This window comes from Salmo salar, chromosome 27 (assembly GCF_965601325.2).
Source record: "Salmo salar chromosome 27, fSalSal1, whole genome shotgun sequence".
Classification (NCBI taxonomy): Eukaryota; Metazoa; Chordata; class Actinopteri; order Salmoniformes; family Salmonidae; genus Salmo; species Salmo salar.
Window position 1 is genome coordinate 42,984,876 of NC_138317.1, and position 137,625 is coordinate 43,122,500.

General features: G+C 45.4%; 2 protein-coding genes across 3 annotated transcripts; both read right to left on the reverse strand.

Annotated features, from left to right (window-relative positions):
- Positions 1–27,282: 27,282 nt before the first annotated feature.
- trit1 (tRNA isopentenyltransferase 1) lies at positions 27,283–93,521 on the reverse strand. 2 transcript variants are annotated; one of them, XM_082970252.1, is made up of 11 exons: positions 93,318–93,521; positions 55,425–55,567; positions 50,825–50,921; positions 50,031–50,185; positions 46,863–47,005; positions 45,819–45,930; positions 43,754–43,866; positions 40,664–40,741; positions 28,524–28,633; positions 28,253–28,370; positions 27,283–28,010 (listed from the first exon to the last, which is right to left on the reverse strand). In XM_082970252.1, exons 1-11 carry the CDS (start codon positions 93,474–93,476, stop codon positions 27,778–27,780), a joined length of 1,461 nt encoding a protein of 486 aa, XP_082826378.1. In that variant the 5' UTR covers positions 93,477–93,521; the 3' UTR covers positions 27,283–27,777. The 2 variants fall into 2 exon arrangements, with proteins under 2 accessions (XP_082826378.1, XP_045565470.2); XM_045709514.2 differs by lacking the exons at positions 55,425–55,567; positions 93,318–93,521 and having other exon boundaries at positions 50,031–50,182; positions 50,825–51,219.
- A 746-nt stretch (positions 93,522–94,267) lies between these two features.
- myclb (MYCL proto-oncogene, bHLH transcription factor b) lies at positions 94,268–108,631 on the reverse strand. The gene is made up of 3 exons (XM_045709580.2): positions 108,192–108,631; positions 106,818–107,521; positions 94,268–98,419 (listed from the first exon to the last, which is right to left on the reverse strand). The coding sequence occupies exons 2-3, from the start codon at positions 107,467–107,469 to the stop codon at positions 97,617–97,619; spliced, it is 1,455 nt and encodes a 484-aa protein (XP_045565536.1). The 5' UTR covers positions 107,470–107,521; positions 108,192–108,631; the 3' UTR covers positions 94,268–97,616.
- Positions 108,632–137,625: the final 28,994 nt, after the last annotated feature.

The window sequence follows — 137,625 nt, forward strand, 5'->3', positions numbered from 1 at the left end:
TAATTGGAAGGTTGGTTATCCTCCCACAATGTCAAGTTATGTATCACTAGATCTGATTTATTACAAGATGATTTATTACACGGGAACCAAACCGGCTGTGCGTGTGCGCCATCGTGCATAAATGTATTTTGTCCCCCGTACACAAAACGCTATCACGACACGCAGGTTAAAATATCAAAACACACTCTGAAACAATTACATTAATTTGGGGACAGGTCGAAAAGCATTAAACCTTTATGGCAATTGAGCAAGCTAGCTTGCACTTGCTAGCTAATTTGTCCTATTTAGCTAGCTTGCTGTTGCTAGCTAATTTGTCCTGGGATATAAACATTGAGTTGTTATTTTAACTGAAATGCACAAGGTCCTCTACTCCGGCAATTAATCCACACATAAAACGGTCAACCGACTCGTTTCTAGGCATCTCGCCTCCTTCCAGGCTTTTTCTTCTCTGGACTTTATATTGCGATTAGCAACTTTAATAAATTAGGTGCATTACCGCCACCGACCTCATTCGTCTTTCAGTCACCCACGTGGGTATAACCAATGAGGAGATGGCACGTGGGTACCTGCTTCTAAAAACCAATGAGGAGATGGGAGAGGCAGGACTTGCAGCGCAATCTGCGTCACAAATAGAACTGACTTCTATTTTAGCCCTTGGAAACGCAGGCGCTTGGTGGCGCGTGTGTGGGTACAATAATTGAATAAAAAAAGATTTCAACGTTTATTTTACAACGCTCACGCACGCGACGCGAGCGGTGTAGTCAGCCTGTTAGGGTTAACTTCTTTGCGGAATGTATCATAATCATGAATGAATAAGAATATTTATTTTACATGAATGCACCAATCACATCAAACACCTGAACTCCAACAATGACATTGTTTTAAAACAATCTAAATAGTAAACACTGCATAGACATGACTTTCATACATTAACATCTGACTTGAAGTAAAGATGAAAAGATTTATTCACCAATGCCACAAACCTGGGACGCTGAAGATCACCACGGTAACTATGATTACTGACCTGGGACATAGATCACCATAGTAACTATTATTACCATTAGAAAGCCCACAGATTCTTCTACTTTTCCATTATAGGAATTAGACCAGCACAAATAACAACATGTAAAACAGCATATTGGGATTTTGGTGGGTGACTTACAAATGGATGTGTAAGGTAGGTTTAATACAAAATACTAGGTAAACTCCAGCAGAATGAGACACAATTAACAGACTGAAAACAAGGAAGCCATGTCTAAACACAGCTATAATCAACAGCGGTCCATGTAAACTCAGCAAAAAAAAAGAAATGTCCTCACTGTCAACTGCGTCTATTTTCAGCAAAACTTAACATGTGTAAATATTTGTATGAACATAACAAGATTCAACAACTGAGACATAAACTGAACAAGTTCCACAGACATGTGACTAACAGAAATGGAATAATGTGTCCCTGAACAAAGGGTCAAAATCAAAAGTAACAGTCAGTATCTGGTGTGGCCACCAGCTGCATTAAGTACTGCAGTGCATCTCCTCCTCATGGACTGCACCAGATTTGCCAGTTCTTGCTGTGAGATGTTACCCCACTTTTCCACCAAGGCACCTGCAAGTTCCCAGACATTTCTGGGGGGAATGGCCATAGCCCTCACCCTCCGATCCAACTGGTCCCAGACGTGCTCAATGGGATTGAGATCCGGGCTCTTCGCTGGCCATGGCAGAACACTGACATTCCTGTCTTGCAAGAAATCACACACAGAACGAGCAGTATGGCTGGTGGCATTGTCATGCTGGAGGGTCATGTCAGGATGAGCCTGCAGGAAGGGTACCACATGAGTGAGGAGGACGTCTTCCCTGTAACGCACAGCGTTGAGATTGCCTGCAATGACAACAAGCTCAGTACGATGATGCTGTGACACACCGCCCCAGACCATGACGGACCCTCCACCTCCAAATCGATCCCGCTCCAGATTACAGGCCTCGTTGTAACGCTCATTCCTTCGACGATAAACGTGAACCTGACCATCACCACTGGGGAGACAAAACTGCGACTCATCAGTGAAGAGCACTTTTGGCCAGTCCTGTCTGGTCCAGCGACGGTGGGTTTGTGGCCATAGGCGACGTTGTTGCCTGTGATGTCTGGTGAGGACCTGACTTACAACAGGCCTATAAGCCCTCAGTCCAGCCTCTCTTAGCCTATTGCGGACAGTCTGAGCACTGATGGAGGGATTGTGCGTTCCTGGTGTAACTCGGGCAGTTGTTGCCATCCTGTACCTGTCCCGCAGGTGTGATGTTCAGATGTACCGATCCTGTGCAGGTGTTGTTACACGTGGTCTGCCACTGCGAGGACGATCAGCTGTCCGTCCTGTCTCCCTGTAGCGCTGTCTTATGCCTCTCACAGTACGGACATTGCAATTTATTGCCCTGGTCACATCTGCAGTCCTCATGCCTCCTTGCAGCACGCCTAAGGCATGTTCACGCAGATGAGCAGGGACCCTGGGCATCTTTCTTTTGCTGTTTTTCAGAGTCAGTAGAAATGCCCATTTAGTGTCCTAAGTTTTCATAACTGTGATCTTAATTGCCTACCGTCTGTAAGCTGTTAGTGTCTTAACGACCGTTCCATAGGTGCATGTTCATTAATTGTTTATGGTTCATTGAACAAGCATGGGAAACCGTGTTTAAACCCTTTACAATGAAGATATGTGAAGTTACTTGGATTTTTACAAATTATCTTTGAAGGACAGGGTCCTGAAAAAGGTACATTTATTTTTTGCTGAGTTTAGTCATGTCTAAACACAGCTACAGCAACACCCTTCTAGTCAAGTTAACAGGTCCACGTAGCTGCTGTCAGTAGCACATTTACCACTGCATTGAGTCTGAACCTCAAATGCAGGAGGACCGCGTTACACAGGTGGAAAAATAGGTGGCAAAAACAGTACACCACAACACTTTTAAACGTATTACTGAGTCTAGATGTTATCACATCAGGAGAAGAACAGTTACTGAGTCTAGATGTTATTACATCAGGAGAAGAACCGTTACTGGGTCTAGATGTTATTACATCAGGAGAAGAACAGTTACTGAGTCTAGATGTTATTACATCAGGAGAAGAACAGTTACTGAGTCTAGATGTTATCACATCAGGAGAAGAACAGTTACTGAGTCTAGATGTTATCACATCAGGAAAAGAACAGTTACTGAGTCTAGATGTTATCACATCAGGAGAAGAACAGTTACTGAGTCTAGATGTTATCCAGTCAGGAGAAGAACAGTTACTGAGTCTAGATGTTATTACATCAGAAGAAGAACAGTTACTGAGTCTAGATGTTATTACATCAGGAGAATAACAGTTACCGAGTCTAGATGTTATCCAGTCAGGAGAAGAACAGTTACTGAGTCTAGATGTTATCCAGTCAGGAGAAGAACAGTTACCGAGTCTAGATGTTATTACATCAGGAGAAGAACAGTTACCGAGTCTAGATGTTATTACATCAGGAGAAGAACAGTTACTGAGTCTAGATGTTATCACATCAGGAGAAGAACAGTTACTGAGTCTAGATGTTATCCAGGCAGGAGAAGAACAGTTACTGAGTCTAGATGTTATTACATCAGGAGAAGAACAGTTACTGGAGTCTAGATGTTATCCAGTCAGGAGAAGAACAGTTACTGAGTCTAGATGTTATCCAGTCAGGAGAAGAACAGTTACTGAGTCTAGATGTTATCCAGTCAGGAGAAGAACAGTTACTGAGTCTAGATGTTATCACATCAGGAGAAGAACAGTTACTGAGTCTAGATGTTATACATCAGGAGAAGAACAGTTACTGAGTCTAGATGTTATCCAGTCAGGAGAAGAACAGTTACTGAGTCTAGATGTTACCCAGTCAGGAGAAGAACAGTTACTGAGTCTAGATGTTATTACATCAGGAGAAGAACAGTTACTGAGTCTAGATGTTATTACATCAGGAGAAGAACAGTTACTGAGTCTAGATGTTATTACATCAGGAGAAGAACAGTTACTGAGTCTAGATGTTATCCAGTCAGGAGAAGAACAGTTACTGAGTCTAGATGTTATTACATCAGAAGAAGAACAGTTACTGAGTCTAGATGTTATTACATCAGGAGAAGAACAGTTACTGAGTCTAGATGTTATTACATCAGAAGAAGAACAGTTACTGAGTCTAGATGTTATTACATCAGGAGAAGAACAGTTACTGAGTCTAGATGTTATCCAGTCAGGAGAAGAACAGTTACTGAGTCTAGATGTTATCCAGTCAGGAGAAGAACAGTTACTGAGTCTAGATGTTATCACATCAGGAGAAGAACAGTTACTGAGTCTAGATGTTATTACATCAGGAGAAGAACAGTTACTGAGTCTAGATGTTATTACATCAGGAGAAGAACAGTTACTGAGTCTAGATGTTATTACATCAGGAGAAGAACAGTTACTGAGTCTAGATGTTATCCAGTCAGGAGAAGAACAGTTACTGAGTCTAGATGTTATCCAGTCAGGAGAAGAACAGTTACTGAGTCTAGATGTTATTACATCAGAAGAAGAACAGTTACTGAGTCTAGATGTTATCCAGTCAGGAGAAGAACAGTTACTGAGTCTAGATGTTATCACATCAGGAGAAGAACAGTTACTGAGTCTAGATGTTATCCAGTCAGGAGAAGAACAGTTACTGAGTCTAGATGTTATCCAGTCAGGAGAAGAACAGTTACTGAGTCTAGATGTTATTACATCAGGAGAAGAACAGTTACTGAGTCTAGATGTTATTACATCAGGAGAAGAACAGTTACTGAGTCTAGATGTTATTACATCAGGAGAAGAACAGTTACTGAGTCTAGATGTTATCCAGTCAGGAGAAGAACAGTTACTGAGTCTAGATGTTATCCAGTCAGGAGAAGAACAGTTACTGAGTCTAGATGTTATCCAGTCAGGAGAAGAACAGTTACTGAGTCTAGATGTTATTACATCAGGAGAAGAACAGTTACTGAGTCTAGATGTTATCCAGTCAGGAGAAGAACAGTTACTGAGTCTAGATGTTATTACATCAGGAGAAGAACAGTTACTGAGTCTAGATGTTATCCAGTCAGGAGAAGAACAGTTACTGAGTCTAGATGTTATCACATCAGGAGAAGAACAGTTACTGAGTCTAGATGTTATCACATCAGGAGAAGAACAGTTACTGAGTCTAGATGTTATCCAGTCAGGAGAAGAACAGTTACTGAGTCTAGATGTTATCACAGTCAGGAGAAGAACAGTTACTGAGTCTAGATGTTATCCAGTCAGGAGAAGAACAGTTACTGAGTCTAGATGTTATTACATCAGGAGAAGAACAGTTACTGAGTCTAGATGTTATCCAGTCAGGAGAAGAACAGTTACTGAGTCTAGATGTTATCACATCAGGAGAAGAACAGTTACTGAGTCTAGATGTTATCCAGTCAGGAGAAGAACAGTTACTGAGTCTAGATGTTATTACATCAGGAGAAGAACAGTTACTGAGTCTAGATGTTATCCAGTCAGGAGAAGAACAGTTACTGAGTCTAGATGTTATCACATCAGGAGAAGAACAGTTACTGAGTCTAGATGTTATCACATCAGGAGAAGAACAGTTACTGAGTCTAGATGTTATCCAGTCAGGAGAAGAACAGTTACTGAGTCTAGATGTTATCACATCAGGAGAAGAACAGTTACTGAGTCTAGATGTTCTCACATCAGGAGAAGAACAGTTACTGAGTCTAGATGTTATCCAGTCAGGAGAAGAACAGTTACTGAGTCTAGATGTTATCACATCGGGAGAAGAACAGTTACTGAGTCTAGATGTTATTACATCAGGAGAACAAGTGAAGGAATCAGCATAGGGGAAATGGCTGAAGGTTGGGTGTGTTTATAGAGATAAGACGGAGAGTTCCAAAGAGTCCGAAGTTGAGGGATCATGGGGCATAAAAGGCATAGTGTGGAATAAGGGTTAGCTAGAGGGATGGTTGGCCATGGAATAGACATAACATGGGAATGCTGGTGTTCTTCTGCACACCTTTTAGGTCATTGTAATAAATATCAAGCCCATGTCCAGTCAAACTTGGGGTCTCAGCGCATGTCCCTACCTTCTTGCCCTTTGTGCTGTTGTCTGTGCCCAATAATGTTTGTACCGTGTTTTGTGTTGCTACCATGTTGCTACAGCACCATGCTATGTTGTCATGTGTTGCTGCCTTGCTATCTTGTCGTCTTAACTGTCCCGTGTGGCTCAGTTGGTAGAGCATGGTGTTTGCAACGCAAGGGTTGTGGGTTCAATTCCCACGGGGGGACCAGTACGGGGGAAAAAATGTATGAAATGTATGCATTCACTACTGTAAGTCGCTCTGGATAAGAGCGTCTGCTAAATGACTAAAATGTAAAAAACGTCTTAGGTCTCTCTTTATGTAGTGTTGTCTCTCTCGTCGTGATGTGTGTTTTGTCCTATATTTTTATTTTATTTTCTATTTTTAATCCCAGGCCCCTGTCCCCGCAGGAGGCCTTTTGCCTTCTGGTAGGCTGTCATTGTAAATAAGAATGTGTTCTTAACTGACTTGCCTAGTTAAATAAAGGTTAAATAAAAATAAAAAAATAAACATTCTCTCTCACTTGCAGCATTCAAATCGTGGTCTTTGTGAGTCTATGAATCACAACATCAAGACAACGAGCGATGACAGCGTTTTCACAGATTGAGCCATACAAAAATATAACTTAAGCATTGAGGACAGCATTTTGTGTGTGAATGATGGAAGGATCTTACCCAAGCTGTACATTGGAGTGTGTGTAGTGGGCTTGGGCAGTATACCGTATATACACCGTATACCGGGGTATTTGGAAAAAAAAACAGGATTTGTTTGTTTTCTTTTCCTCAAAACCATTGAAGTTCATTCTTCTGAAGTGTTTCCAATACATTTTGATATTTGTTGCTAGTTAAGTAAATACTTGCAGTCAACTTGTGCAATACGGTCGGAGATAAAGCAAGATTGTGTTCTTCAATTCACCCGTCACATTATGAAGCTAAGCGTAGTTCCCCAGAACAGCTGAGCCAGTCACGTGTTTGTGAGCTGAATTGCCTGTCTTTGCAATTTGTTTATTTTTGTTTGCACTCGTTAGCATATTTAGCTAGCAGCCTCCATTGAGATTCGCTATTACTTGTGCTAATTTTGTTAGCATTATGGTAGACGCCCACCAATGGGATTTTTTGTAAAACCATCATAAGGTACATCGCCGGGGCCAAGCTTCCTGCCATCCAGGACCTCTATACCAGGCGGTGTCAGAGGAAGGCCCAAAAAATTGTCAAAGACTCCAGCCACCCTAGTCATAGACTGTTCTCTCTGCTGCCGCACGGCACGCGGTACCGGAGTGCCAAGTCTAGGTCCAAAAGGCTCCTTAACAGCTTCTACCTCCAAGCCATAAGACTGCTGAACAATTAATCAAATGGCCACCGGACTATTATATTGACCCCCCCCCTTTGTTTGTACACTGCTGCTACTGGCTGTTTATTATCTATGCGGTCACTTACCTACATGTACAAATTACCTTGACTAACCTGTATCGTTAGCCTCGTTATTGTCATTTTACTGTTACTTTTTATTACATTTTTTACTGTAGTTTATTTAGTAAATATTTTCGTAACTATTTCTTGAACTGCATTGTTGGTTAAGGGCTTGTATTCAGCATTTCACTGTAAGGTCTACACCTGTTGTATTCGGCACATGTGACAAATCATATTTGATTTGATGCTGTGGTTTTTTAAGGCCCCCTTGTTGTACTAAGTCGGTAATACCGAATATCACAGTATGAGAGAAGGACGGTATGAAGACCTGGATACACGCCCAACACTCCCTTAGGTCTGCACATCCACCAGTACTGGGCCCACTGGAGACGTGGGATGCTCGCTCTCAAAGAGCTGCTGCAATGTCTTCGGGTCTGCGACTATAAAAAAAGGTCAAGTACAAAAACAGAGGAAGTTAATCTGTGGTTTAGATTTAATTAAAAAGTTGACACAAATGATAAACTACTACACATATGAAAGACTGTACCACACAGGCCATGTACAATAGCCTACACATGGAGTGGAGTGTAAAAAGGCATATACAGCACCAAACAATACTACTCCCCCGACAGACAGGGCAGGTGTGGCCCAGTGCTGCAGTCTTCTGGTCAGCAGCTGCTCTGTTAACTGCCCGCCGCTGCCTTGGCATCAGTCAACAACTTCAACTTCAATTTGAGAGTGGAGCATGTGTTATGTATCAATACCATTGTACCCATAGTGGAGAAATTTGACTTGACGAGAGTGGACAGATCCAGACCTGAATGACAGGAGTGTGTGTGTGTAGGTTTTTGTTCCAGCCCAGCTCACACCTGATAACAAATCATAACCTATCACCGTCATTTGTTAATTTGATTATTTAAGTCAGGTGTTAAAGCTGGGCTGGGACAAAAAAAACAACCTTGTTCTTCAGGACTTCCTACTTTGACTGGACCAGACCAAAGCAGGAGAATAGAGTTGAATCACCCTCAACCAAAGACGCACACAATCATCAAGAACACCTAGCTTCACCATCTCAGTTAGCTAGCTAGTTAACTAGCTAGTTAACTAGTAAGCAAGTCTGTTGGTTTATAACATTTCTCAAGCTGCAGTTAGGGTCAACATCAGACCAGCTGTCTCCAAGCCAGCAGACTGTTCCAACAGCTGACTACTGCACCCAACTAAACACTTACCATGTTTTCAGATTCTCTACACACTCAAATCACTTATCTACTGGACCAATGCAATAGTTATGTCAACCTACTGCACTGCTAGTGTGTGATTATATATATATATATATATATATACACACACAGTGAGGGAAAAAAGTATTTGATCCCCTGCTGATTTTGTACGTTTGCCCACTGACGAAGAAATGATCAGTCGATAATTTTAATGGTAGGTTTATTTGAACAGTGAGACAGAATAACAACAAACAAATCCAGAAAAACACATGACAAAAATGTTATAAATTGATTTGCATTTTAATGAGGGAAATAAGTATTTGACCCCTCTGCAAAACATCAATCAATCAAATCAAATTTATTTATAAAGCCCTTCTTACATCAGCTGATATCTCAAAGTGCTGTACAGAAACCCAGCCTAAAACCACAAACAGCAAGCAATGCAGGTGTAGAAGCACGGTGGCTAGGAAAAACTCCCTAGAAAGGCCAAAACCTAGGAAGAAACCTAGAGAGGAACCAGGCTGAGGGGTGGCCAGTCCTCTTCTGGCTGTGCCGGGTGGAGATTATAACAGGACATAGCCTAGATGTTCAAATGTTCATAAATGACCAGCATCAAAACATGACTTAGTACTTGGTGGCAAAACCCTTGTTGGCAATCACAGAGGTCAGACGTTTCCTTCCCAGAAGAGTGGAAGCTGTTATAGCAGCAAAAAGGTGGGACCAACTCCATATTAATGCCCATGATTTTGTAATGAGATGTTGGACGAGCACGTGTCCACATACTTTTGGCCATGTGGTGTACATAACAACAAATAGGATGTGGTAGACCAACACACATCACTTAGAACAGGGCTGAACTTGAGATGTAGCATGTCAATTATTGATGCATTGATGACACACTGAATTTGATGACATGACAAATAATTTACATTGATACTAGTGTAATAAAAATAAATGTTATGCAAATGGTAAATTATAAAATTCACCTTTGTATATGCATATTGGTATACTCTTGACCTTTGTGCTGTTGTCTGTGCCCAATAATGTTTGTACCATGTTTTTGTGCTGCTACCATGTTGTGTTGCTACCATGTTGTTGTCATGTTGTTTTCTACCATGTTGTTGTTATGTTGTGTTGCTGCCTTGCTGTGTTGTCGTCTTAGGTCTCTCTTTATGTTGCGTTGTCTTTCTTGTTGTGATGTGTGTTTTGTCCTATATTTTTATTGCATTCATTTTATTTATTTTTAATCCCAGGTCCCCGTCCCCGCAGGAGGCCTTTTGCCTTTTGGTAGGTCGTCATTGTAAATAAGAATTTGTTCTTAACGGACTTGCCTAGTTAAATAAAGGTTAAATAAAGGTTAGGAATAAAGTAAATGAAATACTCAGCTGTGTGAATAGGTATCATATTGAAAAGCCTTCTATATTATCATGTTGCAGAACACATTACTAGGTTAGGATAGAGGTGAAGGTGTGTTTGTACTGCCCTTTATTATAAACGGAGATGTCTGGCACTGAAACAGTTAACCACTGCAGAAGGGGAGGTGCTCAGCTCCTCCCACTGTTGGTCATTTGCATATCTGACTGGGAAGCTTCCATTCCCTTCTCTTTGTTACCGCGGCACCCAGCCATGGCCCCTCCCCCACTGGACTCGGCACTGGCGGGAAAAAAAGAGCGAGGCGGAGTGCTCAATAGCTCATTACAGTAACTCACACACACACACACACACACACACACACACACACACACACACCTTATGGGGAGGACAGTTCCGTACGCTCTCTTTTTGGCAGACAGACAGATTAGACAGATGAGCAACAACACAGCAAGCAAGCAGTAGGAAACAAAGAAAGGAAAGGAGGGACCAAAGGGAGGGGGAGTAGGGACCAAGGGGGGGGGGGGGGGGGGGGGGATAAAGGGAGGGGGGTAGCGACAAGTACAGATTTGTTAATAACTCAAAAGAACACAGTTAAAACACTAGACCACACACACGGAATGCTGTCCGAGGTAAGAGAGTTCCCCCTGTCTCCACTACTGTTTTACCGTAGTCTGTTTCCATCATCGGTTTAGCAGTGAGAGGAGCTTGTGTGGAGGAAGACAGGGTGTGCACGGAGGACGGAGGGAAAGGAGGAGAGACAAAGGAGGAAGAGATACAGACACACAGGTGGTCTGGTAGGTATAAATACATAGACAGACCAAGTGAAGATTGAACGAAAGACACCGTTCTGTTCTTTCATTGTGCCTCTCTCTCTCTCTCTCTCTCGCTCTCTCTGCGTGTGTGCGCGCCCATCCTTGGAAACGGTTCAGTGGAAAAAAACAGGAAGTCAAATAGCAGGAGAAGAGAGAGGAGGAGGGGCAGAAAATGTCTTTATTCTATTGGATGTTTAGTTTTTATTGTTATTATCCACTTTGTTTATGAATCTACTTCACTTGCTTGGCAATGCTAACATATCCCATGTCAATAAAGCCCTTAAAGTGGAAATTGAATTGAGAGAGAGAGAGAGAGAGAGAGAGAGAGAGAGGAGAGAGAGAGAGAGAGAGAGAGAGAGAGAGAGAGAGAGAGAGAGAGGCAGAGAGGGAGAAATACCACAGTGTTCCATCACAGCAGCAAGATGTGTGACCTGTTGCCACAAGAAAAGGGCAACCAGTGAAGAACACCATTGTAAATACAACCCATATTTATTTGTGTTTATTTTCCCTTTTGTACTTTAACCATTTGCACATCGTTACGATACTGTATATATACATAATATGACATTTGTAATGTCTTTATTATTTTGGAACTTCTGTGAGTGTAATGTTTACTGTTCATTTTTATTGTTTATTTCACTTTTGTATATTATCTACTTCACTTGCTTTGGCAATGTTAACATATGTTTCCCATGCCAATAAAGCCCCTTGAAAATGAATTGAGAGAGTGGTTTGATAAACTTCCATATCTACTGGGTCAAATACCACAGTGTGCCATCACCCACCCCCATGCCAATAAAGCCCTTAACATGGAAATTGAATTGAGAGAGAGAGGGGGCAGAGAGAGAAAGGGGGCAGAGAGAGAAAGGGGGCAGAGAGAGAAAGAGTACTAGACTACAACCTACATGCCAGAACTGGACAAGAACCTGACACCCTCGGCACACAGGGGGACAAACACCTACCTGGAGGTGACAGCATTCCCTCCCCCATATGCCCCCCTAGGCACAACTACGACAACATAACCGACAAAAACGGGTCACAACTCCTGCAGCTCTGTCGGACGCTGGGTATGTACATAGTCAATGGTAGGCTTCGATGGGGACTCCTATGGTAGGTACACGTATAGCTCATCTCTTGGCAGTAGTACTGTAGACTACTTTATCACTGACTTCAACCCAGAGTCTCTCAGAGCGTTCACAGTCAGTCCACTGACACCCCTATCAGACCACAGCAAAATCACAGTCTACCTGAACAGAGCAGTATTCAGTCATGAGGCATCAAAGCCAAAGGAACTGAGTAATATTAAGAAATGTTATAGATGGAAGGAAAGTAGTGTGGAATCCTACCAAAAAACAATTAGGCAACAACAAATTCAATCCCTTCTAGAACAACTTCCTGGACTAAACGTTCCACTGTAATAGTGAAGGTGTAAACTTGGCAGTAGAAAATCTAAACAGTTTATTTGACCTCTCAGCTTCCCTATCAAATCTAAAAATGTCATAATGAAAACCGAAGAAAATGAACAACAATGACAAATAGTTTGATGAAGAATCAAAAACCTAGAGACCCAGAAAACCTGAGTCTACGCCTTCACTATGGTGAATCACTAAAACAATACAGAAATACACTACGGAAATAGAAGGAACAGCACGTCAGAAATCAGCTCAATGTGATTGAAGAATCCATAGACTCTAATCACTTCTGGGAAAATTGGAAAACACTAAACAAACACAAAGAGTTATCTATCCAAAATGGAGATGTATGGATAAACCACTTCTCCAAACTTTTTGGCTCTATAACAAAGAACAAAGAGCAAAAACATGTACATGATAAAATACAAATCTTAGAATCAACTATTAAAGACTACCTGAACCCACTGGATTATTCAATTACCTTGAACGAACTACAGGACAAAATAAAAACCCTCCAACCCAAAAAGGCCTGTGGTGTTGATGGTATCCTCAATGAAATGATCAAATATACACACAACAAATTCTGATTGGCTATACTTAAACTCTCTAACATCATCCTCAGCTCTGGCATCTTCCCCAATATTTGGAACCAAGGACCGATCACCCTAATCCACAAAAGTGGAGACAAATTTGACCCCATTAACTACCGTGGGATATGCGTCAACAGCAACCTTGGAAAAATCCTCTGCATTATCATTAACAGCAGACTCGTACATTTCCTCAGTGAAAACAATGTACTGAGCAAATGTCAAATTGGCGTTTTACCAAATTACCGTACGACAGACCACGATTCACCCTGCACACCCTAATTGACAAACAAACAAACAAACCAAAACAAAGGCAAAGTCTTCTCATTCTTTGTTGATTTCAAAAAAGCCTTCAACTCAATTTGGCATGAGGGTCTGCTATACAAATTGATGGAAAGTGGTGTTGGGGGTAAAACATACGAAATTATAAAATCCATGTTCACAAACAACAAGTGTGCAGTTAAAATAGGCAAAGAGAAACAGATTTCTTCCCACAGGGCCGTGGGGTAAGACAGGGATGCAGCTTAAGCCCCACCCTCTTCAACATACATATATATACACACACACACACACACACACACACACACACACACACACACACACACACACACACACACACACACACACACACACACACACACACACACACACACACACACACACACCACACACACACACACATACGTATATATACATACATACATACATACATACATACATACATACATACATACATACATACATACATATCAATGAATTGGCGAGGGCACTAGAACAGTCTGCAGCACCCGGCCTCACCCTACTAGAATCTATCAAATGTCTACTGTTTGATGATGATCTGGTGCTTCTGTCACCAACCAAGGAGGACCTACAGCAGCACCTAGATCTTCTGGACAGAATCTGCCAGACCTGGGCCCTGAAAGTCAATCTCAGTAAGACCAAAATAATGGTGTTCCAAAAACGGTCCAGACCTGGCTCTCAAGAGAAGACAAGCTATGTGCGCACTGCCCACAAAATGAGGTGGAAACTGAGCTGCACTTCCTAACCTCCTGCCAAATGTATGACCATATTAGAGACACATATTTCCCTCAGATTACACAGATCCACAAAGAATTAGAAAACAAATCAATTTTGATAAACTCCCATATCTACTGGGTGAAATACCACAGTGTTCCATCACAGCAGCAAGATGTGTGACCTGTTGCCACAAGAAAAGGTCAACCAGTGAAGAACAAACACCATTGTAAATACAACCCATATTTATGTTTATTTATTTTCCCTTTTGTACTTTAACTATTTGCACATCGTTACATCACAGTATATAGACATAATGTGACATCTGAAATGTCTTTATTCTTTTGGAACTTCTGTGAGTGTAATGTTTACTGTTCATTTTTATTGTTTATTTCACTTTTGTATATTATCTACTTCACTTGCTTTGGCAATGTTAACATATGTTTCCTATGACAATAAAGCCCCTTGAAAATGAATTGAATTGAGAGGGGGGCAGAGAGAGAGGGGGGGCAGAGAGAGAGGGGGAAGGGGGCAGTGAGAGAGGGGGAAGGGGGCAGTGAGAGAGGGGGAAGGGGGCAGTGAGAGGGGGGCAGTGAGAGGGGGGCAGTGAGAGGGGGGCAGTGAGAGGGGGGCAGTGAGAGAGGGGGAAGGGGGCAGTGAGAGAGGGGGAAGGGGGCAGTGAGAGAGGGGGAAGGGGGCAGTGAGAGAGGGGGGCAGTGAGAGAGGGGGGCAGTGAGAGAGAGGCGGGCAGAGAGAGAGGGGGGCAGAGAGAGAGGGGGAAGGGCGGGCTGCATCTTAAACAACATCTCCCTAAAGGCTTTTCACATATCAGCTCTCTTTCTATCTCGTCCCTCCCCCTCTCTCTCCCTCCCTCACTTTCCTTCAAGTCTGTGACTGCAGGACCCAGACACCGAGAGAGTTAGAGAGAGTGAGACACAGAACACTAGCTAACAGCTATGTGAACTCCTTCAGCCCTGATCCCCTTGTACCAGTCGCATAGCATCAATAAACCAGCATGTTTAAAATAGCTATAACACCCATAAAGGCAAACAACCTATTTTGCCAAACACACAAAGCAAAGAACAAAGGTTTCTCCTCAAACAGACACTGATGTGAACTCAACCTGTGTGTGTATGTGTGTGTTTTCCTGGCTACCTGAGAAAAGTCTAGTGCTTACTATGTTATTTCCAAAACAATGAACAGGTGTAGATTACACACACACACACACACACACACCACACACACACACACACACACACACACACAGGTGTGATGAATACTGAGAAGTGTCTGGCTAGTGCTGTGTTAATGTAATCAGGAACATGTAAAATAAGAGACGTGTTCAATGATTAATCACACAAACACCATGCTTTCAGTATAAGTATAAAATTGACCTTGTGGTGTGAATGAGTGTGTCGCCTAAGCAGCAACAGCCTGGCCTGGACTCCTTCAGCTGATTCAACCTACACTAATACTGGCCTGGACTCCATCAGCTGATTCAACCTACACTAATACTGGCCTGGGCTCCTTCAGCTGATTCAACCTACACTAATACTGGCCTGGACTCCATCAGCTGATTCAACCTACTCTAATACTGGCCTGGACTCCTCCAGCTGATTCAACCTACTCTAATACTGGCCTGGACTCCATCAGCTGATTCAACCTACACTAATACTGGCCTGGACTCCTCCATCTGATTCAACCTACTCTAATACTGGCCTGGACTCCTCCAGCTGATTCAACCTACTCTAATACTGGCCTGGACTCCTCCAGCTGATTCAACCTACTCTAATACTGGCCTGGACTCCATCAGCTGATTCAACCTACACTAATACTGGCCTGGACTCCTCCAACTGATTCAACCTACACTAATACTGGCCTGGACTCCATCAGCTGATTCAACCTACACTAATACTGGCCTGGACTCCTCCAACTGATTCAACCTACACTAATACTGGCCTGGACTCCATCAGCTGATTCAACCTACTCTAATACTGGCCTGGACTCCTTCAGCTGATTCAACCTACACTAATACTGGCCTGGACTCCTCCAACTGATTCAACCTACTCTAATACTGGCCTAGACTGCATCAGCTGATTCAACCTACTCTAATACTGGCCTGGACTCCTTCAGCTGATTCAACCTACACTAATACTGGCCTGGACTCCATCAGCTGATTCAACCTAAACTAATACTGGCCTGGACTCCTCCAACTGATTCAACCTACACTAATACTGGCCTGGACTCCTTCAGCTGATTCAACCTACTCTAATACTGGCCTGGACTCCTTCAGCTGATTCAACCTACACTAATACTGGCCTGGACTCCTCCATCTGATTCAACCTACTCTAATACTGGCCTGGACACCTCCAGCTGATTCAACCTACACTAATACTGGCCTGGACTCCATCAGCTGATTCAACCTACTCTAATACTGGCCTGGACTCCTCCAACTGATTCAACCTACACTAATACTGGCCTGGACTCCTCCAACTGATTCAACCTACACTAATACTGGCCTGGACTCCATCAGCTGATTCAACCTACTCTAATACTGGCCTGGACTCCTCCAGCTGATTCAACCTACACTAATACTGGCCTGGACTCCTCCATCTGATTCAACCTACTCTAATACTGGCCTGGACTCCATCAGCTGATTCAAACTACTCTAATACTGGCCTGGACTCCTCCAGCTGATTCAACCTACACTAATACTGGCCTGGACTCCTTCAGCTGATTCAACCTACACTAATACTGGCATGGACTCCTCCAGCTGATTCAACCTACACTAATACTGGCCTGGACTCCATCAGCTGATTCAACCTACTCTAATACTGGCCTGGACTCCTCCAGCTGATTCAACCTACACTAATACTGGCCTGGACTCCTCCATCTGATTCAACCTACTCTAATACTGGCCTGGACTCCATCAGCTGATTCAAACTACTCTAATACTGGCCTGGACTCCTCCAGCTGATTCAACCTACACTAATACTGGCCTGGACTCCTTCAGCTGATTCAACCTACACTAATACTGGCATGGACTCCTCCAGCTGATTCAACCTACACTAATACTGGCCTGGACTCCTCCAGCTGATTCTGATACAACCTACTCTAATACTGGCCTGGTCTCCATCAGCTGATTCAACCTACTCTAATACTGGCCTGGACTCCTCCAGCTGATTCAACCTACGCTAATACTGGCCTGGACTCCTCCATCTGATTCAACCTACTCTAATACTGGCCTGGACTCCTCCAGCTGATTCTGATACAACCTACTCTAATACTGGCCTGGTCTCCATCAGCTGATTCAACCTACTCTAATACTGGCCTGGACTCCTCCAGCTGATTCAACCTACGCTAATACTGGCCTGGACTCCTCCATCTGATTCAACCTACTCTAATACTGGCCTGGACTCCTTCAGCTGATTCAACCTACTCTAATACTGGCCTGGACTCCTCCAGCTGATTCAACCTACTCTAATACTGGCCTGGACTCCTTCAGCTGATTCAACCTACTCTAATACTGGCCTGGACTCCTCCAGCTGATTCAACCTACACTAATACTGGTCTGGACTCCTCCAGCTGATTCAACCTACTCTAATATATCAAGACTGTTTCAAGGACAGCTTTTTTCGATCTACGTAACATTGCAAAAATCAGACATTTTCTGACCAAAAATGACGCAGAAAAATTAATCCATGCTTTTGTTACTTCTAGGCTGGACTACTGCAATGCTCTACTTTCCGGCTACCCGGACGAAGCACTAAATAAACTTCAGTTAGTGCTAAATACGGCTGCTAAAATCCTGACTAGAATCAACAAATTTTATCATATTACTCCAGTGCTAGCCTCCCTACACTGGCTTCCTGTTAAGGCAAGGGCTGATTTCAAGGTTTTACTGCTAACCTACAAAGCATTACATGGGCTTGCTCCTACTTATCTTTCCGATTTGGTCCTGCCCTACATACCTACACGTACGCTACGGTCACAAGACGCAGGCCTCCTAATTGTCCCTAGAATTTCTAAGCAAACGGCTGGAGGTAGGGCTTTCTCCTATAGAGCTCCATTTTTATGGAATGGTCTGCCTACCAATGTGAGAGACGCAGACTCAGTCTCAACCTTTAAGTCTTTACTGAAGACTTATCTCTTCAGTAGGTCCTATGATTAAGTATAGTCTGGCCCAGGAGTGTGAAGGTGAACGGAAAGGCTGGAGCAACGAACCGCCCTTGCTGTCTCTGCCTTGCCGGTTCCCCTCTTTCCACTGGGATTCTCTGCCTCTAACCCTTTTACAGGGGCTGAGTCACTGGCCTACTGGTGTTCTTCCATGCCGTCCATGGGAGGGGTGCGTCACTTGAGTGGGTTGAGTCACTGACGTGGTCTTCCTGTCTGGGTTGGCGCCCCCCCCTTGGGTTGTGCCATGGCGGAGATCGTTGTGGGCTATACTCGGCCTTGTCTTAGGACGGTAAGTTGGTGGTTGGAGACATCCCTCTAGTGGTGTGGGGGCTGTGCTTTGGCAAAGTGGGTGGGGTTATATCCTGCCTGTTTGGCCCTGTCCGGGGGTATCATCGGATGGGGCCACAGTGTCTTCTGATCCCTCCTGTCTCAGCCTCCAGTATTTATGCTGCAGTAGTTTATGTGTCGGGGGGCTAGGGTCAGTCTGTTACATCTGGAGTATTTCTCTTGTCTTATCCGGTGTCCTGTGTGTATTTAAATATGCTCTCTCTAATTCTCTCTTTCTATCTTTCTGTCTTTCTCTCGGAGGACCTGAGCCCTAGGACCATGCCTCAGGACTACCTGGTATGATGACTCCTTGCTGTCCCCAGTCCACCTGGCCGTGCTGCTGCTCCAGTTTCAACTATTCTGCCTGCGGCTATGCAACCCTGACCTGTTCACCGGACGTGCTTGTTGCACCCTCGACAACTACTATGATTATTATTATTTGACCATGCTGGTCATTTATGAACATTTTAACATCTTGACTATGTTCTGTTATAATATCCACCCTGCACAGCCAGAAGAGGACTGGCCACCCCCCATAGCCTGGTTCCTCTCTAGGTTTCTTCCTAGGTTTTTGGCCTTTCTAGGGAGTTTTTCCTAGGGAGTTTTTCCTAGCCACCGTGCTTCTTTCACATGCTTTGCTTGCTGTTTGGGGTTTTAGGCTGGGTTTCTGTACAGCACTTTGAGAATATCAGCTGATGTACGAAGGGCTATATAAAAATAAATTTGATTTGATTTGAAATTTGATTAATACTGGCCTGGACTCCTCCAGCTGATTCAACCTACACTAATACTGGCCTGGACTCCTCCATCTGATTCAACCTACACTAATACTGGCCTGGACTCCTCCATCTGATTCAACCTACACTAAAACTGGCCTGGACTGGTTGAATGGCCAGACGGAAGCCACTCCTCAGTAAAAGGCACATGGCAGCCCGCTTGGAGTTTGCCAAAAGGCACCTAAAGACTCACAGACCATCAAAAACAAGATTCTCTGGTCTGATGAAACCAAGATTGAACTCTTTGGCCTGAATGTCAAGCGTCACATCTTGAGGAAACCTGGCACCATCCCTACGGTGAAGCATGGTGGTGGTGGCAGCATCATGCTGTGGGGATGTTTTTCAGCGGCAGGGACTGGGAGACTAGTCGGGATCGAGGCAAAGATGAACGGAGCAAAGTATAGATCGATCCTTGACAAAAACCTGCTCTAGAGTGCTCAGGACCTCAGACTGGGGCAAAGGTTCACCTTCCAAGGGGTCTGAATACTTTCCGAATGCACTGTATGTATTTTAATTTGTTTACAATGTTTGGGTTTAAGAGACCGGGGGGGGGGGAAATATGCTTTAGGCAGCCCGCCCAAGGATTACAATGGCATAAAAATCCCTGGGCTTAATCCTGGTCTCTTTACCCGTCTACTAACTAGCTGTATAACATAGACTGGTCTGGGATCTGCAGTTAATCCTAATCTCTAGTAATCCTGTTGCACTAAACACAGCTCCTTCTGGTCCCCTGGCTAGACGAAACACACACACAGCTAATCACACAGAATAGGGCCATGTTCAAGCACACACACACACACACACACACACACACACACACACACACACAATCTTAAAAATACAGCATTGCTAAATTATACCAACACCTCTAGAAATAGCCATCGCTGAAGAGCTAAATAACGGATATCTGTCTATTTTTATAATACGCAATCCTTTCAGGACTCAGTGAGCACTAGCCCAAACACACACAAGAAGAGATCAAGTTCTGAACCCAGCTAGGTCCCTGTAGAACAGTCTGGATCATTGAAACAGACAGCTGACCCCAGATAGGATCCTGTAGAACAGTCTGGATCAGTGAAACCGTTAAACAGAGCGCTAACAGCAGCTAACAGCTAACCATCTATCTAGAGCTAACAGCTAACCATCTATCCAGAGCTAACCATATGTCACAGTACTGTATTATTAGCATACGTCCAGTAAACAGAGCGCTAACAGCAGTTAACAACTGACCATCTATCCAGAGCTAACCATCTATCCAGAGCTAATCATGTGTCAGAGTACTGTACTATTAGCATACATCCAGTCAATAGAGTGCTAACCACTAACCATCTATACAGAGCTAACCATCTATACAGAGCTAACCATATGTCACAGTACTGTACTATTAGCATACATCCAGTAAACAGAGCACTAACAGCAGCTAAAAGCTAACCATCTATCTAGAGCTAACCATCTGTCACAGTACTGTATTATTAGCATACGTCATGTAAACAGAGCGCTAACAGCAGCTAACAACTAACCATCTATTCAGAGCTAAACATCTGTCACAGTACTGTATTATTAGCATACATCCAGTAAACAGAGTGCTAACAGCTAACCATCTTTCCAGAGCTAACAGCTAACCATCTATCTAGATCTAACAGCTAACCATCTATCTAGAGCTAACCATCTGTCACAGTACTGTATTATTAGCATACGTCATGTAAACAGAGCGCTAACAGCAGCTAACAACTAACCATCTATTCAGAGCTAAACATCTGTCACAGTACTGTATTAGCACACATCCAGTAACCAACAGCAGCTAACAGAAGCTAACAAGCTAACCATCTATCCAGAGCTAAACATCTGTTACAGTACTGTATTATTAGCATACATAACAGCTACCCATCTGCCAAAGCAATATATTCTTCTTAAATTGTACCTTTATTTTACCAGGCAGGTCAATAAAGATCAAATTCTTACTTACAATGACGGCAAGAGGCCTCCTTCGGGGTTTAAAAGGGGTTAAAAGAACAGTAAGACAAGACGGACAAGACGGACAAGACGGACAGAGGACACTTGGCCACAGATACACCAGCACATCAAGAGAAACATTGTTACACTACATAGAGAAAACTATGGCAACAAGAAACAACGTGGCACAAACAAGGATAAGGGCAGACAACAGCTTTGGGGGTCCTTTAACAGAATGTGACTGGAAGATCAGGTGTTTTACGTAGATGATGAGGTTTGGCATCTCTATTATGGACAGACCTCTCTCCCCATCTTTATAACCATTGAATCTATATGTTTTGACTCGAGGTCGACCGATTAATTGGCATGGCTGATTAATTAGGTCCGATTTCAAGTTTTCATAACAGATCAGTAATCGGCATTTTTGGACGCCGATTATGGCCAAATACATTGCATTCCACGTGGAGACTGCGTGGCAGCCCTACCACCTGTTACGTGAGTGCAGCAAGGAGCCAAGGTAAGTTGATAGCTAGCATTAAACTTATATCTTGTAAAAAACGATCAATCTTAACATAATCACTAGTTAACTACACATGGTTGATGATATTACTAGTTTATCTAACGTGTCCTGCGTTGCATATAATCGATGCGGTGCCTGTTAATTTCTCATCGAATCACAGCCTACTTCAACTTTGCCAAACGGGGGATGATTTAACAAAAGCACATTCGCGAAAAAAGCACTACCGTTGCACCAATGTACCTAACCATAAACATCAATGCCTTTCTTAAAATCAATACACAATTATATAATTTTTTAAACCTGCATATTTAGTTAAAAGAAATTCATGTTAGCAGGCAATATTAACTAGGGAAATTGTGTCACTTCTCTTGCGCTCAGTGCAAGCAGAGTCAGGGTATATGCAGCAGTTTGGGCTGCCTGGCTCGTTGCGAACTGCATGAAGACCATTTCTTCCTAACAAAGACCGTAATTAATTTGCCTGAATTTTACTTAATTATGACATAACATTGAAGGTTGTGCAATGTAACAGCAATATTTAGACTTAGGGATGCCACCCGTTAGATAAAATACAGAACGGTTCCGTATTTCACTGAAAGAATAAACATTTAGTTCTCGAAATGATAGTTCCCGGATTTGACCATATTAATGACCTAACGCTCATATTTATGTGTGTTTATTATATTATAATTAAGTCTATGATTTGATATTTGATAGAGCAGTCTGAGCGGTGGTAGGTAGCAGCAGGCTCGTAAGCATTCATTCAAACAGCACTTTCCTGCGTTTGCCAGCAGCTCTTAGCAATGCTTGAATCACAGCGCTGTTTATGACTTCAAGCCTATCAACTCCCGAGATTAGGCTGGCAATACTATAGTGCCTATAAGAACATCTAATAGTCAAAGGTCTATGAAATACAAGTGGTAGAGAGAGAAACAGTCCTATAATTCCTATAATAACTACAACCTAAATCTTCTTACCTGGGAATATTGAAGACTCATGTTAAAAGGAACCACCAGCTTTCATAAGTTCTCATGTTCTGAGCAAGGAACTTAAACATTAGCTTTTTTTACATGGCACATATTGCACTTTTACTTTCTTCTCCAACACTTTGTTTTTGGAATTATTTAAACCAAATTGAACATGTTTCATTATTTATTTGAGGCTAAATTGATTTTATTTATGTATTATATTAAGTTAAAATAAAAGCATTCATTCTGTATTGTTGTAATTGTAATTATTACAAATAAATAAATAAATAAATAAATATATATATTTATATATATAAAAACCAGCCATTAATCGGTATCGGTGTTGAAAAATCATCATCGGTCGAACTCTAGTTTTGACCATGACAGATCACAATCTAAGGTAACGCCAAATAATTTAGTCTCCTCGACTTCTTCAACAGCCGCACCATTCATTACTTTTTGTTTGTTTAAAAAGATCTTTTACGTGTGATAGAGACGCACCACTGTCCTCAACGGTTCTCCCGCCGGCTTTGGTACTTGTCATCTTAGCTAGCAACATAGGTTACACTGTTACTCTCCACAGTTCCAGACAAGGCAGGTCACAGGGAAGATTGAAAACCTACAAACAGCAGGGATTTAGACAGCCATTAACCCGAGGACAATCCGCGATCCCAGACACAATGGCTAACCGCATCATGGGCTGCGTTCAAAGCCCTCAAGAAAACCCAGCAATCTTGATAGGCAAGCTAGCTAGCAGCTACGCTAGCTGCGAGGCCAAATAGCTCCTCAGACCCGCCCTTGGTCGGCAGGATCACTGGACAGAGACTAGAAGTCCCAGCAACTTACGTCAACTGCGTTGCAGGATCCAAACTAAGTAGTTAGCTAGCTACTAAGAACTTTCCAATACACTTTCAAAACAACAAACAACATTTTTCAAAATGACAAAACCAAGCTCTTCCTCATTCAACCGGAAGTGCATTAGACTTCCGGTCGGCACCTCAGGTAGAGAGGAGGGTCGGCACCTCAGGTAGAGAGGAGGGCCGGTATTGTGACGACCCTCCCAGTCTGTCTGCCGTATTCTTTCTCTCTGCTCGTTTTCCTTATTAGGATGTCGGCGGGAGGAGCTGGGAGGGTCGTCAGCGACGTGGGACACATACAACTCTTCCCCATTCATTGAGGAGACTCTCTCCATGCAGACACACTGATAGATTTTGGCTGCAGGATTTTTGTGGCCGTTTTGTTTGCTTGGACACCTTTCAACACCCCTCATTATCACATTTATGCACACAAACACCTCACACTACTGATTACTGACTACAAACCATTTTTAATTGGAGGGTTGGTACCTCGGGTAGAGGCTGAGGGTTGGTACCTCGGGTAGAGGCTGAGGGTTGGTACCTCGGGTAGAGGCTGAGGGTTGGTACCTCGGGTAGAGAGGAGGGTTTTTGTAAATGAGTATCAACCAACGGATTTTGCGTCTAGTATAAAGAGCTATGGTCCAGACCCGCCAACCCTGTCAATCTGGCACTCCAGGCAGGCTAAAGCAAACACTTAAAGAATTTGAAAGATTTGAAATAGTATTTAAACCCAGGTCTGTCAAACAGCTAACCGTATATCGTTCACATTACTGTATTAGGGGGAGAGATGGATGTAAAGAGGGAGGTGAATTAGGTGGAAGCAACATAGTGTTTTTCAGAATACAAACATGTAGGTTACAGCACACTGATATGGGACTTAGTTTTTATTGCTGTGTTTGTATAGAAAACAAGCCCAGTCATACCCACTGTGTGCGTGTGTGTACACACACATATGGGACAGTTGTGGTTACGGTCTCCTTTTCAAACATCTGTGTTATTCTTTAAGCACATCTTTAGCCTTCCCCGTAGCTCAGTTGGTAGAGCATGGTGTTTGCAACGCCAGGGTTGTGGGTTCGATTCCCACGGGGGGCCAAGTACGAAGAAGAAAAAAAATGTATGAAATGAAAATGAAATGTATGCATTCACTACTGTAAGTCGCTCTGGATAAGAGCGTCTGCTAAATGACTAAAATGTAAAAAAAAAAAAAATGTAATGTAAATGTACAGCTAAACGAGAACAGTCAGAGTCACCTGTATATGTGACAGAGAGACAGAGAGAGAGACAGAGTGTGTGTGTGTGTAGATCACAGAATGCACTGCACCGCTAAAGTGCTAATTAGCCTTTTGACCGACCAGGGTGACCTAGTGCTAACTTTCCTGCTTCATCTCTCCCCCGGGGTGTGTGTGTGTGTGGTTTATGTCACTGAACTGTAAAAGCATTGTTGTGTTGATGTGTGGCATAATTCAGGATGGTGCTAAGAGTTCCAATAAGAACAAACCAAACAAAACAAGGGAGTGGTCTCACTCACAATTCTGCCTAAGAACACAGCCATGAATAAAGAATGGTACCAACACATCCTCCAAGAGCAACTTCTCCATCCAGGAACAGTTTGGTGACGAACAATGCCTTTTCCAGCATGATGGAGCACCTTGCCATGAGGCAAAAGTGATAACTAAGTGGCTCGGGGAACAAAACGTTGATATTTTGGGTCCATGGTCAGGAAACTCCCCAGTCCTTAATCCGGTCAATCCTCAAGAGGCGGGTGGACAAACAAAAACCCACAAATTCTGACAGACTCCATGCATTGATTATGCAAGAACGGGCTGCCACTTATGAAATGCTTGTAATTATACTTCAGTATTCCATAGTAACATCTGACAAAAATATCTAAAGACACTGAAGCAGCAAACTTTGTGGAAATTAACATTTGTGTCATTCTCAAAACTTTTGGCCACGACTGTAGTTAGGCTACTGGGTAGTTAGCTAACAGAGAGACAGACAACACACAGCTGATGGAGAGACAGACAGAGAGAGAGAGACAGAGAGAGACAGAGAGAGACAGAGAGAGAGAGAGAGAGAGACAGAGAGAGAGAGAGAGAGAGACAGAGAGAGAGACAGACAGAGAGAGAGACAGAGAGAGAGAGAGCCAGAGAGAGACAGAGAGAGAGACAGAGACAGAGAGAGAGAGAGGAGAGAGAGATGTAGAGAAGGGACCAGTGACCTTTGCTATCAGTGTAGTTCTGACCCAGATACAAACACAATCCCTTACAGTTATTATGTCTAGATGTATATTTAGCATTGGGATGAGGTCAGTGACTGAGGTTATGGATAAACTACTGAATACTGGACAGTATGGAGAAAAACTACAGAGAACGATCAGATTAATGTATGAGACAGACAGGAGCTAAATCAGGGTTATTGTACTGTATGAAGCACAGAGAGATCAGACACTATCAGACTGAGGAAAATATGAAACAGGAGACCAACTAGTTTTAAGGGATGGTTAGAAAGAGAGAGGGAGGGACGGGGGAGAGAGTAAGAAGAGGGGATGATGGAATATTTTTTTTAAACATGAGGAGAGAAAGGGTGAGGAGTGAAAATAGGTGAGAGGAGATATAAATAAACAAAGAGAAAAATGGAAATGTTGAGAGAATGACAGGAAACGTCTGGGGAGAGGGAAAGAGATAAAGAGAGAGACCGAGAGAGGGGAAAGAGACCGAGAGAGAGAGGGAGAGGCAGGCAAGGGAGAGAGAGAACTACACAGATTTTTTTTAAAAATGCAAATGCACAAATTTGTTTACATCCCTGCTAATGGGCATTTCTCCTTAGCCAAGATAAACCATTCAGCTGACAGGAAGTAGCATATCAAGAAGCTGATTAACTGTAAGTCATTACACAGGTGCACCTTGCGCTGGGGACAATAATAGGCCACTCTAAAATGTGCAGTTTTGTCACACAACACAATGCCACAGATGGGAGCGTGCAATTGGCATGGTGATTGCAGGAATGTCCACAAGAGCTGTTACCAGATAATTGAATGTTCAGTTCTCTTCCATAAGCCGACCTCTGACATTTTAGAGAATTTGACAGTACATCCAACCGGCCTCACCAACACAGACCACGTGTATGGAGTCATATGGGCGAGCAGCTTGCTGATGTCAACGTTGTGAACAGAGTGCCCCATGGTGGTGGTGGGGTTATGCTATGGGCAACGGACACAATTGCATTTTATCGATGCCAAATTGAATACACAGTTGAAAATGTCCCAGTTCTTCCATGGCCTGCATACTCACCAGACATGTCACCCATTGATCATGTTTGGGATGCTCTGGATCAACAGCATGTTCCAGTTTCCGCCAATAACCAGCTACTTCACACAGCCATTGAGAGGAGTGGGACAGCATTCCACAGGCCACAATCAACAGCCTGATCAACTCTATGTGAAGAACATGTGTCACTTGAGGCAAAGGATGGTCACACCAGATACTGACTGGTTTTCTGATTCACGTCCTTACTTTTGCATGTCTGTATTCCCAGTGATATGAAATCCATAGATTAGGGCCTAATGAATTCATTTCAAGTAACTGATTTCCTTTTTTGAACTGTAACTCAGTAAAATAATATATTTTGTTCAGTATAGTAAAACAGTGGCTAGAATCAGTGCAGTGAAAACACAGTACTTTAAACTCCTAAGATGTCCCACTCAAGGTACAAATCCCACTTCACTCATCACAAAACTATTAAATGATGTCACGTTAGTTTGGTCATTCAAACACAACTGAAGTCATAAAAAAAATGCATCTTTAATTACAATAATTACAATGCAGACACACGTACATCTCGTTCCAAACACAGCAGTGCCATACAGTGTGTTACAAGACGGTTACCTGACAAGGACAGAGACGGTCGGTCTTATTGAACCCTGCTGTAAAACATCAACTGTGATTCCATTTGAGAGTTCTGTCACATTAGGATCAAACTTCACTTCAGAAAATAAGGAACCAAACCGACCAATCCATGAACTTGGGTCAAACAATGATGAAGTCATAGACATGAGCGATGATGTCATAGTGGTGACGTCGTCAAGAGACTGACTTATCCCTGGTCTCAGTGTTGTCCTCAGATAAGCCATCATCAATCAAGTTTCCTTGATTGTTCCTTTTTATCTTTCTGATTTAATAGGAGTCAATCCGACAAGCAGGGCACAAGATGAGGCCAAAAAGACTGTTCCACCTGCAATACTGATCATAGGGGCTTTTAGTGAATCATATCTCCTCTCCTATAGAACTGGGGCTTCTTTCTCAGTAGAACTGGTACCTGGGGACACTGGTTCTCCACAGGCCTCAGCTGAGCCAGGGGCTAGAGTAGTGGAGTTACCCAGGGTAGGGCCATCTGTAGTAGGGGTGGGAGGTGGAGTAGTCCCCTGGGGCTGGTCGCTGGCTGGTTCAGGTTCTGGCTCGGACTTCCTCCTCTTCCTCACATGATAGTGGTGTTTCTTAGACTTGAGATGGGCTGGAGACAACAGAGAAAGACAGAGAGGTTTCAAGTCGGCGAGATCAACGTTTGATGACCATCAACATAAACATCTGGTGCACGTCACTCCAAAGACATTAAGCGCCGACTCACAAGGAATGCCTGTATGTAACAATCTCAGAAACACAGAACTGCCCAGTTATAATTGTTGCTATTGTAAACAGAGGGTCAGTCATGCCAACCCACAACGTTGGAAGAACATTGCCGTAACGCTTGCCCACCTGTCCACTCCAGGTCTCCAATGATCACCTTGTCACACAGCTCACAGGTGTGACGGCTTCGCTTGTTCCTCTTCCCCGCCCCCTCCACTCTCATTGGCTCAACGGTAGGTCGCTCCCCCTGGGGGCGGAGTTAAAGAAGAGGAAGTGAGCAAAATCGAATCAAAAACAACCTTTATTTTAAGCTCATTCAGCCATCTCAACAAACATTACAGAACATTTGACCGAAGACGTAAAACAAAATCCGGACTTAAGACTGAAAAACGGTTTCCACCTTAGTAAGTCTATCCAGTATCAGAAGGGCTGGGCTTAGGACAGTCTCCTCCCACTGTGACAAGTCAGTCACATCCAGACCATACACCGCTGGGACGTTGTCCCCTGGTCCTGAAGACAGAGACAGAGAGATTAAGAGACAGACGGACACTACAATGATTCAAAAGCATCACCTGGCCCCGATGACAGAGAGGGAGAGACATGGCTTGCCTGCTACTACGGATGGATTTAAAAGCGTTGGATTGTCGTGGCCTAAAGGGAGTTTCTGCCTTATTTCTCCTTCTAAATCATTGATGAGAGTGAACAAGAGCATGCTACAGAAAGAAGGGGAGGCACTGTGGTTTCATTGAGTGTCAATCATATGAGCTCAGTTTCCATCTCTAAATGTATTAGCACAATACAGTCTGCATGCCACTGCAGCTCTGACCGGATGCCATTGTGGCTCTACGTTATTGCAGTCCAGTTGGTGGTGAGTGAGTGCAGCAGCCGCACCCTAGAGCTGTGTCAATCTGCTGACTCACACTGGCTCCATAATATAACTCTCTCTCTCCCTACATCTCTATCTGTCTAGCAGTGAGAGCCAAAACCCCATTACTAAATACTCTCTGGCTCTTTAGAAAATGGAATGGATAGAAGATACACACAGAAATATCTAGCATGTAGTAGAGATATCTAGCGCGTAGCAGAGACGGACGCCGAGCGCGTAGCAGAGACGGACGCCTAGCGCGTAGCAGAGACGGACGCCGAGCGCGTAGCAGAGACGGACGCCGAGCGCGTAGCAGAGACGACGCCGAGCGCGTAGCAGAGACGGACGCCGAGCGCGTAGCAGAGACGGACGCCGAGCGCGTAGCAGAGACGGACGCCGAGCGCGTAGCAGAGACGGACGCCTAGCGCGTAGCAGAGACGGACGCCTAGCGCGTAGCAGAGACGGACGCCTAGCGCGTAGCAGAGACGGACGCCTAGCGCGTAGCAGAGACGGACGCCTAGCGCGTAGCAGAGACGGACGCCTAGCGCGTAGCAGAGAAGGACGCCTAGCGCGTAGCAGAGATGGACGCCTAGCGCGTAGCAGAGACAGACGCGTAGCAGAGACGGACGCCTAGCGCGTAGTAGAGACGGACGCCTAGCGCGTAGCAGAGACGGACGCCTAGCGCGTAGCAGAGACGGACGCCTAGCGCGTAGCAGAGACGGACGCCTAGCGCGTAGCAGAGACGGACGCCTAGCGCGTAGCAGAGAAGGACGCCTAGCGCGTAGCAGAGATGGACGCCTAGCGCGTAGCAGAGACGGACGCCTAGCGCGTAGCAGAGACGGACGCCTAGCGCGTAGTAGAGACGGACGCCTAGCGCGTAGCAGAGACGGACGCCTAGCGCGTAGCAGAGACGGACGCCTAGCGCGTAGCAGAGACGGACGCCTAGCGCGTAGCAGAGACGGACGCCTAGCGCGTAGCAGAGACGGACGCCTAGCGCGTAGCAGAGACAGATACCGAGCTGTATTCCTTTACAACGAAGCTATTGTATATTCAACAGCAGTGTTCTGGGAAGAAACCTTTTCCTCTCTTTTATTTATTGACCTACTATTGACCTACCTATTGTCCCCCGTGTCCTTACCGGTCACTGTTCAAATTCAAAACATTAACTGCCACTGTGCAACTATTGAACACCTCACATGATGTGAAACCATAACAACATGTGTTATGGGACAAACAAACGGTTACCTTATCATGACCAAAACATCTATTTTTTCCTCTATTGAACAGCTCTACGGGCGTCTCCTACGCGCACACCTGTCTCTAGAACAATGTGTTCACTGACAGGGTACCACTGTAACTCAATTCACGCTTGCCAACTGTTAACTCAGACTCTCAGGTTTGCCTTTAAGAGACAGTTTGTGTTGTGTTTAAAGTTGCTGTTATGTTGCTCTCACAACGGAACAGACAGCAGGTGGGAAGTGCAGAGCACCTGGCATATCTACAGTACACCCTATGTAGAGTGGAGTATTCTCTCTCTCTCTCGGGTTGCCAGATGACTGTTTACAATCTGCCTGAAATCTTACTCTGCCAATCTTGACTGCTGTGAAAGGGGGATGAGGGAGGGAGGGACAAAGAGAGGGGTACCTTACCCTGCGGGGCACACACACTATCACCCTCCTCTCTGCCTCAGAGGGGTATCAGTTCCACTCCAACACAAGGGACGGATCAAAGACTGAACACATTGGACAGCTGCTGTGTGTGTGTGTGTCCTTGTTTGGTGACTTAAGTGGTTTGTTTGCATGTGTGTGTGTGGAGAAACAGTAGCACACCTGTTACAACAAATGGCCCAGAGTCATCTGTCTCTCACGTGAGTGAGTGAGACAGAGAGAGAGAGAGAGACAGAGAGAGAGACAGAGAAAGAGAGAGAAAGAGAAAAAGAGAGAGAGAGACAGAAAGAGAGACAGAAAGAGAGACAGAGAAAGAGAGACAGAGAGACAGAAAGAGACAGAAAGAGAGAGAGAGAGAGAGTGAGTGAGTGAGAGAGAGACAGAGACAGAAAGAGACAGAAAGAGAGACAGAAAGAGAGACAGAAAGAGAGACAGAGAAAGAGACAGAGAAAGAGAGAGAGAGAGTGAGTGAGAGAGAGTGAGAGAGAGAGGAGGTAGAAAAGGGCAGTCCAAAAACTCCAACAGAGGGAGAAACAAGAGAGGGAGAGGAAGGAAGAGAGGAAGAGGGAACTCATCTGGTTATAGGTAGGCTACACGCTGATCAGAGCTTATATTAGATTGTATTTCGATTGTTCAGCTTCATCATCATCACTAGATTTTAATATCAGCAACAACAACAAAAAATGGGTGATGGTGATTTCAAACACCCCCCCCCCTAACTGACAGTGGGGTGGTAGGTGCCCAGTTTCCCTTATGACTCAGCTCAGGGGCCTACATACACCACAGACACACGCCAGCTCAGAGAGGGCCCAGCTCAGAGGGGGCCCAGCTCAGAGGGGGCCCAGCTCAGGGGGGGCCCAGCTCAGGGGGGGCCCAGCTCAGAGAGGGGCCCAGCTCAGGTTGAAAGAGTAGGCATAACAAAACATTTTTTATTGAAAACTTGGGTGTTTTAAGAGCTGTTTGTTTCCATTCATCAAATTCAAACATAGGAGGTTCCGTAGCAGGGAGACATCTACTTTCACCCCTGCATCTAATCTAATGATTCTAATGATTCTGGATAAAGTTGTCACCAGTGACAATAAAAAAAAGAACTTGGTAAAGGGGATTGGACATTGAGAAAAGGTAGCTAACTCTATATAAGCCTATCACAAACCAGCCTAGCACTCTGGTAAACATACTACTGATCCCAAAGGAAGTCATTAAACTTCATGTTCATCCACCATCGTCATCATCATCATCATTAAAATGACTGACGTCTTGTTGACCTGATGAATCCGGAGAGTCATGGAGTTTAAGGAGATTAAGAGAGGTAGCTAACTGGATCAAAACAGCCTAACTAACACACTGGCAGACGAGCACATCCACAGTATCTACTGACCTCAATGGATGTGTCGTAGCATTGACAATCATTAAACGTGACCGTATATATTATCAAATCAATTCTCTATAATACACTGCTCAAAATATTAAAGGGAACACTTAAACAACACATCCTAGATCTGAATGAAATAAATAATCTTATTAAATACTTTTTTCTTTACATAGTTGAATGTGCTGACAACAAAATCACACAAAAATGTTCTATGGAAATCCAATTTATCAACCCATGGAGGTCTGGATTTGGAGTCACACTCAAAATTAAAGTGGAAAACCACACTACAGGCTGATCCAACTTTGATGTAATGTCCTTAAAACAAGTCAAAATGAGGCTCAATAGTGTGTGTGGCCTCCACGTGCCTGTATGACCTCCCTACAACGCCTGTGCACGCTCCTGATGAGGTGGCGGATGGTCTCCTGAGGGATCTCCTCCCAGACCTGGACTAAAGCATCTGCCAACTCCTGGACAGTCTGTGGTGCAACGTGGCGTTGGTGGATGGAGCGAGACATGATGTCCCAGATGTGCTCAATTGGATTCAGGTCTGGGGAACTGGCGGGCCAGTCTATAGCATCAATGCCTTCCTCTTGCAGGAACTGCTGACACACTCCAGCCACATGAGGTCTAGCATTGTCTTGCATTAGGAGGAACCCAGGGCCAACCGCACCAGCATATGGTCTCACAAGGGGTCTGAGGATCTCATCTCGGTACCTAATGGCAGTCAGGCTACCTCTGGCGAGCACATGGAGGGCTGTGCAGCCCCCCAAAGAAATGCCACCCCACACCATGACTGACCCACCGCCAAACCGGTCATGCTGGAGGATGTTGCAGGCAGCAGAACGTTCTCCACGGCGTCTCCAGACTCTGTCACGTCTGTCGCATGCTCAGTGTGAACCTGCTTTCATTTGTGAAGAGCACAGGGCGCCAGTGGCGAATTTGCCAATCTTGGTGTTCTCTGGCAAATGCCAAACGTCCTGCACGGTGTTGGGCTGTAAGCGCAACCCCCACCTGTGGACGTCGGGCCCTCATACCACCCTCATGGAGTCTGTTTCTGACCGTTTGAGCAGACACATGCACATTTGTGGCCTGCTGGAGGTCATTTTGCAGGGCTCTGGCAGTGCTTCTCCTGCTCCTCCTTGCACAAAGGCAGAGGTAGCGGTCCTGCTGCTGGGTTGTTGCCCTCCTACGGCCTCCTCCACGTCTCCTGATGTACTGGCCTGTCTCCTGGTAGCGCCTCCATGCTCTGGACACTACGCTGACAGACACAGCAAACCTTCTTGCCACAGCTCGCATTGATGTGCCATCCTGGATGAGCTGCACTACCTGAGCCACTTGTGTGGGTTGTAGACTCCGTCTCATGCTACCACTAGAGTGAAAGCACCGCCAGCATTCAAAAGTGACAAAAACATCAGCCAGGAAGCATAGGAACAGAGAAGTGGTCTGTGGTCCCCACCTGCAGAACCACTCCTTTATTGGAGGTGTCTTGCTAATTGCCTATAATTTCCACCTGTTGTCTCTTCCATTTGCACAACAGCATGTGAAATTTATTGTCAATCAGTGTTGCTTCCTAAGTGGACAGTTTGATTTCACAGAAGTGTGATTGACTTGGAGTTACATTGTGTTGTTTAAGTGTTGCCTTTATTTTTTTGAGCAGTGTATATATAATTATATTAATTATAATATATAATTATTCAACGAATCACGGAATAGTAATTAACTAGGAAGTCGGTGGGCACCACGGAAACATGTTGTTTATAGTGTGAATATCCCCAAATATATAATCTAATAATATATAATAATAATAATAATAATATAACTTCAGATATTTTCATATCTTATCGATTACGGTCTTCTATTAATGTGATATTACACCTCATCAGTCATATTCTGAATGTCGCAAACCCTTGGATATCTGCACGAACACTAGCATAGATCATAAATCAGCGATATACAAATTCTCTTAATTATTTATTTACTAACTAACTTAATCACATAATTACATAAACACACAATAGCTCATACACATTGGTTACTGACATGATAGAAAAGTCCCTAGTTGATCTCCATATGACAGCTTGGTAGACAAAGGAAAGGGGTGGGGACAGTTAACCTCTCTGGGTCAACAGCCAGTGGAATCCCGTGGCGCGATATTCAAATACCTTAGAAATGCTATTACTTCAATTTCTCAAACATATGACTATTTTACACCATTTTAAAGACAAGACTCTCCTTTATCTAACCACACTGTCCGATTTCAAAAAGGCTTTACAACGAAAGCAAAACATTAGATTATGTCAGCAGAGTCCCCAGCCAGAAATAATCAGACACCCATTTTTCAAGCTAGCATATAATGTCACAAAAACCAAAGCCACAGCTAAATGCAGCACTAACCTTTGATGATCTTCATCAGATGACACTCCTAGGACATTATGTTATACAATACATGCATGTTTTGTTCAATCAAGTTCATATTTATATCAAAAACCAGCTTTTTACATTAGCATGTGACTAGCATGTGACTAGCATTCCCACCGAACACTTCCGGTGAATTTACTAAATTACTCACGATAAATGTTCACAAAAGACATAATTATTTTAAGAATTATAGATACAGAACTCCTTTATGCAATCGCGGTGTCCGATTTTAAAATAGCTTTTCGGTGAAAGCACATTTTGCAATATTCTGAGTAGATAGCCCGGCCATCACAGGTTAGCTATTTTGACACCCACCAAGTTTGGTACTCACCAAACTCAGATTTACTATAAGAAAATTGGATTACCTTTGTTGTTCTTCGTCAGAATGCACTCCCAGGACTTCTACTTCAATAACAAATGTTGGTTTGGTTCCAAATAATCCATAGTTATATCCAAATAGCGCTGTTTTGTTAGTGCGTTCAAGACACTATCCGAAGGGTAACGAAGGGTGACGCGCCCGGCGCGTTTCGTGACAAAAAAAATCAAAATATTTCATTACCGTACTTCGAAGCATGTCAAACTCTGTTTAAAATACATTTTTATACGATTTTTCTCGTAAAAAAGCGATAATATTCCGACCGGGAGTCGTTGTTTTCGTTCAAAGACAGAAAGTAAAATGGACTCTTACCAAATGCGCTACTGTTTTTCAGCCAGAGACTGGAGAGTCATCATTCAACGTTCTGGCGCCTTCTGAGAGCCTATGGGAGCCGTAGAAAATGTCACGTTACAGCAGAGATCCTTTGTTTTGGATAGAGATGATCAAGAAGGCCAAGAACTGGTCAGAGAGGGCGCTTCCTGTTTGGAATCTTCTCAGGTTTTGGCCTGCCATATGAGTTCTGTTATACTCACAGACACCATTCAAACAGTTTTAGAAACCTTGGAGTGTTTTCTATCCAAAGCTACTAATTATATGCATATTCTAGTTTCTGGGCAGGAGTAATAACCAGATTAAATTGGGTACGTTTTTTATCCGGCCGTGAAAATACTGCCCCCTATCCATAACAAGTTAAATTTGATTGTTTATTTGCGTATTAGGGTACCTAAGGATTGATTATAAACGTTGATTGTCTTGTTTGGATAAGTTTATTGGTAACGTTTTGGATTATTGACTGAAGATCTTCAAAAGGTAAGGCATATATTATATCGCTATTTCTGACTTTCGTGTCGCAACTCCCTGGTTGAAAATGATTTATTATGCATTTGTGTGCTGGATGCCGTCCTCAGATAATCTCATGGTTTGCTTTCGCCGTAAAGCCTTTTTGAAATCTGACACCTTGGCTGGATTAACAACAAGTTAAGCTTTATTTTGATGTATTGCACTTGTGATTTCATGAAAGTTTAATATTTATAGTAATTTCATTTGAATTTGGCGCTCTGCCATTTCACCGGATGTTGGCCAGGTAAGACGCTACCGTCCCACATATCCATAAGAAGTTAAATAAAAGGTTAAATTAAATAATAATAAAAAGGACTAAAGAGTGTGGTCTGCTTCCTGTTTGCCACGGACAAAAAAATATTGCGATACTGGAATAGTTACAACCTTAGTAGTTAACCAAGTCAGCTTAACATTCTGGGAAGTATCATGATTGGCCAACATCGTCTGGCCCTCAGTGTAGGCCTTCATTACCAATGTTGATAGACCATCGTCACCCGCTAGTGACGGAGAAGAAAGCTTGGAACTAAGCACCAAGGCTGGCCAGACAAGCAGACACCCAGGCAATGTGGACATACACACACCGTCTCTCCCGCTCTCACACCCACCCCCCACCCCGTCTCTGTCACTCCCCCCCCCCCCCCACACACACACACACACACACACACACACACACCTATCCATCTGGCGCAGGCCACTGAGGTCAGACAGAGAGGTGAGGAGGTTTAAGCCACTTCTGTCCTAACAGGATTAGGACTGGGGAAGACGAGGGTGGAGGAAGGGACCAGCGGGGGAGACAGGTGGGGGATCAAGGATCAAGGCTAAGAGGTTAGTGCAGGTCAGTGCTTCAGGCTCTCTGGCTGCTCAATCCCCTAGACCCTACCCCCCTAGACCCTACCCCCCTAGACCCTACCCCCCTAGACCCTACTCCCCTAGACCCTACCCCCCTAGACCCTACCCCCCTAGACCCTACCCCCCTACATCCTACCCCCCTACACCCTACCCCCCTAGACCCTACCCCCCTAGACCCTACCCCCCTAGACCCTACCCCCCTAGACCCTACCCCCCTAGACCCTACCCCCCTAGACCCTACCCCCCTAGACCCTACTCCCCTAGACCCTACTCCCCTAGACCCTACCCCCCTAGACCCTACCCCCTAGATCCTACCCCCCTAGACCCAATCCCCCTCTCAAACCCTAGACCCTACTCCCCTAGACCCTACCCCCTAGATCCTACCCCCCTAGATCCTACCCCACTAGACCCAAGACCCTACCCCCTTATACCCTACCCCCTTAGACCCTACCCCCTTAGACCCTACCCCCTTAGACCCAATCCCCCTCTCAAACCCTAGACCCTACCCCCTCTCAATCCCCTAGACCCTACCCCCTAGACCCTACCCCCTAGACCTTAGGCCCAATCCCCCTCTCAAACCCTAGACCCTACCCCCTCTCAATCTCCTAGACCCTACCCCCTAGACCCTACCCCCTCTCAATCCCCTAGACCCTACTCCCTAGACCGTACCCCCTAGACCCTACCCCCTACCCCCCTAGACCCTACTCCCTAGACCCTACCCCCTAGACCCAATCCCCCTCTCAAACCCTAGACCCTACCCCCTAGACCCAATCCCCCTCTCAAACCCTAGACCCTACCCCCTAGACCCTACCCCCCCCCCACTCAAACCCTAAACTCTACCCCTTAGGCCCAATCCCCCACTCAAACCCTAGACCCTACCCCTGAGGCCCTACCCCCTAGACCCTACCCCCTAGACCCAATCCCCCTCTCAAACCCTAGAACCTACCCCCTAGACCCTACCCCCTAGACCCTACCCCCTAGACCCTACCCCCCTAGACCCTACCCCCCTAGACCCAATCCCCCTCTCAAACCCTAGACCCTACCCCTGAGGCCCTACCCCCTAGACCCAATCCCCCTCTCAAACCCTAGACCCTACCCCCTAGACCCTACCCCTGAGGCATTTCATGTACATCAAATGAATGGATGCCTAATCCTCCACTCAAACCCAACCCAATAGGAGCCTAGACACTTCAAGTAACCCCTACAACCACGTCAGTAGATCTGAAATGGCTGGATAGGTTACAGGTCTAATCAAATCAAATGTATTTATAAAGCCCTTCTTACATCGGCTGATATCTCAAAGTGCTGTACAGAAACCCAGCCTAAAACCCCAAACAGCAAGCAATGCAGGTGTAGAAGCACGGTGGCTAGGAAAAACTCCCTAGAAAGGCCGGAACCTAGGAAGAAACCTAGAGAGGAACCAGGCTATGAGGGGTGGCCAGTCCTCTTCTGGCTGTGCCGGGTGGAGATTAGAAACCTAGAGAGGAACCAGGCTATGAGGGGTGGCCAGTCCTCTTCTGGCTGTGCCGGGTGGAGATTAGAAACCTAGAGAGGAACCAGGCTATGAGGGGTGGCCAGTCCTCTTCTGGCTGTGCCGGGTGGAGATTATAACAGAATCTAGATGGTTATGTTCTCTCGCTCTCTGTGCTATTGGGAGTGTTTCATTGGCTTTGTATGATTGTGTGTTGGCTGTCAGAGCAGCTAACTGATCGCTGCAGCTGTACACAGCCCATCTGTAAATAGCACATCCAACCTACCTACCTCATCCCCATATTGTTTTTTTTCTGCTCTTTTGCACACCAGTATTTCTACTTGCACATCTATCACTCCAGTGTAAATTGATAAATGTAATTTACTTCACCACTATTGGCCTATTTATTGCCTTACCTCTTTACTTCATTTGAACACACTGTATATAGATTTTTCTATTGTGTTATTGACTGTATGTTTGTTTTACTCCATGTGTAACTCTGTGTTGTTGTTTGTGTCGCACTGCTTTGCTTTATCTTGGCCAGGTCGCAGTTGTAAATGAGAACTTGTTCTCAACTGGCCTACCTGGTTAAATAAAGGTGAAATAAATAAACATGTATAAAAAGTGTGTGTGTCCTTGTTTGTGAGTTGATGTACATGAAATGCCTCAGGGATTGGGCCTAGTGGGTAGCGTCTAGGGTTTGAGTAGTAGTGGTGTGTGTGTGTGTGTGTGTGTGTGTGTGTGTGTGTGTGTGTGTGTGTGTGTGTGTGTGTGTGTGTGTGTGTGTGTGTGAATCCTCGTGGGGACCTAAAATCCCCCAAATGTTCCCACAAGGCAAAACACGGAAAATATTCCCTCGTCCCCATGAGGACAAAGGCTGTTTTAAACTTAGTGGTTAGGGTTTAGGGTTACGGTAAGGGTTAGGGAAAATAGCATATCGAATGGAAATTAATTTTAGGTCCCAACCGGGATAGAAAAACATAACGTGTGTGTGTGTGCGCGTGTGTGTAGGAGGGTTGTTGGTGTGTGTGTGAAAGTCAGCTCTGATTACTACAGCATCATGTTGATAACACACATATAGAAGAGATGAGGAAGAGGAGGAGGGGACGGAGAGATGAGGAACAGACCGAGGGACGGAGAGAGGAGAGGAGCTAGAGACCGAGGGACGGAGAGAGGAGAGGAACAGACCGAGGGACGGAGAGAGGAGCAACAGACCGAGGGACGGAGAGAGGAGCAACAGACCGAGGGACGGAGAGAGGAGAGGAACAGACCGAGGGACGGAGAGAGGAGAGGAACAGACCGAGGGACGGAGAGAGGAGCAACAGACCGAGGGACGGAGAGAGGAGCAACAGACCGAGGGACGGAGAGAGGAGAGGAACAGACCGAGGGACGGAGAGAGGAGCAACAGACCGAGGGACGGAGAGAGGAGCAACAGACCGAGGAACAGACAGAGGAACAGACCGAGGGACGGAGAGGAGAGGAAGAGGAGGGACGGAGAGGAGAGGAAGAGGAGGGACGGAGAGGAGAGGAAGAGGAGGGACGGAGAGGAGAGGAAGAGGAGGGAGGGAGAGAGGAGGAAGAGGAGGGACGGGAGAGAGGAGGAAGAGGAGGGACGGGAGAGAGGAGGAAGAGGAGGGACGGGAGAGAGGAGGAAGAGGAGGGACGGGAGAGAGGAGGAAGAGGAGGGACGGGAGAGAGGAGGAAGAGGAGGGACGGGAGAGAGGAGGAAGAGGAGGGACGGGAGAGAGGAGGAAGAGGAGGGACGGAGAGAGGAGGAACAGACCGAGGGACGGAGAGAGGAGGAACAGACCGAGGGACGGAGAGAGGAGGAACAGACCGAGGGACGGAGAGAGGAGGAACAGACCGAGGGACGGAGAGAGGAGGAACAGACCGAGGGACGGAGAGGAGAGGAAGAGGTGGGACGGAGAGGAGAGGAAGAGGAGGGACGGAGAGATGAGGAAGAGGGACGGAGAGATGAGGAAGAGGGACGGAGAGATGAGGAAGAGGAGGGACGGAGAGATGAGGAAGAGGAGGGACGGAGAGATGAGGAAGAGGAGGGACGGAGAGATGAGGAAGAGGAGGGACGGAGAGATGAGGAAGAGGAGGGACGGAGAGATGAGGAAGAGGAGGGACGGAGAGATGAGGAAGAGGAGGGACGGAGAGATGAGGAAGAGGAGGGACGGAGAGGAGAGGAAGAGGTGGGACGGAGAGGAGAGGAAGAGGAGGGACGGAGAGATGAGGAAGAGGGACGGAGAGATGAGGAAGAGGGACAGAGAGATGAGGAAGAGGGACAGAGAGATGAGGAAGAGGAGGGACGAGAGATGAGGAAGAGGGACGGAGAGATGAGGAAGAGGGACGGAGAGATGAGGAAGAGGAGGGACGGAGAGATGAGGAAGAGGGACAGAGAGATGAGGAAGAGGGACAGAGAGATGAGGAAGAGGAGGGACGGAGAGATGAGGAAGAGGGACGGAGAGATGAGGAAGAGGGACGGAGAGATGAGGAAGAGGGACGGAGAGATAAGGAAGAGGAGGGACGGAGAGATGAGGAAGAGGAGGGACGGAGAGATGAGGAGGGACGGAGAGATGAGGAGGGACGGAGAGATGAGGAGGGACGGAGAGATGAGGAGGGACGGAGAGATGAGGAAGAGGAGGGACGGAGAGAGGAAAAGACCTAGGTACTCACTCTTGAGGAAGCGATTACGGACCCATTTATTCTGTTTCCTGGCGTACCGTCTGGTAGCCATCTTCAGATTCTCTACACCTGAGAGAAAAAGAGCTGTCCATTAAATCTCTCTCTCACCCACAAACACAGTAGACACACACACACAGTAGACACACACACACACACACACACACACACACACACACACACACACACACACACACACACACACACACACACAGTAGACACACACACACACACACACAGTAGACACACACACACACACACAGTAGACACACACACACACACACAGTAGACACAGACACACAGTAGACACAGACACACACAGTAGACACACACACACACACACACACACACACACACAGTAGACACAGACACACAGTAGACACAGACACACAGTAGACACAGACACACACACACACACACCAAGGCTTCCATTAGCTGGTAATAGCCGGCATTTGCCCCAACCCCCAAAATGAAAAGCTAATAATAATAAATTCCATTAATAAATGAATTTCAGCCTATTGATTGAGGTAAATACCAGAGGATGTAGTGAGAGCTGAGGACACAGAGACAACAGCTGTTTGTTGCTGCTGGAGTGAAATGTGCCAAATCATTGCTCAACAATCAATCACATGTAAAAAAAAACTACAAAAATATGGCCACTATTAAAAATACCTACTATTTCTATTTCCCAGCTGGTTATTGAAGCGCACTTCCCATTCAAGTGTATAGATAACTAGACAGGCTTCAGCTCGTCCCACACAACGCTGACTAGACAGGCTTCAGCTCGTCCCACACAACGTGGACTAGAGGCAGGCTTCAGCGCTTCCCACACAACGTCGACTAGAGGCAGGCTTCAGCTCGTCCCACACAACGTCGACTAGAGGCAGGCTTCAGCTCGTCCCACACAACGTGGACTAGAGGCAGGCTTCAGCGCGTCCCACACAACGTCGACTAGAGGCAGGCTTCAGCGCGTCCCCACACAACGTCGACTAGAGGCAGGCTTCAGCGCTCCCCACACAACGTCGACTAGAGGCAGGCTTCAGCTCGTCCCACACAACGTCGACTGGAGGCAGGCTTCAGCGCTCCCCACACAACGTGACTGAGGCAGGCTTCAGCTCGTCCCACACAACGCTGACTAGACAGGCTTCAGCGCTCCCCACACAACGCTGACTAGAGGCAGGCTTCAGCGCTCCCCACACAACGCTGACTAGAGGCAGGCTTCAGCGCTCCCCACACAACGCTGACTAGAGGCAGGCTTCAGCGCTCCCCACACAACGTTGACTAGAGGCAGGCTTCAGCGCTTCCCCACACAACGCTGACTAGAGGCAGGCTTCAGCTCGTCCCACACAACGTTGACTAGAGGCAGGCTTCAGCGCTTCCCCACACAACGCTGACTAGAGGCAGGCTTCAGCTCGTCCCACACAACGTCGACTAGAGGCAGGCTTCAGCGCTCCCCACACAACGCTGACTAGAGGCAGGCTTCAGTGCTCCCCACACAACGCTGACTAGAGGCAGGCTTCAGCGCTCCCCACACAACGCTGACTAGAGGCAGGCTTCAGCGCTCCCCACACAACGCTGACTAGAGGCAGGCTTCAGCTCGTCCCACACAACGCTGACTAGAGGCAGGCTTCAGCGCTTCCCCACACAACGCTGACTAGAGGCAGGCTTCAGCGCTCCCCACATAACGATGCAATGTGCTGGAGGTAGTATACATTTTGAAAACATAGACTTAATTGTTTGAAACCTGAACATTTTACTATATATTACGAAGCATATTCGTAATGTGATCAGTAGATTGGATAGTTATAATTTATGCAAATAATATAACTCAGAGTAGGCCTATCAGATTTCTTATTCTTTCTTTGAAAAATGTTGGCCTTTTATAAATCACATTTCATGTAATTCTACTACCCTTCGTATGACTTCCCTGTGGCTCAGTTGGTAGAGCATGGTGTGTGCAACGCCAGGGTTGTGGGTTCGATTCCCACGGGGGGGGCCAGTACAAAAAATATTATAATAATTTTTAAAAAAATGCATGTAATGTATGCATTCACTACTGTAAGTTGCTCTGGATAAGAGCGTCTGCTAAATGACTAAAAATGTAAAATGACTGGAGACGTCAGCAGAATCTTTCTTTTTTTTAAATTTAATATAACACAAATGACAGGGTAAGCTAGTCTGCTGACACGAACAGAACAATAAAAATGATGTCTGATCCATACATTAGCCTTATGAGAACACAAATACAATACGACTTTCCGTCTAACTTGGAGGAGGAAATTATTGTCAAAAACTAAACCAAAAAGTGGCAGTGATCCAAAATGATAAGAGAGTGAACACGCCGACTCAGCAGAAACGCAGGCAGCGTCCCTCCCTGGAGCCAATACGATGGGTCGCTCAATTATGTTCAGAATATTGAGAACTGAAAAGACAGATTGAAGATTTGTCTTCTCTTTAACAGCAAATTTGCTTTTCGAAACAGTTTTTTATTTTTTTCTTCTTCTTCTTCCGTGATTGTTATTATTTAAATATTACCATCACTCCGCTTTTCACTGACAGTTGCAACTCGAACAATCATCTATTTGTCATATGAAGCAGCGAACGCTGGCCAGATTTGCCCTTTTGACTGTAGGCTATGCGATTTAAAACAAAATCTACCGGTTTTGTGTTGTTGTTTTTGTTAAGAAGCTAATTGATCCTCTGTGGCCAAATCAATGATTTTATTTATTTGTGCATAAACATGAGTAAGCTAATTAGGCTATATAATTTTGGCAATTTAATTTAATTTACTTTAGGAAAAGCTTTCCATAGCCTTATGGACACGCCACCTATGTCATCTAATATTTACAAATTGCTCAACAGAATTCGGTAAAAATGACGTACACCGTTGCATCCTAGTTGCATGTTCTGTTCAAATAAATTATCAAAAAAACAGAATGTGATTTCTGTCATAGTGAGAAACATGGCTGGACGCCCTAATCACATTAGGGAATAAATGTTTATGGGTCTGGTAAATTTAAAATACTTCCGGTCAAATGTACGGTGGCACATCTTCCTAACGTAAACCCTGGTTGGTACACACACCTTGGTTCCGGAGCGTCTCTCGGGCCTCCTGTGTCGTCTCATCAGGACAGGTCAGGTACTCATGGAACTCCTTAAAACCTATAGACTGGAATATTCCATGTTGGTAATCCTGACTGACAGAGACACAGAGAGAGAGACACAGAGAGAGAGAGACACAGAGAGAGAGAGACACAGAGAGAGAGAGACACAGAGACACAGACACAGAGAGAGAGAGACACAGACACAGAGAGAGAGAGACACAGACACAGAGAGACAGAGACACAGACACAGAGAGACAGAGACACAGACACAGAGAGACAGAGACACAGACACAGAGAGACAGAGACACAGACACAGAGAGAGAGACAGAGAGAGAGAGACACAGAGAGACAGAGAGAGAGAGAGAGACACAGAGAGAGAGAGAGACACAGAGAGAGAGAGAGACACAGAGAGAGAGAGACACAGAGAGAGAGAGAGACACAGAGAGAGAGACACAGAGAGACAGAGAGAGAGACACAGAGAGACAGAGAGAGAGAGACACAGAGAGACACAGAGAGAGAGAGACAGAGAGACACAGAGAGAGAGAGACAGAGAGACACAGAGAGAGAGAGACAGAGAGAGAGAGACACAGAGAGAGACAGAGAGAGAGAGACACAGAGAGAGAGACACAGAGAGAGAGACACAGAGAGCGAGAAGGAGCGAGAAGGAGCGAGAAGGAGCGAGAAGGAGCGAGAGAGAGAGAGGGAGATAAGGAGACAGTGAGCTAGGGGGTGACAGAGAGACAGGGAGGAAGTGGTAAACAGTAACTACAGCAGTATCATTACATATCAGGGTTATGATAAATATTATATCATTACCATCAAGTCCTCCAAAAATAATAACAGTGTCACACATTCTTGAGCAAGACTAGACAGCCATGGGCAATGTCTCCTCGTCATCTCTCTAATCCATCACCCTCTCTCTCATCCCTCTCGCCCTCCTTCCCTATCACTCCACATTAGGGGTCAGGACGGGAGACACAGAGAGACAGGAGACAGACGGACACAGAGGGTGTCATGGTGCTGATGGACTGGACAGAGACATGAAGCCTGCTGGGACGTTGTCCCCTGGTCCTGAAGACAGAGAGATAAGACGGACACTACACTACCCCTGAATGATTCAAAAGCATCACCTGGCCCCGGTGACAGAGAGGGAGAGACATGGCTTGCCTGCTACTACGGATGGATTTAAAAGCGTTGGATTGTCGTGGCCTAAAGGGAGTTTCTGCCTTATTTCTCCTTCTAAATCATTGATGAGAGTGAACAAGAGCATGCTACAGAAAGAAGGGGAGGCACTGTGGTTTCATTGAGTGTCAATCATATGAGCTCAGTTTCCATCTCTAAATGTATTAGCACAATACAGTCTGCATGCCACTGCAGCTCTGACCGGATGCCATTGTGGCTCTACGTTATTGCAGTCCAGTTGGTGGTGAGTGAGTGCAGCAGCCGCACCCTAGAGCTGTGTCAATCTGCTGACTCACACTGGCTCCATAATATAACTCTCTCTCTCCCTCCCCTCCCTAACTCCCCCCTCTCTCCCCCTCCCCACTCCCTACTCCCCCCCTCTCCTCCCTAACTCCCCCGCTTTCACTCTCTCTCCCTCCTCCCTAACTCCCCCCCCTCTCCCTCCCACTCTCTCCCCTCCTCCCACTCTCTCTCCCCTCCTCCCACTCTCTCTCCCCCCCTCCCCCGCGAGAGAGATGATGTGCATCAGTAGAGGGCAAGAGAAAGAAGAATAGAGGGGATATGGAGAGGGGGGGGGGGGGGGTAGTCGGTGTACGAGGATTGACCTTGCAGATTGGTGACCTCAGTCAAAGAAAGGGGGGTGGGTGACTGAAGGAGGGAGACTGTGGGTAGAGCCGCGTCCTAAAGCAATATGCCATCAACTCTCTGCGACCACACCTAACAGACTCACACAATCAATAACCAATCAATAACCAACCAATAAGTGGCTGACAGAACAGACCGACGCAGGGTTATCTGACCCCGACGGCAACACCACAACCCAGCCCTTTTTGGTTGCTTTGAACAGACACTACCACACCCACCTCTGGTCCTGAACCTTCTGCTGGTTGAATCTCAGGTGGAAATCTCGGAGCTCGTCTAGCAGGCCTGCCAGCATCATGTCATCCACACGCCTGTCCAAGCGCTTGTCGATGGCTGGAGAAAGACAGAGGGAGTCGTGGTTAAAGGGTAGCTACCCCAAATTAGACACTTATTGGTTTCCTAACCCTGTAAGCAACCCGAGGCAATACAGCAGCCCGAGGCAATACAGCAGCCCGAGGCAATACAGCAACCCGAGGCAATACAGCAACCCGAGGCAATACAGCAGCCCGAGGTAATACAGCAACCCGAGGTAATACAGCAACCCGAGGTAATACAGCAACCCGAGGTAATACAGCAGCCCAAGGCAATACAGCAACCCGAGGCAATACAGCAGCCCGAGGCAATGCAGCAACCCAAGGCAATGCAGCAACCCAAGGCAATACAGCAGCCCAAGGCAATACAGCAACCCGAGGCAATACAGCAACCCGAGGCAATACAGCAACCCGAGGCAATACAGCAACCCGAGGCAATACAGCAACCCGAGGCAATACAGCAACCCGAGGCAATACAGCAACCCGAGGTAATACAGCAGCCCGAGGCAATACAGCAGCCCGAGGCAATACAGCAGCCCGAGGCAATACAGCAACCCGAGGTAATGCAGCAGCCCGAGGTAATGCAGCAACCCAAGGCAATGCAGCAACCCAAGGCAATACAGCAACCCAAGGCAATACAGCAACCCAAGGCAATACAGCAACCCAAGGCAATACAGCAACCCAAGGCAATACAGCAACCCAAGGCAATGCAGCAACCCAAGGCAATACAGCAACCCAAGGCAATACAGCAACCCAAGCTATGATTTTGGCCACTGTCTAGAAAAGCTAACTTATTAGCGTTTGTGTCCAAAAACCCAATGCAAGTGAATATCCCCCATCTTAGGTATATTTTACACTTTGTGTTCTAATCATCTGAAAGTAACTTTATTGAGCTAAACAATCAATTGGAGACACTTTGGGGGAAAAGAGAAAAAGGGGGTAGGTGTTCCTTACACTCCATGTCAGCATGTAACCAGAAGATACAGGGGTCTGGGTACCTCAGTGGCCCCCCCAGCACATCTCCCCCCTCCTGCCCTCGCTGCTCCTCCAACCAATGGCTGTGAGGCACGCCTGTTTCCGCATGCACCTGTAGGCTCCTAGAGGTGTCAATCAAACAGGACACAGTGAGAGTCCCACCCTCTTTCACAGATGAATTCAAGAGGACATGGAGATACAAATAAAATGAAAAAAAAAAAAAGACAGAATTCTTGACATTAGATGTGACGGGTCGGGGCTGGTGTGACGGGTCGGGGCTGGTGTGACGGGTCGGGGCTGGTGTGACGGGTCGGGGCTGGTGTGACGGGTCGGGGCTGGTGTGACGGGTCGGGGCTGGTGTGACGGGTCGGGGCTGGTGTGACGGGTCGGGGCTGGTGTGACGGGTCGGGGCTGGTGTGACGGGTCGGGGCTGGTGTGACGGGTCGAGGCTGGTGTGACGGGTCGAGGACGGTGTGACGGGTCGAGGCCGGTGTGACGGGTCGAGGCCGGTGTGACGGGTCGAGGCCGGTGTGACGGGTCGAGGCCGGTGTGATGGGTCGAGGCCGGTGTCTACTCTGCCAGATGCGGTGATGGGTCGGGGCTGGTGTCTTCCCTGCCAGATGAGGTGATGGGTCGGGGCTGGTGTCTACCCAGCATCATTAGACGAGGTGATGGGTCGGGGCTGGTGTCTACCCAGCATCATTAGACGAGGTGATGGGGTCGGGGCCGGCGTCTACCCTGCCAGACGAGGTGATGGGTCGGGGCCGGCGTCTAACCTGCCAGACAAGGTGATGGGTCGGGGCCGGCGTCTACCCTGCCAGACGAGGTGATGGGTCGGGGCCGGTGTCTACCCTGCCAGACGAGGTGATGGGTCGGGGCCGGTGTCTACCCTGCCAGAGGAGGTGATGGGTCGGGGCCGGTGTCTACCCTGCCAGAGGAGGTGATGGGTCGGGGCCGGTGTCTACCCTGCCAGAGGTGGTGATGGGTCGGGGCCGGTGTCTACCCTGCCAGACGAGGTGATGGGTCGGGGCCGGTGTCTACCCTGCCAGACGAGGTGATGGGTCGGGGCCGGTGTCTACCCTGCCAGACGAGGTGATGGGTCGGGGCCGGTGTCTACCCTGCCAGATGAGGTGATGGGTCAGGGCCGGTGTCTACCCAGCCAGATGAGGTGATGGGTCAGGGCTGGTGTCTACCCAGCATCATTAGATGAGGTGATGGGTTGGGGCCGGCGTCTACCCTGCCAGATGAGGTGATGGGTCGGGGCTGGTGTCTACCCAGCATCATTAGATGCGGTGATGGGTCGGGGCCGGCGTCTACCCTGCCAGACGAGGTGATGGGTCGGGGCCGGCGTCTACCCTGCCAGACGAGGTGATGGGTCGGGGCCGGCGTCTACCCTGCCAGACGAGGTGATGGGTCGGGGCCGGTTACTACCCTGCCAGATTAGGTGATGGGTCGGGGCTGGTGTCTACCCAGCATCATTAGATGAGGTGATGGGTCGGGGCCGGCGTCTACCCTGCCAGATGAGGTGATGGGTCGGGGCCGGTGGCTACCCTGCCAGACGAGGTGATGGGTCGGGGCCGGTGTCTACCCTGCCAGATGAGGTGATGGGTCGGGGCCGGTGTCTACCCTGCCAGATGAGGTGATGGGTCGGGGCCGGTGTCTACCCTGCCAGATGAGGTGATGGGTCGGGGCTGGTGTCTACCCAGCATCATTAGATGAGGTGATGGGTCGGGCCGGCGTCTACCCTGCCAGATGAGGTGATGGGTCAGGGCCGGCGTCTACCCTGCCAGATGTGGTGATGGGTCGGGGCCGGCGTCTACCCTGCCAGATGAGGTGATGGGTCGGGGCCGGCGTCTACCCTGCCAGATGAGGTGATGGGTCGGGGCCGGCGTCTACCCTGCCAGATGAGGTGATGGGTCGGGGCCGGCGTCTACCCTGCCAGATGAGGTGATGGGTCGGGGCCGGCGTCTACCCTGCCAGATGAGGTGATGGGTCGGGGCCGGCGTCTACCCTGCCAGATGAGGTGATGGGTCGGGGCCGGCGTCTACCCTGCCAGATGAGGTGATGGGTCGGGGCCGGCGTCTACCCTGCCAGATGAGGTGATGGGTCGGGGCTGGCGTCTACCCTGCCAGATGAGGTGATGGGTCGGGGCTGGTGTCTACCCTGCCAGATGAGGTGATGGGTCGGGGCTGGTGTCTACCCTGCCAGATGAGGTGATGGGTCGGGGCTGGTGTCTACCCTGCCAGAGGAGGTGATGGGTCGGGGCTGGTGTCTACCCTGCCAGAGGAGGTGATGGGTCGGGGCTGGTGTCTACCCTGCCAGAGGAGGTGATGGGTCGGGGCCGGTGTCTACCCTGCCAGATGAGGTGATGGGTCGGGGCCGGTGTCTACCCTGCCAGATGAGGTGATGGGTCGGGGCTGGTGTCTACCCAGCATCATTAGATGAGGTGATGGGTCGGGCCGGCGTCTACCCTGCCAGATGAGGTGATGGGTCGGGGCCGGCGTCTACCCTGCCAGATGAGGTGATGGGTCGGGGCCGGCGTCTACCCTGCCAGATGAGGTGATGGGTCGGGGCTGGTGTCTACCCTGCCAGATGAGGTGATGGGTCGGGGCTGGTGTCTACCCTGCCAGACGAGGTGATGGGTCGGGGCCGGTGTCTACCCTGCCAGATGAGGTGATGGGTCGGGGCTGGTGTCTACCCAGCATCATTAGATGAGGTGATGGGTCGGGGCCGGTGTCTACCCTGCATCATTAGACGAGGTGATGGGTCGGGGCTGGTGTCTACCCTGCCAGATGAGGTGATGGGTCGGGGCTGGTGTCTACCCTGCCAGATGAGATGATGGGTCGGGCTGGTGTGACGGCTTGGGGCGGTGTCTATTCTGTGCCGAGTAAACTCAGCTCATTGACATGATGGTGTTTTTATGACACACACACACCGGGGCTACAGTATGTCAGGGTGCTCCTCCTCTAGTGTGTGTGTATATGTCACACTGTTCCTCTACTGACAGGAAATGACAGGAGGGAACAGTTTGTGTCTGGTGAGGTTTGTCTCTTCACAGCACACAGTGCACCCAGGCATGAATAAGTGATGTGGAACTGAATGTCAATAATATACCACCCTTTCTGTTTAACACGCAGCCCAGCCTACCTGGCGATCTTGCGTGTGTCGTGAGGATGTAGCATAGAGGCCATTTCAGGATCGACCTCGGTCAGTCTCCTGTGGAGCTCAGCCCCGCCCAGTTTCTCCAGCTCCGCCTTCCTATCAATAGACCCGCCTTTCTTCCCCTCTCCTTCATTCTCCTGCTGAGAGAGAGAGAGAGAGAGACCGAGGAGGAGGAGGCGAGTGGAGCAAAAGAGAGAGAAAAAGAGCGGGGGAGAGAAGTAGAGAGAGAAATGGAAAGAGAGACGGGGAGAGAGAAAAAGAGCGGGGGAGAGAAGTAGAGAGAGAAATGGAAAGAGAGACGGGGAGAGAGAAAAAGAGCGGGGGAGAGAAGTAGAGAGAGAAATGGAAAGAGAGACGGGGAGAGAGAAAAAGAGCGGGGGAGAGAAGTAGAGAGAGAAATGGAAAGAGAGACGGGGAGAGAGAAAAAGAGCGGGGGAGAGAAGTAGAGAGAGAAATGGAAAGCGAGACGGGGAGAGAGAAAAAGAGCGGGGGAGAGAAGTAGAGAGAAATGAAATGAGAAAAAAAAAGAATAAAGTGACTTGACATTAAATTGCATCATCAGGTGGTCTTCTCATTATCTTCCCATATTGTGAAGGGAGAAAGAGCGAAATGGTGGGGGTGAGTCAGGGGCGAGGAGGGTGAGGAGGGGGCGAGGGAGAAGTTACGGGAGGTTACTTCTTACCCCTGTATACCCAGAACTTTCCACAGCAATGACTGATGTAGGGGTGAGTTAGGGGCGAGTCAGGGGGTGAGTCAGGGGCGAGGAGTGTGGTTCTTACCCCTACATCCATCAGTACTCTCCACAGCAGTGATTCTATGTAGTAGTTAGTTCCTCCTACTATGATGGGCAGCTTCTCTCTGCTGTACAGGTCCTCGATGTGGGCTGGTTAAGGAAACACTGATTTACCCTACTAAATAAATTACACACACTTTCAATAAGAATAGAATGTTTCTAAACACTTCATTAACGTGGATACTACCATGATAACCCTGAATGAATCATAAATAATGATGAGTGAGAAAGTTAAACGCATAAATAGCATACCCTCCATAAAATGCTAACCTCTTACCATTACAATAACAGGGGAGGGTAGAATTTTATATCATACCCCCAAGACATGCTAACCTCTCACCATTACAATAACAGGGGAGGTTAGCATTTTATATCATACCCCCAAGACATGCTAACCTCTCACCATTACAATAACAGGGGAGGTTAGCATTTTATATCATACCCCCAAGACATGCTAACCTCTCACCATTACAATAACAGGGGAGGTTAGCATTTTATATCATACCTCCAAGACATGCTAACCTCTCACCATTACAATAACAGGGGAGGTTAGCATTTTATATCATACCACCAAGACATGCTAACCTCTCACCATTACAATAACAGGTATATGAACTATATATACACCGATTTACAAAGTATACAAGACCAGTGATCAGAGAGCTGATGATAGGCTCATAGGAAGTCTCTCTCTCTCGGGATAATGAGATATCTTATCTGAGAAGTTAAGGCCCATCAGCTATCATCACTCACCTCCCCCTCGCACAGACAGACACACACACACACACACACACACACACACACACACACACACAGTCACCACCCTGCCTCACTCTGCACTCCCTGAGGAGTGAGAGAGAGATGGAGAGAGGGAACATGAGCCTGTGGGAGAGACAGATGGATGGAAAGAAATTCTGACAGTGAAAGTAGGAGGGCTAAAGAGAAAGGGGGGGAGAGAGAGAGAGGGGAAGGGACGGCGAGAGAGAGAGGGAGAGCACGAGGAAGGGAGGGAGGGAGAGCGAGGAAGGGACGGAGAGAGTGAGAGAGAGAGAGAGAGAGAGAGAGAGAAAAGCAGGAAATGATGCAAGAGAGATGCAGACAGAGGCAGAGAGACAGAGAGAAGCAGAGAGAGATGTGAGCAGCATGTTAAACGGACAGAGAATGACCGGTCATGATAGTATGTTTTTCTCCTCTCTCATCTCACCGTGGCCCAATCTCTTCCTCTCGCTCTCTTTTACTCTCCATTCCTCTACACCTCTTCGCACTTCCTCTTCGCACACAGTCTTCTCACCCTCCCCCCCGTCTCTCTACCCTCCCCCCCCCCCGTCTCTCTCTCACCCCCCCCCCGTCTGTCTCTCTCACCCTCCCCCCGCCTCTCTCTCTCACCCTCCCCCCGTCTCTCTCTCTCACCCTCCCCCCGCTCTCTCTCTCACCCTCCCCCGTCTCTCTCTCTCTCACCCTCCCCCCGTCTCTCTCTCTCTCACCCTCCCCCCCGTCTCTCTCACCCTCCCCCTCCGTCCCTCACCCTCCCCCCCGTCTCTCTCTCACCCTCCCCCCCCGTCTCTCTCTCACCCTCCCCCCCCGTCTCTCTCTCTCACCCTCCCCCCCATCTCTCTCACCCTCCCCCCCATCTCTCTCACCCTCCCCCCCGTCTCTCTCTCTCTCTCTCTCTCTCTCTCACCCTCCGTCTCTCTCTCTCACCCTCCCCCCCGTCTCTCTCTCTCTCACCCTCCCCCCGTCTCGCTCTCTCTCACCCTCCCCCCCCGTCTCTCTCTCTCACCCTCCCCCCCCGTCTCTCTCTCTCACCCTCCCCCCCATCTCTCTCACCCTCCCCCCCGTCTCTCTCTCTCTCTCTCTCTCTCTCTCTCTCACCCTCCGTCTCTCTCTCTCACCCTCCCCCGTCTCTCTCTCTCACCCTCCCCCGTCTCTCTCTCTCACCCTCCCCCGTCTCTCTCTCTCACCCTCCCCCCGTCTCTCTCTCTCACCCTCCCCCCGTCTCTCTCTCTCACCCTCCCCCCGTCTCTCTCTCTCACCACCGACACACAAGGGCTGCACTGATACTATCATTAGTCATTACAGCTGAAGCTACTGTGCTGCACACACACAATCCTCGTTTGCAACAGAAATCCCTGTAAGGACAGTAAAACAGCCCCACGAGGACAAAGGCTATTTTAGGCTTAGTGAAAATAGTATTTTTACAAAGAGAGTAAAACATATGCTGTGTGTGTGTGTGTGTGTGAGAGTGAGAGAGTGTAAAATCAAAACGTTTATTAGTCAATTATCGTTTCGCAGATGTTATCGTAAGTGCAGCGAAATGCTTATGTATCTTGCCCCAATATCTAGCCATACAACAACAGAATAACAATACAACATAAAACATTTATAACACACAAAATAAAAAGAAGACATCAGAACGAGGGTATTGAATATAAATAAATGTAAACTGAACAAAAAAATATATAAAAACGCAACAATTTCAACGATTTTACTGAGTTACAGTTCATTATAAGGAAATCAGTCAATTAAAATAAATGTATTAGGTCCTAATCTATGGATTTCACATGACTGGGGAATACAGATATGCATGTTGTTGGTCACAGATACCTTAAAAGAAACAGACCTCAGGATGTCGTCACGGTATCCCTACGCATTCAAATTGTGTCCGTAGCTTATACCTGCCCCACACCATAACCACCACCACCACCACCACGGGGCACTCTGTTCACAACGTTGATATCAGCAAACTGCTCGGCCAATACGACGCAACACACATACGGTCTGCGTTTTATGAGGCCGTTTGGATGTACCGCTAAATTCTCTAAAAACGACACTGGTAGAGAACATCAATAAGGATGCACGATATATCTGCGAACATATCGGAATCGGACGATATTAGCTAAAAAAAAAAAGCCAACATCGGTATCGGCCCGAAGTCGAGTTTAACGCTGATGTGCAAAAAATAAAATAAAAAAAATAAATCGATGTCAAAGCTGACGGTGCATACCTCTATAAAGTAGGTAGGTGATGTATTGACGCCACGTAAAATGTTGCGCCACGCGTGCAACACAGCATTATTCCTAACCTAGCCCACAACGTCTGCGGTGTGGATCTGCTGTGCAATCAAACAAAGTCATTTGAAAGAGTAAGAACATTTCAGCGAGATGAAAGGTGAAACCCATTAAAACCAAGATAATGGAATTCATTTTCCCTTGACAATCAACCGTTGTCTGTCCTGGGTGATGTTGGCTTTCGCCGACTGGTCGAGCACCGGTACACACTAAACGTTACCAAGTGCCCTATTTTTCAGATGTTGCCCTACCGGAGTTACACAGTAACAGCGTCACTGCTTTAAGCTTCATCGTTTTTTGGGGGGATGGAAAATATCAGATATCGGTATCGGCCAAAAATATATCAGTGCATCACTATAAATGAAAATTCAATTCTCTTGCAACAGCTCTGGTGGACATTCGTACAGTCACCATGCCAATTGCATGGCCTTTTGTCCCCGGCACAAGGTGCACCTGTGTAATGATAATCAATTTAATAAAACACAGAAGACGAGCAAAATGGATAAAAGAGTGTGGTGGTATAGCAGGAACAGCGACATCTATTGGTCAAAACCCAGTACTACTTTATGGTAAATAATATAACCGACTTGAATTACTAATTTCCCTGAACAGCGAGAAAAAAAAAAAAAATAAATAAAAAAATCACCAGATTCAAAGGGAATAAGTTACATAGTACGTAGATGCAATACTCCAAGCCGCAGTGTCTTACTACTTTGTCAAACATAGAGAACTGATGCTGTATACGGGTTGTTGGGTTGTGGAGGGTTCCGTGGGTTGCTTTAAAACATTTAATAAAAAATGATTAATGTCTTACTCATTGGTATGTTAACATTATTGAAGTGACCAGTGTTAAGTGACGTGTGTGTGTGTGTGTGTGTGTGTGTGTGTGTGTGACCAGACTGCCCGCGTACACCGTCGTGCGCATGTTCATTTTTTGTCCACCCACACCAGATAAAAAAAAAAAATCAGGACACGCAGGTTGAAATATCAAAAGAAACTCTGAATTGACTATATTAATTTGGGAACAGGTCAAAAAGCATTAAACATTTATGGCAATTTAGCTAGCTAGCTTGCTGTTGCTAGCTAATTTGTCCTGGGATATAAACATTGGGTTGTTATTTTTACCTGTAATTCACAAGGTCCTCTACTATAACAATAATCCACAGATAAAAGGGTAAAAGTTTGTTTCTAGTAATCTCTCCTCCTTCAGACTTCTTCTTCTTCTTTGGATTTTATATGGCGGTTGGCAACCAACTTTAAGGTGCATTACCACCACCAACTGGACTGGAGTGTGGACCTCAGTTCATCTGTCAAATCACCCACGTGGGGAAATGCTCCTAACAACCAATGAGGAGATGGGAAGAGGTGGGACTTGCAGCGCGTCAAGCATCACAAATACAACCAAGTTGACGTGCGCGAGCAATGATTGAATAACATGTTTAGATTTATTTTTGCAACGCATCGCGAGCGGTGTGGTCCACATGTCTCACCCATACAGGAAGTACAATCATAAAGGATATGAGAGCCAGGGCCCTGTTCCTGAAGTCTACCACAGTGTAGCTGCTGACCAGGGGATCCACGAAGCTGATCATGTGATGAGTGCACTGGGCACGCTCCTCAGCCGTCACCTTATTGGTTATGATGTCCAGCCCGCGATACACCTGAGGAAGACAGAGAGAACCAAATCAGATGTCAAGATCGACAAGGCAGAAAAGTTGTCCGTTAAATGTGCTTCAAGATACCAATCGAACCGCAATTAACACAAAACGTTGTAGAGTGAGTTAGACACAGTAGCCAATAACAGAACAGCCACTGAGCTAAGCAGACCCACGGGTAATGACACCGTCGGATAACAGAACAGCCACTGAGCTAAGCAGACCCACGGGTAATGACACCGTCGGATAACAGAACAGCCACTGAGCTAAGCAGACCCACGGGTAATGACACCGTCGGATAACAGAACAGCCACTGAGCTAAGCAGACCCACGGGTAATGACACCGTCGGATAACAGAACAGCCACTGAGCTAAGCAGACCCACGGGTAATGACACCGTCGGATAACAGAACAGCCACTGAGCTAAGCAGACCCACGGGTAATGACACCGTCGGATAACAGAACAGCCACTGAGCTAAGCAGACCCACGGGTAATGACACCGCCGGATAACAGAACAGCCACTGAGCTAAGCAGACCCACGGGTAATGACACCGTCGGATAACAGAACAGCCACTGAGCTAAGCAGACCCACGGGTAATGACACCGTCGGATAACAGAACAGCCACTGAGCTAAGCAGACCCACGGGTAATGACACCGCCGGATAACAGAACAGCCACTGAGCTAAGCAGACCCACGGGTAATGACACCGTCGGATAACAGAATGTGCCAACTGGGTGTCAGCGTCTCGAACACGTTTACGGAATTTCTCGGAATGCTCAGATGCTCCTAAAGGGGATCATGTTCTGGTCTCTCTCTCCCCAGGCTCCCTACACATTCATGTACTGTAGTCTCTCTCTCTCTCTCTCTCTCTCCAGGCTCCCTACATATTCATGTACTGTAGTCTCTCTCTCTCTCTCCAGGCTCCCTACATATTCATGTACTGTAGTCTCTCTCTCCAGGCTCCCTACACATTCATGTACTGTAGTCTCTCTCTCTCTCTCCAGGCTCCCTACACATTCATGTACTGTAGTCTCTCTCTCTCTCCAGGCTCCCTACATATTCATGTACTGTAGTCTCTCTCTCTCCAGGCTCCCTACATATTCATGTACTGTAGTCTCTCACTCTCTCCAGGCTCCCTACATATTCATGTACTGTAGTCTCTCTCTCCCTCCAGGCTCCCTACACATTCATGTACTGTAGTCTCTCTCTCTCTCTCTCTCCAGGCTCCCTACACATTCATGTACTGTAGTCTCTCTCTCTCTCTCTCCAGGCTCCCTACACATTCATGTACTGTAGTCTCTCTCTCTCTCTCTCTCTCCAGGCTCCCTACATATTCATGTACTGTAGTCTCTCTCTCTCTCTCCAGGCTCCCTACACATTCATGTACTGTAGTCTCTCTCTCTCTCCAGGCTCCCTACATATTCATGTACTGTAGTCTCTCTCTCTCTCTCCAGGCTCCCTACATATTCATGTACTGTAGTCTCTCTCTCTCTCTCTCCAGGCTCCCTACATATTCATGTACTGTAGTCTCTCTCTCTCTCCAGGCTACCTACATATTCATGTACTGTAGTCTCTCTCTCTCTCTCCAGGCTCCCTACATATTCATGTACTGTAGTCTCCTCTCTCTCTCTCCAGGCTCCCTACACATTCATGTACTGTAGTCTCTCTCTCTCTCTCCAGGCTCCCTACATATTCATGTACTGTAGTCTCTCTCTCTCTCTCTCCAGGCTCCCTACATATTCATGTACTGTAGTCTCTCTCTCTCTCCAGGCTCCCTACATATTCATGTACTGTAGTCTCTCTCTCTCTCTCCAGGCTCCCTACATATTCATGTACTGTAGTCTCTCTCTCCAGGCTCCCTACACATTCATGTACTGTAGTCTCTCTCTCTCTCTCCAGGCTCCCTACACATTCATGTACTGTAGTCTCTCTCTCTCTCCAGGCTCCCTACATATTCATGTACTGTAGTCTCTCTCTCTCCAGGCTCCCTACATATTCATGTACTGTAGTCTCTCTCTCTCTCCAGGCTCCCTACATATTCATGTACTGTAGTCTCTCTCTCCCTCCAGGCTCCCTACACATTCATGTACTGTAGTCTCTCTCTCTCTCTCTCTCCAGGCTCCCTACACATTCATGTACTGTAGTCTCTCTCTCTCTCTCTCCAGGCTCCCTACACATTCATGTACTGTAGTCTCTCTCTCTCTCTCTCTCTCCAGGCTCCCTACATATTCATGTACTGTAGTCTCTCTCTCTCTCTCCAGGCTCCCTACACATTCATGTACTGTAGTCTCTCTCTCTCTCCAGGCTCCCTACATATTCATGTACTGTAGTCTCTCTCTCTCTCTCCAGGCTCCCTACATATTCATGTACTGTAGTCTCTCTCTCTCTCTCTCCAGGCTCCCTACATATTCATGTACTGTAGTCTCTCTCTCTCTCCAGGCTACCTACATATTCATGTACTGTAGTCTCTCTCTCTCTCTCCAGGCTCCCTACATATTCATGTACTGTAGTCTCCTCTCTCTCTCTCCAGGCTCCCTACACATTCATGTACTGTAGTCTCTCTCTCTCTCTCCAGGCTCCCTACATATTCATGTACTGTAGTCTCTCTCTCTCTCTCTCCAGGCTCCCTACATATTCATGTACTGTAGTCTCTCTCTCTCTCCAGGCTCCCTACATATTCATGTACTGTAGTCTCTCTCTCTCTCTCCAGGCTCCCTACATATTCATGTACTGTAGTCTCCTCTCTCTCTCTCCAGGCTCCCTACACATTCATGTACTGTAGTCTCTCTCTCTCTCTCCAGGCTCCCTACATATTCATGTACTGTAGTCTCCTCTCTCTCTCTCCAGGCTCCCTACACATTCATGTACTGTAGTCTCTCTCTCTCTCCAGGCTCCCTACATATTCATGTACTGTAGTCTCTCTCTCTCTCTCCAGGCTCCCTACATATTCATGTACTGTAGTCTCTCTCTCTCTCTCTCCAGGCTCCCTACATATTCATGTACTGTAGTCTCTCTCTCTCTCCAGGCTCCCTACATATTCATGTACTGTAGTCTCTCTCTCTCTCTCCAGGCTCCCTACACATTCATGTACTGTAGTCTCTCTCTCTCCAGGCTCCCTACATATTCATGTACTGTAGTCTCTCTCTCTCTCCAGGCTCCCTACATATTCATGTACTGTAGTCTCCTCTCTCTCTCTCCAGGCTCCCTACATATTCATGTACTGTAGTCTCTCTCTCTCTCCAGGCTCCCTACACATTCATGTACTGTAGTCTCTCTCCCTCTCTCCAGGCTCCCTACATATTCATGTACTGTAGTCTCTCTCTCTCTCCAGGCTCCCTACATATTCATGTACTGTAGTCTCCTCTCTCTCTCCAGGCTCCCTACATATTCATGTACTGTAGTCTCTCTCTCTCTCCAGGCTCCCTACATATTCATGTACTGTAGTCTCTCTCTCTCTCTCTCCAGGCTCCCTACATATTCATGTACTGTAGTCTCTCTCTCTCTCTCTCCAGGCTCCCTACACATTCATGTACTGTAGTCTCTCTCTCTCTCCAGGCTCCCTACATATTCATGTACTGTAGTCTCTCTCTCTCTCTCTCCAGGCTCCCTACATATTCATGTACTGTAGTCTCTCTCTCTCTCTCTCCAGGCTCCCTACATATTCATGTACTGTAGTCTCTCTCTCTCTCTCCAGGCTCCCTACATATTCATGTACTGTAGTCTCTCTCTCTCTCTCTCCAGGCTCCCTACATATTCATGTACTGTAGTCTCTCTCTCTCTCCAGGCTCCCTACATATTCATGTACTGTAGTCTCTCTCTCTCTCTCTCCAGGCTCCCTACATATTCATGTACTGTAGTCTCTCTCTCTCTCTCTCCAGGCTCCCTACATATTCATGTACTGTAGTCTCTCTCTCTCTCCAGGCTCCCTACATATTCATGTACTGTAGTCTCTCTCTCTCTCTCCAGGCTCCCTACATATTCATGTACTGTAGTCTCCTCTCTCTCTCTCCAGGCTCCCTACACATTCATGTACTGTAGTCTCTCTCTCTCTCTCCAGGCTCCCTACATATTCATGTACTGTAGTCTCCTCTCTCTCTCTCCAGGCTCCCTACACATTCATGTACTGTAGTCTCTCTCTCTCTCCAGGCTCCCTACATATTCATGTACTGTAGTCTCTCTCTCTCTCTCCAGGCTCCCTACATATTCATGTACTGTAGTCTCTCTCTCTCTCTCTCCAGGCTCCCTACATATTCATGTACTGTAGTCTCTCTCTCTCTCCAGGCTCCCTACATATTCATGTACTGTAGTCTCTCTCTCTCTCTCTCCAGGCTCCCTACACATTCATGTACTGTAGTCTCTCTCTCTCCAGGCTCCCTACATATTCATGTACTGTAGTCTCTCTCTCTCTCCAGGCTCCCTACATATTCATGTACTGTAGTCTCCTCTCTCTCTCTCCAGGCTCCCTACATATTCATGTACTGTAGTCTCTCTCTCTCTCCAGGCTCCCTACACATTCATGTACTGTAGTCTCTCTCTCTCCAGGCTCCCTACACATTCATGTACTGTAGTCTCTCTCTCTCTCCAGGCTCCCTACATATTCATGTACTGTAGTCTCTCTCTCTCTCTCTCCAGGCTCCCTACACATTCATGTACTGTAGTCTCTCTCTCTCTCTCTCTCTCCAGGCTCCCTACATATTCATGTACTGTAGTCTCTCTCTCTCTCCAGGCTCCCTACATATTCATGTACTGTAGTCTCTCTCTCTCTCCAGGCTCCCTACATATTCATGTACTGTAGTCTCTCTCTCTCTCTCTCCAGGCTCCCTACATATTCATGTACTGTAGTCTCTCTCTCTCTCTCTCCAGGCTCCCTACATATTCATGTACTGTAGTCTCTCTCTCTCTCTCTCTCCAGGCTCCCTACATATTCATGTACTGTAGTCTCTCTCTCTCTCTCCAGGCTCCCTACATATTCATGTACTGTAGTCTCTCTCTCTCTCTCCAGGCTCCCTACATATTCATGTACTGTAGTCTCTCTCTCTCTCTCTCCAGGCTCCCTACATATTCATGTACTGTAGTCTCTCTCTCTCTCTCCAGGCTCCCTACATATTCATGTACTGTAGTCTCTCTCTCTCTCTCCAGGCTCCCTACATATTCATGTACTGTAGTCTCTCTCTCTCTCTCCAGGCTCCCTACATATTCATGTACTGTAGTCTCTCTCTCTCTCTCCAGGCTCCCTACATATTCATGTACTGTAGTCTCTCTCTCTCTCCAGGCTCCCTACATATTCATGTACTGTAGTCTCTCTCTCTCTCCAGGCTCCCTACACATTCATGTACTGTAGTCTCTCTCTCTCTCCAGGCTCCCTACATATTGCCTAAATTTAGTGTGGGGGGGAGAAAACATTGACATAACAGAAGGCAGGCACACCATCAGTAATGAGAACATAACGCTCCCTAAAATTACCAGACATCATACCACTTCCTCTCACACACACACACACACACACACACACACACACACACACACACACACACACACACACACACACACACACACACACACACACACACACACACACACACAGTGATAGAACGATCAACGTGTTCTCCTAGTTGTCAGTGTGTGTACCCATCTCCCTCTGTGCCCGTCAGCGCAACAGGAAACACGGTCCGCTGACAACGATGAGAGCGTGGGGGGGGGGGGGGGGGGGGGGACTGCTCCTTTAACACACGTGGTGTCAAACTCATTCCACGGTTTTTAACTTTCAATTAAGACCGAGATAAGAAGGTGAGGCAAGTTCTATACTAATTAGTAACCTTGACTCATCGACCGAGTAAAAAATGGAGAAGTGGAAACACGCAGACAGGACCTCCGTGGAATGAGTTGGACACGTGCTCTGAGGAATGTTCCACCGACCTAAGAGGGTGGGATCGATATCAAAAATGAAATGGAGAGATAACGCGGCTAAATGGATAGATAAAAGCGACAGACCTCAACGAAAAGGCTCCTGGAAACTCTAATTAGTACAAAAAGGATTGTAACTGACAGTGCTTAATCTGTGCCTGGCGGGGTAATAGTCACGCCCTGCTAGGAGAGGAGACATAGGAGAGGAGACATAGGAGAGGAGACATAGGAGAGGAGACAGTGGAGAGGAGACAGTGGAGAGGAGACAGTGGAGAGGAGACATAGGAGAGGAGACAGTGGAGAGGAGACAGTGGAGAGGAGACATAGGAGAGGAGACATAGGAGAGGAGACATAGGAGAGGAGACAGTGGAGAGGAGACAGTGGAGAGGAGACAGTGGAGAGGAGACAGTGGAGAGGAGACACTGGAGAGGAGACACTGGAGAGGAGACATAGGAGAGGAGACATAGGAGAGGAGACAGTGGAGAGGAGACAGTGGAGAGGAGACATAGGAGAGGAGACATAGGAGAGGAGACAGTGGAGAGGAGACAGTGGAGAGGAGACAGTGGAGAGGAGACAGTGGAGAGGAGACAGTGGAGAGGAGACACTGGAGAGGAGACATAGGAGAGGAGACATAGGAGAGGAGACAGTGGAGAGGAGACAGTGGAGAGGAGACAGTGGAGAGGAGACATAGGAGAGGAGACAGTGGAGAGGAGACAGTGGAGAGGAGACATAGGAGAGGAGACATAGGAGAGGAGACATAGGAGAGGAGACAGTGGAGAGGAGACAGTGGAGAGGAGACAGTGGAGAGGAGACATAGGAGAGGAGACAGTGGAGAGGAGACAGTGGAGAGGAGACATAGGAGAGGAGACATAGGAGAGGAGACAGTGGAGAGGAGACATAGGAGAGGAGACATAGGAGAGGAGACAGTGGAGAGGAGACATAGGAGAGGAGACAGTGGAGAGGAGACAGTGGAGAGGAGACATAGGAGAGGAGACATAGGAGAGGAGACATAGGAGAGGAGACATAGGAGAGGAGACAGTGGAGAGGAGACAGTGGAGAGGAGACAGTGGAGGAGACAGTGAGGTGGAAAAAGAAGAGACAGTGTAGAGAGAGGAGGAGACAGATGAGCGAGAGGAAAGGAGGCAGAGGACAGGAGTGAGTGAGTGAATAGTAGTGGAGACAGACAGGGGAATGTGGCTCTAATTTGGAGCCGCGATCCTCAACGGCTCCCTGATTTAGAGAGCTTTGGTCCTCACACACAGCTCTCACTATTCAAAAGAGCTCGTCTCTCTCTCTCTCTATCCACTCCTTCCCATCTCTCCGGCCAGTCTACTGTATCCACTCCTTCCCATCTCTCCGGCCAGTCTACTGTAACCACTCCTTCCCATCTCTCCGGCCAGTCTACTGTATCCACTCCTTCCCATCTCTCCGGCCAGTCTACTGTATCCACTCCTTCCCATCTCTCCGGCCAGTCTACTGTATCCACTCCTTCCCATCTCTCTCTCCAGTCTACTGTATCCACTCCTTCCCATCTCTCCGGCCAGTCTACTGTATCCACTCCTTCCCATCTCTCCGGCCAGTCTACTGTATCCACTCCTTCCCATCTCTCCGGCCAGTCTACTGTATCCACTCCTTCCCATCTCTCCGGCCAGTCTACTGTATCCACTCCTTCCCATCTCTCCGGCCAGTCTACTGTATCCACTCCTTCCCATCTCTCCGGCCAGTCTACTGTATCCACTCCTTCCCATCTCTCCGGCCAGTCTACTGTATCCATCACAGGTTAGCGTTTCTCGTCATGAATCTTGTTCTGGAGGCATCTCTGCAGAGTGATCATGAGCTAGCACAGCCACAAAGCTATCAGAAATCATTCAGTTCTGCCTCCGGAACAAGATTATTACCAATCCCGCAAGGTATGACGTCAAACACCCAGAAAAGGCTACTCTCCTCGATGTTATCGTCACAAATAATCCTGATAGGTATCAGGTCTGGTGTTTTCTGTAATGACCTTAGTGATCACTGTTTTACAGCCTGTGTTTGTAATGGCTGCTCAGTGAAATGACCTGTCCTGATTCGTCAGACTATTGCTAAAAAAAAAAAATTATAATAATAATAATTCTTTAATGAGCAAGCCTTCCTTCATGACCTGGCCTCTGTAAAATGGTATAGAATCAGTTTGATCCCGTCTGTTGAAGACGCTTGGACCTTATTTTTTATATATTTTCAGTGGTAATGTTAACAAACACACCGACATAAAGAAAATAAGAATTAAAAACATGATCTGGCAGAGTTACTCCACCTCGGCACACGTACACTCAGGCTGACTGGCTCTCGATCGGGCAAATGAGAAATAAGTTCACTCAGGCTGTCCGGAAGGCCATAGTTACTTACTTTGAGGAACAGTTCTCTCTCTATGGGTCTAACCCCAAGAATTCTGGAAAACAGTTAAAGACCTGGAGAATAAACCCTCCTTACAGCTGCCCATGTCCCTTAATGTTGATGTGGTTGTTACTGACAAGAAGGACATGGCTGAGCTCCTTAACTTCACTAGGGTAGGGGGCAGCATTCGGAATTTTGGATGAAAAGCGTGCCCAAATTAAACTGCCTGCTACTCAGGCCCAGAAGCTAGGAGATGCATATAATTTAGATTTGGATAGAAAACACTCTAAAGCTTCCAAAACTGTTAAAATAATGTCTGTGAATAATAACAGAACTGATATGGCAGGTGAAAACCTGAGGAAAATCCATCCAGGAAGTACTATTATTTTGAAAGACTTATTCCATTGAAAGCCTATCCACCATACAAAGTAGGACCCAGTTCACAATCTCTATGGCTTCCACTACATGTGGCCAGTCTTTAGGCATTGTTTCAGGCTTTTACTCTGAAAAATGAGGGCGATACAGCACTTTCAATGAGAGGACAGTGGACATTTCCAGACATGAGTCCAGCGCGCGATCAGGAACGCGTCTTTCTTGTTTCTCCTTTTCTATTGACGAAGCTATTGTCCGGTTGAAATATTACTGATTATTTATGACAAAAACCTGAGGATTGATTTTAAACATCGTTTGACATGTTTCTACAAACTTTTATTGTACTTTGACTTTATGTCTGGGTGTTGAGAGAGCGCTTTGTGCCTTTGGATTACTCAACGCGCCAACAAAACAGAGGTTTTTGGACATAAAGAGGGACATTATCGAACAAAACAAACATTTGTGTAACATGGAGTCCTGGGAGTGCAACCATATGAAGATCAAACGTAAGTGATTAATTTAAATCGCTATTTCTGACTTTTGTGAGTCCTCTCCTTGGCTGAAAAATGTCTGTATGGTTTCTTGTGGCTCGGCGCTGTCCTAACATAATCGCATTGGGGTGTTTTCGCTGTAAAACCTTTTTGAAATCGGACACTGTGGTTGGATTAACAAGAAGTTTCTTTAAAATGGTGTATAATACTTGTATGTTTGAGGAATTTTTATTATGGGATTTCTGTTGTTTTGAATTTGGCGCCCTGCAATTTCACTGGCTGTTGTCGAGGTGGGACGCTAGCATCCCAATGATACCAGAGTTACTCACGATAAACGTTCACAAAAAGCATAACAATTATTTTAAGAATTATAGATACAGACCTCCTCTATGCACTCGATATGTCCGATTTTAAAATAGCTTTTTGGTGAAAGCACATTTTGCAATATTCTAAGTACATAGCCCAGGCATCACGGGCTCGCTATTTAGACACCCGGCAAGTTTAGCACTCACCATAATCATATTTACTATTATAAAAATGTCATTACCTTTTGTTGTCTTCGTCAGAATGCACACCCAGGACGTCTACTTCAATAACAAATGTTGGTTTGGTCCAAAATAATCCATCGTTATATCCGAATAGCGGCGTTTTGTTCGTGCGTTCCAGACACTATCCGAAATAGTAAAGAAGTGTCGCGCGCTTGGCGCAATTCCTGACAATAAAATTCAAAGTATTCCATTGCCGTACGTCGAAGCATGTCAACCGCTGTTTAAAATCAATTTTTACGTCATTTTTCTCGTAGAAAAGCGATAAAATTCCGACAGGGAATCTCCTTTTCGGCAAACAGAGGAAAAAATCCCAAAGGCGGGGGCGGTCGGGGTCACGCGCATAAGCTAGTGTCTCTTGATGGGCCACTTGAGAAAGGCGATAATGTGTTTCAGCCTGGGGCTGGAATGACGACATTCTCTTTTTTCCCGGGCTATGAGAGCCTATGGACGACGTGGGAAGTGTCACGTTAGAGCAGAGATCCTTAGTAAATGATAGAGATGGCAAAGAAGTTCCAGAAATGGTCAGACAGGCCACTTCCTGTAAAGGAATCTCTCAGGTTTTGACCTGCCATTTGAGTTCTGTTATACTCACAGACACCATTCAAACAGTTTTAGAAAATTTAGGGTGTTTTCTATCCATATGTAATAAGTATATGCATATTCTAGTTACTGAGTAGGAGTGGTAACCAGATTAAATCGGGTATGTTTTTTATCCAGCCGTGTCAATGCTGCCCCCTAGCCCTAACAGGTTAACCACCACTTCATTAAATCAGGATTCCTATTTGACACAGCCATGCCTCCTTGCCCGTCCAACATTTCTTCATCTTCTAATGTAACTATCCCCAATGCTTCTCCCTCTTTTTCCCCTACAAAGTTTCTCTCTGCAGGCAGTCCCTACTGAGTCCGAGGTGCTAAAGGAACTCTTGAAACTTGACCAAAAACCATCTGGGTCAGATGGTTTAGAACATTTCTTCTTTAAGGTTGCTGCCCCTATCATCACCAAGCCTCTCTCTCCTTTCTGGGGAGGTTCCCATTGCTTGGAAGGCAGCCAAGGTTCGTCCTTTATTTAAAACAAAACTCTTTGGGATTGGGGGCGGTATTTTCATGTCCGGAGGAAAAGTGTGCCCAAAGTAAACTGCCTGCTACTCAGGCCCATATCATTGGTAGATTTGGATAGAAAACACTCTTAAGTTTCTAAAACTGTTAAAATTATGTCTGTGAGTATAACAGAACTGAAATGGCAGGCGAAACCCCAAGGACAAACCATCCAGGAATTGTTTTTTAAGTTCACTGTGTTTTCTAAGGGAAACCAGATTTATGAGGCACTTGCTTGCAGTTCCTATGGCTTCCACTAGATGTCAACAGTCTTTAGAAATTAGGTTGATGCTTTTCCTTTGAGAAATGAAGAAGTACGGCTATTCAGAATGAGTGTCAAGCCAAGTGGACTCTTGTTTGGGGCACGCGACCTGGAGCTCGCTACACTTTGATTTTATCCGCTATTGAACACAGTATATTCCGTCTTAAATTTTATCGATAATTTACGTTTTAGGATACCTAAGGATGGATTAGGAAAGTTGTTTGAAATGTTTGGACCAAGTTTACAGGTAACTTTAGATATTTTGTAGTCATGTTGGGAGAGTTGGAACCGGTGTTTTTCTGAATCAAACGCGCCAAATAAATGGACATTTTGGGGATATAAAGAAGGGTGTATATCGAACAAAAGGACCATTTGTGATGTTTCTGGGACATATTGGAGTGAGTGCCAACAGAAGAAGATCTTCAAAGGTAAGGCATGAATTATATCGTTATTTCTGACATTCGTGTCGCACCTGCCTGGTTGAAATATGATTTATGCGTTTGTATGATGGGGTGCTGTCCTCAGATAAATCGCATGGTTTGCTTTCGCCGTAAAGCCTTTTTGAAATCTGACACGGTGGCTGGATTAACAAGAAGTTAAGCTTTGTTTTGGTGTATTGCACTTCCGCTAGCAGAACGTCTAGCCGTAACAGGTTAAAAGGGGGAGATGAAGCTGATTATAACTGTTATAGGCCTATTTCTATTTTGCCCTGTTTATCAAAAGTGTTGGGAAAAACTTGACAATAATCAACTGACTGGCTTCCTTGATGTCTTCAGTATTCTCTCTGGTAGGAAATCTGGCTCCCCACCCAGGTTATGGATGCGTCACTGTAACCTTAAAAAGGCACTCGATGTCACCATTGTCCTTGATTCTAAGCAATGTAGTGCTGCTAATTTTATTGACTTGGCCAAAGCTTTTGATACGGTAGACCATTCCATTCTCATGGGCCGGCTAAGGAGTATTGGTGTCTCTGAGGGGTCTTTGGCCTGGTTTGCTAACTACATCTCTCAAAGAGTGCAGTGTATAAAGTCAGAAAATCTGCTGTCTCAGCCACTGCATGTCACCAAGGGAGTACCCCAAGGCTCAATGCTCTTCTCAATTTACATCAACAACATAGCTCAGGCAGTAGGAAACTCTCATCCATTGATATGCAGATGATAGTCTTACACTGAGCTGGTACCTCCCCGGATTTTGTGTTAAATGCTCTACAACAAAGCTTTCTTAGTGTCCAACAAGCTTTCTCTACCCGTAAACTTGTTCTGAACACCTCCAAAACAAAAGGTCATGTGGTTTGGTAAGAAGAATGCCCCTCTCCCCACAGGTGTGATTACTACCTCTGGGAGTTTAGAGCTTGAGGTAGTCACCTTATACAAGTAATTGGGAGTATGGCTAGATGGTACACTGTCCTTCTCTCAGCACATATCAAAGCTGCAGGTTAAAGTTAAATCTAGACTTGGTTTCCTCTATCGTAATCGCTCCTCTTTCACCCCAGCTGCCAAACTAACCCTGCTTCAGATGACCATCCTACCCATGCTAGATTACGGAGACATAATTTAAAGATCAGTAGGTAAGGGTGCTCTCGAGCGGCTAGATGTTCATTACCATTCGGCCATCAGATTTGCCACCAATGCTCCTTATAGGACACATCACTGCACTCTATACTCCGTTTTTTTTTTTACATTTTAGTTCACCTTTATTTAACCCTATGGGGCCAATGAGTCCTATGACCCCTGGTCAAAATTACAGCATTACATATGGAATAGGTACTGTTTATAAGGAATAGGTAGTGTATATAGGGAATAGGTCATGTATATTGGGAATAGGTCATGTATGTAGGGAATAAGTACTGTATATAGGGAATTTTTATTTTACCTTTATTTAACCAGGTAGGCCAGTTGATAACAAGTTCTCATTTACAACTGCGACCTGGCCAAGATAAAGCAAAGCAGTGCGACACAAACAACAACACAGTTACACATAAACAAACGTACAGTCAACACAATAGAAAAATCTATGTTCAGTGTGTGCAAATGTAGAAGATTAGGGAGGTAAGGCAATAAATAGGCCATAGAGGCGAAATAATTACAATTCAGCATTAACACTGGAGTGATAGATGTGCAAGTAGAAATACTGGGGTGAGTCTCCTGCTGAGTCTCCCGCTTCAGTGATTTTTGCAATTCGTTTCTGTCATTGGCAGCAGAGAACTGGAAGGAAAGGCAGCTAAAGGAGGCGTTGGCTTTGGGGGTGATCAGTGAAATATACCTGCTGGAGCGCGTGCTACGAGTAGGTTTTGCTAGCAAAGACTTATAGATGACCTGGAGCCAGTGGGTTTGGCGACGAATATGTAGTGAGGGCCAGCCAACACGCGCATATAGGTCGCAGTGGTGGGTAGTATATGGGGCTTTGGTGACAAAACGGATGGCACTGTGATAGACTACACCCAGTTCGCTGACTAGGGTGTTGGAGGCTATTTTGTAAATGACATCGCCGAAGTCAAGGATCAGTAGGATAGTCAGTTTTACGAGGGTATGTTTGGCGGCATGATTGAAGGAGGCTTTGTTGTGAAATAGGAAGCCAATTCTAGATTTAATTTTGGATTGGAGATGCTTAATATAAGTCTGGAAGGAGAGTTTACAGTCTAACCAGACACCTAGGTATTTGTAGTAAACTGTACACTGGTCATCTCTGTATACCTGTCGCAAGACCCACTGGTTGACGCTTATTTATAAAATCCTCTTAGGCCTCACTCCCCCCTATCTGAGATATCTACTGCAGCCTTCATCCTCCACATACAACACCCGTTCTGCCAGTCACATTCTGTTAAAAGGTCCCCAAAGCACACACATCCCTGGATCGCTCCTCTTTTCAGTTAGCGACTGGAACGAGCTCAACAAACACTCAAACTGGAGAGTTTTATCTCAATCTCTTCATTAAAAGACTCAATCACGGACACTCTTACTGACATTTCTGGCTGCTTTGCGTGATGTATTGTTGTCTCTACCTTCTTGCCCTTTGTGCTGTTGTCTGGGATGAAAGGCACCGGTCCACAATAAAATACCCAACGGTTATTATTACCGTTTCAAATGTTAATTATCATTAAAACCGCGTTTGATTTTAGTACGGTTTTGAAAAACTGACGGTAAATACTGTCCAGCATCAACCAAAGTTAGCAACAGTCTGACGCCGGCGCAGCAACGTGGGTTTTGTTTTGTGTGAAAACATGGCGGAAGGCAGTGACAGAGCTCGTGATATTTTTCAGCCTTCTAAGACGACCAAATCTGAAGTGTGGTCGTATTTTGGGTTTTACAAGAGTGCCGAGGGAAACTTAAAAATCGAAGATGGTCACCTTGTCTGCAGAACATGCAAAAAAAAAATACATGTATTTGCTGCGAAAGAGGGCAACACTTCAAATCTCTTGAGTCATCTTCATGACCACCACCCGCTACTTTATAGCGAATGCAAGGTAAGTTCACTTTTAGCTCCATGCATGATGTGGGGACTTGTGAATGGGGGGGGGGAAATGTCATGGTTTGTCTGTCTAACTTGCTAATAGCTTGTCAATAATATAAGCTGAAGCTTTCAGTGTTACCTACTCCTGTAAAAACACTACACATCGCTCTGCTGCTGTATGCATGGTGTGTCTGGAGACACTCTTCACCCATTGCACACGATAACACGTTATGTAGTTTAGTCACCCAACCAACATATTTAGTTCCTTTAAAATCCGTCAGACGTCGACTTGGTTGTAAAAGTGTTCCAACGGGAGAAACACTATAGACTCCTGTACAAGACTCCTGTATTTATTTCAATTGTTGGGCTCATTGCCATTACTATCACTGTCTTCGAAAGACTAATTTGTATTTATGTAAATTGTGCATGAGGGTCATTGCATATACTCATCAAATGCAACACAGAAGATAGATTTATAATTATTATTCAAACACACAGTCTAACACCAATAATTAATTTGCTATTCCTTTGTTCCGTGTGGCTCAGTTGGTAGAGCATGGTGTTTGCAACGCCAGGGTTGTGGGTTCGATTCCCACGGGGGACCAGTACAGAGAAAAAAAAAATGTATGAAATGTATGCATTCACTACTGTACGTCGCTCTGGATAAGAGCGTCTGCTAAATTACTAAAATGTACAGAGTGGGTGTGCAGCAGGCAAACCCAGTGATGCTATTGGTCCCTCCTCATCTACAGTTGTGACACAGACACTCCAGGAAGAGTTTAAAAAAAGGCAGGCTGCTTATGCACCCACATCAAAACATGCTCAAGACCTCACTGCAGCCCTTTCATATTAGACTGCAAAGGACATGCCATTTCAAATTGTTGAGAGGCCTGGTTTTCTGAGGCTGATGAAGGTTGCCGTGCCTTACTAAAGTGCCATCAAACATTTTTCCAAGACTGGAATCCCAAACCGGAACAACCAGGTTAAAACTGATGGTGGAAAAAAGTTTGGCTCAAAGACACATGGTTTTGCTGCAACTACTGACCTCTGGACCAGTGAAAGCAGGGGGTGGTTAACCCTACATCACCCTCACTATCCATTACCTCACCCCAGACTGGCAACTGGAATCAAACTTCCTGGAAACACAGTTCTCCGCAGAAGATCACTCGGCTCAGTGTTTTTTTTGGGGGGGTTTCTTTAATATGCTGGAAGAGTGAGGGGGGGGGGGGGGGGAAATCAACAAGGAAGACCTGGTCTGTATAACCACAGACAACGAAACAAACATGACCAAGGCTTTTGAACAAGGTCCCAGATCTGTGGATTTGGCTGCTTTGGCCATCATTTCAACCTGGTCATCTCAAAAGGGCTCTGAAAAATTCAGAGAGTTGACACAGCAGTCGAGGGCTGCCGTCATCTGGTCCAAGGCTTCTCACGGAGCTGGAGGAGAAGGAGAGAACTGAGAGAAAAGCAAGCTGCCCTCAACATGCCACAGAAGGCTCTGATCCATGATGTGGATCTACACACAACACGCTTGAGCGTTTCCTCAGCCAAACAGCAGCCAGTCTGTGTGCGACACTGGCTGGAGAAACAGGAACATGTCATCTGATGCTCAAGGATGCCGACCATAAGTGTCATGGAGCAACTGAGCCCCTTGAACCGCTGAGACCCGTGAACCCGCTGCGCAAGTTTACAGATGCAATTGCCTCAAGAGACACGAGTGACACTGTCAGCCATCAAGCCGGTCCTGGACCACATCACCCGTGATGTTCTGGTGGAAAAAGGATACGGAGCCATCCCTGACCAAGGAGATAAAAAGGGTAATGAGAGAAGACCTTAACAACAGACACACAGAGAAGGCAAAGAGAGTCATGCACATGGTTTGTTTCATTGACCTCTGCTTCAAAATTAGCTCTTTAGATGAGCCTGAGGCTGCAAAAGTTGACAATGACAGCTGCGTCCACGTGGCCTTGAAGCGGACAGCTGAACAAGTCAAGGAAGAACCACACTGAACCAGCAAGGACCATCCGTCTCTGCCATCCATTCCAGCAGAACAGGATCCACTGGTGGAGGGACCCCATCCATTCCAGCAGAACAAGATCCACTGGTGGGGTGGAGGGGCCCCATCCATTCCAGCAGAACGGGATCCACTGGTGGGGTGGAGGGGCCCCACCCATTCCAGCAGAACGGGATCCACTGGTGGGGTGGAGGGGCCCCACCCATTCCAGCAGAACGGGATCCACTGGTGGGGTGGAGGGGCCCCACCCATTCCAGCAGAACGGGATCCACTGGTGGGGTGGAGGGGCCCCATCCATTCCAGCTGAACGGGATCCACTGGTGGGGGGAGGGGCCCCATCCATTCCAGCAGAACAGGATCCACTGGTGGGGTGGAGGGGCCCCATCCATTCCAGCAGAACGGGAACCACTGGTGGGGTGGAGGGGCCCCACCCATTCCAGCAGAACAGGATCCACTGGTGGGGTGGAGGGGCCCCACCCATTCCAGCAGAACGGGATCCACTGGTGGGGTGGAGGGGCCCCATCCATTCCAGCAGAACGGGATCCACTGGTGGGGTGGAGGGGCCCCACCCATTCCAGCAGAACGGGATCCACTGGTGGGGTGGAGGGGCCCACCCATTCCAGCAGAACGGGATCCACTGGTGGGGTGGAGGGGCCCCACCCATTCCAGCAGAACAGGATCCACTGGTGGGGTGGAGGGGCCCCATCCATTCCAGCAGAACAGGATCCACTGGTGTGGTGGAGGGGCCCCATCCATTCCAGCAGAACGGGATCCACTGGTGGAGGGGCCCCATCCATTCCAGCAGAACAGGATCCACTGGTGTGGTGGAGGGGCCCCATCCATTCCAGCAGAACGGGATCCACTGGTGTGATGGAGGGGCCCCACCCATTCCAGCAGAACAGGATCCACTGGTGGGGTGGAGGGGCCCCATCCATTCCAGCAGAACAGGATCCACTGGTGGGGTGGAGGGGCCCCATCCATTCCAGCAGAACAGGATCCACTGGTGGAGGGGCCCCATCCATTCCAGCAGAACAGGATCCACTGGTGGAGGGGCCCCATCCATTCCAGCAGAACAGGATCCACTGGTGGAGGGGGGCCCCATCCATTCCAGCAGAACAGGATCCACTGGTGGGGTGGAGGGGCCCCATCCATTCCAGCAGAACAGGATCCACTGGTGGAGGGGCCCCATCCATTCCAGCAGAACAGGATCCACTGGTGGAGGGGCCCCATCCATTCCAGCAGAACAGGATCCACTGGTGGAGGGACCCCATCCATTCCAGCAGAACAGGATCCACTGGTGTGATGGAGGGGCCCCATCCATTCCAGCAGAACAGGATCCACTGGTGGAGGGGGGCCCCATCCATTCCAGCAGAACAGGATCCACTGGTGGAGGGGCCCCATCCATTCCAGCAGAACAGGATCCACTGGTGGAGGGACCCCATCCATTCCAGCAGAACAGGATCCACTGGTGGAGGGGCCCAATCCATTCCAGCAGAACAGGATCCACTGGTGGAGGGGCCCCATCCATTCCAGCAGAACAGGATCCACTGGTGGAGGGACCCCATCCATTCCAGCAGAACAGGATCCACTGGTGGAGGGGCCATGCATCAGAGCTGCCTCACCTGGCCAGGGTTGCCAGGAAGCTTTTGTGCATCCCAGCAACCAGCGTTCCATCAGAGAGTTCAGTGCCAGCGGTCACGTCGTTTCCACTCGCAGGGGAAAACGTTTTTTACATTTCAATCCCATGGCCACATTTTAATATTTACGCACACAAAAAGTGCATAGTGCTGCTAATTGTATTTGTTGTATGTTGGTTTTCAATGTAAAACTTTGGTGAAATGATTTCAGGGTATCAATACTTTTTGAACATTTCCAGCACGTTTGAAATATACTGCGATAATACAGATAACACAAATACAGATAAGACATAACACAGATAACCGTGATAATTTTGGTCACTATAATCGTGATATGAAATGTTCATAAAGTTTCATCTCTAGTATGTACCGCGTTTTGAGCTGCTACCATGTTGTTGTTACCATGACGCCGTCTTGGGTCTCTTTATGTCGTGTCGTCTCTCTTGTCCTGTGATTTGTCTAATATTTATTTTTTACATTTTTTGATCCCAACCCCCACACGAGGCCTTTTGGTAGGCCGTCATTGTAAATAAGAATTTGTTCTTAACTTGTGTGTATATATATATATATATATATATATATATATATATATATATATATATATATATATAAATAACTAACCTTTTAACTAGTTAAGACTCATCCCAATAAACATGAAACTGCTTTTCCACCCAGCTCTCTCTCCTTAATTTGAACTAGTCTGTTCTATCCTATTCTATGCTGTGGTGGGTTTGTATCTTCAGCTACTGAATAAGACCAGCCTAATCCCCAACAGCTGCCTGCCTGTGTGTGTGTGTGTGTGTGTTCAAGTCCTTCTGATTGAATCTCTACTAAATGAGGACAACTAGTCCCAGGAGAGACAGCCAATAAGACAGGGAGAAGGAGAGAGGAAGGAGGAGAGGAAGAACGAGGGAAAGGTTGTAAGTAGACCGAGCAGAGATCTATTAGTGGTGTGTTTGACGTATTTGAGATAACAGATCTGGCTCCGTAACTAAATGAAGGCCTCACCACTAATCTCATTTATGTCTCCATTTCATTTGTCTTATGTTTTGATAGGAGGCTCCTCTCATAGGCATATATGGGTTTTGGCGGGGCACTTGAGGGGCGACGGCATTGGAACATTGGTTTATGGGACAGTACAAATTTCTTACTTGGGCAACGCCAATCGGCGGGTGAAGGTGTGCTTTAGGACGCTAAAGGCATCCCTGATATGATAGTATCAGGGACAACAATCCCTTCTGGGATGTTGGAACGGGAAACCTGGAAGACTACTTAGAGACGTCTACAGTATGTTTAATAGTATATATATATATATATATATATAAAATGTGAACACCACTTCAAATTTGTGGATTCGGCTATTTCAGACAAACCGGTTGCAGAAAGGAGTATAAAATTGAGCACACAGCCATGCAATCTCTATAGACAAACATTGGCAGTAAATTGGCCTTTCTGAAGATCTCAGTGACTTTCAACATGCCACCTTTCCAACAAGTCAGCTGGTCAAATGTGCGCCCTGCTAGGACGCTCAGCAAGGAATAAGCCACTGCTCCAAAACAGCTATAAAAAAAGCCAGACTACGGTTTGCAACTGCACATGGGGACAAAGATGGTACTTTTTGGAGAAATGTCCTCTGGTCTGATTAAATAAAAATAGAACTGTTTGGCCATAATGACCATCGTTATGTTTGGAGGAAAAAGGGGGAGGCTTGCAAGCCGAAGAACACCATCCCAAACGTGAAGCATGGAGGTGGCAGCATCATGTTGAGGGTGTGCTTTGCTGCAGGAGGGACTGGTGCACTTCACGAAATATATGGCATCATGAGGTAGGAAAATTGTGGATATATTGAAGCAACATCTCAAGACATCAGTCAGGAAGTTCAAGCTTGGTCGCAAATGGGTCTTCCAAATGGACAATGACTCCAAGCATACTTCCAAAGTTGTGGCAAAATGGCTTAAGGACAACAAAGTCAAGGTATTGGAGTGGCCATTACAAAGCCCTGACCTCAATTCTAAAGAAAAATTGTGGGCAGAATTGAAAAAGCATGTGCGAGCAAGGAGGCCTACAAACCTGACTCAGTTACACCAGCTCTGTCAGGAGGAATGGGCCAAATTTCACCCAACTTATTGTGGGAAGCTTGTGGAAGGCTACCTGAAACGTTTGACCCAAGTTAAACAATTTAAAGGCAACGCTACCAAATATTAATTGAGTGTATGTCAACTTCTGACCCACTAGGAATGTGATGAAAGAAATAAAAGCTGAAATAAATCATTGTCTCTACTATTATTCTGACATTTCACATTCTTAAAATAAAGTGGTGATCCTAACTGACCTAAAACAGGGAATTTGTACTAGGATTAAACGTCAGGAATTGTGAAAAAAACGGAGTTTAAATGTATTTTGCTTCAGTGTATGTAAACTTCCGACTTCAACTGTCAGCTTTTACATCGGGGGTTAAACTAGACATCGGCCAATACCGATGCTGGCATTTTTAGCTAATATCGGACGATATGTTCACCGATGTATCGTGCATCCCTAGCTGTAATGTAACAAAATGTGGGAAAAGTGAAGGGGTCGGAAAACTTCCGGAAGGCACTGTAAATGGAGGAGGCTTAAATCAAGCTAGTCGTCTTGATTACGTTCTTGTATCCTTTGTGCTAATAAAAAGTTTGGATAGGGCGCAGAATGCCGGTGGAACATTGTCATTGTAAAATAACAATTTGTTCTTAACTGACTTGCCTCGTTAAATAAAAGGTAAAAATAAAAAAATTAACTTGGGAAGTATAATATATTTAAAACATAAAGCATATTGGATGGAAAAATTCTGAAATATGCACCAAATTATTTATTGTATCTTAGAAATGCTCCCCAAAAATAATTTTCCGAAACTTGTTACAAATGACAGTCATCCAGGATTCAACAACTTCTATTTCAAAAAGAGGAAATACAGTAAGTTCTCTGTTCCGTCTCATCCATTTCCAACAACTCAAGTTCACTGTAAGGATTTCCTTACTAATAATAGTGTAAAATGAACAGCGTTACAAAAAGACTGTTGCATAGAAAACAGAGAGAGACAGAGAGACAGAGAGAGAGAGACAGAACAAAGATGGAGTCCTGTGTGCTCAGAGTTTGTGTGTTTCTCAGAGAGAGAGAGTGTGTGTGTGTGTGTGTGTGTGTGTGTGTGTGTGTGTGTGTGTGTGTGTGTGTGTGTGTGTGTGTGTGTGTGTGTGTGTGTGTGTGTGCTTTCCTAGCAGCCGGTCTCAGTGAGTTAAGTAGATCTGCATCAGGGAGAGAGGGAGAGCTTTCACACCATGCCATCGCTTGTCCTGTTGAGACTGGCCTACTAATATTGCTTTTAGTTACTATTCTCATTCATATATTGTTGTTGTTGTTAATGTTAATTCCATTTCCACCACCACCACCGTATTATCACTGTTGTCATCAATATAAGTAATTTAACAATGCATTTAAAAAATAAATTTAAAAAATGGCCTTATTTTGGACCTACGCTTGGTCGCCTGCCTTCCCACCTTCGGGACAACGACTGCCATTGTTTGAGCCGAGCCGAGAGCGTCTCATCATTTTAAAACAGATCTCTGATTACATTTAGCCTATCATTTTTAAAACAGATCTCTGATTACATTTAGCTAGCCTATAAATAATGACATCGTGTAGCCTAGTCTGGCTAGTTCTCGGTAATGAACTATTTAGCAGTATTAACGTCACCTCTCTCTCTCTCTCTCAAGGGAACGATGCATCCTGATACAGAGCATATAACCGAAACCAATATTCACAGACAAGATGAAGGCAAATTAATCTCATAAGAAAAAAAGAAAAAAAAGACTAAATAATGTATCTGATCATTCTGGATCCAATTTTGACATGTTGCACATCAAAACATCCATAATGGATTTCCTGACCATGGTAGATGAAATAGCTCCGTTTCCTGTCTCACTTATTAGTCAGTCTAGAGCCATAATGTGAAGTAGGCCTAGCTACCGGTGTCCATAAGGCCCAGTTCCAGACAGAGATTATAATGTTTTGTCTGATTCTGTGTGGTAATAGTTAAATGGGAAAGTGGTTCCTTGCATCACACAACACCATTTTCAAATCATCATTGGGACAAGTGACTTGAGCTTTTGGACAACAGAAGTGGCAACAACAACAAAAGAAGTTGAGCCTTGTAATTTAACTCATTTCACTTGTCATGTCAATAACACGAATAGAGAGAGACTAAGATCACTGCCCCCAAAGTGGGGTTGGGGTTATGCTGAACAAAGCGGGGTTATGCTCGACAAAGTGGGGTTGGGGTTATGCTCACCAAAGCGGGGTTATGCTCACCAAAGCGGGGTTATGCTCAACCCAGACCAGTATGTGTCCAGACAATGATCTCAGTGTTCAGACTTTGTATACTAAAGCCTCCCGACTCCACACCACACAGCAGCTCCCACACACACACACACACACACACACACACACACACACGGAAAGAAAACAAGAAAGAGCAAGGCGGGAAGAGAGAAAGAGGCGGGAAGAGAGAAAGAGGCGGGAAGAGAGAAAGAGGCGGGAAGAGAGAAAGAGGCGGGAAGAGAGAAAGAGGCGGGAAGAGAGAAAGAGGCGGGAAGAGAGAAAGAGGCGGGAAGAGAGAAAGAGGCGGGAAGAGAGAGAGAGGCGGGAAGAGAGAAAGAGAGATCGTATTCCCCCGTAGACAGCTATGACAAAACAACCAACAAAGAACAGGTGACTCCTGCAGCTCTGTCACTAATTGGTTCTGTACATAGGTCAACGGTTGAATCCCCTTTAAGACAACTTCCTGGAAAAAAACTGTAATAGTGAAGGAGGAAACTTGGCAGTAGAAAACCTCAACAGCACATTTGACCTTTCAACTTCCCTATCAAATCTAACAATTACAAGCAGACAACCTAAGAAAATGAACAACTATGACAAATGGTTTGATGAAGAATGCAAAAACCTCAGAAAGAAATTGAGAAACCTGTCCAACCAAAAACCTAGAGACCCAGAAAACCCGAGTCTACGCCTTCACTATGGTGAATCACTAAAACAATACAGAAATACACTACGGAGAAAGAAGGAACAGCACGTCAGAAATCAGCTCAATGTAATTAAAGAATATAACCACTTCTGGGAAAATTGGAAAACACTAAACAAACACAAAGAGTTATCTATCCAAAATGGAGATGTGTGGATAAACCACTTCTCCAATCTTTTTGGCTCTATAACAAAGAACAAAGAGCAAAAACATGTACATGATAAAATACAAATCTTAGAATCAACAATTAAAGACCTGAACCCACTGGATTATTCAATTACCTTGAATGAACTACAGGACAAAATACAAACCCTCCAACCCAAACAGACCCGTGGTGTTGACGGTTGAGGTCGACCGATTATGATTTTCAACGACGATACCGATTATTGGAGGACCAAAAAAAAAAAAAAACTACACGATTTAAAAAAAAATACAAAAATAAAAAAATAAAAAAATACAAAATAAAATAAAAATCGCCCAATTTTATTTATTTCTTTATTTAATATAAATATTTAATATTGCCTGCTAACATTAATTTCTTAACTAAATATGCAGGTTTAAAAAAAAATATTCTTCTGTGTATTTATTTTAAGAAAGGCATTGATGTTTATGGTTAGGAACATTAGTGCTTTTTTCGCGAATGCGTTTTTGTTATATCACCCGTTTGGCGAAGTAGGCTGTGATTCGATGATAAATTACCAGGCACCGCAATGATTATATGCAACTCAGTACAAGCTAGTTAACCTAGTAATATCATCAACCATGTGTAGTTAACTAGTGATTGTTAAAATGTATATATTTTTTTTTTTTATAAGCTAAGTTTAATGCTAGCTATCAACTTACCTTGGCTCCTTGCTGCCCAGGTGGTCAGCCTGCCACGCAGTTTCCTCGTGGAACGCAATGTAATCTGCGTCCAAAAATGCCGATTACCGATTGATATGAAAACTTGAAATGGGCCCTAATTAAAATCGGCCATGCCGATTGATCGGTCAACCTCTAGTGGGTGGTATCCTAAAAGAAATGATCAAATATGCAGAACACAAATTCCAATTGGCTATACTTAAACTCTAACATCAACCTTGGCTCTGGCATCTTCCCCAATATTTGGAACCAAGGACTGATCACCCTAATCCACAAAAGTGGAGACAAATTTGACCTCAATAACTACCGTGGGATATGCGTCAACAGCAACCTTGGGAAAATCCTCTGCATTATCATTAACAGCAGACTCGTACATTTCCTCAGCGAAAACAATGTACTGAGCAAATGTCAAATTGGCTTTTTACCAAATTATCGTACGACAGACCACGTATTCACCCTGAACACCCTAATTGACAAACAAACAAAACAAAACATAATAAAGCTTGAGAAGACTTTGCCTGATTTCAAAAAAGCCTTTGACTCAATTTGGCCTGAGGGTCTGCTATACAAATTGATGTAAAGTGGTGTTGGGGGAAAACCATTATCAAATCGCTCTACAAAAATAACAAGTGTGCGTTTAAAATTGGCACAAAAAAACATCTTTACTATGAAGAAAGATATACATATATATACACACATACATACATACATACATATACACATACACATATATACATACATACACATACATACATACATACATACATACACATATATATATCAATGAATTGGCGAGGGCACTAGAACAGTCTGCAGCACCCGGCTTCACCCTACTAGAATCTGAAGTCAAATGTCTACTGTTTGCTGATGATCTGGTGCTTCTGTCACCAACCAAGGAGGGTCTGCAGCAGCACCTAGATCTTCTGCATAGATTCTGCCAGACCTGGGCCCTGAAAGTAAATCTCAGTAAGACAAAAATAATGGTGTTCCAAAAAAGGTCCAGTTGCAAGGACCACAAATACAAATTCCATCTAGACACCGTTGCCCTCGAGCACACATAAAACTATACATACCTCGGCCTAAACATCAGCACCACAGGTAACTTCCACAAAGCTGTGGACGAGCTGAGAGACAAGGCAAGAAGGGCCCTCTATGCCATCAAAAGGAACATCAAATTCGACATACCAATTAGGATCTGGCTAAAAATGCTTGAACCAGTCATAGAACCCATTGCCCTTTATGGTTGTGAGGTCTGGGGTCCGCTCATCAACCAAGAACTCACAAAATGGGAAAAACATCAAATTGAGACTCAGCATGCAGAATTCTGCAAAAACATACTCCGTGTACAATGTAAGACACCAAATAATGCCTGCAGAGCAGCATTAGGACTAGACACCTAATTATCAAAATCCAGAAAAGAGCCGTTAAATTCTACAACCACCTAAAAGGTAAGCGATTCCCAAACCTTCCATAACAAAGCCATCACCTACAGAGAGAAGTAGTAGGATTGTGTCGAGGTACAGATCTGGGGAAGGGTATCAACATTTCTGCAGCATTGAAGGTCCCCAAGAACTATGGCCTCCATCATTCTTAAATGGAAGAAGTTCAGAACCACCAAAACTCTTCCTAGAGCTGGACTATAATTTGTTTTCCCATCAGGACAATGACGCAACACACCTCCATGCTGTTTAAGTGCTATGTGACCAAGAAGGAGAGTGATGGAGTCCTGCACCAGACGACCTGGCCTCCACAATCCCCCGAGAGATTGTTTGGGATGAGTTGGACCGCAGAGTCCAACAAGTGCTCAGCGTATGTGGGAACTCCTTCAAGAATGTTGGAAAAGCATTCCAGATGAAGCTGGTTGAGAGAATGCAAAGTGTGTGCAAAGCTGTCATCAAGGCAAAGGGTGGCTACTTTGAAGAATCTCAAATATAAAACTATATTTTGATCTGTTTAACACTTTTTTGGCTACTACATGATTCCATGTGTGTTATTTCATAGTTTTGATGTCTTCACTATTATTCTACAATGTAGAAAAAAATAAAAATAAAGAAAAACCCTGGAATGAGTAGGTGTGTCCAAACGTTTGACTGGTTGTGTATGTCTGAAACACCTCATCCCTCATAATGATGTAGGGAGACTGGGAAAACATCCCCAATAGATTCTAGCGGTTAAGTTTCCCTTTACGTTATCCTGACCAATAGTGGGGTCAGTAACAGTCCATGGACCACACACACAGTTATCACATGGTTATGCCTGAGCGGTTGGTTGTCACACACACACACACACACACACACACACACACACAAAAACGAACGATGCTCGGTCCTTCTAGCTTGTGCCTCAGGCACCTTGGGAGATCCCCCTACTGTGGAGAGTAGAGGTCGACCGATTAATCGGAATGGCCGATTAATTAGGGCCGATTTCAAGTTTTCATAACAATCGGTATTTTTGGCCACCGATTTGCAGATTTTTTTTACACCTTTATTTAACTAGGCAAGTTAGATTAAGAACACATTCTTATTTTCAATGACGGCCTAGGAACGGGGGTTAACTGCCTTGTTCAGGGGGGATTCGTTTTTGAAACCTTCGGTTACTAGTCCAACGCTCTAACCACCTGCCTTACATTGCACTCCACGAGGAGCCTGCGTGGCAGGCTGACTACCTGTTACGCGAGGGCAGCAAGAAGCCAAGGTAAGTTGCTAGCTAGCATTAAACTTATCTTATAAAAAACAATCAATCTTAACATAATCACTAGTTAACTACACATGGTTGATGATATTACTAGTTTATCTAGCGTGTCCTGCGTTGCATATAATCGATGCGGTGCCTGTTCATTTCTCATCGAATCACAGCCTACTTCGACAAACGGGTGGTGATTTAACAAGCGCATTTGTGAAAAAAGCACTGTCGTTGCACCAATGTACCTAACCATAAACATCAATGCCTTTCTTTAAAATCAATACACAAGTATATATTTTTAAACCTGCATATTTCGTTAATATTATCTGCTAACATGAAATTCTGTCACATCTCTAGCGTTCATTGCACGCAGTCAGGGTATATGCAACAGTTTGGGCCGCCTGGCTTGTTGCGAACTAATTTGCCAGAATTTTACGTAATTATGAAATAACATTGAAGGTTGTGCAATGTAACAGGAATATTTAGACATAGGGATGCCACCCGTTAGATAAAATATGGAACGGTTCCGTATTTCACTGAAAGAATAAACGTTTTGTTTTCGAGATGATAGTTTCCGGATTCGACCATATTAATGACCTAAGGCTCGTATTTCTGTGTGTTATTATGTTATAATTAAGTCTATGATTTGATATTTCATAGAGCAGTCTGACTGAGCGGTGGTAGGCACTAGCAGGCTCGTAAGCATTCATTCAAACAGCACTTTCGTGCGTTTTGCCAGCAGCTCTTCGCTGTGCTTCAAGCTGTTTATGACTACAAGCCGGGTGGGTATAATTTGTGGAACGTTCCAACAGGAATCTATTCCAAAAACTTTGTAAATAACAAGGTTGCCAAAAAACAATGCATACAAAGTTGTATAGCGGCAGAATAAGATACCAGGTAGGGAGTTGTCCATTTCATTGCGTTTTTCACTCATCACGTTTATTCCGAAAAATGTCTGTCCTCACTCTGGCTGCCTATGGACAAACATTAAGAATAAGCTACGTGGTGAGTTGATGCCTATTCTAGCGGTTAGCTAGTCAGCTAGTTAGCTAGGTTTGTATGCGTAGCTACTTTGTATGCGTTGTTGGTTGGCAACCTTTTACTTTACGTTTTTTTGGAACAGATTCCTGTTGGAACGTTCCACAAATTATACCCACCCCTTCAAGCCTATCAACTCCCAAGATTAGGCTGGTGTAACCGATGTGAAATGGCTAGCTAGTTAGCGGGTGCGCGCTAATAACGTTTCAAACATCACTCGCTCTGAGACTTGGAGTAGTTGTTTCCCCTTGCTCTGCATGGGTAACGCTGCTTCGAAGGTGGCCGTTGTCGATGTGTTCCTGGTTCGAGCCCAGATAGGAGCGAGGAGAGGGACGGAAGCTATACTGTTACACTGGCAATACTAAAGTGCCTATAACAACATCCAATAGTCATCCAATAGTCAAAGGTATATGAAATACAAATCGTATAGAGAGAAACAGTCCTATAATTCCTATAATAACGACAACCTAAAACCTCTTACCTGGGAATATTGAAGACTCATGTTAAAAGGAACCACCAGCTTTCATATGTTCTCATGTTCTGAGCAAGGAACTTAAACGTTAGCTTTTTTACATGGCACACTTTTACTTTCTTCTGTAACACAATTTTTTTTGCATTATTTAAACCAAATTCAACATGTTTCATTATTTATTTGAGGCTAAATTGATTTTATTGATGTATTAAGTTAAAATAAGTGTTCATTCAGTATTGTTGTAATTGTCATTATTACAAACAAATAATCGGCCGATTAATCGGTATCGGATTTTCTGGGTCCTCCAATAATCGGTATCGGCGTTGAAAAATCATAATCAGTCGACCTCTAGTGGGGAGGGACAATGATGAAACCCCATACCCTCCTCTCTGTCAGTAAGCATCATCACTGTTAGTCTACTACACCGGTTGTTTATGAAGCGTGTGGCGATTAACATTTCATTTGGTTTAAAATCTCTTTCAATATGGCTACTGCACATATAAATAGTGATTTCAACGTGAGCCCTAAACACACAAACACACCTTGTTCATTTGACTGAATCGTGAATTCCTGAAACATTAAACTGCCTTGTTCCACCAGTGTCTGTCTCTACTACTCGTCTAACGCTACAGTCCTGTCAGTTGTAATATCTTCCTGCACAGTAACTAGGCCTACACTGCAAGACAGATTATACAAAGGGTTGGTTTGAGTCCTGAATGCTTATTGGCTGACAGTAGTGGTATATCAGACCGTATACCACGGGTATGACAAAACATTTATTTTGACTCTTCTAATTACGTTTGGTAACCAGTTTATGATAGCAATAAGGCACCTCGGAGGTTTGAGAGAGAGACTGGGTCCTGGGGGAGAGAGAGACTGGGTCCTGGGGGAGAGAGAGACTGGGTCCTGGGGGAGAGAGAGACTGGGTCCTGGGGGAGAGAGAGACTGGGTCCTGGGGGAGAGAGAGACTGGGTCCTGGGGGAGAGAGAGACTGGGTCCTGGGGGAGAGAGAGACTGGGTCCTGGGGGAGAGTTAGGGGAGATACTGGGTCCTGTGGGAGACAACGGGAGTGGCAGACTGTGGGAAGAAATTCTCTCCTTGGAACAATATAAACTTCCATCTAGTCACACACACACACACACACCCCCCATTCACAGACACACACAAACAACCATTCACCCACATAACCATTCACCCACTGGCAGCTAGGCCTAGATAGAGGACAGATCCAGGCTTTGCTAAATAAGCCGCTTGGCATAATAGCAGGCTTCTCTACTTCGACTGTCTCCCTCTCTCTTTCACAGACAGACCCTGTCTCTCACATGACCGCAACTAGGCCAGTGTGTTTCTGCTGTACGAGGTAAACTATTCTCTCTACCACACACACAGAGAGGGCATGCCGCTGGGCCAGCCGCCAGCGCGCTTCCTGCCCGCTGGGCCAGCTCGAGGGCGTTTCCTGCCCGCTGGGCCAGCCCGAGGGCGTTTCCTGCCCGCTGGGCCAGCCGCAGCGCGTTTCCTGCCCGCTGGGCCAGCCGCAGCGCGTTTCCTGCCCGCTGGGCCAGCCGCAGCACGTTTCCTGCCAGGTGTGATAGTAGACCTAGTAGATTACAGTAACCCAGTTATTACAGTAACCCAGTTATTACAGTAACCCAGTTAGCTGTACCAGGTGACCTCAGCTGCTGGAACACTGACAACTCCCTACGGACCAACACATTCTCAAGGACACAAGGAGCGTGTGTGTGAGAGAGTGAGAGAGAGAGTGGGTGTGTGTGTGTGTGTGTGGGGGGGAGAGAGCGTGTGTGTGTGTGAGAGGGAGAGAGAGTGTGTATGTGTGTGGGGGGGGGAGAGAGTGTGTGTGTGTGAGAGAGAGGGAGAGAGAGTGTGTGTGTGTGAGAGAGAGGGAGAGTGTGTGTGTGGTTTGTGTGTGTGGGGGGGAGAGAGTGTGTGTGTGTGTGTGTGTGTGTGTGTGTGTGTGTGTGTGTGTGTGTGTGGGGGGGGGAGAGAGTGTGTGTGTGTGGTTTGTGTGTGTGGGGGGGAGAGAGTGTGTGTGTGTGGTTTGTGTGTGTGGGGGGGAGAGAGTGTGTGTGTGTGTGTGTGTGTGTGTGTGTGGGGGGGGGAGAGAGTGTGTGTGTGTGTGAAGGAGAGAAATAGAAGAACCATTGCATTAATGAGTGAAGGAGTGGTGTATAAAGACTGAGTAAAGGTCATCAAGTCCAGATGAACTGAATACTTCAGGTCCTGAGGCTAAAGGTGTGAGCCGTCATTAGGGCTGTGGCTAGTGATGGGAGGGGGAAATAATAATAATAATCAATAGTTACATATCGGGATATTATTTTTGACAATACATCATATCGTTTTGACAATGTCACAATATACTTTGTTGTGTTAATTGGCTGCACCAGAACTTAATAACTTGTTTTTTTTAACTAGACAAGTCAGTTAAGAACAAATTCTTATATTCAATGAACGGCCTATAGGGGACCAATGGATTGTTCAGGGGGGCAGAACGACAGATTTTTTACCTTGTCAACTCGGGGATTCGATCTAGAAACCTTTCGGTTACTGGCCCAACGCTCTAACCACTAGGCTACCTGCCACCCCATCTTCTTTGTAAACATGTTGTTTTCAGCGCTTTTTATTTCCACGACTGATCAAGATCATGTCTCTCTCTCTCTCTCTCTCTCTCTCTCTCGTCCCTTTGCAGCAGACATATGGTGAGCATTCACGGTATTGAATCGCGAGAATCACAATACATAAGACACCTAAGTATGGTGATAACATATCGAGGTCCCTGGCGATTCCCAGCCCAAGCTGTGACGGCTATTGAATTTGGGGTAAAAGTTATTCGTCGGGAAAATGTCCACGGTGGGCGTTGTTATAACCGTGGAAATGGCTCAGTCAAGGAGCGCTGCTTAGCAGCAGCACGTTGTGTTCTTTTGCATAGATACGGGTTTGGCCGGGGTAGGCCGTCATTGTAAAATAGGAATTTGTTCTTAACTGACTTGCCTAACTAAATAATAAAAGGTAAAATATATTATTAATAATTTATTTATTACATTTTAAAACCATCCGTCCTCTATTGATGCTTTTTGAGATGACAGAGATAAGATCAGAAACAAAATGAGAAACTCCCAGGGAATCCACATCAACATCTGTGTACAAAACACAAACTGTTGCGTGTGTGTGTGTGTGTGTGTGTGTGTGTGTGCGTGCGTGAGAGAGAGAGACACTATGTGACAACATGACAACAAAACTCACCACGCACTCTACACCACTTACTCACACACAGCCCCCTAACCCGCCCACCTAGAGTTCTCAGGCTCTGTTGCCGTGGTAACCGGGGGGGGTCACACAGAAGGTGGCTGGTGAGAGTCTGGGTCACACACACTGACCTGGGGGGGAGGGGGGGGGGGGGGGGGCGCGGCTACAACACTACATCTCAATCACAAGGAGAATGCACCCAAAATGAGAGAGAGGGTAGTGGTGCTTCAAGAGGGTAGCCAGAAGATTCTGACCCCACTGTTACGCTTGTTAGCTGTACTGGGGATGGAACGTAATCATGGTTACATTACGACACTGTGAAGCCGGCGTGAGATACGGGGTCGGTAATATACTCAAAATTTGACCTTGATCCAGAACTGATTACATTGAGATTGAAATGTTGCTTTTTCCTTTTCAGATAACTGCCCTTTTCCTCTCATGCTAGCTAGCAGTAGCCTCTGCAGCCATTATGGGATGGAACCAGAATGGTAGGGTGCAATTGCGGCCCGCAATTCGGAGCATGACTGCATCTGCAGGAACCTCTCCTTTCTTATTATTATTGTTGTCTTACCCGTTGTTGTCTTAGCTAGCTCTCCCAATCAACATACATACATTTCATACATTTTTTTATTTAAATTTTTTCTCCATACTGGAGAATAAGCCGCAACTTTTTTCCCACGCTTCCCTCGCGGCTTAAACAATGACGCGGCTAATATATGGATTTTTCCCGCTTTCAATTTTTTTCTCTCCAAAAAAACACATTCTGTGACATGCTCAGTTTATTGGCGGCATGAAGCTTTCATTAGACCAATGAAATTGCCGAACGGGTTAAGGTCATACAACTTTTTTGTTTAAATTAAATCGAGCGCGCTCAAACTTCCCATCATTCTGATTACAGTAGTCGTTTTGTTACCCTCATCATGGCAAAGACACGGAGAAATGCATATGATGCAGCTTTCAAGTTGAAGGCGATTGATCTGGCTGTTGGAAAAGGAAATAGAGCTGTGGCACGGGAGCTTGGTCTTAATGAGTCGATGATAAGACGTTGGAAACAGCAGCGTGAGGAATTGACTCAGTGCAAAAAGACAACTAAAGCTTTCAGAGGGAAGAAAAGCAGATGGCCCGAACTAGAAAATGTAGTACCCGCATCCCACCCCTGTCTGTACATTATGCCCTGAATCTATCCTACCGCGCCCAGAAATCTGCTCCTTTTATTCTCTGTCCCCAACGCACTAGACGACCAGTTGTGATAACCTTTAGCCGTACCCTTATCCTACTCCTCATTGCCTGCATCCGCGGTCAAACAACCACCCCTCATCACTGTCAAACGCTCCCTAAAACACTTCAGCGAGCAGGCCTTTCTAATCGACCTGGCCCGGGTATCCTGGAAGGATATTGACCTCATCCCGTCAGTAGAGGATGCCTGGTCATTCTTTAAAAGTAATTTCCTCACCATCTTAAATAAGCATGGCCCTTTCAAAAAATGTAGAACTAAGAACAGATATAGCCCTTGGTTCTCTCCAGACCTGACTGCCCTCGACCAGCACAAAAACATCCTGTGGTGGACTGCATTAGCATCGAATAGTCCCCGCGACATGCAACTTTTCAGGAAAGTCAGGAACCAATACACGCAGTCAGTTAGGAAAGCAAAGGCAAGCTTTTTCAAACAGAAATTTGCATCTTGTAGCTCTAACTCCAAAAACTTTTGGGACACTGTAAAGTCCATGGAGAATAAGAGCACCTCCTCCCAGCTGCCCACTGCACTGAGGCTAGGAAACACTGTCACCACCGATAAATCCATGATAATCGAGAATTTCAATAAGCATTTCTCTACGGCTGGCCATGCTTTCCTCCTGGCTACCCCAACCCCGGCCAGCAGCTCCGCACCCCCCGCAGCTACTCGCCCAAGCTTCCCCAGCTTCTCCTTCACCCAAATCCAGATAGCAGATGTTCTGAAAGAGCTGCAAAACCTGGTCCCGTACAAATCAGCTGGGCTAGACAATCTAGACCCTCTCTTTCTAAAATTATCCGCCGCCATTGTTGCAACCTCAATTACCAGTCTATTCAACCTCTCCTTCGTATCGTCCAAGATCCCTAAAGATTTGAAAGCTGCCGCAGTCATCCCCCTCTTCAAAGGGGGAGACACTCTAGACCCAAACTGCTACAGACCTATATCTATTCTACCCTGCCTTTCTAAAGTATTCAAAAGCCAAGTTATCAAACAGATCACTGACCATTTCGAATCCCACAGTACCTTCTCCGGTATGCAATCCGGTTTCCGAGCTGGCCACGGGTGCACCTCAGCCACGCTCAAGGTACTAAATGATATCATAACCGCCATCGATAAAAGACAGTACTGTGCTGCCGTATTCATCGACCTGGCCAAGGCTTTCGACTCTGTCAATCACTGCATTCTTATCGGCAGACTCAACAGCCTTGGTTTCTCAAATGACTGCCTCGCCTGGTTCACCAACTACTTTTCAGATAGGCCCTCTGATTTGACACACTGAACTTTGTTGTTCGGACCTCTGGCAGTCTATGGGGGTACCACAGGGTTCAATTCTCGGGCCGAGTCTTTTCTCAGTATATGTCAACGATGTCGCTCTTAATGCGGGTGATTCCCTGATCCACCTCTACGCAGACGACACCATTCTGTATACATCTGGCCCTTCTTTGGACACTGTGTTAACCTCTTGGGGCTAGGTGGGACGCTAGCGTGCCACCTGTGGTGCACTCCATCAACAGCAGGTGCATTTCAAGAGCGGCAAATTTGAATCCAAATAAATGTCAAAATTCAAATTTTTCAAAAATACAACTATGTTACACCATTTGAAAGATAAACATCTCCTTAATCTAACCACGTTTTACGATTTCAAAAAGGTTTTACGGCGAAAGCATAAATTTAGAGTATGTTAGGACAGTACATTTACAAGAGTTGTGTGTAATGTTTTGTCAAGTCAAAGACAGGGTCACCAAAACCATAAAACCAGCTAAAATGATACACTAACCTTTTACAATCTCCATCAGATGACACTCCTAGGACATTATGTTAGACAATGCATGCATTTTTAGTTCTATCAAGTTCATATTTATATACAAAAACAGCGTTTTACTATGGCATTGATGTTGAGGAAATCGTTTCCCTCCAATAACCGGCAGTCAAGTCAGCGTCACAAATTAAATAATTAAAATTAGAAAACATTGGTAAAATATTATATTGTCATTTAAAGAATTATAGATTTACATCTTTTGAACGCAATCAACTTGCCAGATTTAAAAATAACCTTACTGGGAAATCACACTTTGCAATAATCTGAGCACTGTGCCCAGAAAAATACGCGTTGCGATACAGACTAGACGTCATGTTGGGGAGATCTAAAATCGAAAATACTATGTAAATAATCCATTACCTTTGATTCTCTTCATCAGATGTCACTTCCAGGTATCACAGGTCCATAACGAATGTAGTTTTGTTCAAAAAAGCTCATCATTTATGTCCAAAAATCTCCGTCTCGTTAGCACATGATGTAAGCCAGCCGGACTTCTCGTCATGAACGAGGGGAAAAAATATATTTCCGTTCGTTCAAACATGTCAAACGTTGTATAGCATAAATCATTAGGGCCTTTTTTAACCAGAACATGAATAATATTCAAGGTGGACGAATGCATAGCCTTTTATAACGTATTGGAACGAGGGTACCCAACATGAAGTAGCGCGCCAGGTGTCTAATGGGACATCACCGTTCCATGGCTCTTGTTCGGTCAGATCTCCCTCCAGAAGACTCAAAACACTTTGTAAAGGCTGGTGACATCTAGTGGAAGCAATAGGAAGTGCCAAAATATTCCTAAACCCCTGTGTTTTTCAATGGGATAGGTTTAAAGTCAATACAACACATCAGGTATCCACTTCCTGTCAGAAAATGTCTCAGGGTTTTGCCTGCCAAATGAGTTCTGTTATACTCACAGACACCATTCAAACAGTTTTGGAAACTTTAGAGTGTTTTCTATCCATATATAATAAGTATATGCATATTCTAGTTACTGGGTAGGATTAGTAACCAGATTAAATCGGGTACATTTTTTTTATCCAGACGTGCAAATGCTGCCCCCTAGACCCAACAGGTTAAACCTCCAAACGAGCTTCAATGCCATACAACTCTCCTTCCGTGGCCTCCAACTGCTCTTAAAACGCTAGTAAAACTAAATGCATGCTTTTCCACCGATTGCTGCCCGCACCCACCCGCCTAGCATCACTACTCTGGACGGTTCTGACTTAGAAAATGTGGACAACTACAAATACCTAGGTGTCTGGCTAGACTGTAAACTCTCCTTCCAGACTCATATTAAACATCTCCAATCCAAAACTAAATCTAGAATTGGCTTCCTATTTCGCAACATAGCCTCATTCACTCACGCTGCCAAAAACACCCTCATAAAACGGACTATCCTACCGTTCCTTGACTTCAGCCATGTCATTTACAAAATAGCCTCCAACACTCTACTCAGCAAACTGGATGCAGTCTATCACAGTGCCATCCGTTTTTTCACCAAAGCCCCATATACTACCCACCACTATGACCTGTATGCTCTCGTTGGCTGGCCCTCGCTACATATTCTTCGCCAAACCCACTGGCTCCAGGTCATCTATTAGCCTTTGCTCAGTAAAGCTCCGCCTTATCTCAGCTCACTGGTCACCATAGCAACACCCACCCGTAGCACGCGCTCCAGCAGGTATATTTCACTGGTCATCCCCAAAGCCAACGCCTCCTTCGGCCGCCTTTCCTTACAGTTCTCTGCTGCCAACGACTGGAACGAATTGCAACAACAAAAAATGTGCTTAAGTTGGAGACTTATATCTCCCTCACTAACTTTAAGCATCAGCTATCAGATCAGCTTACCGATCGCTGCAGCTGTACACAGCCCATCTAAATAGCCCATCCAACCTACCTACCTCATCCCCATATTGTTTTTAATTTACTTTTTTGCACACCAGTATTTCTACTTGCACATCATCATCTGCACATCTATCACTCCAGTGTTAATTTGCTAAATTGTAATTACTTCACTACTATGGCCTATTTATTGCCTTACCTCCTCACGCCATTTGAACACACTGTATATAGACTTTTTCTATTGTGTTATTGACTGTACGTTTGTTTATTCCATGTGTAACTCTGTTGTTGTTTGTGTCGCACTGCTTTGCTTTATCTTGGCCAGGTCGCAGTTGTAAATGAGAACTTGTTCTCAACTGGCCTACCTGGATAAATAAAGGTAAAATAAAAATAAAGTTAGCAACCTTCGAAGTTCAGTACCCAACATGCTGTGGGTATTTTGCCTGAATTCACTTGGGTGTCTATATAGCTAGGTATTGTATCTATGAGTGAGAATTGGAAGGATATCACGTCTCAATCACACCGATCGTATCTTTACACCAGAAGTAGGTTAATTATCAATGGAACGCTGCGTTTGCCTTGCGGCATCGCGTCGCAGAGGCAGTGTGGTGCATACGTTGGATTTATTGAACAGAAGGTGAACGTTGAACCCATCCAATTGATACTGCGTATTATTTCGTTACCGCTATGATCGTTTGGTTGCTGTTGCAGGGACGCATGCTCATGGGAGGAGAGACCCAGTTCCCAACCTCGGCCCCCCTTCCAATTTTCCCTCTTGACTCGCCAGCTGATTCCAATAGAGTACCACTGTACGAGTCATAATACCTAGAAACCTAGAGGTCAAACGGGTAAATGTGAAAATATATCATATTCGCCTTTATTTACCCCCCCCCCCCCCCCCCCCAAAAAAAACTTGAAGTGCCATGATGATCTGGCCGTGACTGCCAAATCGAGGCAAAGGTAAGAATCTCTAAATTAACTATATGTTAGCTAAATGTAGTAATGAATAAATAGGCTACATTTATTTAAATGTTAAATTCTGTATACTGGCTTGGGCGAGTTAACTTTATTTTTTACATAACCTTTATTTAAACTAGGCAAGTCAGTTAAAAAACAAATTCTTATTTTCAATGACGGCCTAACTAACGTTAGCTTCAAAAACACGCAAACCAAGAACAAGTTGGACAGCATTTATAAGGTAAGTCAGTTCTGAAATACGCCTGAAATCTGATAAAAGTAGTTCACTTGACATAAATATAGGGCATTTGGAGAGAACGAGGTTTGAGTCCTAGCACACAGTATGTCACATCATGGCGTGGTGAAAAATCCACGGTGCTTGTGTCCTCTTACCTGCATGGAATCAGCACTGATTATCTCTCCCTGACGTCGTTTCCCGATTTCAATCGCCAGTTTAGACTTCCCAGTACCGGTTGCTCCTAAAATCACGACTAACGGTGGTACAATACTTTTTTTCAGAGCACACTGCAAGCTTCGCACGGGCGCCGCCATGTTGCTTTGCCGTCGTTCCCAGCTGAACTGAGACCGGATATGAGACGGGCTCTGTAACTAGGCAACGGCAAGAGGTTCCCATGGCACCGGGGTTGATTAAAAAAAGGTCGAGTGAAGACGGAAGGTATTTTGGTCCACAATACTTTAGAAAAATAGTACACTAACCTCAATATGTATCTCACCTAAATGTAAACTTGTTTATAAAAGCCTGCATCCAAAAGACATTAGGCTGTTATGTGGACAAAGACAACACTACATTTTTATCAATGTAGTGTCGTTTATATACCAATAATAATAATAGGCTGTATTTTCTGTTCTTGATTTACTTTACTAAAGGGAACGGCTTCTCCCTGCAAATCGATCTCGTAAGGGTTACTATAGAAACTGGGGGGAGTAGAGCCATAGTAACTTTAGATACTTGTTGCTATGGCAATGAGGCCGAGATGTTTCCATGGAAACGGCCATTGAAGAGTGGGAGTAGTTTTCACCCTTACTCACACAGGTGTTGATTTTAAAGTACACGGACACACCTCTCCTCTGAAAATAGCTTGTTTTCCCCCCTCAACCCTGCAAAGTGAAGCAGTAAGCCTAGTGCCCTACTAACAGTCAAAGCTTACTTCAGGAAAACACTAGCAAGAAAAATAGGTCTTCCCACATGTCTGAGCCTGTGCTCCCCAATTAAGATGCCACCAACTTCCTGTGGTGTGAATGATTCCAGAACATTCCTTTGATATTGTCATTGTCAGCATATATTAACAGGAAAACAGGCTAGACAAAAAAAGAGACTGAGGTGATGTTTTGAATTTATTACATTTGTCTGATTCTCTCTGTACATATAGGCTTGAGGTACTGAAAACAAAGTGCTTGAGACGAGGCTGCCTGCCACCATATTAGAATTCCCAGAGTGAAGCGTTTTTATGGCCCACTGCCAAAAATGACTGTGTCTAACGCAGAGACCAGTGACAAATCAAATCAAAACTCCAATGGGCTACAGCCAATCCTGAGGCGGCGCTAATAGACCTTGCCTTACAAAAGAGAGAAACAGGCTACTGGTGGTGGTGGTATGTGCTGAAAGAACAGATGGAGAAAGTAGTGAAAGTGAAGAGATACTCTAGTTTTGCTCTCCCTTCCTACTCTTCCCCCCCCCCCCCCCCCCAACTGCTCTTTCCCCTACTATCTCACCCTCTCCATCGTTCCTCTCTACGCTCGCCCTCTCCCACTCTCTACTCTGTGGGAGGCAGAGGGAGTAATCCAAGCTTTCAGGGTTAACATTAGTAGCAGCTCACCTTCTGAAACCAGGCTGCCAAAAAATAAAATAATAAAATTGCCACCCAATCTGAACCTCTAGCTCCCTGGGCCCGTATCCACAAAGCATCTGAGAGTAGGAGTGCTGATCTGGGATCTGCCCATTTCTAATCTTATTATGGTTTTATCTATATGCCAAAACTGATCCTAGATCAGCGCTCCTACCGAGGTAATCCTGAGATCTCTCTCTAGTTAACAAGGATGATGACAGGCCACTGAGTAGGTTATATTAAAAAGACATCAAGTCTGTTACACTACAGGATGAGTGCCCATCTCCTATGGCACCCTATTCTCTACATAGTACAATATTTTTTGCCCAGGGCCCATAGGGATTAGGACCCATAGGGTTCTAGTCAGTAGTAGATTACTATACAGGGAACCATTTGGGACGTGACCCGTAGTTTCAGAGTTTCTCTGTTGAGTTTCTCTGTTGGCTTCAACTAATCACCCCCAGTGACATCCTGTGATACAGCTGGTGGGGATAGGGCTGAGACAGTGGGTTCACTGGGGGGGGGGGGGAGAGAGAGAGAGAGAGAGAGAGAGAGAGGCTGAGAGAGAGAGAGAGGCTGAGAGAGAGAGAGAGAGAGGCTGAGAGAGAGAGAGAGAGAGAGAGAGAGAGAGAGAGGCTGAGAGAGAGAGAGAGAGGCTGAGAGAGAGAGAGGCTGAGAGAGAGAGAGAGAGAGGCTGAGAGAGAGAGAGAGGCTGAGAGAGAGAGAGAGGCTGAGAGAGAGAGAGAGGCTGAGAGAGAGAGAGAGGCTGAGAGAGAGAGAGGCTGAGACAGTGGGTTCACTTGAGGCCAACCGACCAAGGCCTTTAAGAACTACATTTTCTTAGGTGCCCTATTGTGAGATTTTAGAAAGTGCTGGCTAGATAATGATTAGTTTGAGCAGGGAGGGTTGAAAGAGATGGGGGGGGGGGGGGGGAGAGAGAGAGGGAGGGGCAGCACATAACAGCCATACCAACCACGTCAGCTCACAAAAAAAAAAAAACTGTAGGAAAATATAGTACAAAACTCTGAACTTTTGTACAAATCAACAAGAAACAAAATGATTACTGTAAAGAAAACAGGCACAGCGTCACAAAGTGGCAAGTGTGATCAAAGTAACGTTTCAATAGTGTTATTATTTGAATATTTATTTATTTAACCTTTTTTTTTTTACTAACAAAAATATAATCATTTTGAGATTTGAGTTAAGCCAGTGTCAGGAAACAGGAAAGAAAATAGGACGAAATCTGAAAGCTCTGGTTTTGGTTCATTAGGGACTGTACAGAAGGATACTAGTATGTAACACACAGTGAGATACCAACACACAGCGAGACATGCACACACACACGACAGTCTATGTACATTGCCAGGCTGATGTGGACATAATGCACAAATCGATGGATCCACTCATGATACCATACAGTCTTAGACAGTAACAGGAAATAAGATGCACGGGTGGCAAATATTATAAGAACAACGTTAAGATACACAAGCAGATGTTCCATTTCCTGTCAGTTTCAAATAAACTGACATTGTTTGCAATGGCTAACATTTTGATCAATAGAAGAAAAAAAAATCCATTAGTCACTGACTGGTTTCAAAATGGCACTGAAAGTATAAATATATTGTTGAGTTTCAGAGCTGATCAAAAATGTATTTAGTTTAGGATTATATTTCAAGATGTTCTCATGTCAACATCAACTAAATCTGAGCCGTTGTTGCTGTAGCGATGGATAATCTTTACACACATGCATACGATCAAATCTCACACTGCCTACATGGCATGATATCTTCTCGTCAACAAATAGTCTTCCTATCGGGAAACATGAATTAACATTAAATATTTACATACTTTATTAAATCTGGTAGATATAACAGGGAGATAAAATGCCAGCCCAGAATCCCCCCCCCCCCCCAATCAGGTTACTGTCCTTCCTGACGAGATGATTGCTCTGTCAATCACTGAAGCAAATGTGCAAACAGAAATAACCATAACACCACATTATAACCCACTCCCCACAAAGTGAACGTTTGGGTCTTTGCTCCTTAATCCCATCCTGTGTGTCTGGGAGTTCACAACCCCATCCCAACACTACCCATTATGTCATTTCCCTTGATCGTTATTGTCCTTGCAGATCTTGAACCACTTTCCTAAGAATAGGGGCAAAGGGATCCATTTGGGATTGGGGCAACAAGAGCAAGAAAATCCTCTCTGATCCATCCCTGGTTTTGACTCAGTCCTGGTTTAATAATATAGGGTTGAGATCCATCCCTGGTTTTGACTCTGTCCTGGTTTATGATATAGGGTTGAGATCCATCCCTGGTTTTGACTCTGTCCTGGTTTATGATATAGGGTTGAGATCCATCCCTGGTTTTGACTCAGTCCTGGTTTATAATATTGGGTTGAGATCCATCCCTGGTTTTGACTCAGTCCTGATTTATAATATAGGGTTGAGATCCATCCCTGGTTTTGACTCAGTCCTGGTTTATAATATAGGGTTGAGATCCATCCCTGGTTTTGACTCAGTCCTGGTTTATAATATAGGGTTGAGATCCATCCCTGGTTTTGACTCAGTCCTGGTTTATAATATTGGGTTGAGATCCATCCCTGGTTTTGACTCAGTCCTGGTTTATAATATTGGGTTGAGCAAAGCATACTACTTGGGCTTCTCTCCCTGCCAGCCTGATAGTGAGAGTTGGTTTTCATTCAGTCCTGGTTTCTGTCGACTAGAGGTCGCTGCCAGTCAGTATGCCAGTCCGTTCAGGGATGTTGTTTGAGCTGTGCCAGCCAGTCACTTTAGGGGCGTTGTTTGAGCTTTGCCAGCCTGCCAGTCAGTCAGTCAGTGAGTTCAGGGGCATTGCTTGAGCTGTGCCAACCTGCGGAGTAGCTGCTGCTGTCTGGCCTTCAGCTGACGTTTCTCCTGTGCCCGCTGGCGCTCGCTAGAATGCAGCTGCGCCAGGTACTCTGTGGCACGTGTCAGGATGGCCACCTTGGGCGTCTTGGGGCACTCTGCCAAGCCAGGGATGTTGTCCCGCAGCGCCAGGAAACGAGAGCGCAGGTCGTTGCGCCGTTTACGTTCCAGGAAGTTGTGAGTCTTGCGTTTGTCCGTGTCCTCACAGTCGGAGGACTGGGGGCTGCAGGGGTGGGAGCAGTGGGAGAAGGACTTCAAGGGGGAGAGGTGGTGGGAGGAGGAGGAGGATGGGGGAGAGTTCGAGGGGGAGGAGGCAAGGATGAGTGCGTTGGCATCAGGTGACTCCAAACTGGCCGTTGCTACTGCGACGTGAGGCGATTTGCTCTCAGAGTACTGATTGGTTGAGGCGGGGCCTGGGTGTGGCTGGGGGTGAGATGAGTTTGAGAAGTTATGAGAAGAGTTTGGGGGCTCGTGTCGGACCCTCTTCCTGGGGGGCTCGGGATGTTTGTGTGTGTCGGGGGAAGGCGCTGCGTAGTTATGCTGCTGTTGGTGGATAGAGATGTGGAAATGTTTCATACACGGGTCCACAGGGTCTGCTCCAACCATAATGGTCACCGGCGTCCGCCCGTTCAGCCCGCCGTTGGCCAGCCGCCGGGACTTGTACTGCTTGTGTTCCACAGTCACCACATCAATCTCCTCTTCATCCTCCTCCTCATCATCATCATCACTAGATTCATCATCTGGAGAAGCAATAGAGAAGGTTAGTGACCAGAGCAATGCAAACAAACAAACAAAAACAAACAAAGAAAAACATCTTAAACAAAGATAATCAACTACTACAAAGATAGTAGTTGATAAGATAAATCAACTATGACATTTATTCACTCGATCCTTTATAAAAATCACTTTATTTACCCTTCTATATTCAACAATAAACACTAACAGGAAATTCAAAAAGGTATAAAATGAACTTGGGAGGGTTTAGTATTTTGACAAGACTACCAATTCGATACCATGAAATTGGGGAGGGAAAAGAAAGGAGTAAAGTCAATATTTCGGTGTTTTAGAATTAGTTTCTTAGACAGACAGACAGACAGACAGACAAACAAAAGGTTGGGGTCACTTAGAATGTCCTTGTTTTTGAAAGAAGCACATTTTTTGTCCATTTAAAATAACATAACATTTATAAGAAATACAGTGTAGACAAAAGGTTGGGGTCACTTAGAATGTCCTTGTTTTTGAAAGAGAAGCACATTTTTTGTCCATTTAAAATAACATAACATTTATAAGAAATAACAGTGTAGACATGGTTAATGTTGTAAATGACTACTGTAGCTGGAAACGGTACATTTTTTATGGAATATCTACATAGGCGTACAGAGGCCCATTATCAGCAACCATCACTCCTGTGTTCCAATGGCACATTGTGTAAGCTAATCCAAGTTTATCATTTTAAAAGGCTAATTGATCATTAGAAAACCCTTTTGCAATTATGTTAGCACAGCTGAAAACTGTTGTCCTGATTAAAGAAGCAATAAAACTGTTCTTCTTTAGACTAGTTGAGTATCTGGAGCATCAGCATATGTGGGTTCGATTACAGGCTCAAAATGACTAGAAACAAAGACCTTTCTCCTGAAACTCATCTGTCTATTCTTGTTCTGAGAAATGAAGGTTATTCCATGTGAGAAATTGCCAAGAAACTGAAGATCTCGTACAATGATGTGTACTACTCCCTTCAGAGAACAGCACAAACTGGCCCTAACCAGAATAGAAAGAGGAGTGGGAGGCCCCGGTGCACAATTGAGCAAGAGGACAAGTACATTAGTGTCTAGTTTGAGGAACAGACACCTCACAAGTCCTCAACTGGCAGCTTCATTAAATAGTACCCACAAAACACCAGTTTCAACGTCAACAGTGAAGAGGCGACTCCGGAATGCTGGCCTTCTAGGCAGAGTTGCAAAGAAAAAGCCATATCTCAGACTGGACAATAAAATTACAAAATTAAGATGGGCAAAAGAACACAGACACTGGACAGAGGAAGACTGGAAAAAAAAGTGTTATGGACAGACAAATCTACATTTGAGGTGTTCAGATCACAAAGAAGAACATTTGTGAGACAGAAAAAATGAAAAGATGTTGGAGGAGTGCTTGATGCCATCTGTCAAGCATGGTGGAGGCAATGTGATGGTCTCGGGGTGCTTTGGTGGTGGTAAAGTGGGAGATTTGTACAGGGTAAAAGGGATCTTGAAGAAGGAAGGCTATAACTCCATTTTGAAACGCCACGCCATACCCTGTGGACGGCGCTTAATTGGAGCCAATTTCCTTCTACAACAGGACAATGACCCAAAGCACAGCTCCAAACTATGCAATAACTATTTAGGGAAGAAGCAGTCAGCTGGTATTCTGTCTCTAATGGAGTGGCCAACACAGTCACCGGATCTCAACCCTATTGAGCTGTTGTGGGAGCAGCTTGACCGTATGGGACGTAAGAAGTGCCCATCAAGCCAATCCAACTTGTGGGAGATGCTTCAGGAAGCATTGGGGTGAAATCTCTTCAGATTACCTCAACAAATTGACAACTAGAATGCCAAAGGTCTACAAGGCTGTAATTGCTGCAAATGGAGGATTCTTTGACGAAAGCAAAGTTTGAAGAACAATTATTAATTTCAATTAAAAATAATTATTTATAAACTTGTCAACGTCTTGACTATATTTCCTATTCATTTTGCAACTCATTTCATGTCTGTTTTCATGGAAAACTAGGACATTTCTAAGTGACCCCAAACTTTTGAACGGTAATATACCTAATGCCACCCCTCATCTCTGATTCTCTGCAGGGTGCACGATAAAGTATCGGCTATTCAGTGTGGTCTTAATCAAATGACCCATAGCCTATAGATTCTGAAGGGATCTGATTATATACACTGTAAAGTGATCTATAAAACAGTGCTTTGGTCCACGATGCTTTATGCTAGAAACGAGCTGTAAAATACCTGGGAAAGACGTGACACCGATGCACATGGAGATATCATTGTTTTGTTTCTTTCACATTCTGAAGCTGAGCTACAACCTTGTACAGTGAAGGAGACAAAAGATGACTTTACTTGGGAGGTTATCTAATTCTGTCACTATCAGTTCCATTAAACGATTAACGTTCTGTACAATAGAAGATGTTTTAAACCCAGACAGCTTTTAGGGAAACGCTTGTGACCTTCTCCCGTTGGGATAAGCCATAGAAGAAGAAGAGTAGACAGCAGTTAACCTGTTAGGGCTAGGGGGCAGCATTGACACGGCTGGATAAAAAACATACCCGATTTAATCTGGTTACCACTCCTACTCAGTAACTAGAATATGCATATACTTATTACATATGGATAGAAAACACCCTAAATTTTCTAAAACTGTTTGAATGGTGTCTGTGAGTATAACAGAACTCAAATGGCAGGTCAAAACCTGAGAGATTCCTTTACAGGAAGTGGCCTGTCTGACCATTTCTGGAACTTCTTTGCCATCTCTATCATTTACTAAGGATCTCTGCTCTAACGTGACACTTCCCACGTCGTCCATAGGCTCTCATAGCCCGGGAAAAAAGAGAATGTCGTCATTCCAGCCCCAGGCTGAAACACATTATCGCCTTTCTCAAGTGGCCCATCAAGAGACACTAGCTTATGCGCGTGACCCCGACCGCCCCCGCCTTTGGGATTTTTTCCTCTGTTTGCCGAAAAGGAGATTCCCTGTCGGAATTTTACCGCTTTTCTACGAGAAAAATGACGTAAAAATTGATTTTAAACAGCGGTTGACATGCTTCGACGTACGGCAATTGAATACTTTGAATTTTATTGTCAGGAATTGCGCCAAGCGCGCGACACTTCTTTACTATTTCGGATAGTGTCTGGAACGCACAAACAAAACGCCGCTATTCGGATATAACGATGGATTATTTTGGACCAAACCAACATTTGTTATTGAAGTAGACGTCCTGGGTGTGCATTCTGACGAAGACAACAAAAGGTAATGACATTTTTATAATAGTAAATATGATTATGGTGAGTGCTAAACTTGCCGGATGTCTAAATAGCTAGCCCGTGATGCCTGGGCTATATACTTAGAATATTGCAAAATGTGCTTTCACCAAAAAGCTATTTTAAAATCGGACATATCGAGTGCATAGAGGAGGTCTGTATCTATAATTCTTAAAATAATTGTTATGCTTTTTGTGAACGTTTATCGTGAGTAATTTAGTCAAATGTTAGCGAATTCCCCGTAAGTTTGCGGGGGGTATGCTAGTTCTGAACGTCACATGCTAATGTAAAAAGCTGGTTTTTGATATAAATATGAACTTGATTGAACAAAACATGCATGTATTGTATAACATAATGTCCTAGGGTTGTCATCTGATGAAGATCATCAAAGGTGAGTGCTGCATTTAGCTGTCTTCTGGGTTTTGGTGACATTATATGCTGGCTTGAAAAATGGGTGTCTGATTATTTCTGGCTTGGTACTCTGCTGACATAATCTAATGTTTTGCTTTCGTTGTAAAGCCTTTTTGAAATCGGACAGTGTGGTTAGATTAACGAGAGTCTTATCTTTAAATGGCTGTAAAATAGTCATATGTTTGAGAAATTGAAGTAATAGGATTTTGAAGATTTTGAAAATCACGCCACAGGCTGGCAGTGGATGTTACGTAGGTGGGACGAATTCGTCCCGCCGGTCACATAGAGGTTAAAGCTTTCAATTTTCTGCGTAGGTCGGCCTACTCTGTCTGGAGTGGAAAGGGAAAGGGGGGGGGGGAGGAGATACCTAGTCAGTTGTCAACTGGATGCCTTCAACTGAAATGTGTCTTCCACATTTAACCCAACCCCTCTGAATCAGAGAGGTGCGGGGGCTGACTTAAAAAAAAAAAAAATTAAAAATGTAACAAAAAATAAAAAATAAAAAAAATCGCCATCCACGTCGTCAGCGCCCGGGGAACAGTGGGTTAATTGCCTCGCTCAGGGGTAAAACGACAGATTTTGAACCTTGTCAGCTCGGGGATTCGATCCAGAAACCTTGCGGTTACTGGCCCAACGCTCTAACCACTAGGAAGCCTAAAGTACCATGCTGGGATTCCTAATGAAATCTCAGATGTAGTTACGTGCAAACAGGATGTGGCCTTGAAGAATTATGATAAGATGAACACATAGGCATTTCATGTAGGTGTGGAGAGAGTGGACAGACAGTTGATTGACAGGTGGTCATAGCCTATAGCAGAGCCGTCGACTCACTTTAAAGTCCAGGAAGAGGGCGTGGCACTTGAGTCTGAGGATGGACATGAGCTTCTTCGTTATTTGCTGCCCGTCACAGTGGGCGGAGCCTAGAGTCAGACTGTAGCTCCGGGATTTATTTATGTTATTTCAAGTCCTTTATTTAACCAGGTAGGCTGGTTGAGAACAATTCCTTTATTTAACCAGGTAGGCTGGTTGAGAACAATTCCTTTATTTAACCTGCCCATTCTTAGCCTGTAATTTTGGTTATTTGTGTAGTATTAATTTAAAACGATTCTGCTAACATGTAAAATGACGTAGAATTGCATGAAAATGTTTATGAAAGGCATTTTTTTTTTCTTCTCTCGAACCTGCAAATATGATGATGGTTTCATGCAATGCTTTTACTATAAAGGGGATATTTTCACCCCTACTCTTGTCCGTGGTGGTCCCACAACTTTCTGGCCCGTAGCCATGTGCTCGATCAAAATTCCTGTGTTGCCATGTAATAGTTACAGGACGAATAACACTTTGTAAAACTGCATATCTAAGGCTCTGGTCTGTCCTAGAAGTGAGGGTAAACGGTGGACATGTTTTTCTGCTATCCAAAATAATAATTAAACAAAGTGGGTATAGGGAGAGTCACTATTTTTTTCAGCTTTCAGGGAGGGGTTAGGTAAATTATATTTGGCTGAAGGGAGGGTCATCCATTTTCATTTCAGAGGAGGTCTGATGTTCTCCTTATTATAAATTATGTTCGGTCCCTTGTGTACTTTATTTCAGGGAAAGTGTGTACCGGTAAGCTTGCTGAAGGCCTCCCGAGTGGCGCAGTAGTCTAAGGCACTGCATCGCAGTGCTAGCTGTGCCACTAGAGATTCTGGCTTCGAGTTCAGGCTCTGTCGCAGCCAGCCGCAACCAGGAGACCCATGGGGCGGCGCACAATTGGCCTAGCGTCGTCCGGGTTAGGGGAGGGTTTTGCCGGCAGGGATATCCTTGTCCCATCGCATACTAGCGACCCCTGTGGCGGGCCGTGCACTCCGACACCGTCACAAGGTGTACGGTGTTTCCTCCGACACATTGGTGCGGCTGGCTTCTGGGTTAAGCGAGCATTGTGTCAAGAAGCAGTGCGGCTTGGTTGGGTCTTGTTTTGGAGGACGCCTGGCTCTCGACCTTCACCTCTCCCAAGTCCGTACGGGAGTTGCAGCGATGGGACAAGACAATAACTACCAATTGGATACTACGAAATTGGAGAGAAAAAAAGAGGGTAAAATAAAAAATATATAAAAATAAATATAATATAGTTAAAAGCACACTAAAACTACATACTGGGTACTACTCATACTACATACTGGATACTACATACTGGGTACTACTCATACTACATACTGGGTACTACGTACTGGGTACTACTCATACTACATACTGGGTACTACGTACTACTCATACTACGTACTACTCATACTACGTACTACTCATACTACGTACTACTCATACTACATACTGGGTACTACTCATACTACTCATACTACATACTGGGTACTACTCATACTACATACTGGGTACTACTCATACTACATACTGGGTACTACTCATACTACATACTGGGTACTACTCATACTACGTACTACTCATACTGGGTACTACTCATACTACATACTCGGTACTACTCATACTACATACTCGGTACTACTCATACTACATACTGGATACTACATACTGGGTACTACTCATACTACATACTGGGTACTACTCATATTACAGACTGGGTACTACAAACTGGGTACTATTTTGAATATACTATTCAGTAAAATCTAATCCACCCCATACTAGGCTCATTCATGACGAGAAGGCGTCATCAAATGCACAACTGTGTTGATTCCCGCCATTAGTTGATTTTGGTACAAGGCATCACCATATCGGATTATCAGCTGCTGTCAAACACAAGTGGGTCTTGTGTCTCTCCCTCAATTCTACCAGATGAAAAGCCCAAATTACTATGACATCCTATGACCTGATGGGTATGACACACAATCAGTGCATACCTCACGCTCAGTGGAAAGTCTCTCCCTCTCTCTCTCTCAGGTTATTCATTTCAGTCGCGTGGTGGTGTGGGGATGGTGTGTGTGGGGGGGGGGGGGAGACAGAATGATATGAGGCTAGTGTTCTCACATTCTGAGTAATAACAAGGGACCTCAGTCTCCGAGCAAATCACTGGTTTTATCACAGTTTCTCTCCCCCCCCCCCCCAACAATCATTCAATTTGCAACAAGACCGAGCATTGAAGCCACGTGCTGTAACCATTTCACTATAGCCATTCACTATACAAGAATAATCTTTGGAGATATTGTTGTTTGTAACAACTTCAGCTATTCCAATATGTAGAAATATCTTAGGCTTGTGTCAAATGTGGATGTTTAACACTGGGGATTCATTTAAAATCATATACATCTGATTTCAGCTCCAACCTCACTGACTAGACTCCAAGGAACTAGTGGGACTAATGCTCTCTGGCTGTTTCCCAAATGGAACCCTAGTCCCTATATAGTGCACTACTTTAGACCAGACCCCTATGGAACCCTATTCCCTATATAGTGCACTACTTTAGACCAGAGCCCTATGGAACCCTATCCCCTATATAGTGCACTACTTTAGACCTGAGCCCTATGGAACCCTGTTCCCTATATAGTGCACTAATTTAGACCAGAGCCCTATGGAACCCTATCCCCTATATAGTGCACTACTTTAGACCTGAGCCCTATAGAACCCTATTCCCTAAAGTAGTGCACTACTTTAGACCAGAGCCCTATGGAACCCTATTCCCTATATAGTGCACTACTTTAGACCAGAGCCCTATGGAACCCTATCCCCTATATAGTGCACTACTTTAGACCTGAGCCCTATGGAACCCTATCCCCTATATAGTGCACTACTTTAGACCTGAGCCCTATGGAACCCTATCGAATCCCTGAGCTGACAAGGTAAAAATCTGTCATTCTGCCCCTGAAGAAGGCAGTTAACCAACTGTTCCCCGATAGGCCATCATTGTAAAATAAGAATATGTTCTTAACTGTTCTTAAAAAATAAAAAACAGCCTAGATAACCTTAACCACCTAGCTAAAATTCATATAATATTTGCAAATTTGTAACATATTGTACATTTTGCAAATTTGTAACATATACGAATTGTCATATTATATGAAATGGGTGATGGACATTCACAGATGAATACATTCTAATACATCACACAAAACATAACATACTAAATGGATTGTTTCAGATTTACATACAAAATTATACGAAATGCTCTGAGACCAGGTTGTTGCTTATTGGCCAGTATGTTAACTATAGCAAATTGTCAGCATCCAGAGTTCCTGACTCATGACAGTAAAAGATCACAGATCACTGCACCTGTACATAGCCCATCTATAATTTAGCCCAAACTACTACCTCTTCCCCTACTGTATTTATTTTTTTTTATTTATTTTGCTCCTTTGCACCATATTATTTATATTTTATTTTATCTCTGAACTTTCTTCAAACTACAAATCTACCATTCCAGTGTTTTTCTTGCTATACTTTATTTACTTTGCCACCATGGCATTTTTTTGCCTTTACCTCCCTTATCTCACATCATTTGTTCACATTGTATATAGTCTTATTATTATTATTATTTTTTTTCTACTGCATCATTGATTGTATGTTGTTTTACTCCACGTGTAACTCTGTGTTTTTGTATGTTGTCGAACTGCTTTGCTTTATCTTGGCCAGGTCGCAATTGTAAATGAGAACTTGTTCTCAACTTGCCTACCTGGTTAAATAAAGGTGAAATAAAAAATAAATAAAAATAAAAAGGACCTTCATATATAGTCAGTTTAACGGGCCAATGTTGACGTACCTGATGAGTCTGTGGGGGATTCCGAACCGGAGGACACCGTAGGTTTTTTGAACGGTCCCCCGGTCAGGGGGAAGGTGAGAACAGCAGCCGGGTCCACGCAATCCGTTGCCAAGCTACTGTGAACCGGAACAGCCGTGTCCATGGGCATCGTCACACACTGCGCCCTCCCGGGGGTGTTGATGCCAGCTCCCACCTGCTGCGGGGCCGGTTTGGTCAACCCCGACCCGGGACAGGAAGCGTGTCGCTCCCCGACAACTTTCTCCAGCTGTTTACCTGCCGAAAAGCTACTCCACATGCAATCCTGGATGATAATGGAGCTCAGGTTACCCAAAGCCTCGTCGGCGGAACTGAGTTTACACGGCACATCCTGGTCGTCATCTTGACCCAAAAACTGAGACACCCACTCGAGTTTGTCCCCCAGCGAAGGGCAGACCATCCCGAACCCGGCTGCCCCCTCCAACGTCCGGATAGGGGACATGGGCGGAGTCGGTACTAGCTCGAATTTCTTCCATATGTCCTCGCTGGGCGCAGTGGATTTAAAGAAATCCTCGTCCGGATCGTGGTCGTCGTAGAAGTAATGTTGATAACGGTCGTACTCCATCTCCCAGCCTGACTCATAGCGAGGAGCGGTGGTGGAGTTTATACCCGGCATCTAGAGGTCAGGGCAGTACACTTCTCCGTTATCTCCGTTATCAATAGCCTTACTGGGGACACAGACAGAGAGAGAGAGAGAGAGAGAGAGAGAGAGACAGAGAGAGAGAGAGACAGAGAGTACTGGGAATCAGCCTAGCACGTTACACTTGTGATAAACACATTATTCTGTTATGATACAACTATTGTGTTTCTGGCTATTTTACATCTGTTAATACCTAGTGGGGGAAGAAAAAAAAATACTTCTCAAATAAGGAAATGTGAGTTATCACGATTTATTATTAAAACACTGTCCTTTTATATAGATTTCTAATTGTATAGAACATGTCAAGTGACTTATGCTTTCTTGAAAAAAAAGTGTTGAAATGGCTATTTGGTCCTAGATTCGGTAATTATATTGCAACCAATTACCCCGTGAACAACCTTTAATAACTGCACCGAAGTAGAAGAAAAATAAATAACAGGCTACAACAACCTCGCAAATGATTGTTACCGCCATCGCCTCGCAACAGTGTACACGGAACTAAACAACTCCGTGTCCCAACATAGTTGCATTACCTAATACACCGGTGAAATAGATTCACAGTAGAATTTGGGGCTACTAGGATATAAATATGCCCCCCCCCCCCCCCCTTTAAAATTGTGGCCAAACCGATAAAAAAAAATCCCAAATAACGCAATAAAAATTAAAAAGTTGGTAAACATCTTCAAAACAACACTCACCGTTTTTACGGTAGACAACCAGCCGTTCTCACAAAGCATTGACAAGGAAGAGAGGAAATAAATCTAGCCTAAATAAAATGACCACAACAGTCGTATTTACAAGTCAAACTTCCGAAACACTGCGATGGAGGCTGTCTTCTATTAGTGGGCGTTAGTCTTCCGTCCAGGCAAGGGGGGGAAAATAACTAAATGTTGTCCTTTACGCGCTGGTGAAATGTAAGGAGCGTCTTGCGTCTTCTTCCTTAATTCCTATAATGAGTAGTCTAACCAACACCGCGAAACTAAATGACTCTCGATATAATTAGCTGTTGCTTCCAGTTGAATGCTCACTATTTGATTCCTGCGCACTAAAGTGTATGAGAAAGTAGACTACTAGGCTTATACTTCCCACAAGCCGTGACTTGGATAGAGTTAGTTCTGGATACAAGCTGACTGCTGCACCAGATCACCGGAAGAAGGAGAAGCTGTGATTTACATAAGAGGCGTTGGAGAGTGAGAAGGCTACGCCTACCGTTTAAAGGGACACAATCATTTCCAAGGAGGCCTTTTCCAACGCCGTCAAAATCACAAATGGGACCCAATTGGATAACAGGTAGTTCGTTATAAGACAGAGATTATTATAACCATGACATGGGCCGCATTTCACCTAAACAAGGGTAGGACTTTGCATATGTTGCAATAATACAAGTGTGTCCACTCACTATCTTATTGCTTGTGTGTATGTGTGTGTATGTGTGTGTGTATTTGTGTGTCTGTGTCTGTGTCTCTGTCTCTGTGTCTGTGTGTCTGTGTGTCTGTGTGTGTGTGTGTGTGTGTGTGTGTGTGTGTGTGTGTGTGTGTGTGTGTGTGTGTGTGTGTGTGTGTGTGTGTGTGTGTGTGTGTGTTATACCGGACATATGGCTGCGGTATCTGATGTCCTAAACAGCATACTATTTCTATGTGATCAATATCAGCCTTAACGATGTGAAAAGACCCCCAACTGTCTCTCAGTCGATAGGGAAGCAAAGCAAAGCGCTCTGCTAGGCCAAGTATATCTGATCAACAGCTGCTGATGGACAAACACACAAAACACAAACACACACACACACACACACACACAGCTGGTGTCAACTCACAGACAGACAGAAACACACATGCATGGTGGAAACTGGTATACTGTATGTGCTTTTAACTCACAAAAACACAGACCCATAAAGTTTGTTCGTTCTGCTACTTCTCTCCACCTAAAATCATACTTCGTAGGCTATTGTGGATTGTGAATCAGTAATGAGCGTATTATATACGGAACAACAATATAAACTCAACATTATATATATATATATATATATATATATAGTGGGGGGAAAAGTATTTGATCCCCTGCTGATTTTGTACGTTTGCCCGCTGACAAAGAAATTATCAGTCTATAATTTTAATGGTAGGTTTATTTATTTATTTATTTATTCAGTCAGCCCATTATCTATTGGATCTATCCCCTCTCAGTCAGTCCATTATCTACTGGCTCTATCCCCCTCTCAGTCAGCCCATTATCTACTGGCTCTATCCCCCCCTCAGTCAGTCCATTATCTACTGGCTCTATCCCTCCTCAGTCAGCCCATTATCTACTGGCTCTGTCCCCCTCTCAGTCAGCCCATTATCTACTGGCTCTATCCCCCCTCAGTCAGCCCATTATCTACTGGCTCTATCCCCTCTCAGTCAGCCCATTATCTACTGGCTCTGTCCCCCTCTCAGTCAGCCCATTATCTACTGGCTCTATCCCCCTCTCAGTCAGCCCATTATCTAATGGCTCTATCCCCTCTCAGTCAGCCCATTATCTACTGGCTCTATCCCCCTCTCAGTCAGCCCATTATCTACTGGCTCTATCCCCCTCTCAGTCAGCCCATTATCTACTGGCTCTATCCCCTCAGTCAGCCCATTATCTACTGTCTCTATCCCCCTCTCAGTCAGCCCATTATCTACTGGCTCTATCCCCCCTCAGTCAGCCAGTTATCTACTGGCTCTATCGCCACTCAGTCAGTCCATTATCTACTGGCTCTATCCCCCAGTCAGCCCATTATCTACTGGCTCTATCCCCCTCTCAGTCAGCCCATTATCTACTGGCTCTATCCCCCCAGTCAGCCCATTATCTAATGTCTCTATCCCCACTCTCAGTCAACCCATTATCTACTGGCTCTATCCCCCCTCAGTCAGCCCATTATCTACTGTCTCTATCCTCTCAGTCAGCCCATTATCTACTGGCTCTATCCCCCCCTCAGTCAGTCCATTCTCTACTGGCTCTATCCCCCTCTCAGTCAGCCCATTATCTACTGTCTCTATCCCCACTCTCAGTCAGCCCATTATCTACTGGCTCTATCCCCCCTCAGTCAGCCCATTATCTACTGTCTCTATCCTCTCAGTCAGCCCATTATCTACTGGCTCTATCCCTCCCTCAGTCAGCCCATTTATCTACTGGCTCTATCCCCCCTCAGTCAGCCCATTTATCTACTGGCTCTATCCTCTCAGTCAGCCCATTATCTACTGGCTCTATCCCTCCCTCAGTCAGCCCATTTATCTACTGGCTCTATCCCCCCTCAGTCAGCCCATTATCTACTGGCTCTATCCCTCCCTCAGTCAGCCCATTATCTACTGGCTCTATCCCCCCCTCAGTCAGTCCATTATCTACTGGCTCTATCCCTCCTCAGTCAGCCCATTATCTACTGGCTCTGTCCCCCTCTCAGTCAGCCCATTATCTACTGGCTCTATCCCCCCTCAGTCAGCCCATTATCTACTGGCTCTATCCCCTCTCAGTCAGCCCATTATCTACTGGCTCTGTCCCCCTCTCAGTCAGCCCATTATCTACTGGCTCTATCCCCCTCTCAGTCAGCCCATTATCTAATGGCTCTATCCCCTCTCAGTCAGCCCATTATCTACTGGCTCTATCCCCCTCTCAGTCAGCCCATTATCTACTGGCTCTATCCCCCTCTCAGTCAGCCCATTATCTACTGGCTCTATCCCCTCAGTCAGCCCATTATCTACTGTCTCTATCCCCCTCTCAGTCAGCCCATTATCTACTGGCTCTATCCCCCCTCAGTCAGCCAGTTATCTACTGGCTCTATCGCCACTCAGTCAGTCCATTATCTACTGGCTCTATCCCCCAGTCAGCCCATTATCTACTGGCTCTATCCCCCTCTCAGTCAGCCCATTATCTACTGGCTCTATCCCCCCAGTCAGCCCATTATCTAATGTCTCTATCCCCACTCTCAGTCAACCCATTATCTACTGGCTCTATCCCCCCTCAGTCAGCCCATTATCTACTGTCTCTATCCTCTCAGTCAGCCCATTATCTACTGGCTCTATCCCCCCCTCAGTCAGTCCATTCTCTACTGGCTCTATCCCCCTCTCAGTCAGCCCATTATCTACTGTCTCTATCCCCACTCTCAGTCAGCCCATTATCTACTGGCTCTATCCCCCCTCAGTCAGCCCATTATCTACTGTCTCTATCCTCTCAGTCAGCCCATTATCTACTGGCTCTATCCCTCCCTCAGTCAGCCCATTTATCTACTGGCTCTATCCCCCCTCAGTCAGCCCATTTATCTACTGGCTCTATCCTCTCAGTCAGCCCATTATCTACTGGCTCTATCCCTCCCTCAGTCAGCCCATTTATCTACTGGCTCTATCCCCCCTCAGTCAGCCCATTATCTACTGGCTCTATCCCTCCCTCAGTCAGCCCATTATCTACTGGCTCTATCCCCCCTCAGTCAGTCCATTATCTATTGGCTCTATCCCCCCTCAGTCAGTCCATTATCTACTGGCTCTATCCCCCCTCAGACAGCCCATTATCTACTGGCTCTATCCCCTCTCAGTCAGCCCATTATCTACTGGCTCTATCCCCTCTCTGTCAGACCATTATCTACTGGCTCTATCCCCCCTCAGTCAGTCCATTATCTACTGGCTCTGTCCCCCTCTCAGTCAGCCCATTAGCTACTGGCTCTATCCCCCCTCAGTCAGCCCATTATCTACTGGCTCTATTCCTCCCTCAGTCAGCCCATTATCTACTGGCTCTATCCCCACTCAGTCAGCCCATTATCTGCTGGCTATATCCCCACTCAGTCAGCCCATTACCTACTGGCTCTGTCCCCCTCTCAGTCAGCCCATTATCTACTGGCTCTATCCCCCTCTCAGTCAGCCCATTATCTACTGTCTCTATCCCCCTCTCAGTCAGCCCATTATCTACTGGCTCTATCCCCCTCTCAGTCAGCCCATTATCTGCTGGCTCTATCCCCCTCTCAGTCAGCCCATTAGCTACTGGCTCTATCCCCCTCTCAGTCAGCCCATTATCTACTGGCTCTATCCCCCTCAGTCAGTCCATTATCTACTGGCTCTATCCCCCTCAGTCAGCCCATTACCTACTGGCTCTATCCCCCTCTCAGTCAGCCCATTATCTACTGTCTCTGTCCCCCCTCAGTCAGCCCATTATCTACTGGCTCTATCCCTCCCTCAGTCAGCCCATTTATCTACTGGCTCTATCCCCCCTCAGTCAGCCCATTATCTACTGGCTCTATCCCCCTCTCAGTCAGCCCATTATCTGCTGGCTCTATCCCCTCAGTCAGCCCATTATCTACTGGCTCTATCCCCCCTCAGTCAGCCCATTATATACTGTCTCTATCCCCCTCTCAGTCAGCCCATTATCTACTGGCTCTATCCCCCTCTCAGTCAGCCCATTATCTACTGGGTCTATCCCCCTCTCAGTCAGCCCATTATCTACTGGCTCTATCCCCCCTCAGTCAGCCCATTATCTACTGGCTCTATCCCTCCCTCAGTCAGTCCATTATCTACTGGCTTTATCCCTCCCTCAGTCAGCCCATTATCTATTGGCTCTATACCCCAGCAGTCAGCCCATTTTCTACTGGCTCTATCCCCCCTCAGTCAGCCCATTATCTACTGGCTCTATCCCCCTCTCAGTCAGCCCATTATCTGCTGGCTCTATCCCCCTCTCAGTCAGCCCATTATCTACTGGCTCTATCCCCCTCTCAGTCAGCCCATTAGCTACTGGGTCTATCCCCCTCTCAGTCAGCCCATTATCTACTGGCTCTATCCCTCCCTCAGTCAGCCCATTATCTACTGGCTCTATCCCCCCTCAGTCAGCCCATTATCTACTGGCTCTATCCCCCCTCAGTCAGCCCATTATCTACTGGCTCTATCCCTCCCTTAGTCAGTCCATTATCTACTGGCTTTATCCCTCCCTCAGTCAGCCCATTATTTACTGGCTCTATCCCCCCATCAGTCAGTCCATTATCTATTGGCTCTATACCCCAGCAGTCAGCCCATTATCTACTGGCTCTATCCCCCCTCAGTCAGCCCATTATCTACTGTCTCTATCCCCCCAGCAGTCAGCCCATTATCTACTGGCTCTATCCCCCCTCAGTCAGCCCATTATCTACTGGCTCTATCCCTCCCTTAGTCAGTCCATTATCTACTGGCTTTATCCCTCCCTCAGTCAGCCCATTATCTATTGGCTCTATACCCCAGCAGTCAGCCCATTATCTACTGGCTTTATCCCTCCCTCAGTCAGCCCATTATTTACTGGCTCTATCCCCCCTCAGTCAGCCCATTATCTACTGTCTCTATCCCCCCTCAGTCAGCCCATTATCTACTGTCTCTATCCCCCCTCAGTCAGCCCATTATCTACTGGCTCTATCCCCCCTCAGTCAGCCCATTATCTACTGGCTCTATCCCCCCTCAGTCAGCCCATTATCTACTGGCTCTATCCCTCCCTTAGTCAGTCCATTATCTACTGGCTTTATCCCTCCCTCAGTCAGCCCATTATTTACTGGCTCTATCCCCCCATCAGTCAGTCCATTATCTATTGGCTCTATACCCCAGCAGTCAGCCCATTATCTACTGGCTCTATCCCCCCTCAGTCAGCCCATTATCTACTGTCTCTATCCCCCCAGCAGTCAGCCCATTATCTACTGGCTCTATCCCCCCTCAGTCAGCCCATTATCTACTGGCTCTATCCCTCCCTTAGTCAGTCCATTATCTACTGGCTTTATCCCTCCCTCAGTCAGCCCATTATCTATTGGCTCTATACCCCAGCAGTCAGCCCATTATCTACTGGCTTTATCCCTCCCTCAGTCAGCCCATTATTTACTGGCTCTATCCCCCCTCAGTCAGCCCATTATCTACTGTCTCTATCCCCCCTCAGTCAGCCCATTATCTACTGTCTCTATCCCCCCTCAGTCAGCCCATTATCTACTGTCTCTATCCCTCCATCAGTCAGCCCATTATCTACTGGTTATATCTCCCCCTCAGTCAGTCCATTACCTCTTGGCTCTGTCCCCCTCTCAGTCAGCCCATTATCTACTGGCTCTGTCCCCTTCTCAGTCAACTGGCTCCCCCCCCCACCCTCAGTCAATCCATTAACCACTGACTCTATTCATCCCCCTAACCTGCATTTCCCCCCTCCTATCAACAATTGTCCCCCTTTCTCAATCTCTCCATCCCTTTTCCTTCACCCAAATGTCTGAGATGTTGAGCTGACAGGAAATAGAGAGACTTAAGAGTTATCTCTCCTATTCCCCTGAGGGAGCTACAATAGATAAAGACAGACTTATTGCTGAAGACCTGAATAGAGTGATGCTACAATCTCTCTCCCTCTTCTTTCTCTTTCTCTTTCTCTCTCTCTCTCTTTCTCTCTCTCTCTCCCTATTCAATTTGAATTTAATTACATTTAAGGGCTTTATTGGCATGGGGAAATAAAGCAAGTGAAGTAGATAATAAACAAAAGTGAAAAATACAATTAAAAAGAACAGTAAATCTTACACTCACAAACCCTCTTTCTCTCTCTCTGTCCTCACTCTCTCTCTCTCTGTCTCTCTCTCTTTCTCTCTCTCTCTCCCCTCTCTCTCTCTCTTTCTCTCTCTCTCTCTGTCTCTCTCCGTCTCTCTCTCTCTCTGTCTCTCTCTCACTCTATATCTCTCACTCTGTCTCTCTCTCACTCTGTCTCTCTCTCACTCTGTCTCTCTCCTCTCTCTCTCTGTCTCTCTCTCTCTTTCTCTCTCTCCGTCTCTCTCTCTGTCTCTCTGTCTGTCTCTCTCTGTCTCTCTCTCTGTCTCTGTCTCTCTCTCACACTCTATATCTCGCACTCTGTCTCTCTCTCACTCTCTCTTTCTCAATTCAATTCAATTGAAATTTAAGGGACTTTATTGGCATGGGAAACATTCAGTTGATGCTGGAAGTTTACATACACCTTAGCCAAATACGTTTAAACTCAGTTTTTCACAATTCCTGACATTTAATCCTTGTAACAATTCCCTGTCTTAGGTCAGTTAGGATCACCACTTTATTTTAAGAATGTGAAATGTCAGAATAATATTAGAAAGAATGATTTATTTCAGCTTTTATTTCTTTCATCACATTGCCAGTGTGTCAGAAGTTTACATACACTCAATTAGTATTTGGTAGCATTGCCTTAACATGGTTTAACTTGGGTCAAACGTTTCAGGTAGCCTTCCACAAGCTTCCCACAATTAGTTGGGTGAATTTTGGCCCATTCCTCCTGACAGAGCTGGTGCAACTGAGTCAGGTTTGTAGGCCTCCTTGCTCGCACACGCTTTTTCAGTTCTGCCCACACATTTTCTTTGGGATTGAGGTCAGGGCTTTGTGATGGCCACTCCAATACCTTGACTTTGTTGTCCTTAAGCCATTTTGACACAACTTTGGAAGTATGTTTGGGGTCATTGTCCATTTGGAAGACCCATTTGCGACCAAGCTTTAACTTCCTGACTGATGTCTTGAGATGTTGCTTCAATATATCCACATAATTTTCCTTCCTCGTGACGCCATCTATTTTCTGAAGTGCACCAGTCCCTCTTGCAGCAAAGCACCCCCACAACATGATGCTGCCACCCGTGCTTCATGGTTGGGATGGTGTTCTTCAGCTTGCAAGCTTCCCCCTTTTTCCCCGGTTTTGGAGCAGTGACTTCTTACTTGCTGAGCGGCCTTTCAGGTTATGTCAATATAGGACTTGCTTTGCTGTGGATATAGATACTTTTGCAGGTCCTTTGCTGGTGTTCTGGGATTGATTTGCACTTTTCTCACCAAAGTACGTTAATCTCTAGGAGACAGAACGCGTCTCCTTCCTGAGCGGTATGACGGCTGCGTAGTCCCATGGTGTTTATACTTATGTAATATTGTTTGTACAGATGAACGTGGTACCTTCAGGCATTTGGAAATTGCTCCCAAGGATGAACCAGACTTGTGGAGGTCTACAATTTTTTCTGAGGTCTTGGCTGATTTCTTTTGATTTTCCCATGATGTCAAGCAAAGAGGCACTGATTTTGAAGTTAGGCCTTGAAATACATCCACAGGTAGACCTATAATTGACTCAAATTATGTCATTTTCTGGAATTTTCCAAGCTGTTTAAAGGCACAGTCACCTTAGTGTATGTAAAGCATTTCAGCCCTGCCACAAAAGGACGAGCTGACATCATGTCAGTGATTCTCTTGTTAACCGCTATGGGCCAGTGGGACGCTTGCGTCCCACCTACTCAACAGCCAGTGTAATCCCGTGGCGCGATATTCAAATACCTCAAAATGCAAAAACTTCAATTTTTCAAACATATGACTATTTTACACCATTTTAAAGACAAGACTCTCGTTAATCTAACCACACTGTCCGATTTCAAAAAGGCTTTACAACGAAAGCAAAACATTAGATTATGTCAGCAGAGTACCCAGCCAGAAATAATCAGACACCCATTTTTCAAGCTAGCATATAATGTCACATAAACCCAAACCACAGCTAAATGCAGCACTAACCTTTGATGATCTTCATCAGATGACAACCCTAGGACATTATGTTATACAATACATGCATGTTTTGTTCAATCAAGTTCATATTTATATTAAAACCAGCTTTTTACATGTGACTAGCATGTGACTAGCATTCCCACCGAACACTGCCGGTGAATTTACTAAATTAATCACAATAAACGTTCACAAAAAACATAACAATTATTTTAAGAATTATAGATACAGAACTCCTCTATGCACTCGATATGTCTGATTTTAAAATAGCTTTTCGGTGAAAGCACATTTTGCAATATTCTAAGTAGATAGCCCGGCATCACAGGGCTAGCTATTTACATTTACATTTTAGTCATTTAGCAGACGCTCTTATCCAGAGCGACTTACAGTAGTGAATGCATACATTTCATAAATGTTTTCCCCCGTACTGGTCCCCCGTGGGAATCGAACCCACAACCCTGGCGTTGCAAACACCATGCTCTACCAACTGAGCCACACGGGACCACCCAGCAAGTTTAGCACTCACCAAAGTCAGATTTACTATAAGAAAAATGTTATTACCTTTGCTGTTCTTCATCAGAATGCACTCCCAGGACTTCTACTTCAATAACAAATGTTGGTTTGGTCCCAAATAATCCATTGTTATATCCAAATAGCGGCGATTTGTTTGTGCGTTCAAGACACTATCCAAATCAAAATCTAATCTAATTTATTTATATAGCCCTTCGTACATCAGCTGATATCTCAAAGTGCTGTACAGAAACCCAGCCTAAAACCCCAAACAGCAAGCAAAGCATGTGAAAGAAGCACGGTGGCTAGGAAAAACTCCCTAGGAAAAACTCCCTAGAAAGGCCAAAAACCTAGGAAGAAACCTAGAGAGGAACCAGGCTATGAGGGGTGGCCAGTCCTCTTCTGGCTGTGCAGGGTGGATATTATAACAGAACATGGTCAAGATGTTAAAATGTTCATAAATGACCAGCATGGTCAAATAATAATAATCATAGTAGTTGTCGAGGGTGCAACAAGCACGTCCGGTGAACAGGTAAAGGGTAAATAAGGGTGACGAGCATGGCGCATTTCGTGACAAAAAAATCTCTAAATATTCCATTACCGTACTTCGAAGCATGTCAACCGCTGTTTAAAATCAATTTTTATGCCATTTTCTCGTAAAAAAGCGATAATATTCCGACCGGGAAAGCGTGTATACGTACAAAGAGAGAGAAAATAAAAACATCTCGTGCACGAGCCTGAGTCTCAGAGTACTCTGACCAGCCACTATCCAAACGCGATAATGTGTTTCAGCCTGGGGCTGCCTCGATATCCTTCAGCTTTTTCCCGGGCTCTAAGAGCCTATGGGAGCCGTAGGAAGTGTCACGTTAGAGCAAAGATCCTCAGTCTTCAATAAAAAGAGCCAAGATGAACAACAATTTGTCAGACAGGCCACTTCCTGTTCAGAATCTACTCAGGTTTTTGCCTGCCATATGAGTTCTGTTATACTCACAGACACCATTCAAACAGTTTTAGAAACTTTAGGGTGTTTTCTATCCAAAGCCAATAATTATATGCATATTCTAGTTACTGGGCAGGAGTAGTAACCAGATTAAATCGGGTACGTTTTCTATCCGGCCGTGTCAATACTGCCCCCTAGCCCTAACAGGTTAAAGGCACAGTCAACTTAGTATATGTAAACTTCTGACCCTTGTATTGTGATACAGTGAATTATAAGTGAAATAATCTGTCTGTAAACAATTGTTGGAAAAATGACTTGTGTCATGCACAAAGTAGATGTCCTAACCGACTTGCCAAAACTATAGTTTGTCAACAAGAAATTCGTGGAGTGGTTGAAAAACGAGTTTTAATGACTACAACCTAAGTGTATGTAAATGTCATGTTCGTGTGTGTAGGTGCAGGAGAAGTCAGGCGCAGGAGAAACCAAGTTGGTTAATATGGAGTATTTAAATAAAAAACCAACTCCAAAACCAAAGTACAAATAAAATGGGTAAAGGATACCCGTCGCACACCGATACACAAACCCACGTAACATAACATACAAACAATCACCGACAAGGACATGAGGGGAAACAGAGGGTTAAATACACAAGTAATTAATGGGATTGGAAACAGGTGTGATGGAAGACAAGACAAAACCAATGGATAATGAAAAACTGATCAATGATGGCTAGAAGACCGGTGACGTCGACCACCGAGCACCACCCGAACAAGGAGGGGCATCAACTTCGGGAGAAGTCGTGACAGTAAACTTCAGATTTCAACTGTATGTTTACATACATGAAGGGCACTTTTTGGCATTTGCTCTATGATCGATGAAAAACTCCACATTACTCCACATTACTAGACGTCCGCGAATGTTTGTAAAATTCGCCGACGGCGGCGGGCCGTGCACCGGGGCAGATCTTCCGGGAAGTCATCGAACGAAGTCTCTCGGACATTTGGTTTCCGTTTTATAGAATTTTCACATTTTGGTCATTTTTCCGCTGTCACGGTAAATTCCAGCAGATGGCGAATAGAATCTTATTGCAAATGTACAAAACATCACCAATCACGACATGGCCATTACTCCTAAATGGAAAAGACTTCGAAGACGAAACTTGGTGAGCATAGGTTAGGCATAATGGTCAGTTAGCCCCAAACAAGATGGCATCGAGGCCTCAACGCTTTTTGAGTTAAGGCCATTTTTCTGTGATTAAATGTCAAAAACAAAAAAAGAGCTCTAATTTGACCGCTTCAAGTCAAAGTACATGAACCTACGGTGTCAGGAAAAAAAGAACCAGACATTTATCTATCATAATTTAAGAGAAATCGTACAATGTACAATTGGTGATTCTCAAAGAAATGTGTTTTTTTCCCCAAAAAGTTACCGATCCAGTTGCGGCATGTTCAGACGAATCCGTTTAGGTGGGTTTCGGAACTTTACGTGATTTCTGTGATTTTCTGAAATAACACTCAATCATTCAACCCTCTGTAAATTAGTCAGTTCTTAAAACCTGTTAGGGACAGACGTTCCGCTAGCGGAACGCCTCACCAATATCCAATGGTATAGAGTGGCGCGAATTACAAATACGTAAAAAATGCAAAAACTTCAATTTTTCAAACATATGACTATTTTACACCATTTTAAAGACAAGACTCTCCTTTATCTAAACACGTTGTCCGATTTCAAAAAGGCTTTACAACGAAAGAAAAACATTAGATTATGTCAGGAGAGTACCCAGACAGAAATAATCACACACCCATTTTTCAAGCTAGCATATATGTCACAAAAACCAAAACCACAGCTAAATGCAGCACTAACCTTTGATGATCTTCATCAGATGACACTCCTAGGACATTATGTTATACAATACATGCATGTTTTGTTCAATCAAGTTCATATTTATATCAAAAACCAGCTTTTTACATTAGCATGTTTTGTTCAGAACTAGCATACCCACCGAAAACTTCTGGTGAATTTACTAAATTACTCACGATAAACGTTGACAAAAAACATAACAATTATTTTAGGAATTATAGATACAGAACTCCTTCATGCAATCGCAGTGTCCGATTTTAAAATAGCTTTTCGGTGAAAGCACATTTTGCAATATTCTGAGTAGATAGCCCGGCCATCATGGCTAGCTATTTTGACACCCACCAAGTTTGGCACTCACCAAACTCAAATTTACTATAAGAAAAATTGGATTACCTTTGCTGTTCTTCATCAGAATGCACTCCCAGGACTTCTACTTCAACACCCAATGTTGTTTTGGTTCCAAATAATCCATACTTATATCCAAATAGCTCTGTTTTGTTTGTGCGTTCAAGTCACTATCCGAAGGGTGACGCGCCGGCTTTTTCGTGACAAAAAAATTCAAAATATTCCATTACCGTACTTCGAAGCATGTCAAACGCTGTTTAAAATCAATTTTTATGCGATTTTTCTCGTAAAATAGTGTTAATATTCCAACCGGGAGACGTTGTATCCGTTCAAACACTGAAAGAAGAAAATGGAGTCATCACATGCACGCGCGCGCCAGTGTCATTGTTCTCAGAAGTACCACTCTCCAAAACCCCTACTGTTTTTCGCCCAGAGACTGCAGAGTTATCATTCCACATCCTGGCGCCTTCTGAGAGCCAATGAAAGCCTTAGAAAATGTCACGTTACAGCAGAGATCCTGTATTTTTGGTAAAGAGGCTACAGAAGGCCAAAAAATGGTCAGACAGTGCACTTCCCATATAGAATCTTCTCAGGTTTTGGCCTGCCATATGAGTTCTGTTATACTCACAGACACCATTCAAGCAGTTTTAGAAACTTTAGGGTGTTTTCTATCCAAATCTACTAATTATATGCATATTCTAGTTTCTGGGCAGGAGTAATAACCAGATTAAATCGGGTACATTTTTTATCCGGCCGTGAAAATACTGCCCCCTATCCCAAACAGGTTAAAGTAAAGACTTAACTCAAAATTCTGTAAGAGCCTACCCCAAGGAGGATATGTGTTCATTTTCAGCTTCCTGTGTAAACCGGAAGTGCCTTAAATTGGGGTCATAGGGGCTTTTTCGAAGGGTTAAAAAAGTCACATCTTTACAAAACTTCAAATGTGTGATTAGGCAACCCTCATGAACTGTAAATCAGTTATTTATCCCAACAGATGTCAAAGAAAAAACTCTCACACACACACAGCAAGGATGGAGTGTGGGGCTTAGAGACACACAGAGCCTGCAATAGTTATCTTTGTTCGAACTGTCAAAGAACCGTCCGACCTAGAGCTCTGAAACTTTACAAATCTGTTCTAGAGCTCAAGTCGATAGTGCGTTGTGAGTTATGTGGCTCTAGAAGGTTCTCAGACCGTGAGACAGCCTCGTACATTTGCAATAATTTCAAATCATTTTGACCATTACGAAAGTTATGACATTTAGAAAAGTCCCAGAGTCACAAGACTAGGTGCATTGAAACCGCCTCGGCCCATAGAGACGGACCCCAACGTTTCTGTCCAATAGCTCATTCAAGGACCCCGTAGCAACGCCCGGAAAATGTGGATTTTCAGCACCAATTAAGGTCGTTGCTCGGGTACCGAATGACCTATCGAGCCGAAACTCGGGATTCGGGGTCACCTCACATACGCCTACACATAATGTCAGAACTGGACCCACAGCTAGAACGTAACTACGTGTTTTACGTTTTTATTATGGTTTAAACTGAAGGCGATGTGAATTATGGGCCTGCACTGAAATATGTGATAGTTGGTTTCTAAACAAGTTGGAAAAAGTGGGTGTGGTGTCAGTTTGTATCAGTTTGGTGTCAGAATGATATCTAATTGACTGATGGACGGTGACTTGCTGGCTAACTTTTGTCCATTTGCAATATGTTTAAACAGTGATAGACCATCACCAAATTGACATTCTGAAATCAACACCAACGAGCAATGGAGAGGAACCAGAATCACTGCCTGGCCATCCCAAGTTCATCGGGCCAGAGAATTTCGCATTCCTGCAGTTTTTTTGAGCATGTCAAATTCGTGATGGTAAATGGCCATTGAAACATATTGCAAATGGTCAGCCGGGTCCCTGGTGATTGGAACGGGTTATCAGAGCACAATTTGAAAATGTTTTTTAAAGTCTTTAGGGGGTGCAAGGGGTCCACGGTTGAGTAGGGAGCACCCCCCACCGGTGCCCATCCAATAGGGGGCGCCCGTAGTCATTTTGGACATTTTTCAAAAAATCGTAAAAAAAATGACAGTCCCACTTCTCTCATGTCACCATCGAGCGATAGAGAGGAACCACTATCACTGCCTTGCCATCCTGAGTTCATCGGGCCAGTCAATTTCACATTTCTGCAGTATTTTTGAGCATGTCAAATGCGTGATGGTAAATGCCCATTGAAACGTATTGCAAATGGACAGTACATTTGCAATAAGATTCAACAGTAAAAAAACATCACCAAATGGGACATGATGAAATCAACACAATGAGCGAATGGAGAGGAACCACTATCACTGCCTGGCCATCCAGAGTTCATCGGGCCAGTCAATTTCACATTTCTGCAGTATTTTTGAGCATGTCAAATTCGTGATGGTAAGTGCCCATTGAAACATATTGCAAATGGACAGCTGTGCACCTGGTGATTGGAATGGGTTACCAGGAGCACATTTTTAAAATGTTTTTTAATGCCTTTAGGGGGGAGCAAGGGGTATACAGTTGTGTAGGGAGCACCCTCCCACCCATGAACATTCAATAGGGGGCGCGCGCCCCTGGTCATTTTGGACATTTTTCAAAATTGTAAAAAAAATAACAGAGTCCCACTTCTCCCTCATCATTCATGACAAATAGACCATCTAGGTTGATTCATGGCTTAACATAGTGCTATATATCATTTGGGCAGTATAAATGCCATTTGGACATGGTTCACTGACTTTTGGGTTTGGAAACTGACTTCCTATGATCGTACATGGCAAATGGACATAACATCCTGATTTGGCACGTTCAATACTTTCATATTGCATTTGGACATTTCTTATGGCATTTGGCAATGGTTCACTGACTTTTGAATTCCTATGATATCATATTGCAAATGGACAAAACATCCCGATTTGGCACTTTCAATACTTTCATATTGTATTTGGACATTTCTTATTGCATTTGGCAATGGTTCACTGACTTTTGACTTCAACTTTTGACTTCCTATGAAATCATATTGCAAATGGACAAAACATATGCCTTATGGACAATTTAAAAATATATATATGACAAAAGTATGTTCATACAGATATTATACATGTATAATTGACAAAGAAATCTAAAGATTTTTCAAAAACGGTCCCAATATCACCCCCTTAAAAAAGTGCTACGTTTTTGAAAAAAAATCTAATTTTCAAAATTTGACTCTTGGGTCTTGACTTGATGTGCATTTGCAATATGAAAATCTACCGTGGAGCGCGCTCGCCATCTATTGGATTTTTGCTGTGTGACACTTGGCATTTGCCATATGGCATTTGCAATATGTTTTGAATGAAACGGTGTCCATTTCAGTGGTATTGTACATCTTGTATATGTTTTGTATGGTGCCAATAAGATCCCATTCATTTTTGTCCATTTCAGGGGGGTCTTCCCTTACATTGCCAAAGTGAAGTAGACAATAAACTAAAGTGAAATAAACAATAAAAAATGAACAGTAAACATTACTCTCACAAAAGTTACAAAAGAATAAAGACATTTCAAATAGCATATTTATATCTCTACTCTCTCTCTCTCACACTCAAGCATTTGGCAGGAGGTTAGGAAGTGCATCTCAGTTTCCACCTCATTTTGTGGGCGGTGTGCACATAGCCTGTCTTCTCTTGAGAGCCAGGTCTGCCTTTGGCAGCCTTTCTCAATAGCAAGGCTATGCTCACTGAGTCTGTACATAGTCAAAGCTTTCCTTAAGTTTGGGTCAGTCACAGTGGTCAGGTATTCTGCCACTGTGTACTCTCTGTTTAGGACCAAATAGCATTCTAGTTTGCTCAGTTTTTTTGTTAATTCTTTCCAGTGTGTCAAGTAATTATCTTTCTGTTTTCTCATGATTTGGTTGGGTCTAATTGTGTTGCTGTCCTGGGGCTCTGTGGGGTGTGTTTGTGAACAGAGCCCCAGGACCAGCTTGCTTAGGGGACTCTTCTCCAGGTTCATCTCTCTGTAGGTGATGGCTTTGTTATGGAAGGTTTGGGAATCACTTCCTTTTAAGTGGTTGAATAATTTAACGGCTCTTTTCTGGATTTTGATCATCAGTGGATGTTGGCCTATATCTACTCTGCATCAATAATTTGGAGTTTTACCTTGTACACAGAGGATATATTTGCAGAACTCTGCACACCTGCACACCTCAATTAGGGTGTGCATGGTGAAAACGGGGTCTGTCGTACAATAATTTGGTAAAAAGCCAATTTGACATTTGCTCAGTACATTGTTTTCGCTGAGGAAATGTACGAGTCTGCTGTTAATGATAATGCAGAGGATTTCCCCAAGGTTGCAGTTGATGCATATCCCACGGTCAAATTTATTGAGGTCAAATTTATCTCCACTTTTGTGGATTGGGTGTGATCAGTCCTTGGTTCCAAATATTGGGGTAGATGTTTAAGTATAGCCAATTGAAATTTGTGGTCTGTATATTTTGATCATTTCATTTAGGATACCATCAACCCCACAGGCCTTTTTAGGTTGGAGTTTTTTTCTGTAGTTAATTCAATGTAATTGGAGAATCCAGTGTTTTCTGGTAGTCTTTAATAGTTGATTCAAAGATTTGTATTTTATCATGTATATGTTTTTTCTGTTTGTTCTTTGTTATAGAACCAAAAAGATTTTTGCATTCTTCATCAAACCATTTGTCATTATTCATTTTCTTAGGATGTCTGCAACGACATTTTTTATAGATTTGATTGTGAAGCTGAGAGGTCAAATATACTGTTTAGGTTTTCTACTGCCAAGTTTACACCTTCACTGTTACAGTGAACCATTTTGTCCAGGCAATTGTCTAGAAGGGATTGAATTGTCACGGATCCCCCCCCAGTACTACTGCTCATTCCGTTCACCAGCTCTGCAGGTCTACTCTGGCCTTCTGAACTGGATCATTACCACAAACCCCGGACTGTCTTGTCTCATTACGCACACCTGGTTCCCATTCCCCTTGATTAGTATGTGTATATATGTGCCCTCTATTCCCCATTGTCCTTGTCGGTTATTGTTACCTGTGCTGTTGTATCGGCTTCCATGCTATGTGTTATTGTTTTACGGGTCTCGTCCCGTCTATTATTTAGAGGTTTACACCTCGCTCTTTTGTTTGGGTGGAGAAAATAAAAACCCCCTATTAAATATTCCTGCGCTTATCTCCGATCATTAAACATTGTGACAAATTTATTGTTGCCTAATTGTTTTTTTGGTAGATTTCCACTCTACTTTCCTTCCATCTATAGCATTTCTTAATATTATTCAGTTCCTTTGGCTTTGATGTGTCATGATTGAGCATAGCTCTGTTCAAGTAGAATGTGATTTTGCAGTGATCTGATAGGGGTGTAAGTGGGCTGACTGTGAACGTTCTGAGAGACTCTGGGTTGAGGTCAGTGATAAAGTAGTCCACAGTACTACTGCCAAGAGATGAGCTATAGGTGTACCTACCATAGGAGTCCCCTTGAAGCCTACCATTGACTATGTATATACCCAGTGTCCGACAGAGCTGCAGGAGTTGTGACCCGCTTTTGTTGGTTATGTTGTCGTAGTTCTGTCTAGGGGGGCATATGGGAGAGGGAATGCTGTCACCTCCAGGTAGGTGTTTGTCACCCTGTGTGCTGAGGGTGTCAGGTTCTTGTCCAATTCTGGCATCCAGGCTGCATCACATTAGGCCGTGATTCAGAGTCCCATAGGGCGGCGCACAATTGGCCCAGCGTCGCCCGGGTTTGGCCCGGATTTGGCCCGAGGTAGGCCGTCATTGTAATAAGAATTTGTTCTTAACATGAGATCCTCTGTCAATGGTGTGCGTACTGGGAGCGGAGTCAGGTGTGTGTGTACTGGGAGCGGAGTCCGGTGTGTGTGTACTGGGAGAGGAGTCAGGTGTGTGTACTGGGAGAGGAGTCAGGTGTGTGTACTGGGAGAGGAGTCAGGTGTGTGTGTACTGGGAGAGGAGTCAGGTGTGCGTACTGGGAGCAGAGTCAGGTGCAGGAGAGCAGAGAGTTGTGAACAGGCACACACTTTATTTAGGCAGGAGAACCAACAGACGGACACCACTGCGTCGAAACCTCCATCCAATATGCCAAAGTGCAAAAACGCGCAAACAGTCACAATAATAAAGTACAAACAAATAAACATACCTTGTGATATAAAACACGGAATAAACGCACAGCAGAAATAGCGAGTCAAAAATGACACGTAACACGAAACAATCACACACAAAGACATGAGGGGGAACAGAGGAATAAATACATGTAGTGTGATTGGGGAATGAAAACCAGGTGTGCAGGGAACAAGACAAAACAAATGGATAAATGAAAAATGGAGTGGCGATGGCTAGAAAGCCGGTGACATCGATCGCCGAACGTCGCCCGAACAAGGAGAGGAGCCGACTTCGGCGGAAGTCGTGACAGTACCCCCCCTTAATCTAACCACACTGTCCGATTTCAAAAAGGCTTTACAACGAAAGCAAAACATTAGATTATGTCAGCAGAGTACCCAGCCAGAAATAATCAGACACACATTTTTCAAGCTAGCATATAATGTCACATAAACCCAAACCACAGCTAAATGCAGCAATAACCTTTGATGATCTTCATCAGATGACAACCCTAGGACATTATGTTATACAATACATGCATGTTTTGTTCAATCAAGTTCATATTTATATCAAAAACCAGCTTTTTACATTAGCATGTGACTAGCATGTGACTAGCATTCCGACCGAACACTGCCGGTGAATTTACTAAATTACTCACGATAAACGTTCACAAAAACCATAACAATTATTTTAAGAATTATAGATACAGAACTCCTCTATGCACTCGATATGTCTGATTTTAAAATAGCTTTTCGGTGAAAGCACATTTTGCAATATTCTCAGTAGATAGCCCGGCATCACAGGGCTAGCTATTTAGACACCCAGCAAGTTTAGCACTCACCAAAGTCAGATTTACTATAAGAACATTTTTATTACCTTTGCTGTCTTCGTCAGAATGCACTCCCAGGACTTCTACTTCAATAACAAATGTTGGTTTGGTTCAAAATAATCCATAGTTATATCCAAACAGTGGCGTTTTGTTCATGCGTTCAAGACACTATCCGAAAGGGTAAATAAGGGTGACGAGCATGGCGCAATTCGTGACAAAGAAATTCTAAATATTCCATTACCGTACTTCGAAGCATGTCAACCGCTGTTTAAAATCAATTTTTATGACATTTTTCTCATAAAAAAGCGATAATATTCCGACCGGGAATCTGCGTTTAGGTAAACAGACGAAAGAAAATAAAGCATGGGGTCGACTCGGGCACGCGCCTAAGCCCATAGTACTCTGATCGGCCACTTGCCAAAAGCGATAATGTGTTTCAGCCAGAGGCTGCCTCGATATCGTTCAGCTTTTTCCCGGGCTCTGAGAGCCTATGGGAGCCGTAGGAAGTGTCACGTTAGAGCAAAGATCCTCAGTCTTCAATAAAAAGAGCCAAGATGAAACACAACTTGTCAGACAGGCCACTTCCTGCATGGAATCTTCTCAGGTTTTGGCCTGCCATTTGAGTTCTGTTATACTCACAGACACCATTCAAACAGTTTTAGAAACTTTAGGGTGTTTTCTATCCAAAGCCAATGATTATATGCATATTCTAGTTACTGGGCAGGAGTAGTAACCAGATTAAATCGGGTACGTTTTTTATCCGGCCGTGTCAATACTGCCCCCTAGCCCTAACAGGTTAACGAGAGTCTTGTCTTTAAAATGGTGTAAAATAGTCATATGTTTGAACAATTGAAGTTTTTGCATTTTTGAGGTTTTTGAATAACGCGCCACGGGATTACACTGGCTGTTACGTAGGTGGGACGATTTCGTCCCACATATCCTAGAGAGGTTAATGCGCAGCTCCAGCGGCACGCCGACACCGGTCTCGGGGACGACCCGGAGGGCGAGGCACAGGGCAATCCGGCCGGCGACGGTGGAATTCCCGCAGCAGTTCAGGCACCAACACATCCGCCACCGGAACCCAGCACCCCTCCTCCGGACCATACCCCTCACACTCCACGAGGTACTGAAGGCCCCTCGCCCGACGCCTTGAATCCAGGATGGAACGGGCGGAGTACGCCGGGGCCCCCTCGATGTCCAGAGGGGGCAGAGCAACCTCCCGCACCTCAGACTCCTGGAGCAGACCAGCCACCACCGGCCTGAGGAGAGACACATGGAACGAGGGGTTAATATGGTAATCGGGGGAAGCTGTAACCTGTAACATACCTCGTTCACTCTCCTCAGGATTTTAAATGGCCCCACAAACCGTGGGCCCAGCATCCGGCAGGGCAGGTGGAGGGGCAGGTTTCGGGTCGAGAGCCAGACCCGGTCCCCCGATGCGAACACCGGGGCCTCACTGCGGTGACGGTCCTCGCTGGTCTTTTGGCTCAGCGCGGCCTGCTGGAGGTGACCATGGGCGGCTTCCCATGCCTCCTTCGTGCGCCTGAACCAATCGTCCACCGCAGGAGCCTCGGTCTGACTCTGATGCCACGGTGCCAGAACCGGCTGGTACCCCAATACACACTGAAAGGGGGAGAGGTTAGCGGCGGAGTGGTGGAGCGAGTTCTGCGCCATCTCTGCCCAGGGCACGAATGCCCGCCCACTCGCCCGGCCGGTCCTGGCAATAGGACCGCAGAAACCTGCCCACATCCTGGTTCACTCTTTCCACCTGCCCATTACTCTCGGGGTGGAAACCTGAGGTAAGGCTTTTTGAGACCCCCAGATGTTCCATGAACGCCCTCCAGACTCTCGAAGTGAACTGGGGACCTCGATCAGACACTATATCCTCAGGCACCCCGGACGCCCGACGGGACACTGGAGGGGAGCAGGCTCTGTACGCAATGCCTGCTCAATGTCTGCGTCTAGCTCCCACACGACCGGCGCTACCAGGCAGGAGGCCGGGAGAATGGGAGTCTGATCCATGGGCCGCTCCTCTGTGTCATACAGCCGGGACAGTGCGTCTGCCTTCACATTCTGGGAACCTGGTCTGTAGGACAGGGTAAACACAAAACGGGTAAAGAACATGGCCCAACTTGCCTGACGAGGATTCAGTCTCCTAGCTGCCCGGATGTACTCCAGGTTGCGGTGGTCAGTACAGATGAGGAAAGGGTGTTTAGCCCCCTCTAGCCAATGTCTCCACGCCTTCAAAGCCTTAACCACAGCCAACAGCTCCCGGTCCCCCACATCATAGTTCCGCTCCGCCGGGCTGAGCTTCTTCAAGAAGAAAGCACAGGGGCGGAGCTTCGCTGGCGTGCCCGAGCGCTGAGAGAGCACGGCTCCTATCCCAGCCTCGGACGCATCCACCTCCACTATGAACGCCAAAGAGGGATCCGGATGAGCCTGCACGGGAGCCGAGGTAAACAGAGCTCTTAGGTGCCCAAAAGCCCTGTCCGCCCACTGCAGACGTACAGGACCCCCCTTCAGCAGTGAGGTAATGGGAGCAGCCACCTGGCCAAAACCCCGGATGAATCTCCGGTAGTAATTGGCAAACCCTAAAAATCAATGCACCTCCTTTACCGTGGTGGGAGTCGGCCAATTTACGCACGGCTGCAATGCGGTCACTTTCCATCTCCACCCCTGATGTGGAAATGCGATACCCTAGGAAGGAGACGGCCTGCTGAAAGAACAGGCATTTTTCAGCCTTGACGTACAGGTCATGCTCCAACAGTCGTCCAAGTACCTTGCGCACCAAGGACACATGCTGGGCGCGTGTAGCGGAGTATATCAGAATGTCATCGATATACACCACTACACCCTGCCCGTACAGGTCCCTGAAAATCTCATCTACAAAGGATTGGAAGACTGATGGAGAATTCATCAATCCGTACGGCATGACGAGGTACTCATAATGCCCTTAGGTAGTACTGAACGCCGTCTTCCACTCGTCTCCCTCCCGGATACGCACCAGGTTGTACGCACTCCTGAAATCCGGTTTAGTGAAGAAGCGCGCCCCGTGCATTGACTCAATCGCCGTGGCAATAAGAGGTAGCGGGTAACTGTATCTCACCGTGATTTGATTGAGACCTCAATAGTCAATGCATGGGCGCAGACCTCCATCCTTCTTCTTCACAAAAAATAAACTCGAGGAGGCGGGTGAAGTGGAGGACCGAATGTACCCCTGACGCAGGGATTCGGAAACATATGTCTCCATAGCCACCGTCTCCGCTTGCAACAGGGGATACACATGACTCTTGGGAAGTGCAGCGTCTATCAGGAGATTTATCGCACAATCCCCCTGTTGATGGGGTGGTAATTGAGTCGCCTTCTTTTTACAGAAGGCGAGAGCCAAATTGGCATACTCTGGGGGAATGTGCACGGTGGAGACCTGGTCTGGACTTTCCACCGTGGTAGCACCAACGGAAACCCCTACACACCTCCCCGAGCACTCTCGCGACCACCCCGTGAGAGCCCTCTGTTGCCAGGAAATGGTGGGGTTATGACGAGCCAACCAGGGAAGGCCTAGTACCACAGGAAACGCAGGAGAGTCAATGAGGAAGAAACTAATTCTCTCCTCGTGACCCCCCTGCGTCTCCATGGCCAGGGAGATGGTGGCTTCCCTGATTAACCCGGATCCTAATGGTCGACTATCTACAGGGAAAGGTCTAACCAGAGGAATAATGGGGATCCCTAAACTAAGGGCTAACGCTCTGTCGATAAAGTTCCCAGCTGCGCCTGAATCGACGAGTGCCTTATGCTGGGAATGTGGAGAAAACTCAGGAAACAAACAGGTACAAACAAGTGGACAACAGAGGACTCTGGATGCGAGTGGTGCAGACTCACCTGGGATGACGCCAGAGTGCCCTGCCTGCTGCCTCAACTCCCAGAGGGACCAACCCGGCACCGACCGGCAGTGTACCCTCTGCGGCCACAGATGGTGCACGTGAAGGCCCCTCCTCCAGCCTCCTTACGCGCAGCCCCTCCCAGCTCCATGGGCACCGGAGCGGGAGTGCTGGAAGATGGAACCGACAGAGCCCCCTCTGGATGTCCACCAGTGACCAGCAAATTATTCAACCGGATGGACAGATCCATCAGTTGGTCAAAGGTGATGGTGCCATCCCTGCAGGCCAACTTCCGTCGGACGTCCTCGTGCAGGCTGCATTGGTAGTGGTCGATGAGGGCCCTGTCATTCCATCCTGCTCCGGCGGCCAAGGTCTGGAATTCCAGTGTGAACTCCTGTGCGCTCCTCATCCCCTGCCTCAAATGGAAGAGCCGTTCCCCCGCCGCTCTCTCTTCGGGTGGAAGAGAGAGCGGTCGGTTGCGCTGGTCGAGGCGCTGGAGAGACTTCCTGTCTCTCCCAGCGGTCCATGGTTTGGACAACGTGATCCATCATGGCACCGAGATGATGCAGCATTGCTGAGTGTTCCTGGATGCGCTCCTCGACTCCTCTGACCGGGGTACCTGCTCCTGCTGACTCCATGGTGGGTGTGTGATTCTGTCAATGGTGTGTGTACTGGGAGCAGAGTCAGGAGCAGGAAAGCAGAGAGTTGTGAACAGGCGCACACTTTATTTAGGCAGGAGAAACCAACAGACGGACGCCACTGCGTCGAAACCTCCATCCAATAACCTCCATCCAGAGGAATAAATACATGTAGTGTGATTGGGGAATGTAAACCAGGTGTGCAGGGAACAAGACAAAACAAATGGATAAATGAAAAATGGAGCGGCGATGGCTAGAAAGCCGGTGACGTCGACCACCGAACGCCGCCCGAACAAGGAGAGGAGCCGACTTCGGCGAAAGTCGTGACATCCTCTCTAATCTTTAGAGGAATGTGGTTCTGAATATAATCGGCAACATCTCCACCACTGGCATTTCTATATTTTCTGTAAATGTTATAACCTTGTATTGCTACAACTGTATCATCAAAGGTATTATCTAAGTGAGTTTCAGTCAGAATATGAATGTAATCTGTTACTAGCAAATTCTTGATTTCATGAACCCTGTTTCTTTACCTACATATGTTAACGTGGGTTATTTTGAGCACTTTTCTTCCGGGATGCTTACTTGTTTTCATTGCTTTACTGGGAAGCTTAGCAGAAGTAGATATGCTCATGTTATTTATGTTAGTGCAGGGTGAGCTGCTCACACCACCTCAGTGCTAACAGTATAAATATGGTTCATAGGCACATGATTACTGCATACAATAGCTGTAGGATCAGCAGAGGCATTCAGGACAGTTAGAGGGACATGAATTAGGTTAATTACATTTTGTCTACCATCGCCCCCAGTGTAATGTACATTTGCTGAAGCATTATGACAACTCAGTGTCACAATGGTAGGGATTAACCCCTGTGCGACATCCAGCGAAAAATCATATCGCCATTAGCATAACAAAATGTAATAATTTTTTTTTTCATTTTTTTTTTCAAATTATATCGTTTTATAGATACACCTCTCCTGAATCGAACCACGTTGTCCGATTTCAAAAAGGCTTTACAGCAAAAGCAAAACATTAGATTATGTTAGAGGAGTATATCGTAAAAGTAGCCACATAGCCATTTTCCGACCAACCACATGCATCACAAATAACAAAAAAACAGCTAAATGCAGCACTAACCTTTTACAAACTTCATCAGATGACACTCCTAGGACATCATGTTACACAATACATGAATTCTTTTGTTCGATAAAGTTCATATTTATATATAAAAACAGCATTTTACATCGGCGCGTAACGTTGACTAACTATTTTCCCTCAAATGCATCCGGTGAAACAGTGCTACAATTTACTAAATTACTATTCGAAAACATTTTTAAAATGTAATATTGTCATTCTAAGATTTATAGATGAATATCTCTTGAAAGCACCTGTAATGCCAGATTTAAAAATAACTTTACTGGGTAATCACACTTTGCGATAAAAGGGGATGCGATACTCAGAACAATAGGCTAGCAATAGCAATAGGCTAGCCATCTTGGAACAATTGCATATCACATCTAGTCTTGTATACTATTGTCAATAATCCCTTACCTTTGATTATCTTCATCCTTAGGCACTTTCAGGAATCCCAGGTCCACAACAAATGTATTTTCGTTCGAAAAAGTTAATCCTTTACGTCCCAATAGCTTGTACTTGTTAGCGCGTTCTGAAGGCTTCACCAAAAGTTCCGACGTGCGTGGGGCTACTCTTTCAACAAAATGCATTTTTTTCTTATTTAGGTTCGTTCAAACATGTCAAACGTTGTATAACATAAATCTGTAGGGCCTTTTTCAACGAGAGCTCCAATAAGATTCGAGGGGGACGATTGCATTGTGTTTCAAAACGTTTCGAAAGGGGAGGGTAACCAGGGGCGCCGGCGTCATAATGGTGATGGCCCTCTCCGTGTGACCACGTTCCACAGCGTGTCATTCTGTCAGTTTTCACAGTAGGAGACTCAAATCACTTTGTAAAGACTGGGGACATCTAGTGGAAGCAATAGGAAGTGCTCAATGAACCATAGCTCACGGTGTGATTAATAGGCAACGTGATGAAGTTGAGTTCGCAATTCAGAATTCCACTTCCTGTTTCGATCTGTCTCGGGGTTTTGACTGCCATATGAGTTCTGTTATACTCACAGACACCATTCAAACAGTTTTAGAAACTTTAGGGTGTTTTCTATCCACAAGTATTAATTATATGCATATCCTAGCTTCTGAGTTTGAGTAGTAGGCCGTTTAAAATGGGCACAATTCTTTTTCCAAATGCGCTGTGGCGCCCCCTATCCTAGGCGACCGTCAAGAGCTGGGCTTGGGTCGTTGATAAGTCATTGTCTCAATGAAGCCTTATAAAGCTGTGAAAGGATCCAGGAACCTGGTAGGGTAGGGATTAACTGAGCTGGGCTTGGGTCATTGATAAGTAATTGTCTCAACGCAGCCTTATAATGCTATGAAAGGATCCAGGAACCCAAATTATTTGGGTGGATCTCATCCTCCTTATAAAGTGTGTTTTGTTTCCAAATGGTATCGAAATTGTCAATAAAAGTTACACCCATTGAGCTGCAATAATCACGTAACCAGTTGTGAAGAGAAAGAATCCTGCTAAATTAGTCAATGACACGATTCAGAGATGGCACAGGGCCAGATATGATGGGGCTTTTATTAGTGTCTAGCAGAGAGTCAATCAGCTCTTTGAAATCCAGTTTCAACTATTCAGAGCTGCCCTTCATAATGTCATTAAAACCCACATGAACTACGATAGAATCGATTTCCATGTACTGACGTAGCTTAGTAATGTCATTCACTCGAACAGTCACATTTCTTACCATGGAGCTGCTCAAAATAACGGCTGGTGAGAAGGACGAGGAAATCCGCCCACACCCACGCTTCACAGGATTCGGAAAACCCTTTATGGATAACTTGTGCCCGTTGTTCCCGGCGCCTGGTGCAGTCCTCCAACAGATGGAGGAGCCCCGCTCAATCCAGAGCAGGGACGGAAGGTTGCCGACGCCGACTTCGAAATCATAGGAGTAGGCACAGCGGCTGCAGACACAGGTAACCCCTAGCAACGAAGGTGCAGGAAGATCAGGCTCCAGAACGGCTAAACTATTCGGTGTTTGTATCCGCTCCGGGCCTCTCGTTGGGAGTGTAGGCTGCTATGCGCGAGGCCGCTGTCTTCAGCTTCCACGGCTCGTGACACGCGACCATCGTTTATTACCTTGCTCCTCTTGCTGTGATCTTTTGACTCTGCTATCAGATGAGGGAGGAGAGGCAGGAGATTGCTCCCCTTGCGAACAAACTCCGGGCAACACAGGCCAGTCGGATAATGACAAACGACAAGACGGAGATGCATCCAACAAGCGCGAACGCCGTCCAGCCACCGGCGTCGAAAATGTGAACATTCCACTCTCCCCAGTTTGTTATGTAGGCTGGCATCCTGCGTGATCAAGGAAGACACCTCAAGCCTATACTTCTCGGCAAGCAAACAATTGCAGCATTGGAACTCTGAGTGATCCGGTTTGTCCCGAAACAAAGTGTAGTAGATACAGCTCCTACAATGCTGGGACCATTAGTTTATTTCTCCAGACAACGAGGGCTCCACTGCAAAACTCATCTGGTATCAACTTTGTTAGTTTGATAGCTAGCATCTTAGCGTCTCTGTTAAGCGGGCTTCGACCTGTCAGCTGTTAACTCTAACCGCGATTGTGGAATCCACGCATAAAAACCAAGTTTGGTACTTGTATTTAATGAATATTGGTTTTGTTTTAATCAAAAATAACAAATTGAGTGTTTCCAGCATACAGTATTCAGCTGCGCACTCTGATGGCGTATGTGTCTCGGATGAAACTTGGGAGGAAATCAGGGAACATGAAATTTTGGAGTAGATTGTTGGAGTCTGCTATTGATGATAGTGCAGAGGATTTTTTTTCAAGATTGCTGCTAAAGCATATTCCATGGAAATTTTTGGGGTCAAATTTGTCTCCACTTTTGAGAGAGAGAGGGACTTGTAAGGTCTACACCTGTTGTATTCGGCGCGTGTGACAAATAACATTTTGATTTGATAAAGAGAATTGAATCTATGGTTAGGAACTACTTATTTTCCGTCAGATGTCCTGACTTTGTCAGCTGGCCCTGGAAGCACCAGGGTTGGACCTCCTTACAGGGATGGAAATGAAGACAACCCGCTAGCCAGACACTAGTACTTTTCAAACCTAGTAGAACATATTCAACCGTTGTTTGGAGAATGTTCTAGGGAATGTTGCAGAGAATGTTCTAGACAATGTTCCAGAGAATGTTCCAGAAAATGTTCCAGAGAATGATTTAGAGAATGTTCTAGAGAATGTTCCAGAGAATGTTCTAGAGAATGTTCCAGAGAATGTTCCAGAGAATGTTCCAGAGAATGTTGCAGAGAATGTTGCAGAGAATGTTCCAGAGAATGTTCCAGAGAATGTTCCAGAGAATGTTCTAGAGAATGATTTAGAGAATGTTCCAGAGAATGTTCTAGAGAATGTTCCAGAGAATGTTCCAGAGAATGTTCTAAAGAATGCTCTAGAGAATGTTCTAGAGAATGCTCTAGAGAATGTTCCAGAGAATGTTCTAGAGAATGTTCCAGAGAATGTTCTAGAGAATGTTCTAGAGAATGTTCTAGAGAATGTTCCAGAGAATGTTCCAGAGAATGTTCTAGAGAATGATTTAGAGAATGTTCCAGAGAATGTTCTAGAGAATGTTCCAGAGAATGTTCTAGAGAATGTTCTAAAGAATGTTCCAGAGAATGTTCCAGAGAATGTTGCAGAGAATGTTCTAGAGAATGTTCCAGAGAATGTTCCAGAGAATGTTCCAGAGAATGTTCCAGAGAATGTTCCAGAGAATGATTTAGAGAATGTTCCAGAGAATGTTCCAGAGAATGTTCCAGAGAATGTTCCAGAGAATGTTCTAAAGAATGCTCTAGAGAATGTTCTAGAGAATGCTCTAGAGAATGTTCCAGAGAATGTTCTAGAGAATGTTCCAGAGAATGTTCTAGAGAATGTTCTAGAGAATGTTCTAGAGAATGTTCCAGAGAATGCTCTAGAGAATGCTCTAGAGAATGTTCCAGAGAATGTTCCAGAGACTGCTCCAGAGACTGCTCCAGAGACTGCTCCAGAGACTGCTCCAGAGAATGTTCCAGAGAATGTTCCAGAGACTGCTCCAGAGACTGCTCCAGAGACTGCTCCAGAGACTGCTCCAGAGAATGCTCCAGAGACTGCTCCAGAGACTGCTCCAGAGACTGCTCCAGAGAATGTTCCAGAGAACGTGACCATGGCTGTCTACCAGCCTGGCTGGCCAGTGCCCAACATCCTTACATTTCATCCCTAGACACCTAGAGACTCTTTAGGTCAGAAAAGTCAGGATGTGATTCTCAGTCTGTGACCCAGATGATGTTATTGTGGAAAGAAGAGGAAAATGTAATATTGTAGACAAACATGCCTTTGTGCTTTGTAGTCCACTGGAACATTCCAAGCCAGAACTCATTGTCCTT

What these genes read in the sequence shown, in the direction of transcription:
- myclb (XM_045709580.2), bottom strand. Translation starts at nt 107,469, where the DNA reads ATGCCGGGTATAAACTCCACCACCGCTCCTCGCTATGAGTCAGGCTGG. An exon ending in ATCCCCCACAGACTCATCAG is followed by an intron (nt 98,420 to 106,817) that starts GTACGTCAACAT and finishes TTGCTTCTCCAG; the next exon opens with ATGATGAATCTAGTGATGAT.
- trit1 (XM_082970252.1), bottom strand. Translation starts at nt 93,476, where the DNA reads ATGGCGGCGCCCGTGCGAAGCTTGCAGTGTGCTCTGAAAAAAAGTATT. An exon ending in GACACACGCAAGATCGCCAG is followed by an intron (nt 47,006 to 50,030) that starts GTAGGCTGGGCT and finishes TGACACCTCTAG; the next exon opens with GAGCCTACAGGTGCATGCGG. An exon ending in GTTACATGCTGACATGGAGT is followed by an intron (nt 45,931 to 46,862) that starts GTAAGGAACACC and finishes GTCTTTCTCCAG; the next exon opens with CCATCGACAAGCGCTTGGAC.